Here is a 144,179-nt window from a genome sequence, read left to right as displayed (position 1 = left end):
CACTGCGAAATTGGAATTCATGTCTGTAGCGTACTTGCGTTCGAATTAGGCGCCGCGCTGTTCGCATTTCTTTCTATCGCGACAGTACCCTCTTAGGTGCAGGTTCCAAGAAAGAGTGGTCAGCGATTTTTTTTTTCTGCGCCGAACCTGAAAAAAAAAAAAAGAGAGAACTGACAGTGCATCAGGTCCACTTCGTGGAGCAGATTGTTGACGAAACCGCCGTTACCGTTGCGGCGAAATGTGTGTCGCAAGTAATCGGCAAGTTCATTTAAGACGTGTAATTCGAGCCTAATACCTTTTTTTTGTGGCCGGGACATTTTCGCAAAATACTTAATTTTTTTGGGTAGCTGAGCAGTTCGATGTACGCAACTTTTTTTGCCAAATAGTTAGAATTTCTTTACGTTTTTCGCTGAATAATAACGAGTATGTGTTTATTTGGACGTAAAATGAAAATATTCGAGGCTGAAAAGAAAAACGAAAATACGCGCAAAATGCGCTTACCAGCTGCTCGCTTACGGCTAACAGAAAAAATGCTATAGTTTGGTCGATCACTACGCAGTGGTAGGTACATTAAATTTAATGCCGATTGCAGCGCACGTGCATTCCCAAAACAATTTATTTGCAAAGCCATCTCTTATATTCAAATGCTCACTCATGTGCAAGCTAATATCTTTGCTACTTTTACTTTGAGACATTTTTTACATCTAGCAAAATAACTTCGGAAATTGAGCCCGGCGTCACACAAAGGAACAATGAGGCGATCACTGACCTTGCCTCACACGCGTCTGCCTAACGCAGCTGTTGATGTCAGCTTCCAAAATATTGGTTTGCATTACCTTACCGGCGGAGGGCTTTAATGGCAAAAAAAAATAGTTTCGTTAGCGCGAGCTCTACGACTAAACACTGCATGCTTAGTGAATTACAATGAAAGTTCGTCAGAAATAATATACACGCGCAACATACCAAACCAATTTAGCAAGAGAAAACCGCCTACTTCAGCTTGCGCAAAGAAGTTATCCAGGCTTGCCGTCTCTCGTTCTCAATCATTTCACAGACAGCAATTCCGGGGAAAACCTATTCTTGAATGGGAAAAAGTGCATGAACGTATTTTTTTTTTTGTACACTCGAAGATTTCATCAGACAAGGCAGTTGCGCGAAACACACACACAAAAGACAGGTTACTGATTTTATTCAAAATGCAAAGCACATATTTAAAGGAAGCAAATAGAATGCACTAGAATGGAAAATAGAATGGAAGATTTCACTACACCAACTTCCCGTCGACATAATTGCATTGTTTTTTTTTGTCTTGCTATTAATGTTTTTGTTATCGCTCGATACGAGCGATGGAAAAGTTCTGCAAGATTTTGCTACACATCGATAAGATTCACCATTACCTCCAAAATTTCCTTGGCAGGTGGTGACAAATTTTGAATATTGAATTTTTTTTCCAGGAATGTGGGACATATGTCCAGGAAATCTATAGAGTTGCATGGGCTGCTCTTGGCCGTTGATGTTGTGAGAACTATTTTGGCAGCACCCGAGACAACAATACGTTTCTCCACTCTCTCAACGTCGCGGCATTCCAGTCATGACTCACAACGAGCGGCAACCCCTCTTTTGTGCACCCACGAGCAGGAAGGCACGTGTTCACAATGAAAGAAAGAGTGTCAGCAGCGCGAGCAGCACGCGGGTACCAGTCGAGGCGTTGCTGACTCCATGCGCTCCGCCGGCGACGTGCCCACACAGAATTTTGGAAATGACCAGCAGGCATAAAAAAAGTGCAATATAATCGCTGTTTTACATTCCGGATACATTACAAGTCCGGATAGCGAAGCTGGTTGACTGGCTTTAGCATTGTAGTGAATTAAAACGAGGACGCAGGGATTATATTGCAGTTTTTCGTGCCTCACTCATTGACGTCCCACTCATAGTTAAGTTATTGAAATTTAAACAGCAAGAGAAAAAATCGATAACAAATTATTTAGCAGTTGTAGGAACACCACGTGGTACTCCATGTATAATAATGCCTCATGCATGCAAAGAAGAAAACACGCATCCAAAAGTTAGGTGTCCATACTCCTTTAAGTGCCCTTACAGTTTGAAGAACAGGTGTCTAATTGACTCACATAATGAAATCAGCCGCATACCTAACATGGTCGGCTGGAATTGCGAAAAAAGCATCGTTACTATACACAGACAATGGTAGTGCTATATACTGGATGTCTTCAGGATGAACACTGCTTTGCTTTATGTAGATGTATCCCGCTCAGAGAAGCATGGGTGTAAGGAAACAAAAAGTCTAAGCATTTCTTGCTGAGTATGTTACAGGACTTTTGTGTTAGGTATTTACTCAGGGCTTAGGGGACAGAAATTAGGGACAGCAAAGGAATTTTTCCGTGGTGTATCGCATTGTGATGGTAAACTTCAGGAAGGGTTTAGCGATGTGACATGCAATAAATTACTTTACAAAATGTAATGCGCTTTCTAGTTTTCTTTCTATTGATCCAGAAAAAGGTTTTACATGGCGGGAATTCACCAATATCAATATAAGAATTTTAAACCGCTCTATGCAACGTGATAAAAATCAATACAGAAAAACTTATAAGCGAAACATCGTGAAAAACTACGTAAGCACACACAGAAAAACGACATCGTACCCACAACGCGCACGCACGCATGTAAAAAAAACTGCCCTAACCCGCTGAATCACACAGATGTATAAAAAACCGTAGTCTGAAACTACAGATGCCCGCTCCAAGAACGCCCCAAAAAACCTTCTCTTTACACAAAAAAACAAAGCAACTCCTAGGACTCCTACCAGTGATGGCTCATTGAAAACACCCCAGACTATGTAAATCCGTTCCCATTTTGCTCTCATGAATTTAGTTCCAAAATAGACTCTGTCTCCATAGAAAGAGATGAAATTTTATCTTCGATATATAAACACAGCAGCAGGTCGAGCCACCCATAATTAGCGAAGTTTGTTTTCGCTTTCGGAGGGAATATCTTGGCGCTCTCCTAGCTGACTGCAAACTGAACGAGAGAGCGACGTCCACCTCCCCACCCTCCCCCTCCCTCTTCCCTGTTACCCAGATGACGTCACTCGTGCTCGCCAAACTGCAGCGCATGGAGCCTATACCTAACTTCGACACCACAGCTGTCGTTCGGCTATTAAAACCCTATTCGAAACACCATGTGAAAAAAAAATGCAATGTAAATTATTTACTGGTCACATGTTAACAGTTAAGCCCACTTTGTTCCGTCTACAGCAAGGCAAGCGAACAGCGCATGGGAACAAAACAAAATATTTTGCCTGTCTACTTTCAGCTGTCGTGCAGAACTAGCCTGATTCCTGTGTCTGGGTGAAGGGTCTACCGAAGTATATATTTTTAAACTGGCTGCAAGTGAATACCTCTCTGCAATGTAGAAAAAGAAGGCGATATGCGTGTTCGCGTTTCATTCCGGCTGGATTGTACATCCGATCCTACTTATAATGAACCTGACGCTCACGCTCATTATGTTTGCTTCTTAGTATGATGACTCCCCATATTACCGCAAAAAATACTAAATCAGAGAAAGATAGCTTTTGTCTCTTGAATTGAAGTTCATTGTGCACGCAACCAGAACATATCACGGCGCTTTCCGAGCTCTCCAGCGCCGTCATGAGCTGCTTCGATGAGACCCTTGCTTTCGACGAATAAGCGCTAGTCCGCATTGTTCGCGTATGTGGTCTCGGCTTTTGTGGAGTGTGAATACACAAGTTTTGGCGAATGCAAATTGTCACAAGTGAAGTTTTGGAAACTGTAACCCTTAGCGTAGGATTGCTGATATCGCAGGACGAATAGAACGAGCGGGAAGCGCCGGTGTCACCCGGCATGCCGAGCATTGCTTTAGGGAGCCGTCAACAGTCGACCACTGGCGCCGCTCGTGGATAACAAATGAGATCCTTTTCGTTGATGCGATCAATCGTCGAATATGCTTCTGGATAAAGCAGTTCAGCACCGAGTATTTGTGGTATGGAAGAAAGCGGATCTGCCACGACCGAGAAGCGCCAGTTCTCCGGCTATGAAGTGTTTCGTCGCAATCATCCGGTCTTCTTGCAGTGATCATGCTGTGTAAACAAGTATAGTTACAATCCGCGCATCAGAAAGAGAATATTTAACATAGCTTGCGTTTTATGCCATACAAACGATCACAGGCAACGGTGGTACTGCAGTGCAGTCGACATTTGTGTATTCCCGCTGAAATTTCACGCACACGCTGTAAATGCTGAATGACGAGTCATTAACTTGAAGCACTAAATTAGCGACAACGCAAGCAGTGTGCTAAACAAAGAGGAGAAGAAACAAGTCAGCAGCAGATGTCGAAATCAAGAGGGCCGAAGCAGTTGCGGGACGCGGCTCTGAGGCAAGATAACGGCCACCGCCAATGACAGGGGCGGTCTCTGTTCGCATTTCGTAAGCATTTGAAACCGTCGAATGTCGGCCGGACGCCGAAGAGCCTCTGAGTGCTCAACTTTCCGCTAAGATATTTTTTTCCCATTATCCGCAAAGCTCTGTCGACTCGAGTGGCGATCGGTTCGACGGGATTTCAAGCAGCCGTGTAGCACGCATTGGGCATGGCAAGGAAAATACTAGCGATAACGTCAAGGGGAGCGATTAGAGTATTACTGAACAAACTGGTGTCATCCATATCTTAGCACTAACAAAATGCGGAAAAATGAGCTTAGGGTGGCCAAGTAACGAGCCGAACAAAGGTCGGCGTTTAGAGTGGCAGAGTGGACTCCAAGGGCAGCGAGTCACAGTCAAGGCTTATGGAATGTCTGATGAGCAGATGTGACAAAAAACAAGGGTAGCCTCACCCTGCCCGACTGAATTCAACAGCAGCTAATCGGTGGTCGATGGGAGGGTTCTTTGTCTTGTAAAATTGATCACGGATGACGATGATGGCGATCCCCGTCCTCAACTTTGGAGTGAAAAGCGACCCTCAGATCAGGCAATTCGGTTCTTGTAGCCGTTGCAGCCTTCTGCTTCTCCTTAAAGAACTACAACATGCTGTTGTGTGCTGCAATGGAGTACAGCGCACACAAATCCCCCCCCCCCCCTCAAAAAAAAAAATTCCGACCCAATCCGTGCAATAATGCATGCAAAACAGTATATACCAGCGATCTAATTTTTCCAATGAAGTATGCTAACTGCTGTTCCCTGGTAGAAGGCATTTGTTGCTGATTTTTGTGTGTTCATGACGACGAGCACTAGAAGAAGCTGAAAAGTGTTTTGTTTCATTCTAGGCAAGAGAAATCGAAGAAACATCACGAGATGCACCTGGTCATCACACCAGGGAAAAGTTTGGCGCCCTTGGTCACTCTAGTCAGGTCGTAATCACGTCGATTTAACCGGACATTGAAGATACCTCAGAACGCCGTCGTTTTTTGAAAAATTCAGGCAAAGATAACGCACTAACACAATGACTGCCTGTGTTTTCACAAAAACAAGCACTTAAGCCTCAACAAGTAATTAGAATTTTAAGAGGTTTGTTAGGAAATTAACGGTGATAATTCCACCACACTATACGGCCGCTTGGCCGAATAACTTGCATACAGAAACCGCTGTGGTGTACCGCTAATCATTTCTTAATATAAATTGTGAAACCGCACCTTCACAACATCATTTATGTGTGCAAAAAACACATGAAACCTATTTGTCCAAAACAGAAATTGCCGTTTGACTAGCTACATATTTGATAGAGAAGGCGCGCCGTTACCTTTGATAACCAGCTGAAACTTTCCCGTAATCTACCGTGTCCTAAAGCAACAAACATGTAAAATGACGTGATTATGTGCCACAACGGGCAGCTAGTATAGGCATTCAAGAAGAGAAGACCGCTCACGCATGGGGTGCCGAATCTGCGGAACAAGCAGATGCTAAATCTGCGAGCGAATGCAAACATCAAGCTGCGCATCGTATCAATCTCTAGGAAAGGCGATTGGGACCTTTCTGATGTATCTGACGTGATGTATGGTCGAATTCATTGCGCAGTGTCCAGCACAAGGAGCAGAGAGCTAGCGATTTTCGAAATTCGCTTTAACAATCACTTCGAATATAACAGGTTTCAATCAAGCCTCTCTTTGGTTTATGTAGATAGGACGAAATATTTATTCGGTTCAGTTTACATAATACGTCCTACAGAGTGATCCGAAAACACGACGCAGCAGGGGTATCGTTAGTTATATTTATTTTGATAAAGATACACGCGATATAAAGCCCCATCTCGATGGACACTTCCAAGGCATACACGCGAAGCGCCTGCGCGCCCAGCACGCACCGCGACGGGCGTCGAAAAGTGGCATGAACCTCCATGCTCCTGGTGCTGGCTCGCTCTCCCTCGGGAGCCGACTGAAAAAAATGTCAAGCCGTGAACAAGAGATGGTTGGGGAGCTGCAAGGATTCCAAGAAAATTTAGGGGAGGAGAGCTTCAAGCCATGAAGAAAAAGAGTCCCCGACAGCCCCCGCGGTCCTCCCATTGTTGTAAACCGGACCCCGCTTCTGACGCGCGCGCGAGCGCCCGTGCGCAGGTGCCGATATCTGACATGCACAGATATGCACAGATATCTGCTAAGGAAGGCATTGGTGGCGCCACCCTTGACTGTCGTCTGTTGCACAGAGCTAGAAGCCGGACTCTGCAGTGTGCTACGCACTTTCGTGCCGGGCGAGCAATTTCCGGTTATACCCGTTGTTGCATCCACTTGTTTTTCCTTTGAAATCATGGTACAGCGCCACACTTGTGCGTTTTGAGGAAGAAGACACTTCTGACGTCGTAAAAAGGACCTGCGCCAAGCATGCATGGGATGATGAGCCATCGGAAGGATCCAGGGTGCAAGTGAGCGGGAAATACCAAGGTTTCTGTGAACCTGCAATCATCAATATTTCAGGTAAGTGTGCACAACCATTTACTGTTTTTCCCGTATTGCTTTGTTGGTTACCTTTGTCAATGCCGTCGGCAGTTTTCGATGATAGGGCTATAAATTAAGCTAAATGCTATCATAATGCATGATTTATTTGTATGTGCAGTCGGAGAGTAATCTCTCATTTTTCAGTAGCTAAATTTTTACCGCCACCGAGTTGCGTTCCTGGCAGCGGTAGTTCAAGTGCATGATATGAATTGTGTAACGCAAAAAACATAGACTAACCTCGCTAAGCACATTGCGGGGCTAGTTAGGGATGTATTTTCTAAGTAACGAGACGTAGACAACAACCTGTCATGGATTCTGTCATATGCACGTATCATTGTCGTAAGTAATAGTGCTAATTCTATTTTAACACGGGATCAGCATTGCTGCGTTCTGCGTATCCAATTAGGCTACAATGGCCCCATTACATTTGCCACAAGGCTTGCGCTCTACAGCTAAGCAGGAGCAGTGGAATGAAGAGCTGGTACGCGTTTTATTTCGGGTGGTTAGTGCGAACGAACGTGTTTCAGAAACAATTGGCGTATACCTTTTTCCGTTCGCGGTTGTGCCAGGAAACTTTAATGGTAAAGCCCCCCCAAAAAAAGCATGAGGCTAAGCTTTTAAAGGGGCATCGCGATGATTTGCTCTGTACCAGTTAATATTATTAAATATATTCATCATGCGTTCCAGAGACCAGAGCAAAAAGAATTATTGAAATCGGAGCATGCAAGCGAAAGTTATTCCACTCTAAAAATTCGAAATGAAAAGCTCAGACGAAAACGCATTTCCCTCTCCCATTTCACTCACCCAGTACCGAGATTGGGCGCTACAAATCAGAACCGCGCCTAGCGCCCACGCAGCGGAAGCGTGCATGCAGTTGTTGCTTTGTCGGGGCTGTAGACAGCCGCGCATTTTGACGGCGTCTTCCCCCCGTGTACGCGACACCGTAGTAAGGGCAGGGGGGACTAACGACAAAGGAAGCTTCCCGAAGTTTCTTTTTTAGTCGGACTCTAAGGCTGTCAGCGGTAGCCCCCCTCCCCCCCAAACTCGACTCCCGTCTCCTGTCCCGCCTTTCTCTTCACATTTTGGGCAAGGTATATTGACTGGCTTTTTTTTCGCTGCCGTCTTGGTATGGTCACGGCCGTTCTCGACGCGCGCGCTTTCTGGTCTGAGCCAACGTTTTTTGAACAGCGCTGGCCGCCATGAAGGTTTGAAGCGGAATGGAAAGTGTCGCCCCTAGCTGCATTCTTGTTAGTTTTCGTTCGCTTTCCCTGCTTCTTTCCAGTTTTTGTGGCATGCGAAAAAGCTTTCAGTACTCAGAGACATAATATTTTGGATTCATTTCACAAGTATGAAGGAACAATATGCAAACTGGACGCCCAATCAATGAGAAAGGCAGCGCTCTATCTAGATGCCACCTCATTTCCGCTGCCGCAAATGGCCGCCGCGTTGCGACACCATCGGCTCGAAACAAGCATTTCTAGCGAAGATTAAAATATCAAATATTATGATTTCGGTGATCTCATTGCGCGTTCAGGACTCACAATGTCCCTTACTCTGCATACAAAGATTAAAGAACCCATGCTTTATGTACGTCGCAGGGCACCTTTAATATCCCACAATGGATTTTACGGTAGGGTGTCTCGGATTCAGTGCATAATTCTTCAACTTATGCTACTGTGGCCATGTGCACAAGTTCTGCGCAGATTTATATCATGATCGCTCTAAATTATCTCCCACGCAGCCTACACAACGGCCCTGCCGACCAAGAAGGGGCGGGAGCTCTCCGGAAAGCTGCTGTTGCTGGCCGTGGGCACTAAACTCAGCGAAATAAGGAGCGAGAAAGAAAAGCATCGACGATAAGAAGCATACAGAACTATAGAACCACAAGAGCATTAAATGTACCCCAATAAAATTTCCTGCGCAATTTCTATGTGATAATTGTGTTACTTGTGTTACCTATGCTATATGATTATCAGGAGCGTTAGAGCAGCATAAAACCGAGTGGTTTTTCAATTTAAAGCAGCACTTAGAGATATGTATTGGATGACATTTTTTAACGTTTACAGATTTTTATTTTACAAAGTGCGAGAGATGTCGGTTTGGTCAGTGAAGGTGGAACGTACAGCAAGACGGGCATTATGTGCGTAATAGAGCTCAATAATCTGAAAAATGATTAATTATATTTAACTAATCAGCTTTCATAATTTTGATTTTGGGGCGTAAGTCTGTATCGCGAAAATGAAGGCCGTCAGTAAAAAAAGATAACCTTAGCTTTTAAATTTTCGTAATCGTTAATGTGGTTCGAAATACTGAAAATACACACTTGCAAGCTCAATGAATTGCCTTGTCCGCTTCGTATATTCTTAAACGCGTCGCTGCGCGTCGTATCGTCGCCGAATTCAAAGAAACTTTTTCTACATCACAAAATACACAAACGGTGTCCGTGTTTGATGCATAAAAAAAGTGACCGACAGTTTTATGCATTTTCAATGCGGGTAAACCAACTCAGCGAGCTTTGAAATGCGCAAAATCTGGCGCTCGATATTTCAAACCCCTATGCCAATTAAAAAAAAGTTAGAAACTGGGCTCACCTTTTACGATGACGGCCTTTAATTTGGCAACATAATATTGCCCCTTAGAATCAAAATGAAAGGTTCATTAGTTAATGTTAGTTAATTAATCGTCTATTAAATCAGGTTTATTGCTTACATAATGTTAACCATCCTGTATAACCCCCTACACAGCACCAACGTATCTCTCAAAGTTTTAAAATAAAAATATGCGTCAAAAATTTAAGCTGTATTACATATATGAAGTAGTAGCGGTAAGGACGTACTGCAGAGTCGCTTACGTCTGCATGTGGCGATAACGGCATATGTATGACAGCATTCTGCAATGGTTGTAGCTAATTTCATTACATATTTTGTTTGGCCGCCCTCCATCACTGTTTGGAGACGCCACGCCCCAGGCTCACTCTTTATTGGCTAATGTGATAGAAGGCCGCGTCGCTGTTGCAGGCAGTCACTGAGAGCGAGCAGTACAGAACTCGAATGAGAAAAGTTTTACTGACTGTGATGCTGGTGTTGTTCTAAAGTAGCAGCCTGCAACATTGGAGAAGGGGAGCCTAGGTGCTTGCAGAGATTGCAGATGAAGCGCGCCGCAAATCGTTGGATTTCTTCAATTTGTTTTTTGTACCGTCTCCTTCGGTAGATCTCGCCGTATGAGGGCACATATACATAGGCTGCCATTTATTATATATTTCCATATGAAAGCTTATAAGGTTTTAATAAGGGAGTAATCACTCATTTTCATTCCGCCAAGCAGTCACAGGCTACAAAGGGACCCGACACAGCTTCCACAGAAACTTTTGCTCTTTCGTAAAAAGATTCGTCCTGGTCTGGGGACATGGTGTATTACTGTGCTTGGATGGATGCGAATAAGTAATTAATAACTTAATGGAAGTCTGCTCCGCCTTAGGGGAAATTTCCCTTCAACATTTAACCAAAAGTATATAAGGTTATGTGCAGATCTGTCAGTATATGTTCGTATATAGAACCAGCTCCATATATAAGCTCCAACCAAATATGGACATATACAGATTTATCTATATTTGGCCATATATGGCCCATATAAGTATATTCATCCATATATGACTGTTCGCAGATATGGCTATATACGGATTTGGCCGTATCTGGGTATATAAAGACCATATATAGAAATCCCATATATGGGCTCCATCAGATATGGTCATATAAGGATAGGACATATCTGGCTATATAAGGACCATATATACATATATTTCCATATATAAGTTCAATCCATATATGAATATATAGGGAATTGGGCATATCAGGCCATATATGCCAGGTATATCCATATATGAGTTCAATCATGATATGGATATATAGGGAATTGGGCATATCAGGCCATATATGCAAGATATATCCTTATATGAGTTCAATCATGATATGAATATATAGGGAATTGGGCATATCAGGCCATATATGCCAGATATATTCATATATTGTCATATATGAGTTCAGTCATGATATGGATATATAGGGAATTGGGCATATCAGGACATATACGACCATTTATACATATATTTCCTTATATGAGTTCCATTCAGATAATGGTATATAGGGAATTGGGCATATCAGGCTATATATGCCCGTATATTCATATAAGACCTTATATGCCCAATTCCCTATTTGTTCATATCTGGATTTTTTCATATCAAACCAGATATGACATTTCCGTACGGGTCCACCCCCTGCTGTGCCTTCTCTCTTCGCTTCCTCTGGAGGGTCTGGCGTGGCTGGCCATGAACTGTCCGGCCCCGTCCGCGTCGGAAGGGCGACGGAGGTAGGGGTCGTCTCCGTCCCCGTAAGAAAGGCGCCGGTTGCTCATCTTGTAGCGCCGCTGGAGACGTCGACAACGCCGGGAAGAAAGCGTAAAGTAGCGGGGTACAATGGTTTGTTGGTGTCCTCAAGCAGAAAATGGCGCGTATTCAGTGCGGGGGATTGGTCAAGACACATGAAGAGACTGACAAGACAGACAATGGCGCCTGCCGGCAGCGCGTTCTTCTTCCTTCTTAGCCTTGGCTCGTGGCCACGCCACGACCACACGGGTGCTCAGTGAGAAAGAAGAAAACAATTGGAACCAGATTATTGCAGTTCACCGCCTGTGTCTGGGCCACTCCCCCGTAGTGGGTATGTGCCATTCTACTTGAGGCCAACCAACCAACCAACTATTGCAGGTCAATAAAAGTGGGGCAAATGAGAGCTGCAGAAAGGAACAGGTGGTTAAAGAGAATAAGTATAAACTAAGGTGTAGGCCTTAAAGGGCAGCTACGGTGATATTGGACCGTATTCAGTTGATTGCTGATTCATAATGCTGCGAATGTTCTCATCAGAATACCCGAGTTGACTTTTAAATGCGGAAATAATATGTTACACTTCCAAAATAAAATTTCACGGAAAAACTAAATTTTCATGCGTTAACATTACGGAAGTTCACGGTAAGTGAGGTGCATATGCAAGGTGTAAGAAATGTGCGCTGCAGATCGATGCGCTACAAGTGAATAGGGCCCAGAGGAGGACGTACCAAGAGCGATATCAAATTAACGATGCTTAGTCCATTTCCTACGGTACTACAAAAGAAGGTTCCAGAAATGTTACAACAAATGACTCGCCCGTTACGAATGACCGACAATAAAGAGAAACCAGGCCTGATCAGGGTGAAGGCCTGCTAGCAGAGCAGGTCCCTCTTTGCTTCTTTTCTTTTTCTGAGAAGGGTGCAATCTGGCGGTCTCCGCACCAACGTTAATGATGCACCAGGAAGTCATCGTCTTGTGGTGCCTCCATGGCATGCGGCATGGTTCGGAGCTCAGAAAGGGAGGGTCACTTACTTTCAGGCCTGATAGTGGAAGCACACATGCAAATTATACATACTGCACTGATACAGCATGTTTGCTCCCAGTCACTGTAAAATGAGGTTAATTTTAACGCGAAAGCATTATGCGATACAACGAGTATGCATGTCAGCGTCGGCGTTGATCAGCAGAGTTCCAAATTGCCATTTGACGCCATTGTGGCAACAAAGAAAAATGGAATTTCTTCCGAAGACGCGGTGAATTGAAACCAGGATTGACTTGACTTGACTTGAATTACTATGAGGTATTCTTGGAGGGGGGGGGAGGGATACTGGTCCCGACGTTTGTTGGCCAGGTTCTCGGCATCACTCGTGGGGACCAGGGGGAAGGGAAGTGGGAGATGGGATGGGTAAGGGGAGGGGGATTTGCAGTTGCCGCCGTCACCAAGCTTGCCGAAATCCAGGGAACCTCGTATCCAGGTTGTCCGAAGTCGGCAGGCCCGCCGCAGCGGCAGGATCGCACCAGGGAAGGGGAGATAAACGGCAGCATGCTGGGGGTGTCGCGCGCACGTCGGGGGCTTGCTGGAGGCAAGCAGCATGGACTCCGACCAGCTGGAAAGCTAGCCAGGGGCGCAGCAATGACTGCATGGCAGCCGGGGCTGTCAGTAGGAAGCTGTCACGATGGACCGCGTGGCGAGCAGCATAGGCCCCAAAACCACATTGCATCTTGGTGAAGAAAGGGGAACCTGGTATATGCGTAGTCTTACGACTCAATGCTCATGAGTAGGTGCATCATTAGAACGGAAGAGGATGAAATTTAAAAAGTAGTGAAAACATAAAAAGGAATGGAAAGAAACCACGATTTCTCATTCAAAGCACGTATGAACAAGGCACTTTTGGCTGTGGACTTGCCCGGCTACAGCTTCCGTGAGACGACGCTTCCTAAAGAAGGTAGGCCTGCGATGGGACGTGCAGGCGACTCATGATAATCGCTTTATCGTGAACGTTTGCAACTTTTTAAGTGAGGCTTGTTTACACTCCTTCTTATAACTTTCTTTCTCTTTTACATTGTGCCTGATGGCAAACATCTCGACAAAAAAAATTATTAGAACCGTAGTCAATGCTCTTACAAATAGAACGCCTTAAAAGTTATGGTGTCCATTTAAGTTGCGATAGCAATAAACGGAGCTGGGCTCATAGGTTTTATGCCTTCACTAACAAGGGCAACAACACGGGCCTGCATACTGTGTAAACGGCAGCCGCCTACGAAAAGGTAATTAGTGATCTCACATACGAGTACACTCCCCACGGGCGGCCGCGACATGAACTCAACAAACGTGATAGCAGAACTAATCCCAATTTGGTCACTGGCTGCACAGCATTCTACTTGTAGCATTTACAAACTTAAACCACGAAAGCCTCCCCTCTTTGCCGGCTTAAAGGGGGGAACCACTTTGTTTAGAAGTTTGATTAACGCTACAAATTCGTTCCTGCCTCGAATAGGCAAACTTGGGAATCAGATCACTCGCTCCTGGAGACTAGTGTGTCGTTTCTCAAAATAAATAAATTTTCGCCTTGCCATCTTGCAACGTGAATCATAACAACCTGTGAAGCCACGAAGATCTGGAAAGATACGCAGCGACCATCAGCAGGCTTAGCTTCCAAAAAAAGGAGGGCTTTTACAAAGCCTTAAACATTATCACGCTATATTTACCAAAACAGAAAAATGCTCTGCAACCAATACAACCACCAGTCAAACCTAGCATGTCTACATGACTGTTGACTGCAGTAAAAAGTAGTGTTTTGAGCTCAGTGGGGCTACTGCTTATAGTGTAAACTTATTTGTAAAGATAAAATAGGCTTCTTGAAATCATAAATAGGCTGCTACGCCTAATGCCAAGGATATGTGAGGTTTTAGGAAACTAGCGGTTCAATTAAATAGAGCAACGATGTTCACTGCTTTTTGGAGCAAGTGAACGCTCCGCCGATGGAGCTGGTGTAGTGAGTCTAAGCAAATGCTGTAGATTTCCCATTGCTAAGGGCTAGTGTAAGCGCCCTTGTTTAGGCCGCGCCGTATTCTGGCGCGCACCAGAAGTACGTCAGCCATAATTAACATTCCTCTACACCAGTGCATAACCAAAATTGGGAGAAAAGAGGAGAGACAGTGATTCGCCCTCTCTAGGCACTCGAGTAGAGCATTATTGTGGGGGACGTATTCCTCTGGACCTCCCAATGTACAACCTGTCTAGCTCTAGGCGTGCACATAAAGAGATCCGTAGTGCAAGGTGTATAGAGGGGTCAAACGTCAAAGTGAAAGAAAGAAATGCAGCTCCGTCCTAAGCATACTCTAGAAGCAATTCGATTGATTCGAAACATATGTGCCAGGTATCAACTGAGCTGGAGTACGTGGTGTGGCATGTAACGTAATGGCCATTGTAGAGAGCGCAGTTAGCGCTCATTTAGTTGTCACACTGCCTTCTGCGCTGTGCTGCAGATGTCTAAAATGTACTTTTTTAGGAAGTATGTTGGATTATTAGCGTAGGAGACGAAAATGCGACTGGTAACTGTGAGTAACGGAATTTCATTACGGTATTCCTCCTGTAGCATGAAAGAGGACTCGTTGCTACTCTTTGTTTATTACTGTTTTTCGCTCTGGCTCCCTGGTTGGAAAGCTGTGCTACTGAGCCAGCGGCCGTGGTTCCGGTCTGGACTCCGGCGGTCGGGCTTTGTCGGAGGTAGAATGCGAGGCCTCATGCATACTTTGCAATAACAATGCAAGTCAAAAATTCTCAAGCGGTCGAAATTTAGTTGACACCCTCGTGTGCGCCCCCTCCTCATCTCTTCTTTCTTTTACTAAGTCCGTTCTCTCTTTCTAGAAGTGAGGTAATTACTGCACCTTTCAATTCCTTAAAACCAGTTTCATGCTTGAGATGGCGAACGGCAAAAGGCGCCCGTGTACTGTGCGATGTCAACGTGTGTTAAATGCCCTCAGTGTGGTCGAAATGTTGATGTGGAACCATTGTATGGCTCATCTGCAACAAAACCCGTCGTTTTTGAGCGCAGCTGTGTTCACGAAAAGCCCGAGATTACATTATCACGGAATGACAGAAAAATAAAAATTCTTCACAAGATGCAGGCAGTCGACTCCAGGACTTTCAGAACTCGAGGCGAGCACGCCACCCACAGGCTACAAAACCGCGTTGCATCTTGACGAATAGCGGTGAACGGGGCATTTAAGTAGCCTTATTTTTGTGTGCTAATGGTTGGTGTGTCAAAAAAAATAAAAATAAAAAAGGAAATACAATTAAGAAACCAGTGTTTCAGCATTCAAATCAAGTAAGTAGTCCTAAGTGCCATTTGCTATTTTTTTATTACAAAGCCCACCACTGCTGCTATTCAGCGGCTGCCGCAATGGCTATGGTGCTCGGCTGCTTACCAGAAAAGCGCGGGTTAGATCCTGATCGCGGCAGTCACAATTCGATGGAGGTGAATATCTAGAGGCCCATGTACAGTGCGATGCCAATTCATGCTAAGTAACCCCAAGTGTGAAAATTACCCTGAAGCCCTCCACTTTAGGCGTTCCTCATAGTCTGAGTCAGTTTGGCACATTAAATAAAATAAAGCACTACGAAGAGCCCTCTTTCTATCTTTCTTCTCCCCTCAGAGGGACTGTACGGCTTTGCCTCCAATAAACCTGTCTCCTGCGACATACCGAATAATCCTGGAGAAAAACATTTTTAAACAGGAAACAGCTTATGAACACAATTTTTTATGTATTGAACGAGTTCCCAATAATAACCAATATATCTGCAGATCTCTCATCGGCAAGGTTCCATATTTTCGCTACTAACGTTCTTCCTGTCGTCAAAAACGTTCTTCAGTGGTTTTATAGGGAAGTTTTTGCTTCTCGATGTGAGCGATGCAAATCTATAAAAGGAAGATTTTGCTACGCATCAGACGAATGCACCATTACTTTCAATATTCCCTAGTCAGTATCCTACATCATACCCATTTTAAAGTTTTTTCCAATAATACTGGACATGAATGACACTCTTTCTTTTACCTTTCAACTCTGAGCAGCGGAGCCCAGCCGCGGTGGCTCAGTGGCTACGGCGCTCGCCTTCTGACCCGAAAGACGCGAGTTCAATCCCGGCCGCGGCGGCTGAATTTCGATAGGGGCGAAATTCTAGAGGCCCGTGTACTGTGCGATGTCAGTGCACGTTAAAGAACCTAAGCTGGGAGAAATTTCCGGAGCCTTTCACTACGGCGTCCCTCATAGCCTGAGTTGCCTCTGGACGTTAAAACCCCAATAAACCAATAATCTAAGCAGCAGAATCTCTCAAGAATTCCGCAATAAAAGTGCATACATAAATGAAAAATAAATAAATGGGTACGTCCTTGCATCTGAACCTCCTTTAACCTTATAGAACGCTTTGTAAGGCATGCATCAGTGTCCTAGTCAGCGCCTGATGCTTTCTTGACTAAGATGAAGGACATTTTGATCAACGATGAACTCAGTATGTAGCCTTTTGTGAATGATTAGGAGCTGCGCTTTCGCAAACAAGCAGACATTTTTAAATACAAACTGCGGCAGCTGAATGATATGCAAGTGGCTGCAAACGGTGCACAGCAGGTGAAAAACAATTGAAATCACTGCTGTGTCGAATATGAAACATGCGAAGCGCACCAGAGACCTGGCGGCAATAGGTCTGCCTCCTAAAGTTGATGCATCGTAAATTCATATGCCTTGTTACATTTTTACTTACGTGTTTTCTCTTCAGGAACAGCAGTCCAAATATTTATCGACCACTTATGTCGTAAACGCGTTCTGCAGAGGCTGCTTAGAAATCATAGCGTAATCGTAGCTAATGCAGAACAACTGGTGTGCGAGCGTGGGTGAACTGTGTGTCGTTTGTCATCCATGGCAAGTTGTCAATACTTATGATCCTCAATTTGCTTTGTACAGTCGACCGACATTGAAATAGCTATCGAGGGTTGCACGGTTACCGCTTTGGAGGGCAGATGTGATGACTATACGGATGGCTCGTTCGATGCCTCGTTCAAAGCAAAAAGCCACGTAGGATGGTTCGTAAAACAGCACAGATATCGAGACCATCAAAGCCACCGAGGGAAATAAGCAGTTGCTGTTAGAAGCAGGACTCGGCATAGCAAAAGGTATCGCCCGTTTTTGGAATGATTAAGCTCGGATGCTGACTACGAACGTCACCGAAGGATGCTTACGCTTCCGGAAAAGCGGAGTGATTTCTTTCCTGGATGAACTGCGAGACATTCAAGATGTTTTCTCCTTACGCACGAAGCCGCAACTGACTCGCCAAACCAAGTCCACCCAGCCGCTTTCAAATTCAACCGAGCACTGTTCCACTTGAGACAAGACCACACGTTCAAATTTACCGCTAGTGCTTTTTACCGTGTTACGGCCGCATTGCAAGCTAAGCCCAGCGTGTCAGCGGCGAACACGCCCAACCTTTCCGCCTATCCTCCCCCTCTGTGTTGCCGCGAAAACGGTAAGTGATCCAGATTCAAGCGGAAGAAATTTCTCAGACGATATGTCCTCAAGCTATAGAAGGGCTCCTGGGCGGCACCGGTTCTTTTGGTTATAAGGAAATGCGGCAGACGGCAGCTTGCCCTGCCATACATTGCATCTATGTATGGGGACTCCCAGCATGTTTTTGTGGACGGCTTCGTGACAACCACCCCTTCAGCTGTAGCTGTGTTAGTGCCAGGAAATGCTTTGTGTCGACGTTTCAGGCTAATGCATAAGACGTTATCTACGGCAACCAAATTGGTAGCCATACGAGAGGTCGTCCGTATTATTGGTCACCACTCAGCGCACGAATGGACTGTATTTTGCGACTTGAGATCAGCATTGCAGGTCACACAAACTTGCGTTAAACCAAGGACATGCGAGCTGCTGGTTCCACAGATTGTGCTTTTGTTTGCTGAGGCTTTTCACCGCGGCCATATCATAAAGTTTCAGTAGATACCGAGCCATTGCTGCATAGCGGGAAACGAGCGTGCTAACGCCAAGGCTCGGCTAGCACGTTATGATGGTGCTTTTATTGAAATTGCTTTTTCCCGATCTGATATTGGAGCCTTGCTAGCGCATTTAATGAAAGCAGCAATGCAGTTGCAGTGCAGCGATTCGAGCCATCAAGGGAACCACATCTCTAAACTTGACGATGGCTCATGATTTCAATGTTGAGAATGATGGAGATCACGGTATATGACTCAGCATGTATTGCTTTGGACCGCAATACCCCTAAATTTCCACCGAATATTTGCCGCTTTGAGAGAGTCGGGCACCAAAGACATATAACTCTTCAAAGTAGTTTGCTCTTCCTGCCTGGAAAATAATTCAGCCAGAGTAACTGAATTCAGAGTGCCTACAAAAGTCCCCCAGTTGTCTGATTGCAATAGTAAATTTTAGCATCCGGTCCGCACTGCCGGTCGCAGCATGGCTTCGATAATTGTACTCCATCTCACTCTGTGCACATTATCATTTTGTTAAAAAGAGGTTACCTATTGAAATGCATAGGTATTTGGTCAGCCATGGACGCCCCGAGTCGGTGCATGGGGCATGACGCAGTACGCAGTGGAGGGCTTTGGATTCTTCAGCCCAACGAGCGAATCTTTAACCTGCTCTTGCATTCCACAGCACACCAGGGTTTTGCATATCACCTCAATCTCAATGCGGCTGCGTGGCCTCGACGCGTTCCAGCGTCATTAGGATCAGAAGCTAGACGCCATACCACTCAGCCAGAGCGTTGTTTACATTCGGTCAGGATTAGGAAGCAGTTGTGAGCAGCTCTTTTTGAAAAACATTTGCTCGACTCAAGATAATTTGTGGCTTCACTAAGCGCTAATCTCTCCGGGAAAACCTGTTACGGAGATCAAGTCCCGCTTCTCTTCACTGTTTTTTTTCTTTTAGGAAATATTATTTCCTAAACACCCGACCACACGCGTTTTAGAAACCACTGCCGCTGCATTTAGACCGTGATGTGAGATCCTCTGTTTTATTGGAAAGTATGTTTTAGCTTCTTCATCCAGGGTTCTCGGTGTACAGATTCCTCGCTAGGTCCTTGAATCAAAACATCCACGCGCAGCCACAGAGCACTGCCGATGCCTAGCGAAGCGTGGTGATGCGAAGCAAGACCGCATACAACTGCAGTACGTCAGCCGTTGCCGAAGCATAGAGTGGGTTGGTTGTGAAGCAGCGGGGCCTATAAGACAAGCGCCAAGCCCCTCGACAATGGTACCCGGAAAACTAACGGGGAACGAGGCCAGGCTCAAAAGGATTCATTAAGTTGTGCTTGTCGTTTACCGTGACAACCAAGCACTGATGAGGAAAATGTACTGTGCGAAACATTTCATGTAAATTGGAATCGGAGAGCATTACATCGTGCACGATTGACGGTGGCTTATCTCAGAATTCACGCGTGCGCAATCGCCGCCTCAAGTGATACTTTCATTGCATCGTTATGTTCATAGTAATCTGCGTATTGGTTTGGTTTGGTTTATGGGGTTTAACGTCCCAAAGCGACCAAGGCTATGAGAGACGCCGTAGTGGAGGGCTCTGGAAATTTCGACCACCTGGGGTTCTTTAACGTGCACTGACATCGCACAGTACACGGACCTCTAGAATTTCTCCTCCAAAGAAATTCAACCGCCGCGGCCGGGATCGAACCCGCGTCTTTCGGGTCAGCAGCCGGGCACCATAACCACTGAGCCACCGCGGCGGCAATCTGCGTAGCGGATATTGCCACGTATCATTGTAGCTTCCGTTCGTTCGCGCAAGGCCGCAGAAAAGGGGTGTTATCATTTTTGTTCCTGACGCGAGAAGCGACCGGACTAATCTCGATTGTTCACAGCCATGAACAGCTGCATCTACGTGTTTCTAAATTACTCTAGATGATCTTGACCTGTTATCTCTAAGTTTCCTTGCCGGCTTTAAATTGAACGATGCCGCGAGCAGCGGGCATTTGTAGTACGACGACTGACGAGCACGTTTGTTGCTTACGCCGCCGCCGAGTGATTCAGTTCTTTTGCGGGCGCAAGTCAGCCCAAATAAAGAGCTTCGTTTCCAAGTCTTCTTGGTGTGTTCCTGACTGCTGTAGTGCCGTCACTACAACGTGACATCTGGTGGAGGTGCTGGGAAACCTTCCATGTTCCGGACACCCCCAACAAGTCGTGACGCCAGCCCTCTGAGTCATTCACCGCAGGACCTGAGTGCAGTCCCCCGCGCAAGCCGACGTCTGCTAGGTGACGCACCTGAGTTCGGGACTCTGCCGGACCCTACCCGGAAGCGAAAGCCAGTAGCAACGTCCACCATGAGCTTGCCCCAGACGTCGAATCCTATCATTTTTCACCAGCCCTGGGTGCCACCAACCTTCGACGCTACGCCTGGTACCGACCCGGAAGAATGGCTGGAAGAGTTCGACCATGTGGCTATCTTCAACAACTGGGACGATGCCACTAAACTTAGGTACGTCTTCTTCGCCTTGGAGGGACCAGCAATAATCTGGTTTGAGAATGAGGAAGCTAGCCTGACGAACTGGGAAACCTTCAAGGAGAAGCTTCTCAAGATCTTCACAAACCTCGCGCGAAAGGAGAGAGCCCAGCAGCTCCTTCAGTCTCGCATACAACACCCAAACGAGACCGATGTAGTCTACACTGAGGGGATGAAGCATCTCTTCCGGCGGGCCGACGCAAACATGAAGGAAGAAGAGAAGGTGAAGTTGCCTATGCGAGGTGTTAAAGAACAACTCTTTGCGGGCCTCGTACGGAACCCACCCAAAACCGTCGCGGAATTCGTCGAAGAGGCATCCACCATTGAAAAAAGACTTGATGCCAGAGCCCGCCAGTATGACCGCCAGCAGCGCTTTTTGTCTGCAAGCTGCATGGACACCGCTAACATCGATAACCTGCGGGAGGTTGTACGTGAAATAGTGCGAGAACTCCAACGATTGCTGCGAACAGGAACGCAGCCGCAGCTCACTTCGCTGACCGACGTCATCCGGGACGAAGTGCAACAGGCCTTGGGTGTGACACCGGCCACCACGCAGCCTCTGGAACCTCCAGCCATGACTTACGCCGCAGCAGTGCGCCGTCCCGCACCTCGACGACGGTACCCAAGCCCCTATCGCCCTGAGCCAGCTGCGTTGGACCGCCGCCCAATCGCCGCAACCCGACCGCCGTACGAGCGTCGCACAGGGCCGAGGAAATGCGACGAGTGGAGTACACCCGACCAGCGCCGCCCTCTACGCTTCCACTGCGGCGAAGCCGGTCATGTCCTCCGGCACTGCCCATACAGAAGACTGGGCATCCGAGAGTTCTCTTACGACGCTTCACGACCCCGACCCGGCCAGCGACCAGCCGAAATCAAGGAGTTTTTGCGTCGGGAAGGATGCTCATCGCCGAGCCGCCTATCACGTTCCCCGTTGCCATCTTCACCGCGCTTTGTATCTCCTAGCCGAGATTACGCGATGCGTGGACGCTCCCCCAGCCCCCGAAGGTTAAACTGAATAAAGAAGCCCCTGGAGGTGAGGTTGCTTCTGAGCGCAAGAACAAAGATCCTCCATCGACGAAAACGCAAGACCATGCCTCAACTACGACGACAACACTGGCGACGACGCGGCCAGACTTGAACCTTATACCACCGCCCAGAGAAGTAACGTCGGAATACACCCGTCGCAGTCTCGCTGCCCGACGAAGCCGAGATCGTACACCGAAGACAACGTGCAATACGAAAACGAGAACAAGTCACCTTGAAGTTATGGTCGACGATCACGCGGTTACTGCCTTGGTGGACACCGGAGCTGACTACTCCGTCATGAGTGGGCCACTCGCTGTCCGACTCAGGAAGGTAACAACAACTTGGGATGGCCCGCTGATCCGCACCGCAGGTGGCAACCTGATTACGCCGTCAGGACGCTGCACCGCGAGAGTTACTGTAAACGGGAGAACCTATGCGACAACCTTTCTGATCCTACAGCAGTGCTCGCGAGACGTGATTTTGGGAATGGACTTCCTGAATGAACATCGAGCGATCATCGACCTTGGATCTAAGTCGATCAAGCTTTCCACGGACAAAGCCATACCTGTTGCGACGAGCGCGACTCATCACGTTGCCTTAAACGTCCTCGACGAAGCATTCAGCGTGCCGCCCCGATCACGTGTCCTCGCCTGCATAGGTACTGGAGACATCGAAAATGCCGAAGGCGTCATCGAGGGGAACACCCAGTTACTCCTGGATCGAGGAATGGGCGTCGCAAGGGGAGTCGCCGAAATCCGACATGGCCAAGCCCAGGTGTTGCTAACCAACTTCACCGAAGAATACCGGCATCTCAACAAAAGTACGACGATCGCTTTTCTCGACTAGCTGTCAGACGTCAGAGACATATTTGCCCTACCCGACCATCCCATAGAACCATCTGACCAACGCCATCAGCCAACGTTTGAAAGCAACCCAGCATTACCACGGAGCAGACAAGACCAAATACGCAGTCTTCTTCAAAAGTACAGCGATTGCTTCTCATCAGCATCGAATGTGCAACGAACCAGGCTTGCCAAGCACCGAATTGTCACAGACGAACACGCCCGAGCACTGCGACAGAGCCCCTACCGCGTATCGCCGCTAGAACGCCAAGCTATCCGCAAGGAAGTTGAGGAAATGCTTCGTGACGACGTCATCCAGCCACCGAGGAGCCCCTGGGAAGCACCAGTCGTCCTAGTGAAAAAGAAAGACGGCACCCTTAGCTTTTGCGTCGATTACCGCCGCCTGAACAGCATCACGAAGAAGGATGTCTACCCCCTCCCCCGCATCGACGATACATTGGACCGGCTGTGCAACGCTAAGTAATTCTCATCGATGGACCTGAAGAGCGGATACTGGCAAATTGAAGTCGATGAAAGAGATCGCGAGAAGACTGCGTTCATCACACCAAACGGACTCTTCGAGTTCAAGGTGATGCCATTCGACCTCTGCTGTGCCCCAGCGACGTTCCAGCGAGTAATGGATACGGTGCTCGCATGCTTGAAGTGGCAAATTTGTCTAGTCTACTTAGATGACGTTGTGGTCTTCTCCTCAAGCTTTGAAGACCCTCTCAGAAGGCTGCGGATAGTGCTGAAAACAATCAAGTCTTCAGGACTAACACTGAAACCGGAGAAGTGCAACTTCGCCCACGAGGAGCCGCTGTTCTTGGTCACGTCTTAAGCAAGGATGGAGTTCGCCCAGACCCTCAGAAGACGGCTGCGATCGCAGAGTTTCCACAGCCTAATGACAAGAAAGCTACACGCAGATTCCTTGGATTGTGCGCTTATTACCGGCGATTTGCAAAGAACTTTTCGCGCATCGCTGAACCTTTGACCCAACATACCAAGGCTGACGTGCCTTTTAAATTAGAAACGCCGCAAGCGGAAGCTTTCAAAGAGCTGAAGCGCCGCTTACAGTCCCCTCCTGTGCTCGGGCACTTTGACGAAAACGTCGAAACCGAAATCCATACCGACGCAAGCAGTGTTGGCTTAGGAGCGGTCCTCGTTCAGAAAAATGGAAGAGAGGAGAAAGTTATCGCGTACGCTAGCCGTTCACTGTCCAAAGCCGATGCCAACTATTCGACCACCGAGAAAGAATGTCTCGCCATTATTTCGGCCACGTCGAAATTTCGCCCCTACCTGTACGGACGACCATTCAAGGTTGTGAGCGATCACCATGCTCTCTGCTGGCTAGCCAATTTGAAAGATCCCTCCGGCCGCCTTGCTGGTTGGAGCCTGCGCCTTCAAGAATTCAACATAACTGTGGTCTACAAATCTGGCCGCAAGCATTCCGACGCAGAATGCTTGTCGCGAGCCCCAGTCGACGCAGCACCAGAAGAGGAAGACGGCGACGCTTTCTTAGGACCGTTAAGCGCCAGCAGTTTCGCGCAGCAGCAGCGCTCTGATCCTTAGTTGCAAAGCCTAGTTGATTATCTGAAAGACAAGACCGCATCGCCTCCGCGAGGGTTCAAGCGGCAACTGTCGTCCTTCGTCTTTCACAATAATGTCCTCCTGAAGAAGAACTTCGCGCCCAACAGGACAGTGCATCTTCTTGTCGTGCCCAAAAATCTCAGGCAAAAAATTATGCAGGCATATCATGATGAGCCGGCTGCAGGGCATCTCGGGATTGCTCGCACGTTGCACCGTATACAGCAGAAGTACTAATGACCGCGGCTAGCTACCGACGTTTCCCATTACGTGAAAACGTGCAGTGAGTGTCAGAGACGCAAGACGCCTCCGACTAGACCAGCCGGACTCCTGAACCCCATACCACCGCGAACTAAGCCCTTTCTGCAAATAGGGATGGACCTCCTCGGCCCCTTTCCGACTTCCTCATCAGGTAACAGGGTGGTCATCGTGGCCACGGACTACATTACCCGCTACGCCGAAGCAAAAGCGTTGCCTAGTGATACCGCAACAGAAGTTGCAAAATTTTTTGTCGAACAAACTCTCCTGCGACACTGCGCCCCCGAAGTGCTCATCACAGACAGAGGAACGGCATTTACAGCGGAGCTGACGCAAGCCATTTGAAACTACAGCCAGACAAGCCATCGGAGGACAACTGCCTATCATCCACTAACCAACGGACTCACAGAACGTCTGAACAAGATCATCGCAGACATGCTCTCCATGTACAGGCGCGGACAAAAGTAAACGGAGCACGCAACTGTCTTCGAATATTTTTCACGCGTCACCTAGTTAAAATTTCCAGCAGTGGTACCCGTATACTGGTAGCGCAGTTTGGTCGGCTTCCTTGTAGACAAGCAACGGTTCTTCATTACCAATGGAGAAAACGTGATTGCACCTCGTACGCAATAGCGTGTCCGTTTACTTATGGCCGCGCCTGTACATCGACGCCGAACACAAGACGTGGGACTCCATTCTGCCCTACGTGATCTTCGCTTATAATACTGCCGCCCATGAGACATGCCGTCCATGAGGTTTACCCCATTCCAGCTGGTATACGGCAGGAAGCCCACGACAACACTCGACGCAATGCTCCCGCACGTTTCCGACGAAGACAACCTCGATGTCGCCGCCTACCTTCATCGCGCCGAGGAAGCCCGAAGACTTGCGCGCCTTCGCATTCAAGACCAGCCGCACACCGACGCCCGACGCTACAATCTGCGCCGACGAGACACGCATTACAAGCCAGGTGATCGTGTTTGGATATGGACGCCAGTTCGCCGCCGTGGATTGAGTGAAAAGTTGCTGCGACGCTACTTTGGCCCATGCAGGGTTCTCCGTCGCATCGGTGACCTCGACTATGAAGTCATCCCCGACGGCACGACAGCATCTCAGCGACGCCGCACACGCCCGGAAGTCGTACATGTCGTACGCCTGAAGCCATATTATGAACGCTAAAGGACTCGAAGTTTGCATTCTCCGTGTTTATTTTCATTTTAAAGCATCCAGACGATGCTTCTTTGGAAGGGGGGTAATGTCATGTATCATTGTAGCGTCCGCTCGTTCGCGCAAAGCCGCAGAAAAGAGGTGTTATCATTTTTGTTCGTGACGCTAGAAGCGAGCGGACTAATCTCGATTGTTCACAGCCATGAACAGCTGCATTTACGTGTTTCTAGATTACTCTAGATGATCTCTACCTGTTATCTCGAAGTTTCCTTGCCGGCTTTAAACTGAACGTTGCCGTGAGCAGCGGGCATTCGTAGTTCGACGACTGACGAGCACGTTTGTTGCTTACGCCGCCGCCGAGTCATTCAGTTCTTTTGCTGGCGCAAGTCAGCCCAAATAAAGAGCTTCGTTTTGCAAGGCTGGTTGCTGTTTTCCTGCCTGCTGGACTGCCGTCATTACGTGACAATATCATGACGAATCTCCTCACACTTCAAACAAATTCACTGCAGTGTTTTTCTAACCAGCTCTACTGGAATTAGGTACGGTCTGTGCAAGCATTTGATTCAAACAACATGTCCCTGGTGAGAGCTACTCCGTATTCTTTTACACCCAATTACTGTACTTTGTGAACGGAGAAAATTACCTTTCCCTTAAGGCGATAACATTATTGGTATGTCACCAGAATGAACTTAAAGTATCTGTTTTTTTGTGGGCTCATACATTCGATCGATTTATGAGTTCGAACGAAAAAATGCGCAGCTGAACGGGCGATATAACTGAATGATAAAGGTACGGTTTACAGAATAAATTAGATGCATGCAGCAGAGAGGTAATCGGGGCTGACGATGTCATGGATGCATTAAATGGAGTTATTTGACAAGGAAAGCAGTTATACTAAACAGAAGACAAAACAAGTGGTATGCGGAGCGCGATTCATCAATGAGGCTCGAATAAAAGTTAAATCTGCCGAAAGCGTTAAATTTGTATTCCCGCAAAATGTGATCTAGTTTGCAGCAACCAGATTTTGGCGAATCAGATTGGAGATTAAAGCCGACTTGAATGCATAGATGTTTTGGACGTGAAACAAAACACAGTAATGGGCGATGCTCACGTAAACGACGTCTTCATGTCACTTGTATATATTTTACGCGCTCGCTAGTATCTCTGCAGTCTAGAATGTAATTAAAAACCAGAACTGGAGTCTGATATCATAATATATTGTGGGCTGTGTAGAAACAACACCGTGGTAAGTAAGAGTGAAATATATTTCAGCGCTTTGGGGTAATATCAATTCTGCTCACGAGTTTGGCAACTATCAAAGCCAGTGCATTCACCGGTCATTATTCCTACGTATGATACCCAATTCAAGGCAAAAATTTATTCCCAGGATTTATTTGGACAGCATGGTATGATGAAGCACATCACGCGTAGTTTTGAAAGGGTCACCTGTTGCCCCTTAAAATCCGCGAAAGGAGCTGTTGGCAAGTCGGGTTATAGATTTCGATGCTATCTCGGGGGCAGTTCTCCAGGTAGACTCTCCGGCAGTCCGGTGGGACGGCTAGATTCACTGTGCTGTGTGTCTGGAGAAGGCGGCAGCCTGTGTAAAAGACGCAGCAAGTAGAAAAATTACCAGCGTTGGTGTAGAAAAGCTGCAACACAGCTTGTGTGCGCCACAGTGCCCAACTTTGGATTCATTTCACACATCTTTGTTGCGCCATCGTATCGCAGAGTGTTAGAATGTTATCTCGATTCGCACTGTCGTAATTCGGTCGGTGCAAACTGATACCCCTCGTCAATGACTTTCTGTCGTGAGTGGTCAGTATAGATTAATTAAATCCAATGAAGCTTTTTTTCAAATTGACTGAAATGCTGACGTCAAACGTACCCGAGGGTGCATTTCATACCAGCGTCATGAACATATAGAAAAAAATACCGATTTATACCTCCATGCTTATTAAAATAAAATTTAAATGCCTATTCTGAGATTTTGTGTCGCTTGAAGAGGAGGGCAGGCGTATAATCAGAGGAATATGCTCCAAAATTTATTTTCATAATCACCGTGAACTTATAAGCGCGTGTTGAATTTCTCGTTTGTTTTATGTATTACCAAACCCCGTACTCAAATGTTCAGTTTTGTGACCTTGGTCAGCTCAAAAGCGCGTGTTCAAGCATTTCCTTGCTTTCACTGACCGTCATACAGTCACCCCATAATTGTTTTTGGCAACGGTCTAGCGAATGCCTTTCGATAAGTGTCACCATTTATTGATGAGTCAGGTTGAAACTTCCGTCCAGTGTTTCAGGTCCGGTAGTGGCACCGGTAAGGTCTTTAAGTCAATATTTATAACTGTTTCTTAATTGCAATGTAGTTTCTAAAACATGAAGCACGCTCTGAAAATCTCAATAACATGGAAGAAGCCATGTTCATAACGACTTCAGTTGCATGATCTGCACTGTGGCGATTTGTAAAACTGATGGCATCATCTTACGCGCATTGTGGCCCATGTAGATGTTTTTTTTTTATTTCCGAGGAACTCAGATTTCTCGCATTCAAATTGAAATCATGTTAATTAAAGTTGGACTGTACACTGTAGCGTGCATGCAAATCTATCGTTATATCCTGCTCAGTAATGTGTCTGTAAGATGTAGCGCTCGATTTTGTTACTTCTATGCGCTTTTCTTCTCAAGCAATAGACACTCTTCTCATTAGTTCTGGAGTACGATTGGCAGAGCTTTGTTTTTTGCATCCAGCAACACACAGTCGTTTTTGATTCAGTTTATCGGATAAACAACATGTATTACAGCAAATAATATTGCAGTTATTGCAAGATAGCTGCAGAAATACACCACGATATGCAACATCTCTGAACTGAGTGACCAGTATAAATTTATCTATTTTTGTTCCCGCCTGAGACCATTTGGTTCTTGATCCTCACCTTTTTCTAACGAAGCACTAGTAGTAACAAGGATGAAGCACCCTTGGAGCTGGTCCGCATACATGACTTTGAATAGTCTCACTTGGCCACCTACCACAGCCATTTCAAAAGAAAATAAAACTCATAGTTATTCAGAGCTCTTGAAGCCATTGGTTTTTATTTTTTTCGTCGCAACTGAAAAATGCAGACCAAAAGTTACGCGGCACAAATTCTAGACATTGATCAAGCATCATGTCGAGAAAACATGCCTTCTAGAGCTTTTCAAATAATCTCATACAGGAAAATTAAATGACCGACTGAACAAATCTGTCAGCTCTGAAATACGGAGAACTAACATGAACTTCTTTGCCACTACATGTACACGGATGTTAATGTATTTTACATTAGTAGGTATTCCACACACTTGTTTAAAGCTTCATGGCTTTTCCTTTCGTTACATTAGCTATAAGAGCACAAAATTCCGTACGTAAGATTTTTATCGATGACTACTATATGAAATAGAGAGGATAACACGCAGCAACAATTAGTACGCGAAACAAAATACTCTCTGGGGCTAATTCTTTATGTATTTTTTACTCGAAAAGTAACTGAGCGCTACACTTTGGGACGGGGACACAGAGAAACTTAGCAGGACAGGCGCTGTATATGAAGCACTGACTAATTCCAGCTTATTTTTATTAAATCTGACAGCTTAACTTGCTGTTTGCCTAAACGACAAGGCTCAAATCTGTGTCCTCCTAACATTTTTAGCTGACCAATGAAAATATTTCGGAAAACACATCCAAGAGAACTTGAAATAGGAGCTATGTTTGCAACGCTAGACAAAGTGAACTTCGAATCAAAACATCTGGCCACCGAAAAAGGCGCCACTTTTTATATGAAAAATAGAATTTAGATCACAGTAAAATAAATTTTACAACAAAAAGTTGCTAAAGTCGTGCTCATTTAAATACTTGAATTTTTAATCACCAAGAAAGACGCAGTGCAGGTACAACATTTTATTAAAAAGTCAAATTCACGATGCGCTCCCCGTACGCATGGGGCTTAAAAATTTTGTAAATGTCTAAGGAATGATCTAATGATAAACTACTTTTGAGGTCTTTAGCCAAACGCACAAAACTTGAGGAAAAGGCAAAAAGATGTCTGAAGTTTGAAAGTTTCTGTACTAGTGATTTGAAATGCTATGTGTTTACAAATCAATAAAAAGAATTTACTATTCATGCACCGAATTCAGAGCGAGAACTGTCAAACATGCGGACTTTTTTCTGCTGTCGTGCCGCAGCATGTTGATGCAAACCCCCCCTCCTCCGAAAAAAAAAAGCGAAATGCTTTTATTGTTGAGCTTTTGCTGCAGGCTGAAGCAGTCTAGCTAGTAAGAACTGCGTCGAGTTTTAGAGAGCTCTGTGGGTTAGCTGCGAAAGCTCTCTAGGTCATTTAAAATATGTAATTCAAAATAACCAATCGCAATTTTGGCAACGCGGATCACACTTTCATACCACACATATCGCTTCTTGAAAAGTATTTCAATAGTACAGCTGTGGAGCGAAGCATAGTGCATTCCGGAACTTCAAATCGGTTTTGAATAAACTGCACTACCCTGCATCAACTAATATGCGATCGAGCAATAAAATAGGAAACTCCCCATACTACAACGACTCCAAAATTCACCGCATGACACACTGCTTGCGGAAACGTAAAGAATACTATAAATCTGCGTAAACGCTCCTGGTTTTTCACGTTTCTAAATAAAGCAATGTGAATTTATTTATTTATTTGAAGTTACTCTCTTGGCCCAGAGGGCATTACAGAGGGCGAGTGATGCAGTGGAAAAATAAACAGTGCAACATACGTAACAAACAGTTCCAAAGAATGTAACAGAGACAAAAAAATTAACAGAGGCTAATGTTATGGCACAGTATTTCGGGAAAGCGGGATAAGTAATAAAAAAAACGACATATACAAAAAGACAGGCAAACTGAATACAGGCGTGAACAGGGGATTATCCCCGGGGCTCGGGGGTGACAATCTAAAAACTAAACAGAAAGCACTGACATTGTATGAGAAACACAGCTAACACGTGTAAGAAACCACTAGTGGTCAAAATTATATACCACAGAATCTTCTGGATACCCTTTCGAAGTTTTCAGTGCCCAGTCGTCAGTGTTTAATGGCGGCATTTCGAAAAGAAGCACGGTATTACTACGTCTATGTTATCTGTGGTGTGTAACTTTGGTAGCATTGCGTGGTAGCCCAGCGAAGCTTGTCGGCTTCGAGAGAGAGCTAGTAGGAAAGTCGCACCAAAGAGATCCACAGTGAGTGGCTCTAAGCCACAACACCAGAAGACGTATGTGCGATGCGCACACCACTGCTCGATTTTCAAGGACGCATAACACACCAAACGCTGACACCTGCGATGCTCAGGGCATATGAACCCTGAGACAGGCGCACACTAATGCGTGCAGTTGCTGCGGAAAAACAGCACAAGTGACTGGCGATGACCTGAACGCAAATAACAAAAAAAAAACATAGTTTCCGCAGGACTTGGGGTTTGGAAAGGCATGAAAATGAGCACCATCCTATCTGAACGCCCCCGCCACTCAACAAGAGCAATCACGCGTCTTGGCAAAGTTCAGAATAACTCTCCTCACCACACTAATTGTGTTTAGCCTCGAGTCCATGACAAAAATCTCATGTTCCCAAGTGTTCTGAGATCAAGAGAGGTAAAAAACGCATTGTGTACTCTCGTACGGCTGCCATTATATCACCTTACTTTCCTTAACCTCCTGCTGCTTCCCTGAATGCTTCGCTTCCATCGAGTTTTCGAGAACAACGGGCGATCGCGAAGAAAGTGCTTTTTTTTACTTGGCCTTAACGCTGTCCAACCTGCAATTTCTTCACCCCTCCCCCTCCCATGAGCTGTGTAATGTCAGCGCTTATAAAAAAAAACACAAGGTGGTCTAAATATATTCAGAGAAATCCACAGCGACACCAAATTTTTTCGTGTTTCATTCCTTTCTTCATTTTATCTAGACAGAGCGGTTGTCCACTGAGAAGCAAGACAGTTACTGCCCCTTTGATTGCTTGAAATATATTAATGCTTTAAAGGTTATAAATAATATTCAGACAAAGACAGGGGAAAAGAAGATAAAAGAATAAAAAGTGCCGTTCCAAATAATTTAGACCCCTTGGAGTTACTTACGCGTGCTGGGGTCTCAGAGCACAAGAGTGGATTTTACGTTTTTACTTGACAGAACACAGCTCTCACGTCTTAGCCTGAAACCGCGCCCTCAGGCTCAGCAGCCGCCTGTGCTTACTTCTTAGCCACAGCGAATATTCATTACCTGTCGGGTCTTGCATGGGCGTAATTCTCTACGTTGACCATCGCTGCGCCCTTAACTGCACTTGCCGTTCGTTTCTTGGAAATCACCAAGCGCGGTCAGTCAGTTCTGAAATACGTTTGCAAGGGTTGCGCTTTCTCGTAACGTGTTAACTTACCTTTTACTGTCCTATAGCTGACTGCGTTGGGTTGTACATGACCCCGAGTTGTGGATGTAGTCAATGTGGAAACGAAGCCTTCCCTGATTGGTGAGAACGCGCAAAATGAAAGTCACTTATCATATTGTAAGCAAATGATTTTCTTCGCGGAAAAGCATTGTTGGGAAAATAAATGAAACGGCGTCTGCGCAATGGTTCGAAGCACCTTGAGAGACGACCAGCGTTATAGTCATGTATACCATCGAGGTACGTTGAGTGCCTTTTTTTTTATTCGATACACAAAAATAGTGCCTTGTGGGCTGAGAAATAGACGAAAAGTAACTTGCAGAACTTTTTATGCAGCACGTATATGGCGAGCGACGAGAGAGCGTTTGTAGCCCAATCAGAGCTTGTGAGCTCTGGCGTCTACTGATCCCAGAACAAAGCTCTGCCTAGTCTCTAGCGGGATCTACCTTCCAGTTATAAGTCCAAAACAAGTGCCGCAAAGAAAGCTCTCAAATTTTACAGCATTCAGGGCATGTGTTGAGCAGGCGCAATGTTTTTGTATTATAACACGCTCTCTCCAAGCTTCACCCAACTACTCCTCCTTTTCGCCTTTCTCTTTTCTTCTGTCTTCATCGCCCGCGAGACGGAAAGAAGAAAGGAATGGAGGTGAGCGCCACGTATATGGATGGCTTCAAGCGCTAGACGATTACACGAAACCGATTGACCTCAGGGTAAAAAAAAGCTAGCGTTGTAAAACACTTTGCACAGGCTTAAGCTGACCTGCTTAGCATGTAATTTGAGCGAGAGTTTTTATACGTGATGTGAACCTAAGTCCGTTGGAGTGGGTTCATACTGAAAATTCAGCGCAAGGACACTAGGGCTGCTAGTAAGCAACGAAAATGAAGTTCAGCTGAGATTACTCTTGCTGGGAGGCAGGTTGTTTACTTCGTCTTGTAAGACGGCTTTGAAACGACATACTCTCTTTACAAGACGAGACTACAACTGCGTTTTCTCTGTCGCGGCGTATGACACCGAGCGGACATCTCCCAGAGGCCGTAATAAACTTTGTATACACAAGGAACTTTCTGAGAAGGTTTCTTTTACGAAATGTAACAAAGGTATTTAAGACTGGTAGTCAGCTTCCTACAGAACTGTAAGGTCCCAACACGAATCGGTGATGTAAGATTACAACATTTATAAATGGGAAGCTGAGGAACTCCAGAAGGAGAACTTTTATCATCACAATTCTTCACTAAGGCCCTAATGAAACTGGCTGAAATACTTAACTGCGGAATGAAGATAAATGGGCCATATATGCATATTATATAACTAAATAAAATTGTGAATCATCATAATGCTACACAAACGAGCAGCTACAGAAAGCTGCTGCGGTACCCTAGAAATACGCAGAAGAATGTGGACCTAGGCGGTCACCAGGAAAGTTAGAGCTCATTTAGGAGAAGCATCCTTGCAGAATACCAAACATACCAGTCTAGTATTAGCATCGGTTTAGGAAATCACGTAACGAAAACAATGCGCAAGACCAGAATTTTGGTCTTCAAATACTAGAAGAGGTTAGTAGTCTATATTCACTGCAGAATATGACAGAACTGCCCACATACTAAGGAAGGTGTTGAGACTAAAAAACAGAACCAATAGGATGAAAGAAAGAGACATTGTATGCTTAACGCAGGCGCTCGTCATCAGCAGGTTAGCATATCACACACCACGTAATACCATTGAACGGAAGGAAAAGATGAAATAAATGCAAAATCAAGAAACTTTACAAACAGGCGCTTGGGTCATGCCAAGCACGGCAGACATGCAGTTACAGACATGAAGCGTTCATAACAGCCGTGAGGAAATGCGATGAAAACACCTCAGCCAGTGAGAAGGCTACCACAATTATGCACAGGAAGCAGCATGCTCAAATTGACATGCACACAAACCAGAACTAGCCACCAGATAGGAGGAACACATACCACGAGAAGTTTGTACAGAGATCAAGATCCGCAATACATAGAATTATGCACCCAGAGAACTCACCTGCCTACTAACATGTTTGATAGCACACAAGTATTATTATACAGGGACGCAGCCAAATATGAGGAGGAGAATGCGATGAAAATAGCTGTATATAAATGCGACCTCAACACGAGCTCAAATGCCACAGTTTGCAAAACTCACGCAGACAAGCAAGAAATCGTAATAGCTGCAGCCATCAAGGCAAGCGGTGCGAACCAGAACAAAATAATCTTATCAGATTCACAATGGGCATGTAGGAAAACATGAAATGGAGAATGTCTACTAAAGCACTAAATATGCTGCGGTAAGGAACAAAATAAAAGAGGAACAACAATAATCTGAGCCTTGTTGCGACCCGGGTAGCATGTCCGGTGACCGGAGATGGGACGAGGAGGATGGGAGGCTAGGTTCGGAGGAAGGTAACGAAAAAGTTTATACACTTATTTACATTATTTAGAAAGGGTGACTGAGAATGACTCTCAGTAGAAGGGAACTTCTTTGTCGACCGGAGTCGACTGGGGCTAGCAGGCTTTTTTCGGCCACACTCACAGCCGAGTTAAATATGGTTCGGATTCCCCAGATCCCTGGCTGGGGAATAAAGTTCGAAGAGCACTGTCCAATCGGATGGACCGAAGTAGACGCTGGTGTACCACCCACGGCAGGGGCGGTGCGGCTGTTCCACTCTCTCGCAGCTGGGTCGATGGGAAGGGGTAGATGCTGACTAATCCCACACGGCTGGAAAGGAATCTCCCGCAGTCTACCCGCAGGTGAATGAACTTGCTTCCCCGCCGGATGTCCAGAACACGAGTCGGGGACACAGCCGTCTTCAATTAACAGCCAGCGTGACTGGCGCCGCCACGTCGCCTCCGCTTCCGCTGCGGTTGCCGCTGATAATGCCTCCTGCGCCTCTCCTGCCTTCGCCGCTGCTGCCGCGGTTACCTCCGCTCAAGGAAGTCCGCTGCACTAATCCACTTTGGCTCGGAGGGGGGCATCACCAGCACCCCACTGCACCACCGCCGTCGCGAGGTTGTCGGCCTCGTCGATTGTTCACGGTTGGTGCTTGATCGGGCCCACGTGGCCAGAAGTACGGTCATGACAGCCTCATTAGACGAGGCCATTCGCAGGAAAAACTCGCATACAGCGCCGCCCAACGATTTCCAGGCCTGGCTCTGTGAGGTGGTGGTGGTGGTGAAAAAGCGTGGTGGTGATATTTATTCAATATATATACGGAGAGATGTTCGGGGATTTCCCCTAGTGGGAAGCCTCCTTACTATCTAATTGGAGCGCCGGGTCCGGGACTTCACTGGTAGAAGCCGCCATCGGGTCCCTCTAGCTCAAGGACCGCTTGGCCTGGAGGTCGGAACATCCGAGCAGGGCCGCCTCCCAGTCCTCTGAGGTAGGGTCGGGTTTGGGGAAAGGGCTGTGTTCTGCTGACAGGCCCATACCATGTGGTAGGTATGAGCCACCTCCCCGCAGTGCCAGCACCGGCCAGTGACCATAGGGTCGAAATGTAAAATGTCGGAGGAGCACGCGTTCGTCTGCTTTCCCAAGCCCTTTTGCCGGGGCTGGGTAGCGTTGATGTTCATGCAGATAATATTTCAGAATTTCACAAAAGCGGAATAAGGGTTGCCCCGCATCTGAGGTATGAGTCGGTATGAGGTACCCGGGAGATGAGAGCTTCGGCAGCCGCGTGTGCGACCTCATTCCTTCGAAGACCCTGATGGCCTGGAGTCTAGGTGATGGGTTTAGGGATGGGTTCTGCATTGTTTCTTAATCAGTACACGCGCCTCATGCAAACAGCATCCGGCCTGGTCCTTGTGGCTCATTTACATATACAACACATGCCTAAGGAACTAGAGAGGGCCCTGGTACCCAAGCTATGGCGCTACCACGCCCTAGTACGCCCACTTCCCTCTAAGATGGACGCTCATACTCACGACGGTCACCGCACAGCCCGAGCACTAGTGCTGGCACGCAACTATAGTCCCAAACACAGCATCTTCTACGTAAATATCGCCGGCCCTGACCGCCGGGGGTGGTTCACCCACGCAATTATACACCAAGACAGGCAGGTGGACGGTTTGAGGTTTATGGCACCTGCCCCCTTCTCGCAGAGCAGGTGACAATTACATTGTTCATCGCAATTCCTGCTTCTAAGCACATAACCGACTCCCGCGGAGTGTGTCGAAGCTACGCAGCTGGTCGCATAGCACCCCTCGCTGCATAGTTCTTGTGATGATACTATGAGAGAGGCACCCCACTGAAAGCCGGGGGCATTCTCATGTTAACGAGAATGAAATATCCGCAAGTTAAGTCCTCGACTAAACAAGAATTCACAAAGAGATGCGTGCATACACATGCCCTCAGCTTGGCTTAACGCGCGAGATACCACCAACAAACAATTCATCTCAACGCATGCCCGATTTTCAGAAAGCACCCAAGCTTATACCACTACGTTTGGCAAGCCAACAAATCAAGTGATACAAAAATATTAAACCGGACATATCAGCAATAGGAGCAGGTTCTGTCTAGCTCGGACCTCAACGACCATTGGAACCTATTCATCAATGACCGAGAGGTAGCAGCCTTCGATGGTGTCTTGGTCGCGTCGACCACTTGTGCTACGTCGAGTAAAATTACATACAAATAATGTTATTACCACTAACGCCACCACCATTACCACACAAAGCGAAAGGTAAGGCAATGCTCATATAAGCAATGTCCTGCAAGTTCTTCCTTTATTACGGAGGTAAAAGTCACGTCAAGAAAGAACTGAACAGGTGTGAATTCTGCCCTGAAAACAGTTTCTAACCATAAAAAAATAACGCTAAAGTTATGAGAAGCCTAACCCAAACTATGAAGAGGTCATACGTCGCATAATACTGCGGTTATGCCCAGACAAAGAACACAGAAACAGATGCTTTTGCGAGCTCACGTATACACGCCATCTTATTCGTTCATTCACTATTCCTCACAGTAAATCTGGGAGCATCAAGCGGTTGTGAAAGTGTTCCCGCTTACATCCACGCGAAACGCACATTCGCGCGTCATGCAAGTCGCACCTGTTCCCTGAAATCGTAGTTTCATCGCCCATGCCAAAAACGCAGCTTTGATGAGCCGAGGACGCTTTCTCTTGTGCACGGCTTGATCGGCTTCCCGTTCAGCGCCGCGCTGGTCAAAATATTACCTGTCATGACCCATTATTTGATGTTGGAAGAAAACAACCAATCAACAGAAAAAAAATGAAAATAGCTGCAAAGTTTGTTCTGGGAGGACCGCGTCGAAGCGCATGCGCAAGAAGTATTGGTGCAAGGCGAGTGGGCCGGACAGGATACAGAGAAGAGGGCGGCACTCAAAAATCTAATAGTCTCGCCGGCTGCTATGCTCCGTGCTATTGGGCTAGTGGAAATTCATTCACCCGTTCAAATTTTTGGGCGTGGTTATCTGCTGCTAGGACGTCTTTATCTCTAAAGCAGCGAAGAAAATAACAAATGAATCTTGTAAACTTCACTTCACTTTACTGTATTACCTTAAAGACCCCCAGTTAGGGGGTATTACATAAGGGGTGGGTACAGATAGAATCAAACTTTATGTACAAAGATGTTATTCGTTAAATATGGCAGTTATACAATTCAAAAAATGAGGATGGACAGGTGGTTGCAGCGACATCGAGTGGAAGGCCGTTCCAGTCTTTGGCTGAGCGAGGAAAGAATGATGCAGCAAACGGTGTGGTATGAGTCTGTGGACGGGACACTTGCAGGGGATGACCAAGGCGGAGTGAAATGCGTGCTGGAGGGCTAATGTAGGGTGGAATACGCAATGAGCTGTAAAAAACTTTTGAAATAAACACATACTGGCGATGCGATGACGATAGGCAAGGTTTGTTAGGATCAACTCCGCTTTTAAAGATGATATGCTGATATCATATGAATAACATGAATGAATGAATCTAGTGGCTCGGTTATGTAGCGATTCTAGTGATGTTAACAAATAGATTTGGTTAGGGCTACAAATGAGGGATACATATTCTAGGATGCATACTTACACTTGATTTGCTCTTTCGCCGAGGATGTAGTAAACAGCGTAGTCGAAAATACCGAACGGCGTCTGCCGTACCTTTTTCATGGCCTCGCAACGTTTCGCTGGGTACAATGCCCGGCTTCGAGATTGTCTCTTCACGAACAGGAATTCCTCGACAGCGGTCATCTGGAAGCTCAGACTGTGTGAGTATTTTGTGGGACAGTGGGCATTGCATTCGCATGATACACGAACATAACTCCATTTTTCATGGTCGCAGGTAATTTGACATCGTTGCGTGCACGCAAAAGAGCTTCCCAGCAAATAGCACTGGTGATCGTAAGCACAATAAAAAAGCACTGAAACTAAGCTCCGAAAAATAACGCCACGAATTTATATGTTTGTAAAACATATGATCGCAATGCAACATTTGCCCAGCCGTTGGCTGTAATCTACCATAGTGTTCGAGGATCTAAGGCTTTCCCGCTTATATTTTTTACATTCTGATTCCAATTCAATCGTTTAGACGAACACTCACAAGTCTTGCATGGTGGCGCCCAACATTCCTCGGATGGTCCTCATAAGGAATGCTAGAAACTATTTGTGCGGCAACGAGCACGTATATGGCCAATGAGATAGCTAGCATTGTGCGGTCTACTTCTTAAACAATATTCCGTGAGAGGTGTCCTTAAGATGCCCGGATTTTCAGTTTTATACTTGGACACTCCACTAATGTGACAAAGCGTCTGCTACACGACGAAAAACGAAACGATGGGGAGGTATCATAGTTCACATTATAAATTCAAGCGTTTTAGAATTTTTCATTTCAACGATCTAACCAGGGCACCGCTGAGCAGATATCTGTCTTTGGTAGCCTTTGGCAAGTGCATAATGCATGCAGATATGGGGCTGATTACTATTAGGAAATCCTCAATGCTTACATATCATTGTTGGATTCAAATTTCTGCTTGTTGGAAGTGCTATTAGAAGTACCACGAAGAATAATTGCGAAGATTTTAGGCTGCTGGCTCTCTGGACATCGCTCTGAAAATTTAAAACAGTATGTTAAGCTGCTCAGGCAATGTTCCCTATTGTGGAAGAAATTATCTGCGAGCTTGTGTGCGCAAACAAGACTAGTGTACATGTTCGTAAACAGCACAATTTCCATTGAACTTATTGCAAGTATAATGAGTCTCGATACGCCGAAATGGTGAAAGGATCGCATGATATGAGTTCTTGTGCGAATGTAGGGGATATATGGACAGATGTGCAAGGTACAAAACTTGTAACCTATGCTGTTTTTGAGTAAAATGCCAGCGAAGAAATAAGTAAGCCTCGTTTTTTCAGCGTTGCGTGATAAAATGCACGGTTCCTCAAAAATAATCGATAATGTTATAATTAGATACCAATACCGAAAATTTCTTTTGCCTGCAGCTGGAGCTTTCAGCCCCTCTTTGTGCATAATAACTTTTCTGCGAACTTTATGACTTTACGCGGCGTTCATCGGCGGTGAAGGCCTCCAAGGCACTGCTTCGCTTTTTGCGAACTTCTGGCCTGCATGATAGGCTGCGACTTTAACGAACGCTGAATTTCCATGTTACTTCAGCTTGCTGTTACTCTCTTTTCTTTTTCTTTTTTTTTACCCCGTAATCCCCTTCCTCCCGTGTAGGGTAGCAAACCGATTATTCTTCGGTTAACCTCCCTGCCTTTCCTCTTATTCCTCCTCCTCCTCCTTACGACTGACCGATGTTCGGAGAAGCCAAGAGCAGCATCCAAGGAGTGAAATCACGATTAACCGATATAGTGTTGTATACCTCATCCATTCTGACAAACAAGAGAATAACAATCCTGAAGACGACAGCGACTTAAACTGCTCTGGCCACGTATTATCGACATCAACTACATTCCATTTAGTTTTACAGACATCGAGTTCTCTCACCAAGAACACTTTTGAAATATCTAACCTTGAGCAAGTGACGATTAGCGCGATAAGCCTTGTTACAGACCTACTTCAATACTATGAATTGCCTACGCTCTTAGAAAAGTTTCTAGCGCGCTAGCACTTATAGTTGATTGCCCGCTTTTAGCAGTTGTGTGTTTGCCTTTTGCCTGTTCGTCTGTCTGTTTGTCTGAAGCCAGTACTTGTGGCAGGCTCCACACTTGCTCACCCTGTCAAGCGACAGCTCAATTAATCGTGACAGGCTACTCCGCAATGCGAATCCTAAATTGGAACCAACCCAAGTCCCTCCGATGGGAGGCCATGTCATAGTAGGGCAGTGGTACATCGATTGACCGCCGCGCCGCAGCGCCAGGAATGGTAGGAACTCTCCCAGGGGTCTATTATTGTGGAGAATAAACAATTACTTCCAGAATCGGACATACTTGTAGAATCAGACATCTTAGCAGTTGCATAAATGAGAGGTCTTAGTTGGCGACAAGTACTGCTATATGTGTGAACCAAGTGGGTTAATGATTTCAATCGATTTGCTTGTCACGCGCATATATACATTTTACTAACTTGTAATCACCCAACTTTAACACCCAAAAATGCATTCGTTTTACAAGCACCGGGAAGAAGTGCGCCTGCATTATATGAAGCTTTGCACTAAAAACGCGGTGTGATGTTCTAACGAATTTTCGCGAAAAAGGGCAAAATATTCACGGAACGCGCGCCGATGAAAGAAAGAAATAAACTAATACACTACGCGCCTAATATGCATTATGTTTGTCCTTTTTTAACAGTATTATTTTCAACCTTCTAAAGGGCGCTAATGAGCCTATATTTTCGAAACTTTCAGAAAATCATTCGTGCTTAGCGCAATGCTGAAATTCGTAAGTTCACTTGGTGCGGGAGTTTGACTCGTTGTGGCGCGTTAAATTCAGTAATGAAGGAGCCGCAATGATTTTGGAGTCCTTTATTTCTGGGCCGTCTTTCTCTGTATTGACTGTATTTACACGATATCCTATCAAATGAGGCCTTTCATTTAAAGCCAGTGATGAATTTCGCTTCATGGCCACAGCTAAACACCACGAGAGATATCGCAATTAGACGCAGTTTTTAAATATGCAGCGCGCAAAACCGAACACAAGAAGTTTCCGAACAATGTTCGATATTTCAAATGACGTTTCGGAAGTAGAAAATTTAAAAACACACCTTACTTAGCATATTGAAGACCAGCAAATTGGAAATAAATCTTGTCCCGGGATATGAAACTAAAAAGTTTATTCGTTAGTTTTTAATCATTGAAGCACCTAAATATTGACCGAATTGAAGAACATAATGCCCACCTTGGTGTGGAAGCGAGCTAAACAGACCACACGGACGTATGTCTAAAGTTTTAAGATAAAAATTTGTAACGGTTAAAATTACTTCCATATAATTCTTACCATGTGTTCTGCATAGAAGTATTTGAATTTTTCTCACTTATGCCACAAGGTTTCCATTCGGTAGTAATCGGGTTTCGCTTCAACTCTTTTATTATTTTTTTACTTATGCGAAGAACAGTATATTTTTTATGGCATTCATTTGTGCTGCCTCCAAACGTTTAATGGTCTCAAATGAATCTCTGTGAACATAGCCGGAGGGCTAGTCGGGGCTGGCAGGTATGGGCAAACTAAGGAAAACAGCTTTTCATTCAACACACACTCAGGTCAGTACTATCTGTTCAGGTGATATCAATTTTCTACTGGCCGGTAGCAGACAGTTACTACATTTAGAACTTTCTTTATAATCATCAACACAACTCAGAAGAAATTGGGAATTACATCACTCTTCACGCAAGCCGTGCATAATTTTGCTAAAGGAGTGGTCGTTCCATGAAAAAATAAAATAGGCTTTGTGGCATTCCTAACGATTTTTATAAGCTAAAGATGCGCCGTTCCATTCCACATGCGGATGCAATTTTAATTTGGATCACCACCACTCACTGATCTTCCCGTTTTAGAGCTTGCTGCTATTGGTAGCATATGAGGCGGCTGACTCTAACAGTAATTTTCGCTATGACGGGCACAAGCCAGCACACATTCAGAAACAGACTTCCAAGTTAGACGCTTTCATCTCAGCCGCGGCAGTTAATTTTTGATAGATGCACACTACTTAACACGCGTCTGCTACACACTAAGCGCACGCTAAATAACCGGTGGTGCTGTAAACAATTCCGGGGCCTTCCACTACGCTCTGCCTTATATAGTATTTATCATTACGCGACATGAAACACCAAGAACTACAATTCTAATTCTTTGCCCATTGTTTCGATATGCGGAAAGGAATAAAAATTCGACTTGAATAAATGCATTCTACTCCTCCTCGATCTACAAAAGTTACACTCACCAGCACTGCCACTTCCCAATCTCCTTGTCTGGTCATGTTGGTTACCGTACCTGAGGGAAAGCCAGCGTAAGACACCTGGGGATCGGCTGATTAGGCATTCCCATGGTCTTACGAACTGCAACTAGCCATTGGCAGCAAGCTAGGCCGGTTATTAACGAACGTAACTAAATCGTAATCTGACATCTTATCTGCAGCCTAAACCGATCCGGGTTACGTAGCCTGATCCCTCTTTAAGTGACAATCGCACTTAAAGGAGGAAAATTGACGTCTCTGCACCTGACACGTACTGCAGGTAACTGAAATTTTAAAATACGCAACCGCAATTACGGGCTTCTTATTAGTACTTGGGCAGTTTGCTTTATCTCCTTGTATCAATACATTATGCATTAATTTACAAAGAAATTGTTCTATTTTAAAAGACAGTGGGTTGAAATCTTATTCCAATTGAAAAATACATCTTGCGCATACAATTCTCGAAACTTGTTTTACTTCAAAGCTTGCTTTGCTTCAGATCGAGCTTACGAAGACCGTTGACCGTGTTTGCCATTCATTCCTGTTTTCGCTTCTGAGCGAGCAAATGTTGGGCCTACTGCACTAAAAGGGGTGCAGCTTTGATACAACATTTGTTCTACTCACTTAATTGTAAATGGGTATCTGAAGAAACTCTTTAGGCGCCTGGGCGAAACGTGCTGATTGGTGGCGTGTGACGAAGCCCGAGCTAGAGTTTTTACTTCAAACAGGTCTGGATACCCGTCTGTGGCTGCCTGTGCTCTACCTACGATATACACAGTTTACACGGTTTACATATGTGTTTTCATGGAGCCCCAACTCCAGTATGTGGTAGTGGCATGTGTCGGTGTGTGTGTTGAAGACACGCATTTCACGTGCGTCTACTCACCTTGATGCGAGTGCCAGCCAGTGTGCGTGTGTGTGCGTGTGGTCATCACCCATGAAACTCATTGAATTGCGCCATCATCAACCTTCATTCACAGTTTCCCATTCCTCTCCTTCTATTTCCCGAGAGTGGAGTAGCAGGCCAGGGCCATGTTACCACTGGCCAACCTGTCCTCCTTTTGCTCTCATTAAAATTCTTTTCTCTTTCGAAGAAGAAGAAGAACCGCGCCCGCGCGACACTCTGGTCAACACCACTGGCCCAGCAACGAACGAGCGGGCAGCGCGCGCCTGTCTTCGGGGCGGTCTTGTCGGATCCTCCTGTCTTCGGACTGTCGTAGTGTCCGGTGAACAAATTGCGTTCAGTTTAGTGTTGGGTTGGGTTCTGTTGGGTTTAATGGCACATAGGCAGCTACGGCCATCATGCGCCAAACACAGAGCAGGGGAAAAGTTTTTTGCGGGATTTAGTCAGCGGCAATCCGCTTCTTTGTCTAACCCTGCTTCTCGCTCTTGGCAGGCCGATCAGGTGTACCGCGATCTTCAAGGGGCGGCTGCGCCCGCACGGCGATCTCGGACGCTGCCACTAGGACTGTCCCGTTGCGCATGCGTCCACCTGGTCGGTTATCATCCACGTGCAGCCGACAAGCCCAAAGTACCCGGATGCAAGAAGCCGGGTGGAGGATCACGTGGTGTCTGCCAACAGCTATATAAACCGTCAACACCCAGGCATCATCGCAGTCAGCGGCAATCCGCTTCTTTGTCTAACCCTGCTTCTCGCTCTTGGCAGGCCGATCAGGTGTACCGCGATCTTCAAGGGGCGGCTGCGCCCGCACGGCGATCTCGGACGCTGCCACTAGGACTGTCCCGTTGCGCATGCGTCCACCTGGTCGGTTATCATCCACGTGCAGCCGACAAGCCCAAAGTACCCGGATGCAAGAAGCCGGGTGGAGGATCACGTGGTGTCTGCCAACAGCTATATAAACCGTCAACACCCAGGCATCATCGCAGTCAGCGGCAATCCGCTTCTTTGTCTAACCCTGCTTCTCGCTCTTGGCAGGCCGATCAGGTGTACCGCGATCTTCAAGGGGCGGCTGCGCCCGCACGGCGATCTCGGACGCTGCCACTAGGACTGTCCCGTTGCGCATGCGTTCACCTGGTCGGTTATCATCCACGTGCAGCCGACAAGCCCAAAGTACTCGGATGCAAGAAGCCGGGTGGAGGATCACGTGGTGTCTGCCAACAGCTATATAAACCGTCAACACCCAGGCATCATCGCAGTCAGCGGCAATCCGCTTCTTTGTATAACCCTGCTTCTCGCTCTTGGCAGGCCGATCAGGTGTACCGCGATCTTCAAGGGGCGGCTGCGCCCGCACGGCGATCTCGGACGCTGCCACTAGGACTGTCCCGTTGCGCATGCGTCCACCTGGTCGGTTATCATCCACGTGCAGCCGACAAGCCCAAAGTACTCGGATGCAAGAAGCCGGGTGGAGGATCACGTGGTGTCTGCCAACAGCTATATAAACCGTCAACACCCAGGCATCATCGCAGTCAGCGGCAATCCGCTTCTTTGTATAACCCTGCTTCTCGCTCTTGGCAGGCCGATCAGGTGTACCGCGATCTTCAAGGGGCGGCTGCGCCCGCACGGCGATCTCGGACGCTGCCACTAGGACTGTCCCGTTGCGCATGCGTCCACCTGGTCGGTTATCATCCACGTGCAGCCGACAAGCCCAAAGTACCCGGATGCAAGAAGCCGGGTGGAGGATCACGTGGTGTCTGCCAACAGCTATATAAACCGTCAACACCCAGGCATCATCGCAGTCAGCGGCAATCCGCTTCTTTGTCTAACCCTGCTTCTCGCTCTTGGCAGGCCGATCAGGTGTACCGCGATCTTCAAGGGGCGGCTGCGCCTGCACGGCGATCTCGGACGCTGCCACTAGGACTGTCCCGTTGCGCATGCGTCCACCTGGTCGGTTATCATCCACGTGCAGCCGACAAGCCCAAAGTACCCGGATGCAAGAAGCCGGGTGGAGGATCACGTGGTGTCTGCCAACAGCTATATAAACCGTCAACACCCAGGCATCATCGCAGTCAGCGGCAATCCGCTTCTTTGTCTAACCCTGCTTCTCGCTCTTGGCAGGTGAGTTTGATTTGCTAATTGCTGAAACTGGATATATTGTATATTTTTTTCGCCGCTGACTGCAAAAATGCCTGTTACATGCTCTGCTTGTTCCAAACCCGTGGACGGAAAGTGTTTGACTTGTTCTCGTTGCAAAAGTAGCTACCACTTTGGAAGGAGCTGTTCTGCTATCACGGAAAATGCTTTTTCAAAAATGTCGACTGCTAAGCGTGAAACCTGGACATGCCCATCATGCGAATCCAGTGCAAGCAATCACTCAGACTCGGATGATAGTGACGTTTCTTCTGGTCATGAATTCTCTGCAGTTAACAGCAAACTTGACCAACTGAGAGTAACGGTTGAAGCTCTCATAACTAAAGTGGAGGAACTGCTCCAATTTAAGGCAACAGGTGAAAAGATGGCTGAAACCGTCTCTGAAATCCAAACGTCAATTGAGTTCCTTTCTAATAAATATGACTCTGTCATGTCTACCCTAGAAGCGAACCAAGCTGAGTTAACCCAGCTACATGCCCGAGTGGAATCACTTTCTGAGACTGTTGTCGCTCAAGCTGAGCTGCTGGATCAATCAAGGTGCGCAGTTAATGATCTTGAACAGTACAGCAGGCGATGCAACTTTGAAATACATGGCCTCCCAACCAACCCTAATGAGAATTTGGTTTCTTTCATGGGCGATCTAGCTCAGACACTAGAGTTTCCAGAATTTGAAGCGAATACAGTCGCTTCAATACACAGACTGCCGAAAAAGGACAGTTCGTCTCCCCCTATCCTTGTTCAGATGCGTGACGTGGCGTCTAAAGAAGTATGGCTTGCTCTACGGAAAAAGCTTCGCGATTTACCTACGGATGAGTCTCACCCTCGGCTGTATTTCAACGAAAATTTGACACGGACAAACAAGGAGCTTTTCCGATTGGCCAGGTCTAAGGGAAAAGAAAAGCAATACAAATTTGTTTGGACACGTCACGGCAAAGTTCTGGCCAAGAAATCAGAAGAAGTCAAGACTGTTATCCGCATTGAGAAGATGTCTGACCTGGATAAGATCTGCTGAGCATGGGTGATCTCGAATTCCTTGCATGTACAACATTTTCCGAAGTAACAAAATTTTTCACAAGTGACGCACAACCTGCTTTTTGCGCGACGCACGTTAATATCCGCAGTATCCGAAAGCACTGGGATGAATTCATGGCACTAACTTCACCTTCTCGTTCTACATTTGACGTATTTGTACTGACGGAAATCAATATTTCAGCCGATATTTTCAATCAGTATGCAATACCAGGTTACCAAGCAATTTCCTGTACCCGACCTGCTAGAAAAGGGGGTGGCGTCGCAGTTTTTGTGAGAGACAGTTGGACTGTCACAGAGCTAAATTCTGACTTCCAGCAAGCAGAAGTAGTAGCATTGCGTTTGAGCACGCCAGCTCTCTCTCTGATACTCTTTTCAGTATACCGACCCCCCTGCTTCAATGGCAGGCTCTTTTTGGCCGAACTTGACAACGCCCTCTCAGCCCACTCGCATGAAGATTATATCTGTGTTATAGGCGATGTTAACATAGATACCTTTCGCCCTTCTAGGGCTCTGGTCTCAGATTATCTTGATCTGTTATCAAAATGGGGACTGCAACCAACTATCCAGAAAGCTACGCGAGAAGAATTTCTGTCAGGGCAACTTGTCGTCTCTTGCATCGACCACATAAATATAAGAGCTCCGAATTGTGCCCTACAATCTGCTATCGTCGAAGCAAAGCTGTCAGACCACTACTTTGTCTGTTGTTCTTTAGCCCGGAAATCGAACCCTCCAAGAGCAGATAGCGGTAAAAAAGAAATTTCCATCTGCGATCCCAAAATCTTTTACCGACTGGCATCGGAATACGATTGGGAAGTGTTCTTGGAAAACGTGCCCCCGAAAGACATTTATGATAAGCTTGTTGAGCTATTACAAGAGTTTAAGAAAGCGGCTACTCGCGTGGTTGAAATCAGGCAGCGCAATAAAGAAAACTCATGGATGACCTTAAATTTACTATCAGCTATAAAAGAAAAAGATTTGCTCTGGGCCCAGTCGAAAAGGGCACCTTCATCTATCCTGCTACGGTCCAAGTTTAAGGTTGCAAGAAATAAAGTAAACGCAATGATTCGTCAGGCTAAAAGAGTACATTTTCGTAACAAGTTCAAGAATGCAGGCTCTGATACTAGAAAAACGTGGTCTTTGATTAACAATCTACGAGGTGTCAAAAGGCGTGGCAATGATGGCAAAGATTTTGTGTCGTATTTCGGCACTGATGAAGAAAAAATAGCTAATGAATTCAACAGGTTCTTCTCGCAAGTTTCGGGCAGTGCGCAACAGAATCCCTTATTTTGTACTCTGAAGAACAGCACAGTTGAATCTGCACACCTACCTTTGCTAAGTGAGGATGACCTCTGTTCAATTATTTTTGGTCTTAAACGCAATAGATCTGTGGGAATAGATGGCATTTCAGTTGATGATTTGCGAACCTTGTTCGACATACTTAAAGGCGTGTTGCTGTCGCTGTTCAACAGCATTATCTCAAGTGGCATGATCCCGGTGAACATGAAAGCGGCTATAGTTACCCCAATTCACAAAGGTGGTGCACGTAATAGGTATGAGAATTATCGTCCTATTTCAGTCTTGCCCTGTTTGACTCAAATATTAGAAAAACATCTGCTGTTTACAATGACAAGTTTTTTAGATAAGCACAAAATCCTGTCACCGTGTCAATATGGTTTTGTACAAGGTAAAGGGACGGAAATGCTTTTGGAGGATTTTTCTGACATGTTAAATCGATCTTTTGAACGTAACCAAGTGGTGTGTGAACTGTTTCTGGATGTCAGCAAGGCTTTTGACAGCGTGTGTCACAGTGTGTTATTGTGTAAACTGTCCAAGTTAGGCTTCCGTGGAGCGTTTCTTTCGCTTTTGGAAAATTTTTTACTGCAGAGAACGCAATATATCTCCATTGGCCGGGCAAAGAGCGCTTCTTTGTTAATTAAAGCTGGCGTCCCGCAAGGTTCTATAATTAGTCCCCTGTTATTTAACGTCTACGTGAATGACCTTTCAAACTTTGTTCCTGTAGGCCTGTACCAGTACGCTGACGATACTGTACTTGTAACCCAGTCACCGAACTACTCTGACTCAATTTCTTCTCTTCAAGCTGCAGCAATAATTTCTATGGACTGGTTCTCAAACAACCTAATTAAAGTTAACAGCTCTAAGACTCAGCTTATATGCTTTCACAGCCCGATGAAGAAGGTAGATTTAAACCATCACCTTTTCTTGCACGGATCTGATTGTTCCCAATGTCAATGTATACCCTTGAGCTATACAAATACAGTGAAATACCTAGGATTATACTTTGACAGTGCTCTTTCATGGAATGATCACTTGTCCCACGTTTGTAAAAAGCTCCGAACCGTCTCCTGTGTGCATTACAACATCAGGTACTACATGCCGCTTTCAATACGCAAAGTTATCGTAAACGCCCTTGGTTATAGCATACTGCGCTATGGCATAACGATTTATGGTCACTGTGCAGTTCGCTGGAAGTGCAGGATTAATTTTCTCCTACGATCTTTATTAAAAAATATCGGCTATGATTTAGGCCTTCCCTCCAATTCTGATCTCTTTAAGGTATTTTCTCTACCTGATTTTGATCGCCTTTTGATGGAAACGATCGTCCTAAAACATTTTTGGCTTAGTGGCTATAAGATTCCGTATGTTCCCACACGGTCTCTTCGACCGAAGGAACCTTTTTGTATTCCCCGACGGTCTACAAGATATGGAAGGCGTTTAAGAGATTATTACGTTCCCTTTCACTTTAACAGGTTACCTCCAAGTGTTCGCCGGGCAAAAACTAAATACAAAATAAAAAAGATGCTGCGATACATTAATTAGAGGGTTTACGACATCATGCTTGTGCTTTACCACCTGTCAAGTAAATCTTGTGATGTCATTGGTTACTGCTGTATTTATTGCACTGATCTGAGGTATTGTTATGCCACTTTGGTTTTTCTTCCTTGCGATTTAATCTGATGAGGATTTTTTTTTCCTTCATGTAACATGAGTCTTGTGTCTATTTTGTTCTCACCGTCATACTAATTTGATGTCCGTTATTTTGAATGTGTTTTTTTTTTGCCTGTGTGTATGTCTGCGCGGTTCCGCTGCCTGTCGGGCTCTGCCGCTCAAGCCCTATGAGGCTTTGGCAGGCCGGATTTCTGTACACTTTTTTATATATTTGGCGCAATAAAGAATTATTATTATTATTATTACTTAAAATGTGGTAACTGATCGGTGGTGTAGAGGGCGTGTTTAAACCACATGGTATTAACGAAGGAAAAGAAACTACGAAGTTCTTTAGAAAGCTGCGCTTGTGTGGATACCAATGAATAATTTTTCCCTTTTTAATATCTTAGACTTGTAAAGCAAAGAACACATAAATCATGGCTTGGTATATGACACAAGCAGTCCAGACTCTCTAGGCATACTGCTTTTGAAAAGAAAACAACGAAGTCAGAGAGCTCGAACCGAAAGGGCATATAGTGATTTCAACACAAAGCCAACGTTACCTGTGGTGACCATGGTTACGATCATATTTGCGCGGCGTCATGATAGTACCGTTGCTTCAGTTGGGACCACTAACTTAAAATGTCATTCAACGGGTTGGTACTGTGAAGCAAAAAACCCGAGTTAACCCTTTCATGGACAAAATTTCTTGTACAAAACTGGAACGTTAGCAGTAATTTACAGCTCATCAGAAAATAAATAGAAGGTACGAAAAAACAGTAATCAGAATTTTAAACTACACAATAATGTGTTTTTTTTTAGAACAAGATCTTATTTTTTCTATTGATCGCACAATCCTAAATCTTGCCAGGCTGTGTAGTTGCAACACGTGCCTTTTTTTATTCTATTGTGGCCAAACGCCAATCAAGTATTTATATCTGTTCAGTGTTTTACTGTCATGCTTGCAATGACACTTCGTTCACCATTGTAGTAAACGTAATACGGTAGGTCCACAGCCTCATTATATTAGCCTTTGGGAAAAGAAGTCTTAGTAGCGCCTGTTTTGTTTTGTTCGAAGTTTAAATGCTCTCGTCTGACATCAAGTTGCTATGACAAATAGAAACGATGACGTAGATTGTGAGAACATAAAATATTTCAGCTGCTCATTGGCAGCGCTGACTTCAGAAAGATTCCAAGATTTCTAGTTGCGAGGCGCGTACGCGAGGATGAGTAAATATGAAAGAAAAAGACGCTAAAAATGGGGAACACCTAATTTTCCTGCCTGGAAAGAATGCTTTTCTTCGCATCATTTATTTCTTGTATATTATTTGTCGAGGTAATGTTTAGTACAATCAGGAAAATCTCAGCTGCCCCATTGCACGATGTGCGGTAGTCGATGCGTGCAGATTGGATAGTAGATTTTTATGCTAGCTCTTCGGCAATTTTCCATGTAGACTTGGTTACAATCAAATGGAATTGCTCCATTCACTGTGCTGCTTGTCTGGAGCAGCCGGCAACCTGATTAGAGAAAGAAAATTTCAATTTATTGTTTTGCTCTATGCAGTATATCATCCTTGTAGGCAACTTTTCAGGAATTAGTGAATGAGTGTGCAATTAACGTAACACCCTATGTTTTAGCTTGTACAAAATTCTCCCTACGTTTTCGAATTCTGCTTTCGTACAAACAGGGTGTGGGATTTGATGATGAGGTGAGGATAAATTGCAACTCAGTAATGTATGTCTCTCTTATTTGACTGGTACACCGTGCAAGGTAGAACAGAATCTGAATTCGAATAGTAATATCTTCAAGCGCACTCAATGTTCACAACCACAACATGGCTTTAAAAAATTATATTCATGTGCATACAATTATTAAGCTTTAAGCAGAAACTAAAAAACATTTTTCATCATTCATGATTAAACTACATCATTTTCTTAGATTTTTGAAACATTTTCATAAAGTTTGACAAAAACTGCAATTTGATTATGTCTGATTAACATATTTTCCGAACTTATTTATTGGCTACGTTTTCCCTCGACCAGCACTCACGGTCGGAATATGGATTGCTTAAAGCTAGTGCTGTATGATGTTCTCTGACAAGTCAGCGTTCTCAACACGTTGGGATCATTGTCAGCGAATTTCGAGAGCCAAGAACGCTAGGTGTGTCTTTCCTGCCACATGTGCATGATGACCCTGCTATACTAGGGGTAAGATGACTTTAATGCAATTGCTGTCGCACTGAGTATTGCGACTGGGAAAGACCTTTCGTTTTGGTAAGTGTTCTGCCGATACTTGGCCCGTATCTGTTTATTCGTGGTGCAATGTTTTTGCTTAGGCATTTTCGCAGTCTCTTGTGATAACAAAATTATATCTTTGGCCACGAAATCTCCGGTTCCTTTTCTCTATTCAAGTGTTAGCTCCACGAAACTTAAACGCGTTACAAGCAGTGGCTTGCTCCGTGATTATACAGGGAGTAGTGTCCAAGAATAGCCCTGGATCGTTGGTTGGCCTGCAGGGCAAGTTCAACGCTGTAGCTTAACGCGACATCACAGAGAGCATCGTGGTGCCATGTACTCTCGATGGTCGTTCCACGGCAGCCGATACTACTTCCGGCAGGACCGCACCCTATATACGAGGCCAAATTCTTGACATGCCTGCTGGAACAACTTGGAGCTATGTTCTTTTAGTGGCCCCCACAATGCGCTAACATGAGTGTATGCAAAGATGTGTGGGGTGTTATGAAGAAGGCATTTTCGCGGCAGCCACTCCAGTGCGGCTCCCACGATGCTCTGCGGGCCACTGTAATACACGAGGAAGGCGCCTACTATGATTTTGTGGTCCGGCTATACGACAGCATTATTCGACAAATGGCAGTGTTTATGCCGCTCGTCACGCATCGTCACACGCCTTCACATATTTCCCCGAAAACATACCACCGGCACCTTGACAAGAGCTGTCCGAGTGTGTCCCGCAAGTCCTTGCGGTTACCTTGAATGAAGTCTTTTTCCTCTGCGTACGGAAATAGCACGAATTTCGGGGCACATTCGGCTTCAGATAAACATAATGCGGATGTTAGCAACGTAGCGCACTCGTAAGCTTCGTGTCCCACTCTTTAGTTCTCACAAACCGTTGAACCTTTATTTGTTCGCATCGCAGCCAGGCGCTAATTACACGGCAATGACCGAAGCAAATTGAAAGCGCTTCAGGCCAATGAGCTAAGAGCGCTCGCTTCACCTGCGTAGGCCGCAGCCCTTTCCGCCAGCGTAACCGCACTGCGGCCATCTGTGGAAAGAATGAATGTGGCGCTCCAGTGGTAAAACTAGCGTCAAAGTAAATAGAAGGAAAACTATCGCCAAACGGATGGGCGCGTATATTCTTGATGATGACAGGTACACTGCCTAAACTGGACCTTTTCCATACGCTCCGCTTTTCGCATTTGACGCCGAGAGTACATCTACAGTACCTTCCCGCAGCGACAGCAACCATTGTAACTACTTCATTGTTCTTTGCTTTACTGTTCCTGAAGGTATTCAACATAAATAAATAAGCCATACTGTACGCGCAAGAATGCATGCCGGAAAACGCGGTAATATCGAATCTTTTCAGTTTATTTTGATAACAATGCAGAAGAAAAAAATTACGAATAAACTAGACTACCGTGCCATAGAAGCAATCTGCAAGAGCCGACTATGGTCTTGAATCGGACGAGCAGGCAGTTGCTTCCTAGAAGTGACTCCTTCCAGAAGCTCACTTCTGCGCGGTCTTCCGAGTACGACCCTCGTTCGAGATAACGGTTGAGGTCCACTCCACTTTGGCGAATATGGCACGCTCTGGCTGTGTCCCTCTGGGTGTGGTATATAAATTGACACCTATCAAAGCGGCCAAGCAAATAGCCGGCATAGTCGAGTGGTTGGGTGATTTTCTGGTTTGGTGACATGTCTCACGGATTGAGCTGATGGTTCTATAGCACACCCAGAATTTCTAAGCTATCCTGCAGGACTTGGCCCTTTTCTGGGCTCATTCCGAACGCGGAAGTGCCTGGAGGTACTCTAAATGGCCTGTGCTCAGGAGGGTCTGAAATGGCTCCGGATAGCCCTCGGGAGCACCCCCCAGTTGGTGAGGGGCAAAGTTTTACGGACCACGCCTTCACGAAGGTCGAGGGAGGGCTCCATATAGCGGCTCTCGCTGCAAAAAGTTAATGATCTTCTCTGCTGAATTATGCGGTCATACCTTGTTTTCTATAAATGAGAAAAAGAAAAAGTTTATCGAAATTTTCACATGGGCGAAAGCTTTCTTGAATAAACTTACCTCTACCACACAATGGCCCAAAAGAAACTAGAATGAAACAGCCGCTTCGAGGGTCGGCGTACATAACCTTGTATGAACAGGTGGGGCCACCTAAAAAGGCAAAGTACGAGACTAAAAAATCACATTCCTAGCATTTGCAGGATTTGAAATTCTTAAAGCTTTTTTTACGTCTTTAGTAGCGATCTTCCTGCAAGGACAACATAGGGCGAATAGGGGCACTGGTAGGGATCGCGCCGTAACAAAAATGGCAGCTATGTGCTTGAGACGGCTGTTAAAGTGGGTCAAAAAGAGTGCTTTCCAGCGAGCACCACAGAGAAAAAATCACGAATGCTTCACAATGCTAATATTATAATGATCTCAAGCTTAGGATTTTCTGCCGTTCTCAGGTGAAAGTTGAAAGTTGATTATGGCGGGAGTATGTGAAGGCGCACCGCAGTAACCGTCAGAAATGCGGTTATCGCGGAAGGAGGAGGGAGCGTAAGGCGAGAGTGGAGGAATGCAGCACGGTTCGTCTGCAGTAGCTGCTGCGAAACGAAACGCCCCAAGAGAGGATCATTTGCTCTGCTGCTCTTCCGGAACGATGGATCGGAAAAGATACACTGAAGAAAAAGGACTGTGTGAGAAAGTAAAAAGGAGTGCTCTAGAAGTATGCAGATCTAAAGTCGTGCACAACAACATATCGTTAAAGTACAAATGGCTTAACAGCTGTCACTGAATGTCGCGTTAACCACTAGTGACCATCTTTTGAATTATTTTCTTTTTTCGTTGATTCATGTTTAATGCAGATGGTGTGGTGATACCCATATGCCGTCCTTTTCCCAGGAATTCCACCTCATAGAAAGCCGAGCACCTTGCCTGGAGTACGCTTGTATCCATTCATAAACAGGTGGGTACACAGCGGCACTGGAGATTGACCTCGAACCTCCCATATTTGAGGCGGATGCACTAACCACAAGGCAACAGCTGAGGCCGCCTAATGGTTACGACTTGAACCATGCAACAGACACCCTACCCTGGTGCTTCAAAACCCTATGGATAATAAAGTCGCGTGAAGATTTTTGGGGCGGCTGATTTGAGAACAATTTCTCCTGCGGTTCTGAGGGCTGAAATTGCCAGAGGAAAGCAGATGGTTCATTGGAGTTGCAAAAGCTCTTTTAAAAGAAGAACAACCAAAAGAAAAAGAACAGCTGCCATCTGACAACAGCTGTCAGAACAACAGCTACCTAGTATCACAAAGGGGGGCATCCTGGATTGCGCCATAGGATACAGAACAGGCTCCGCATAAAATATTAACTCCATAGTGAGCGTTGGTGACAGGTACCAGGAAGAGGAGCCGCCGTATACACGCGAGTTTACCGTGAGTGGGCGTAGACACCACTCCGCCGTCTCGCACGTTTTACTGCGAAAGCAATACTGCTTGCACTTTCAGCCCGTCGCGTAGCGAGGCCGGTAGCTACCAAGCGCGGCCTAACGCCACGCGCGGCGCGCTTAGCGGTCTGACGTCACAGCTGCAAGAGCAAGGCCGCAGCTACCAAGCGCGGCCTAACTCCCGCTCCTGCCGCGCGCGGCGCGCTTAGCGGTCGGTTCGGGTGTCCACCGAGATGACAGAGAATTACTCCGCCGTTTTCTTTCCTCAAAAACCGGTGCGTTCAAAGGGCAAGGCATGGCGCAGTAATTCTCTGTCATCTCGGTGGACACCCGAACCACAGGAAGGGAGGAACGCCACCACCCGTTCGGCGTGATGCCTTGCCCTTTGAACGCAACGCTTTTTGAGGAAAGGAAATTCTCTGCCATCTCGGTGGACCGCCGAACCGCACCGTACAGGAAGGGAGGAAGTGGAAGTGAAAGAAGAGGGAAGCATCTCGACAATCATCCGTTAGCGTCAGCCGCTCGTTTTGGCGACCGAGGCACGCATAAATCTCCCAGCACGTGGGGGCCCTCGTGTGGTGAGTATAATGCCATGTAAAACAATTGGGCAAAACTTTCATAAATAAGCTTTACTAAGAGCACTACCAAGACACACCACCAAGCAAACCAGGCGCAGCCAGGGCTATTGCATTCGCAACTTACCGGGCTTAACCAAGCTAAGCCTCTGCCAAATTTTCATTTCCTTATCAAGAAACCCACAGCGCAATCGGCATTACTGGTCGGAGGGGGTGACATTCAAGAAGGAAGGCTGAATTATTCATGGAAGTTAAGAACCTGTGTCTAGAAGTACAATTAAAAGTATTAGAACGCAGGGAACAACGCATCAGGCAGAGCACACTGCCATGAATTTACGCGACATTTAAAACAATGCTCATTTAAAGTAACGCAGACACAACGACCCTGCAACCAATTCTATTCCCCAAGTGTCTTCGGAAAAAACGTTCTAGCAAATTCAGTTTTCGTGGGGAACTTACGAACCGTAAAATCTTGGTCAACACGTATGGATTTGTAAACATTTAACCGCATTCTATTCTTTTAAGCCATTGGTCGCTGGTGGCTTTCGACGCCGCGCTGTGTGGCCGATTCTCGGCCGTCTCCGACGGGAGCTCATCAGTTTTTTGTCCGCGGAACTCTTTTTCTTGGGTGAGGAAGAGTTCCTCCGGCAATGGTCATGCCCATTCATTTCTGTGAATAATAGTCGTCTTGTCCTGGTTTTTAGGCCAAACTGGCGCTAAGGTGTCTTTTTAAATATTTCAATGTCAAATTATTGCCTTTTCACCCTTGTGTCAATAGGTATTCTATTCTGTTTTACATCGCCCACGAGCAATTCATATTAGTTAGAGATGTTTATGGTAGCTGTTTAATTGGCTCGCCTTACATGCTTATTGTCATGTGTTCTTGAAAATGTCACTGTACCTGGTAACCGTGGCATGTGTACATATGTAAATAAAATTTTTTCTAAACAATATCCTTAGAAGACTGGCTAAACTGGACAACAACATCATCCTGCTTGAACCGGCAGACTGCCAGCATGGGCACTCCCTGGGAAGTCTAGCAGGGGAGGGTAGTTTGCCACGAGACCTCTGTTTTCTTTGTGCTTTTCTGAGGCTGCTTGTTTAAAGCCGATTTGAAGCGACCTGGTCGGTTTGTATGCAAAGGGTTAGGCTACCATGTTTCTTCTGGTGGCTGCAATCTCTACAGCACTAGAGATTGTTGTTGGGGCATCTTATCTGGTATCCGGTGTTCAAAATTTGCCCTCTGCCAAGTATTCAGGATACAAAAAACGACGTTTTTATTGATATTCGACAAACTCCGAGTGCATTTCGGGCTATTGCCGCCTCAGTGTTCACTTAATTGTCAGGGTACGAGTTCACCCAAAAAAGGCTTTACTAATCAGGGCAAGTGTAATCGCGCCCATCCTGGACTGCCTACCCGTACGGCTATATGACAACACATAACGCTTTCAACCTGTGGTATTGTTCAGAGGACAAGATCTTGCAAATGCCAATTCCGACACCAGAACAATCGCTTTGTTGTCGACACTGCACCATACTTTTCCATAAAATAGGGCCTCAACCAACAGTTCAGGGATTGGTTTGGTTTGGTTTGGTTTACGGGGTTTAACGTCCCAAAGCGACTAAAGCTATGAGAGACGCCGTAGTGGAGGGCTCCGGAAATTTCGACCACCTGGGGTTCATTAACATGCACTGACATCGCACAGTACACGGGCCTCTAGAATTTCTCCTCCAAAGAAATTCCAGCCGCCGCGGCCGGGATCGAAACCGCGTCTTTCGGGTTAGCAGCCGAGCACCATAACCGCTTAGCCACCGCGGCGGCAAAGTTCAGGGATTGCAGGGCCTATTAATAATAATGCGCGTCAATGATTAGAACCATAAGAAAACAAAGACTACTTTAGTTCAGGCTCCTTGAAAAAGTTTTCATTGCGGAAAGGTTAGAGAAGACGTTCAAAATATATTTAAAATGGTCCGCCCTAGTCTGTGCTCACCTTGCGAAGTCTGATAAGCGATGGCGTTAGGGAGATGACGGCCACTATTTTCTGCGGAACTGACACTTGTAGTAAGCGTTGTAACGAACGCTTTCCTGAGTGAAGAGCAGGTAAATACAAATTGTATCAGATTTCATTAAACTCACTCCTGCTCAGAAAGAAAGAAAAGCAAGAAAGAGAAAATTAACATGAACTTCAGCACTCACATTTTGTACCGCGTCGATGGAGGGGGGTAGTACACGATGTATTGGAAAGAATTGGGACTAATGGGACGTAGTTTCAAAATTGCCTGGCAGAGGGTTTTAGGAGCGAGGGCAAGGTTCTGGGTCTGCTTCGTGACAAAAAGCAGCTCATTAACCGCTGTAAACTGAAAATGAGCATTGCATAAGCGGCAGGCTAGACAGCGTCCTACGAATTTCAATACCTTTTGGTACTCTATGATCATTGCAAAATCATTAGCAGAAACATGCTCTGAAGCAGTTTTGAACTCCACATTGAAATACCATACCGGTGTACACGCAAGCAACGCTTCAAACTGAGAATATCAATTAGCGAATCAAAGTTCGTGGACACCACAGTGTGCTAAGGAGTTAAAAATATAATGCAATCTGATCAGTGTCACTTCTAGAGATATCAGTTATTGCTTTTTGAACAACTACTTGGCGTCAGCGCAGCCAACACGACCTGCACTGAAATCGCTGTCGCTGAGTTCTCGTTCATACCGAACCGGCCGCAGTCTCGAGGTTGTGCACCTTTATAGATTTCCAGCTTGGCTCGAGCATGCATTTGAGTAGCCGCTGGAATATACAAAAATGTGCGCACACTGTCATGGGAATGTTTTCCACATGTTCCGGGAATTAGGCGTCTTTTTCTTCACTGCGATGACCGGAATCAAATAAAATGTATAGCAGCAAGTCCGATGAGCAAAGTAAGCTCGTGGCATGAGGTGCACTCAGGTCATAAAGGTTCGTGGTCTAGACTGTTGAATACATATCTGGTTGCACTGAAAGATTCACTCTTGCAAACATGCTGAAAACCACCATAAGTGCACTAAGAACGAGGACATGCTAATTAAATTTTACGATTGTACGGCGATATCTAGCTACACTTCTGAGAGAGCTGACAGTGCATGAAAGTGCGGACCTGCCTGAAGATAAAACCCGCAGTGGTGCCTCACTGATTAACGCGTTGGTAAGGCGTGACAATCTGTTTAAGCAAGTTGTAGTTTTAAAACACTTTTGGGACAGCCCTTACAAAACTGAAACAATAAAACCCAAGCCTCTAAGACACATTCCGCGGCATGTTGTGCCAAGAGTCCGCACTCATTTTGGGGAAGCAATAAGGCGCTATTACATTCCTTCTATCTTTAATGAGCTGCCAGAGTATGTATTCTCCTTAACTTCTCGCACAGAGCGAAGAAACGCAATATTATCGCTAGAAATGCAACTGTAAAGAGCATTTAAACTTTCTGCCTATTTTTTTTTCTTCTTCTTCTTCTTCCCTCCCCCCTAGCGAAATATTTTTTTATCTTCATTTCGTTTCCTTGTTTTTTACATTGGTATCTATAATCAATTCATTCTTTATTTTAGTGCACAAGTTCAGTGCATGTGTACTTAGGTATATGTTCTTCTTTTGCGTGTTTCGTTCCCTGTTGTATAAATTGTGCACTTGGATTGTCGCTACTGCCGGGCGACACCCTACAAGCCCTCTTGTGGCTTTGGTGTGCCTGTACGAGAATGTAAATATTGCATGAATAAAGTTTATTATTATTATTATTATTATTATTATTATTATTATTATTATTATTATTATTATTATTATTATTATTATTATTATTATTATTATTATTATTATTATTATTATTATTATTATTATTATTGAGCCGGAGTACCCGGGCTCGAATTCAACCGCGGCGGCCTAGTTTGATGGAGGCGAAACGCAAAAAGGCGCCAGTGCGTTGTGCAGTGTCAGTGCACATTGAAGATTCCCAGGTGGCTGGGAATTAGGAGACCTTCATTATCACCGTGCTACTTTTTGGAAGCCACTGACGGCAGGAAACGTGCCTCTAAGTTCAATACCAGTGTCGAAAAAAGAGCGCGTGCTGTTCACGGAGGCAGTGACTATGCGCTCTTCTCGAGCGCCTGCTTGCCACAGTCGGAGCTAGCCTTGGTACTGTAGGTTGTCGTCATCAATTCGTAACTCTCTCACATAGTTTCGTGGGCGGAATTTCCGGCAAAATCTGAGCGTTCAGTTCCCGAATCGGATCCGAAAAGGCTCAAAAATCAGTGGCGAAGATGTCAATATCTGTTGCACTTAGCGACATGCTGAAAACTGTATTAGCTTTCAATGTTTAAAGTCTTGAATATTGCGATCAGAATATGCAGCGTAAAGTGAAAAATTAAAAAGATAATTAACGAAATCTGGATAACTAATTAAATAAATATGACCGCTGTATCCTTATCTTATGTGCGCGGAGCTGAATATACATTCCGTGAAGGCGGCATTCAGGATACTATCTGCGCTTTTTTTTAAACCTATAAATGGTTAATATATAGCAAACAAGGTGGGGGAATAAGGGGCTCGTTATACGTATGAGAGAAGCCAACAACCACAGAAACAAAGGAACGCGGGGATTTTATTTATTTATTTATTTAGTGCACGACACAATACACAGTACAGCTGGTGTGGGGCGTTCATGCTGTAACGTCGTCTGAGACGAAATACCGGCGGTTCGGATGAGGCGACGGAGATATAGGGAGATATTTGGCGAGGCCGAACTCTGCATCGGCACCGGCAATACCTCGCAGATGGCTATTGGTATCGACTAATGACTAGCCGCGCATTGGCGGTGAATTCCGGATTATTCCAACGCGCTGCACAGGCAGCAGCACCCTTTTTGTCATCTAGCCCCCGCAGCAGGCTCCCATCGCCACTCAATCGGATGATTAGCTTCTCTACTAAGAGAATAGTTGAGGGACTTCGTCCACAGTCTCTCCACATCCCGGTCTGAAGAAGCCAGTTCGTATGCCCTCGCGTGTTTTTTCGTTCTATCCTTTGGGCGCGAATGCGTCAACGCTGGTTTACTAGACGCTGATGCGACACCGCAGAAACGTTGCCATGTGGCTTACCGCCTTCGTTCATCCGCTGCCATCCCCTGCCCACCAAGGGACCCTCGTGGGCCCCAAAATGTCAATGATTTTTCGTTTGCTCTAAACCTGGGGAGTGCTCTTCTTTTTTGAGAGAGAGAGAGAGAAACGTTTAATGTGTCGAATGGTTGGGTGGGCCGTCATTCCAGGAGCCCATTGGCCTTTGTCGCCGCCCCTGCCCGGTTCACCAGCGAAAGCTGGCCTTCCGAATGTGAGCTGAACAGCGCCGCCTCCCTGTCCTCAGTTGTTGGGTTATTGATTCTATGTATAGCTGGGTTTTTCTGGCATGCCCATACTATATGATAAATGTCAGCCACTTCACCGCAGAAGGCGCAATGCGGATAGCACCAGTTCGAACCTTATAGCTGAATTTTACAGGACCTATATAAGAATCCAATTTTAATTTCCTTTAAATGACCTCTTGCTGCCGCTATAGATTTTTGTGTGGTTCGGCGTATGCTTTCCTCGTTAATCTCTTGAGTTGGGGTAAATTTCTATAGCTCAATAATGGTTCTGAATCATTATGTTCCTGCAAATGTTGGAGGACCCGGGGTAATAGCGCGCGAACAGCGACGTGACCACTTTCGTTTCAAACATCCGCAGAATGTCCTAGAGTCCATATGACTGGATTTGAACAGTATGTTCTTTAATTCTGAGTATTATGTTTGCGTGTTTGCCGATCCTCCGGCTCGTATAGTTACGACATGCAGTCTGGGAGTCCGTAATTACGCACGAGACCTTCCTGGAAACCATCGCCAAAGCTATCACTGCTTCCTTGGTCTGGGCGATTCCCTGCTATCGAATTGATACCCCATTAACTAATTATCTTTGCGCATCCGTGCATGCTGTCGTTGATATCCCGTGGACTGCAATTTCCGCGTCCACGTAAATTGCCGCTTATATAGCGCCACATGTCCTCATGATGGCGATCCCCCTAGCTTTTCTTCTTTTCTTACGATACTTGGGGTGCATACTCCCCGGATTGGGTAGCAGCTCGATCTTGCTTCTAAGCTCATCTCCCATGTGCTCTCTGTCGTAACGTGGACCAAATACAGGCGGCCCCTAGTCTATCGAGTATGTCCTCTCCTGTACTGCTTCCTGATAGCCATATCTTCGGTGATAACGAATGGTCTTCAGTAATTTCTTCTAAAGCATTGTGAACGACCAAGTGTAGAAATCTTTTTGTTCCTGCGTTGACCGGATACCAAGTGCTCTTTGCGTATTATGATGTCCAGCTTTTTCTTCTCACTTTTGTTCTATTTCACATATGGTGATATTTAAGCAATTCTGTTGACAATAAAAGCCGGTAATAACTTCATGGTTTATTTTTCTTTTGAGTTCGTGCTTGTGGTTTGATACCCTGCTAATCATTCTCGGCACTTACTCAGTTGTTGCCTGGAATAACCTAATCGCTTTCGCGTTGCTGCCTTTGGCGTCTATTAACAGACCCAAGGTTTTCGCAAGTGGTACCTCTTGAATTTGCCCTCCTCCCACAACTACTATAACAGGGTCAGAGTCTCCTTTCTTCCTAAAAATAAGTTCCGATTATTTGGGGGTGCACTGAAGTCCAAAGCTATTAGCGTATTGTTGACGGTATCCGCAGCACATTGTAGTCTTTCCTGCAGGCTCCCAATTGACCTCCGGAGGTCCAGACCATAATGCCGTCAGCATAAAGCGTGTGCTTGAAACCCTTTATGCTGTCCAGCCTGCTCGGTAGTCCTAGTAGGGCAATGATGAATAGCGAAGGGGACAGTACTGCCCCCTGCGGTGTACCGCTACTTCGCAGTCGCGGGAACTCGACTGTACTTCTCCGACATTGAGCCTAGTTCTTCGTTTCGAGAGAAATTCTTTGATATAATTATACGTCCTTACACAACAATGGCAGTCCTGTAAGTTTTTTATATCTTTCTTTTTTTATATCATATGGCTCACTAACTCACTTCGGCCTTTAATACCGCCCTAAACACACTTAGCTGTGAATGCCCCACGCAGCAGTTGCGGTGAAGGAGGCTGTGACGTCACCTGGGAGGCAAGCGCTCTCTGAATGGCTGCCGTACATGTGACGTCACGGAAGACGTGTGCGTCTAACTGTCTCCGCCATGATATAGCTGTTTTCATCATCCTCCTTTCCTGCGTCGGCGCTAGCAAAGGTGAAAGGTGAAATCGGCTTGAGACGTCAGACGTTTGAGCGAACGCGGACAGGTGGCGTATAAAGAAACAGCAAATGAAAAGAAATGAAAGTGAGACCTAATGTCAAAAGTGGAGCAAAAAGCTATAACAAGCAAAACAGGAAGACATGATGAACCTACGTTACGCGTCGTCTACCCATGCTATAATGACGACAAAGAAACTTCATTGTACTGGAAGATGATATTGTTCAGAAGGTTATTCCAAAAACCCACAAGTGTTTACACCACTGCAGATCTGAAACCTCACCGGAGGTACAAGTTAAACTCGGCTGACTACTGAAATTTTTGCATCTCAGAGGCTGGACGTCGAGCAGAAAAGAACATCGCCTGTTGAAGTGCACATACTTCTGAGGCAGTGTTAAGAAAGTGATGTCAATGCGTGTGCATAAAGAATGCAGTGAATGCTCCGCACCTATCTTAGTTGCAATGAAATTGTAGTTAGAATAGCAGAAAATGAATGAGATTCTTCTATTTTTCATAATTTCAGCGTGGGGACCATGTTCTTATGAGTAACTATACTGGAGAAGAAAACTGAAATAGCACCAAAATTTTTTAAAAGATCGGCTGTGAAGTTAGTAATGCCTATATATAAAAGGATACATGTTCAGCGTTCATAGCTGCGTGTAGATGTGCAGTGCTCGGAAATAATTTTTTTGCCTATTTTAGCTTGAAATAACTGGCAACTGCTGCACCCGTGAAAGTGTTTACTTATCTCATCGTTTCGGAAGCTGCTTATTCATGTGTGTGTTAGTGTGACGTATTGGGTCATCAACGATTCGAAAAATTTTGTAAACAAGCGCCAAGTTGAAGAATTCTCTTCAGAGAACAAAAAATTGTCAATTCGGCACAATTTATGCCCATAATATGTGAAATCTCTAATGAGAAGTTTTTATCAGTAGAATATTACTGTTTTCTTCTTAATGTTTATGCACAACTCACTAACGGCACAATAACTTTTATAGGACGGATGGAATACATTGCGAGATTTTGAGGCCTGAAGAATTTTATCGCCGGCAGTGTAGAGATTCATGATGTTTGCGTGTAGGCGGTTAAAGCCAATACGTTATTGTTGCTTGGCACGGGGCCGCAAATGTTAGCATGTTGTGACGTGGGTATGGCACCACCGTAGATATTATAAGAGAAGACTGCATGGTCGCTAAAAAGACCTTTTTAATACCTTTTCCTAATCGCGCCGCTGCCTGCTTGAAACAAACACGCGGCCATTAATGCAAACCTAATAATTTATAATCAAATAATTTAAGAACAATTACTATATTTATCGATCAATGACGAGCAACAATAATTAAAAAAAAACATCTCTTATGCTCCTTGGTTTATTTGAGTGTCCCGTTCCGTCATATATGATGTTGATGATGATGCACTAAATAAACTACACCTCACTGCAGAAAACCTGTGTACATTACAAAAAAAAATTTGTTCGCAGTGGTCACATCAGGCAACTGCGAATGATGTTTCTTTGAGTGTATCATTTTTTCTAATCATATGTCCAGTTTAATTTTTTGAATGAATTTTCTGCCACTGCATGATATTGTTTTTGGTAATTGCTGTTTGGTGATGTTTTGCTGTTGATGATACTCTATTTCCCTGCGGTCAATGGAGATATTTTGCTCTATAGAAGTGGGGCCTGTCAAGCCACAAAACCGCAGTTTCTTTTTTCTCGCGTTCCTTATCGCTGTTTGCTGTACAGCGTTTTTTCTCGTTTGTTTCTGTGATGTAAAATTTTGGCTGTGGTAGAAATAAACTCGAACTCAGTGTGATAACGCAGCCCTCATTTCCCTTCTCTTGTCCGATCAATAGCTAATGACGGGTTCGATTCTGGTAGTCTTGGTGCCGTAGGTAGCATAAGAGGGTTCTGACGCAGCTTGCAGCATCAGCGTTCCATCACGTTCATACGTGCCACTCGCGGTAACACAAGACTTACTACATCCTCCGCATTGGACGTGAAATTTAGACGTGCGTGGTTTGGATCCAACCGGTAGCATATGGTTGTTTCTTTAATGGCTTCCTAATGAATTATCTTTAAAATTATTATTGAAAATGCATACGACCTCACTAGCGATTAACCAAACAGGAAAGTTACGCTAAGATATACAAATACGCTTCCTCTTGCGCCTAAACAAGCATCGAGAAATATTGCTAAACATATTTCCGGTTACAGAGTAGTCAACGCTTCTTCTAGTGTGAGAATGAGCGGCACAGTGGTCATTCTGCCCTAGGCGGTGGAGTGCTGTTAACAGCCACATATGATGATCATATTTGGGTTCTTATGCAATCGCCAGCCCTCACTGTATGCATGTGTACTGCTTTAAAACCGGTTTATTACGTATCTAGTATGCACCGCGTGACACGGAACTGCGTCTGCACGAATGACTGCTGATGTTTTCAAGGTATTGCAAAGTGAGAAGTCTTGCATTTACCACAAACGGAAGCCGTCTCCCAAAACCTCCAGAAACTGTTGTTTTACTCACGTCACTGGCATACTGGTGTGCAATATGTAGTGGATTATCTTCGTAACGCATAGCCGCAGTGATCCCTACGGCAACTAATGTGTAGACGCCCAACAAGATTGCCATAACGGTGTCTGGCTAGTTAAAAGGTTAGGAGAAACCAGTGGTGTCGTAGCTAGCAGTTTATGCACAAAGGCGCTGGATATATTGTTCTCCAGTAGTCGATGTGCTAAGGGAAGGGCGCTAAGTTAAAACACCGGCCATATTAATTTTCTTCCGCGGGTTAGTTAGCTAGTTCTATATTCCGCGTCTTCGCACTTTGTAATTCTAGTGAAGCCGGAGGAACAGGGGAACAATCTGACACTGCTGATGTGTTTTAGCAATTATTTATATCGTGTATGCATTAGTGGGCAAAACGCCCATCAAAGTAACATAATGATGAAGGCATTTTAACCGTTCAATTTTTTACAACGGGCGGTTACAATTTTACAGAACGCCGTTTTTGTTTCAGGCAGCAGATAATAAATTTCTGACTTCGACGGCGAGCAGCAATACATAATTAATCACGTGGTCTACTTCAGGAAATAATGATGGAAATTCTCCGAGGACCCTAAAGATTCCTTCGAATTAGTCGAAATGTTTCTTTTCAATGAGGTCAAACGTACTCTCAACCTTTAACAAATATTGACGGCCTACCGGGCAGACAGCTAATCACATTACATTTTTAATTGCATTACAGTAGCCTCAGATGTGATCTGATACCCCACATTTCCCGGGAATGAAGAATCCAAAAGCACAGACCATGTTCCGCTTATCACGGCAGCCAAACATCTTAATTTGATCCGCCGCTATAAACTGTCCCTTTAATGTTTTTTTCTCCTTATGAAGAGAATTCATAAAGGTTTCACTTCATGAATGTTGTGTACCTTTTATTAGGAATATGTCTAGTTCTATAATCATTGAGGTGTTCCATTCTAGTTGTTTCAACGTTCAATGTGTATTAAATAAAGAAAGAGCGATGAATTACGAGCCTTAAGGCTTGAGCACTTGATCTAGAAATAGAAGAAAGGCACCAGATCCCATACAAAGTATTCGTTTCTTGTTAGGGCTGGAAAAGTTCAATATTCACTTAAGGCACATTGTTGCTATTGCACTTTCTTACCCCAGAACACTAAGCTTCGCTTGAATGGTAGACGCTATACGCCTTCTCCCCCTTTATTCCGCCCCTGGTGGTACCCACGCTCGGAGTACCGACATGACGCAATACCATCAGAATACTTTAGAGTGTACTCAACTAGCTGTAGTGCGAAAAGCTAGCAGGCGCAGACAGATTACCAATACACTGTAGAATGCGCGTTTCTTCAGCAAATATGTAAAAGCATAGAATGCCTCGTCAACTTTTCCGGTTTCTCACATGCCAAAAATTTGCCAGGAGAGCCTCAACTTTGCACAAGGATCTTCCTGAATGAAAATCCTTTAATTGTGAGAAAAATCTTCGCTTTTTGCACAATGAACTTGTGTTTGTTGCATAAAAGCGCATACTGGGAGTCGGCTCCGGTTCATGAAGCCTCCGTGGCAAACGCCCTCATTTTGCTGCTGGCAAAGGGGTCGGACTAGCTTTTCGTGCGCGCTAACTGCAATCATTTTCATATGCCAAGTCTTTAAACCAGAGTTTGATATCTAACAGCGGATTCGCTCTCTTTGACAAATTAAGCTTGGATACAATGCTTAAAATATCGCCTGTCCGTAATTACTGAGCTCACATTTCTACTCACTGAAGATGTCGCAATAAATAACCTTAAAGCCGTAAAGAAGTATGTTTCGAAGTAGCGCTCGCACGCATTGCTGAGCAAAGGTTCTACCTCAAGATAATGAATTCTTTCCAAAGCAGTGTCGAAAAGCTTTGACATTTGCCTTTACCGTTCTTATTAGACAATTTCGAATACATGCACAAAAAATTTTTCGCAAGCTTTCATGTGATAGCAGGCGCAATTCTGCATGCGTTTTGCGTCCATGTTTTACCGGGGCTGCATACAATTTGTCATTTCGTCTTCGTACGGGAATAATTTATTGGTGAAGATTTTTGCTGGCAACAAATGGAATAACTTTTCAGCTGGTAACACGCTCAAAGGCGCAAAAGTCAACTCCGGAGAAACGTTTTTCTTCTTTATGTACGCGTCATCAAGTGTGTAAATTAAATTTTTTTTTATATCCGCGGGATTGATCACCACGGGCAAAAAATTGCCCACTGAGTTCTTTTAGGCGGGTGACATTTCTTAAGAGGAAAAATGATCTCCTATCTGAGCTGTGTTTATCTGGAAGCTAAAGGAACATGACATTAGTTTTGTGCGCTATTTCAAGGAAAAAATTTCTTCCTGGCATTCGCTTTCTTAAAGAAGCCAGAGCTCTTTTTGTGTCCTTTGCAAAAAGTATTTTTTCGGGTGGACTGATAATTAAGAAACCTTGATAACAAAAAATGGCGTGGTCATTGCAGAGCCAATGCCGCAATTTAATTTTCGAAACACTGCTTGGAAAACTAGCCCTTCAAACACATTGAATAAAAAAAGCATTTCTATACGCAAGAATTCGGGACAAAAGCAATTTTGAGAGGGAAGCCTTTTATGATGGCAATATTTTCGTATAATGTAACATTTGACTATAGCAATCAGTAGATTGGCAGATCATCCTCCTGCAATCTTGAATTTATTTTCAATTAACGTTTTTGCTATCGTGAAAACCGTTCTTCATTGGTTTTCTATAGGTGTCGGAACTGTTCGATGCGATCCTTCGAAACAGTTTAAAAGAAAGATTTTGCTCCATATCAGAGGAGTGGACCACTACCTTCAATATTTCTGTAAAAGTATCTTCCAATTTTTCAATTTTGAAAATTTTCGTCCGAAATTGCTGGACATTGTCTGAAAATTGCTGGACACAGACCCTTAATGCCTCTGAAGCCGACCTTGCAATGCTACTCAGATACCTTTTGTTACTGAGCTTAGGCCAGTAATAGCTCTTTTTGATCCCAGCGAGAGTGCGCGGCGTAGCCGAGGTGACCGGCGGTGGGCTCGTCATGACACGCCTGCAAGATTTCTTCACGGAGATTCGCTGGGACGACGAGGAGGTAGTCGCTTCCGGTTGGAGAAAAGTTGGCTTTGTACAGCACGTTGTTGCGATGACAAAAGGAGGACTGGGTTCTTGCGATGGGCTGGGGAACCTCCGTGGTACGTGCTTCCAAAAAGTCGATGAGAGGTTTCAGCGCCGGGTCCTCACGTTGCTGACTGGAAATAGTCGCTGCGTCTACGGCTGCGATGAGAGGGAAGTCCGGTTCGTCTTCGTCGCACGCAGCCTCAACTGGATATCTGGACAAGCAGTCGGCATCGTTGTGCTGGCGCCCTGATTTATACACGATGGACATGTCGAACTCCTGAAGACGTAAGCTCCAGCGCGCAAGGCGGCCAGAGGGATCCCGTAAGTTCGTCAACCAGCAGAGAGAGTGGTGGTCGGTTACGACTTGAAAACGCCGGCCGTACAGGTAGGGTCGAAATTTCGTCACAGCCCATACCACGAAAAGGCATTCTTTTTCGGTCGTGGAATAATTAGATTCAGCACGAGACAGAGTGCGGCTTGCGTATGCTATCACGCGCTCAGCGCCGTCCTGCCACTGGACGAGTACAGCACCGAGGCCCACGTTGCTGGCATCTGTGCGGACCAGGGTCTCCGCACGAGAATTGAAATGACCGAGGACAGGCGTGGTGTGGAAGCGTCGCTGTAATTCATCAAATGCCTGCTGCTGCTGTTCCGTCCATGCGAATGGGACGTCCTCTCTTGTTAGATGCGTCAACGGTGCAGCAAGTCGGGAAAAGTTGGCAATCAACCGCCCGTAAAAGGCGCAAAGGCCCAAAAAACGCCGGACCGTTTTCTTGTCCGAAGGAGTGGGAAAGTTGGCGACGGCAGCCGTTTTAGGAGGATCCGGCCGGACTCCCCGATAGCTGACGACATAGCCCAGGAAAAGGAGCTCCTCATAACCAAAGTGGCATTTCTCGGGCTTCAACGTCAGGCCGGCAGATCTTATAGCCTGTAGCACGGCGAAAATACAACAACGTCGTCCCGGTATACCAAGCACGACTGCCATTTCAGGCCCGTCAGAACAGCGTCCATCATTCTCTGAAATGTTGCCGGAACCGAACACAAACCGAAAGGAAGGACCTTGAACTCATAAAGGCCATCCGGCGTCACGAACTCTGTCTTCTCGCGATCCCGCTCGTCAACTTCAATCTGCCAGTAACCACTTTTTATGTCCAGCAAAGAAAAGTAGCGGCCGTGCCGCAGCCGGCCAAGAGAGTCGTCAATGCTTGGCAAAGGGTTGACGTCTTTCTTGGTAACCAGGTTAAGCTTCCGGTAGTCAACGCAAATTCGCAGACTACCATCCTTCTTCTTAACCAAAACCACAGGCGAAGCCCATGGGCTCCTCGATGGCTGAATAATACCATCCCGCAGCATCTCTTGGACTTGTTCAGCTATGACTTCACGCTCCCGCAATGAGACGCGGTATGGGTTTTGTCGAATTGGTCGGGTACTGTAGTCCGTAATGATGCGGTGCTTAGCGAGAGGCGTCTGTTTGACTGCCGACGTAGACGAGAAACAGTCTTGGAACTGATGCACAAGGCCGACTAGGCTTTCCCTATCGGTTGGGGGTAAGCCTGGGTTCACGTCGAGGATCAACTGAGGTGTGCAACAAGTGGACGTTTCCCTCTGGAGGGCAAGGCATTCGTCAGTTTCGGCGATGCCCTCGAAGTATGCGACCGCAGTGCCCTTGGCGATGTGTTGCCGTTCGGTCCCGAAATTCGTTAGAAGGACATCTGCCTGGCCGTTCCGTAGCGTGACGATACCCCTCGCGATGCAGACCCCATGAGAGAGCACAAGCGCAGTGTTCTGTTCTGCTACGCCGTCAGCACTGCACTGGTCGTCACAAATGACGGTAACGAGAGCACAGGATCGCGGAGGCACGGTCATATCGGCGTCGATTATGCGCAGGGCCGCTCTGCGTGGTTCGGTGTCGGCTGAAATCGTTCCAGGGGTCGAAAATGTTACCAGATGACCACGAAGGTTTATGATGGCACCATTCTCGCGCAAGAAGTCCATTCCGAGGATCAGGTCTTTGCAGCAGTGCGGCAGAACAACAAAAGTGCCAACAAGAGCAGAATTGGCAATGGTGACTCGAGCAGTGCATCTTCCGACAGGCGTCATGAGGTGACCGCCAGCAGTACGAATTTGAGGTGCATCCCATTCTGTCTTTACCTTGCTGAGGCGATCCGCGAGCTGCTTTCTTATGATCGAAAAGTCCGCGCCTGTATCGACTAAAGCAGTCACTGGGTGCCCGTCGACGTGAATGCGGAGGTCGGCGCTAACTGCATCGGTGTCAGGGAAACCCGGACGACAAAGTGTGGGTATGGACACCCATTAGACGCCGTGGTCTTTCCGAAAAACTGCTCGAGCAGTATTTCGTCCCCTACAGAGTTCTCCGTCGGCTAGGCGACGTAACCTATGAAGTTTTCCCGGATGGGGCTTCCCGGACTACTCGCCGTCAGCAGAGACCAGAGATTGTTCATGTGGTGCGGATGAAGCCCTATTTTTCGCGAGACATTTAGTGACTAAGTGCTGCTCGTTACTCTGTTGTTTTTCTTTCTGTCTCCCTATTTTCTTCTTAAAGCATCGGGCCGATGCTCTTTCCGAGAGGGAGGGTAATGCCGCGTCTATAACAATAGCCGCTCGGCGGCTGTTCGGCACGCAGCTCGTGCGCCCCGCTGTTCCCTGCGGAAGAAGACGAAACTGAACGTTCCATCCTGGCCGTCGCGGTGTGCGTTCGCATCTTCTCGGTGTTGGCGTTCCTCTGCCGTCTAGACGCGGCCTACCTGTACCAACTGCTACGTGACAATATATATATATATATATATATATATATATATATATATATTTATATATATATATATATATATATATATATATATATATATATATATATATATATATATATATATATATATATTGTCACGTAGCAGTTGGTACAGGTAGCGCCGCGTCTAGACGGCAGAGGAACGCCAACACCGACAATATATATAATATTCTTTCCAAAGCTTTGTCGAAAAGCTTTGACATTTGCCTTTACCGTTCTTATTAGATAGTTTCGAATACATGCACAAAAAAGTTTTTCGCAAGCTTCCATGTGATCGCAGGCGCAATTCTGCGTGCGTTTTGCGTCAAATGTCTTACCGGGGCTGCATACAACTTGTCATTTCGTCTTTGTACGGGAATAATTTTTTCGTGAAGATTTTTGCTGGCAACAAATGGAATAGCTTTTGAGCAGGTAGCACGCTCAAAAGGGCAAAAATCAACTCAGGATAAACGTTTTTCTTCTTTATGTACGCGTCATCAAGTGTGTAATTTAGAATTTTTTTTTCTATCCGCGGGATTCATCACCACGGGCGAAAAATTGCCCACTGAGTTCTTTTCAGCCGGGTGAGATTTCTTAAGAGGAAAAATGATCTCCTATCTGACCTGTGCTTATGTGGGAGCTAAAGGAACGTGACATTAATTTTGTGCGCTGTTTCAAGGAAAAAATTTCTTCCTGGCATTCGCTTTCTTAAAGAAGCCAGAGCTCTTTTTGTGTCCTTTGCAAAAAGTATTTTTTCGAGTAGACTGATAATTAAAAAACCTTGATAACAAAAAATGGCGTGGTCATTGCAGAGTCAATGCCGCAATGTAATTTTCCAAACACTGCTTGGAAAACTAGCCCTTAAAACACATTGAATAAAAAAAGCATTTCCATACCCGAAAATTCGAGACAAAAGCAATTTTGAGAGGGAAACCTTTTATGATGGCAATATTTTCGTATAATGTAACATTTGACTATAACAATCAGTAGATTGGCAGATCATCCTCCTGCAATCTAGAATTTATTTTCAATTAACGTTTTTGCTATAGTGAAAACCGTTCTTCATTGGTTTTGTATAGGAGTCGGAACTGTCCCATGCGATCCTTCGAAACAGTTTAAAAGAAAGATTTTGCTCCATATCAGAGGAATGGACCATTACCTTCAATATTTCTGTAAAAGTATCTTCCAATTTTTCAATTTTGAAAAGTTTCCTCCGAAATTGCTGGACATTGTCTGAAAATTGCTGGACACATACCCTTAATGCCTCTGAAGCCGACCTTGCAATGCTACTCAGATACATTTTGTTACTGAATAAAATTCAATACGGCCCCGGAAAGGCGATGGTGCGATGTTGCATCCCAACACTAGGCACACTTTTATTGCGAAAGCAATACTGCTAGCACTTTTCTGCCGTCGGTGAAGGTCGTTCGTTCGCTCCGGCGCAGCTGCGGCGCACGACCCCGTGACAGCGTGACGTCACGACCAGAGGAGAGCAGGGGCCCATCTCGTCTCTTCGGCCGTAGTCGTTCCTTCGCTCGGCGCGGCGGCTACCACGTGACGGCCAGGCGTCGCTGGAGCGACGTGCTGCGCGCAAACGCCGGCGCCGTGCCGAGGAGACAGATGAAGAAAGGCAAGAGCGGTTAGCTATGCAACGCGCCCACGCCGCAGAATGGCGAGCCCGGCGGCGTTCTACAAGTTCAGTGAGCGAGAGTAGTTTCATGGACTCTCTGAATGCCGAAGAATCGTCAATGAGTAGTGCAGAGCGATATAATCCCGACAATGTAATTTCCAGTGTTCAGACCAAGAGTCATTACTTTACGGACCACCAAAGCGTGTTCATTGGAATAAACAAACAGTAGAAACCATGTTGTGTCCAGAGTAAATCCTTTAGTCGCACAAAACGCGAAGCCATGCCAAACCACCAGCAGACGCAAGCGGAGCCAGGGAGCTATTTCTTTCGGAATTACTCAGGCGGAACCAGAGCTAAGCCACAGCTAATTTTTTTGCTCATGTGGAAGCTAATGAATAATTTCTGTCTAGCTAAAATACTTTTTAAGTTCTTTCGATGCAAAAGAATGAATGCTAATATTGTAGCTTAATTTGCGTGAAATAAAGCGCTACTCTATCCCAAAAAGATCTTTCAGCGCGCTACTCTTGATAATAGTGATTTGAGCGATGATTTAAACCACTTCTATGCTGAGCATCCTCCTCAAAACTAGTGCTGGCTTCATTGATACAGAAATTTCAGGCGCGCACTGCCTCCGCCCACGCGCTGCCGTGCGTTGTTCGGTTCTGCCAACCAATGCTTCGCGGGTGACACCTTCAGCGGCGTTGGTTGTCTGTTTTCAAACAATGGTTTCTTCGCTGGAAACATAACATCGCCGTACAAGGCGTCATCATTGCGGCCTCTGCCGTCGCTGTGAACTGCACAGAAGCCTGAAGGCTGAAGCGGCTTTATTCACCATTTACGTCGCCATTTTAAATGCTAGCAGAAAAAAAAAACACTTCGCATGCTTTTCTTACAATTTGCACTCGTTCTACCGGCTATAACTCGTAATTCTAAAATCTCTTCAGTTGCCCTTTAGCGCAATGACATCGCTATTGCTTTTGTATGGACCGCTAACTGCATACATGCAGTGAGCGGGTTTACACTCTGTAGATACTAACCAGTGTTAATACTTTCGTGCCCGAAAATTACACTTCGTCATCCAGAAATCTTGAAAGTTAGCAATAAATTCCAACGCATGAGAGAGAGAGACGAATTGTATGAAAAAGTTGCCTTTATTTTCAACTAACAGTAAGCATGTTTGCCTGAGCAACACCTCTTTTATTCTTTCATCGTACATTCGAAAAACATCGCAAGACAAAGCAGGTGGAACACAAAGCTGGTTTTATGACTTCTGCCGTAATATAGATGCTTATTATCGAATGTACAGTAGCGATATCTCGTGCGAGCAGCGACACATCCTTCTCGAATGCCGGCGATGTCCATCGCCTTGTCAATCCGTTCCATTCAGTGCCTTTTAAGCAAGTAGTCTGAGTAGCCACCTTTCTTTTTTTTTTTTTTGCACAGAGAGCTTTTATAGACATGTTTTTTGGGGTTGTAAACTAAGGAACAGGGGGGTTCAGTTATTTGTTAGGCGTCAGGGCTTCAACCGACCGTAGAGGTAAAGGCAGCGCCGGCGCTGGAGTGCAGAGCCAATAGTTTGGTCTTTACGTTGCATAATCATAGAAACAGAAATGAGGGACTTCGACAAGCTGTGGTTTTATCTTACTAGACCTGGTTTAGCCGCTTAATTGGGCTCATTATTTAAGTGCAAGTTACAGGCTAAAGTCGTTGACCTGTTTTGTGGTCCTGAATGACATGGCATCGAGTTACAAGACGCTGAAGCTATATTTGGCACGCCAAAACGACCTTTTATTGATTTTAGCTCACTGCTATACCTGATGGGTCGGACGGATGAGGCTAGACTATACAGCATAACAATCTACATATCGAAACAGCATAAATGAAAGTATGCCGGGTTGGTCGTAAGGGGTAAGAATATGCGAGACCGGATGACGTGCGACTGATGCGTGCGGACCTCAGATGTTTCGAATTGTTGGCTACATACGGTGGTGCATGAGAGGGGTGTAAAGTGGCGCCGCGGCTGTTTCGGTTGGGTCGGGAGCGCTCTTTCACAGGCGACTATCTCTCGGGCCAGTTTCGGTGCGTGAGTTTGCACTTCTTTGTCGAAGCTTAGCCACACAGCAAGGAAATCGCGCGTGCGAAGAAGCGACGCAGTTGTTGGCGTCGAGGTTCCTATATGGGATTCCTGCGCCGTAAAGCGATGGCAGTCAATCGCATCGGGGGTTTGGAATCCGTCGACCGGGTGCGCAACCGCGCGGAAGCGCTGCTGACCTTTATGGCTTTCGGCTGGCGCCGTGTCATTGCTGTAAAATATTTCCTCCGGCGTCAGCATTGATCAAAGCCCTCGGTTTAATTTCCTGCCCAGCTGCGAAGACGCGTGAGGTGGCCGTACCTTGCTCCATCTACCATTACAGTTCTCGGCCGATAATGGAATCAGCTGTCGCCGATTGCTGGGTAAAGCAACTCAACTTAGATCCGTCAATTTCTGCTCTTCCAGGTTTAGGTGGTCTCTGACTTCTGCTTATAATCTGAATACACTAAAAGGAAGCACAACTTGAGAGCGTCCTAAAATTTTAGCTATGGCTACTTAGAAGCGTGGCCTACCACAAGATTTGCATGGTTTATAGTAATGAGGCGGGTACTCAGGAATATGTCAGTGCAGCCAAGAAATGATGCTGCTACTTGCATTTTTTATTTCCTGAGCATAATTTGCCTAGGCAACATTATGTGCAGTGCGGGACAGTTCAGCTCCATTTTGCACAATGTGTGGAAGCCGATACATGCAGATGGGGTAGAATATCTTCTTATTTCTGGCTCGACAGTTGTGCCTGTATATTCGGTCACACTCCGGTGGAATACCTATGTGCACCGTGCTTGCTGTCTGAAGTAGCCGGCAAGCTGTTTGTAGAAAGAAAAGAAAGAACAATAATGTTTGGCCAAACTCATCAAAGCTTTACTGTAAACCCCTGTTCCCGTTTCGTGAATGACCGCTATAAAATTATGTGTAGAGTTAAACTTCTTAAAGACGCACATGGGATATCAGGTATGCCGTAACGAGGGCCGTCGGTATAATTTTGGCCGAATTATGTTTAGCAGCGTGCTCTTGTTTCTCACAGCTCACTGTCATTTTAGATCGCAGCTTTGACCACCCGTTCTTGGATCATTCGTTGTCGTCGTTGTCATCTGCCAACTATAGCAAAATGAAGAGCACGGCAAATTTAAAAGTAAGGCTGTAACGAAGGGTGGGCGCGAGGTAAGGTGGAAAGAAGAAGGACGGGTAGTGGTTGTAAGGGATCGGTATTGTACGTGGGGTCATCGGAACGCGGCTGGGGGCGCTCACAGCGAAGCGTCTCCTTTCTTGGAACGCGGCCGCTCGCGAATGCGCCGGGGAGTACGGGTGTCCCCCGCTCCGCGGTACCGATTCATTCACGTGCTGGCACGAATGTGTATTTGTGTTTCTTTTTATTTTTATTTTGGGGTGGAGAGGGTGATTTACCCCACGGTAGTTGGAGAGGCTGGCCATGCTGTCGATTAGCCAATCATACGAAGAGTGCACAATGATTGGGTGCTACCAAATGTGGGCCGGGCCTTGAGGTCTTTAAAACCGGGCTCCGGCGCCAGAAAAAGGGTTCTGGGCTAAGGTGAGATGCTATGCATCTTCGGCTACGCCGAGTAGGGGCCTCCCCTAGTGTTAGCTAGTTCCACCTTTTTGTTGTTGCGTATCTCTTTGCTGTTTAATTTGTCTCTAGTGCCTGAACTTGTATGCAATGTAAATAGCTGTACATAAATTTCAAGTATTCGCCTTACCCCTGCATCTCAACTACTCACAAGACCGTCTCTGACGGGGCACCCCTGGTGCGAAGGAACGCTTCAGTCTTCGAGTTCTACAAACCGTCTCTGGCGGTGCACCTCTGGTGCGAGGAAGAGGAAGAGCCTGAAATTTACTGTGGTGTAACAGAGAATGGCGAAAGCATAAGGCGGAAAGCTGAGGATTAAGGTACGGCTGGCAGGCAAGAGGAGTCGCTCTCAGTTTGCGCCAGCTGCCAATTACCGACTTCCTAAACGCGTATCGCTTCCACCTGCGCAAAAGTGACTGCTTAGAAAAAGGTTAACATTCAATGGAGACGAGGAGTAAGAACGGGAAACATTTAGAGCACAAGACAGGACACATATTAAAACTGAGACGATAAGAAAAAGACAGTAGTACAGAGGAAAATGGATCGTTATATACAGATGTTGAGAGCGACTTCGGAGGTATGCGGTAGCAGCAACATACGCCAGCAACCCCTACGTTGCAGGCGCCACACATTGGAGGGTTTATGAGAAATGACACACTGTCTTGTCTAAGTGAGATAATTAGTTTAGCAGGCTGTGTCTCGCTAAAATTACGTTCTAATCAGCGTAAAATCTACCAAACAACTGCTATTGAATGCATTAACAGCTGACACGCCAACCAGCACATACCGTACCTTCTATGGGTACCACTTGCTGAGTCTATGCTGTTTAGCATGGGGATGGGCATGCGCTACTTTAAATGTGCCGGTCACGCACCTCATGGCCTACTCAAAACCAAATTGCGTCTTTCATCGCGTCGCCGTTCTTCCTTGAAGCATTGAGACAAACACATTGCAATGCCTCGGAGGGAACAACCGTTGCACAGCATCGCTCTAAACCACTGACAGTTGTTCGTTCAGTGCAATACTTTAGACACCTTGTGGGACAAAGCACAGAGCTTCGCATTCGAATCTTAAGGAAAGTTAAAGCATTGTCCCAGTTTTATTCCTAAATACGTTGCAAAAATTACGCTGCGCTGAGATTTTGCCAACAGAAAGTACAGTAATTATCGGTTAAGGTTTCGGTATTTCACCTCCATCGAATTGCATAAGCCGCGAAGTCCCGACTTTTCAATCAGCCTGTCCTGACGATTTCACCACACATCTGCTATCGGCAGAAGTATTTGACTCGCCTGACCTTGTACTCTCTGTGTTACTGCCGTAGTGACCAATTCACTTTGATGAGCGCCAATGCAAAAGGTGGAAATGTTGTGTTCCAAGAATAACTGCAGACTGGGGAACAGGCTATCTAAGTAAACAATCAGCCTGCGCGGCGTTTTGAAAGCAGTGTAAAAGATTTACCCTTTTTAAATTGCAATTAGGCAATTTCAGTTAGGTTTTTAGTCATATGAGCTAATTAACGCGGGTCAGTTGCACATCACATTTTCATTCATGCTCGGAGAGACTGCATTGATGAGGATGCATACCAAAGAACAAAAAAAAATAACAGAACAGTGATATGGCGTTTTCAAATCGCATTAAAATTGGTGTGCGTTTATAAACTCCAAAAACCAAACCTTCCATAACTTTTAGAGACTGAAGAGAAAAAGAAAAAAAACTTTGACATCACTGCGGTGACCCGCATTGGAGCAATGCGAAAGCAAAGCGCCCACGTACTATATTGATGTACGTGGCTGCTCTGAAGTCCACGTACTATATCAACGTCCACGGCTATTGTGACGTCTAAGTGTATTTTCGTCGGTTTTTTCACGTCAAATTAATTAACTAATTACAGCTCATCAGCAGAATTTTTCCCGTAGCAACATTTTATCACACTGCCGGTCACAATCACCCTTTCGCACATTTATCTTCAGAGAATGACGTGATCGTGCGGACAAAGTTGCAGACACTTTTTGCTGACACGACCGATCCATATAGTCCTGCTGCATTTAAAAAAAAATGGAGAAACTAGGCGTTGGTTTATATAAAAGATTAGTCGCAAATCTGACGCGGAAGACGCGCCTGCGAACCTCTCACGAATCTTATGCTTTCACTGCTGCGCGACCATCAGCGCGTGAACCGCGTTCAAAACGGCACTTCAGATCTGCCCGCTTTGGCGTTTAAGCGACAGTCCGTCGTCAGCCTGTGCGTGTTTGCGTACCTGCGTGAGTCAGCTTATTTCTAGACTTTCGCCGTGATCCAAGCGACCAAGCAGGTTGCAGTAGGAGGTGGTTGGACGGGGATGATGGAGCTATAGCAGAAAGGCGGTGTGGTGTCGGGCACACACCTAGGCCCTACACGATTGCAGTGGGCTTAGAAGGTGCCCATACGTGCTCCCAAAGGAGGGTGCTCTGGGTGCTCCTTCTTGGACCGGTTGGTGACAGAGAACTCTCCGAAGAAGCCTTCTATGGGTGCTCTTTCGTGTACTTGCCGTATTGTACGGATTACGTCTGCACGTAGGTCGAGGTATGGGATCCGTATACAGACTCTCAAGGCAAAAAATTGCGACATTGTAGCTTGAAGAAATCTCTGATCATATAACGCTGGAAAAAAACTTTACATAAAGAATTCCTCGCGCACAAATTTGTTGGAGTAAGCTCACCTCTTCCACACGATAGTCCAAAAGAAATGAGAATGAAGCAGCCGTTATGCGGGTCGGCGTACATAATCTTGAACGAACACGACAGCCCCTCTGAAAAGTCCAAAATGAGAAGAGAATGAATTTGTTGATATCTCCGCAGGATTTAACCTATAAAAATTTTTCTTTCGCTTCTAGCAGCACAAGGAACCGTGGTATGTTAGTCATTTTGTCTTCAATAGCGATAGTTCCGCAAGAATGTCTTCAAGCAACCAGAGGCACTTATAACCGTCTTGTACACGGTAAGCAAAAATAGGGGCCAGGTAGGGATGTCTTATTCTTGAAAATTTTTCATCGTAACATAGTACTTTCTTCTATTCAATCCACTACTTGAAGAATCAAGTGGTGCCAAGCTAAACTTTTTGAAACGAATCAAATTAGGCGACAGTTTTTGAATCCTTTTCGAATAACTGCCAATGATTACTGCTGGTGCGGATGTTTAACAAAAGGCGGTCTTGCTTTTCGTGTCCGAAACCTTGGTCTGTATTTTTTTTCGTCAAGCCCCAGGCGAGCACGCGTGCTCCTCATACCCTCTTCAGATATAACTCTCTCCACATCCGGGCGGCTCGTGTTGCGCGCACTCGAAGGTCGGGTTGCGCTAACTCGCCATGTGGCAAATGATCTCCGCCGGAAAGGAAAAGCTGGCGTTGAAATTAGCGAGAATCGTAATCGTCCTTAAAATTTTTTCCCAGCATTGGTTAGATGTGTCACACTTTCTTCAGGCACCTTGTAAAGGTTCCCACAGTAAAAACGTTGCAGAAAGTTTTAAAAAGATGTTTAGAGTTGATGTAAAAGTATGTACTTACCTAGAGATGTCTTGTACGTGATGACATTACGACGTCGACGGACACCAGTCCTGGTGGGGGTTAGACTGGTAGTAAGGTTTGTCACAAACGCTTTCCTGCGTGGAGAGCAGGCCGGTGTTATATACATGATATTTTATTCAATATATCCTTAATTGGAATGGCAGTAAAAGAAGCAAAAGTAAGTAACAGAATCTCTGTGTACCTACATAATTTGTGGTGTCCGGGGCGGGGCGTGGTACACAATGTATTGAAACATGTTGCCACCAATATAGCTCATCCTCATCATTGCTTGACAGAGTGTTCGAAGGGCGACGGGGAAGTTTATGGTCTGCTTCGTTACAAACAGCAGGTCAGGAACGGTTGTAAACTGAAATTGAACATTGTAGAGGCTGAATAATAAACAGCATGCAGCGCATTTAAATATTCCTCAGCACACCATTATAATGGAATCTACATACGCTTGCGCAGTTTTGCAGCTGATGCAATAGTTATGCAGTCTAGAGCTCTATAGGACAACCGGGAACAAGAATAATTTACCTGCATTTAAGACACCCTGAAAGGGTCCCAGGTATCACAAGTGACAAATATTTACAAACGCACCGCCAATAAAGTCAAAGGACGGTCATTACTTTGCCCTGCCCGTTAGGCATTGCTATTTCACGACATGGTGAGGTATTTCATATCTCCAGGGTTCTGGTTAGTTTTGCTTAGTTTTCACACGCACTCGTTTTTTGACTATCTCTGCTCTCCATTCCGCCCCTCAAGTATAGCGGCACCATCGTCGACCCTCTCCTCAGGAGGCGCCTTGCGCATCACATCCCGCAGGCGGACCACGATATATTCCTGCACTTTCGCCACCCTCTCCCTCGGTCTTTCAAGGTGCCCATTCCCCTTTCATTACAAACTACACTGCGGGAGGTACTCGTGGCAGCCACCCTCCACTGCCCCTTACCTTGACGTCATCCCTTATTCCTCTCATAGTAATCACCATGCGGTTATGCTTTTCTCTGCTTTCAACACACCCTTCACCTTCTACGGTAACTATCCACCTGTTGCGATTATTTCGTTCTCACCGCACCCTCTTCTTGCCATGGCAAGCCCCTTCCGGACAGTCTCCGTGGCAAACACGCACCAGTGGTGCCTTCTTGCAATTTATTTATTTATTTATTTATTGATACTGCAGTCCAATAAACTGGCCCTAGCAGGAGGGGCAATACAGTAAAGAATGTGGGAATGCAAAAAACAAAAAACACTAACGAAAAAAAAATAATGCTGGGTATAGCAGTGTTACTCAATCAATACATTCTGACACCAGCACAATAACTAACAAGACATGAAGAGCGCCTCACCCTCCTCCTTTCCCTGTAACCAGATTCCGGTCGAGGATTCCGTCGCTTTCGCGACACCCTCCTCGTTCCACTCGATCCCCTGATGGTTCTGATGGTTCCCACCCACCGCTTGCGCATTTCCGCGCTTACGTTACACTCTCTTCCTTCCACGGTAAACCTCCTTCGAGTGCTTCCTATGGTAACGCGCCCACCGGTTTTGCTGATTACTAGGACATACTGCTACTACTACTACTACAACTAATAATAATAATAATAACAATAATGCTACTACTACAACTAGTACTGCTGCTACTACTACCAGCATTAAAAAAATGGCTGAGGCTTAGCTAAGGTTAAGCCTAGTAAGATGCGAAGCATATTGATGGCTAGGCTTGGTCGTCGCTCAAATCAGCCCTGCTTCTAGGCGGCATCCCAACACCTGGCTGCCTCGTAAGTGCCCGGAGAGCGAGGCAAGCTCAGCTTTATACCGCTGCTGTAGCGTCACCTGGTCAGCTGCAGCGCCTCTGATGTGGAGCCTCCACCGCCGCGGCCGACCGCGCGAGCCGGCAGCCCATCTCTCCTCTGCTGTGACGTCATGTTGTCACGTGGTGTCACGTGGTCATGGTAGGTCCACCGCCGCGCTCGACGGGCTGTAGTGTAGCTCTAGTAATATGTTTCGCATAATAATAACACGCGAAACCCAAGAAAGGGCACTTAAGACCTGTAGCGCTAAAAAGAATCACTGCATTTGAGTTCCATTCTTCCGACCCGCTTGGCAACCCAAAATGGGATTTAAAGTACAAAGGCGGCGTCGTGAAGAAAAATGCTTACGAAAGGCACCAATGATTGTATACTTCACGCTTTATAATATTGTTAGGGTGGGTGTAAGTAGAAAGAACATTAATTCTGAACTCTGCACTTGAATTTCTTTTCAGTGGTGCGGAAGAAACATGAAAACCAATTCACAGCGCGAAGCCGTACTCCGGAGTTCTCGATCTTTCCTTAAAAACCGTATATGAGCTTAGCTGAAAAGCACAGCCTACCTCTCGGGCAATAGAAGGCATTTTTGCGCACATTATAAAAGAGTTACAAAAAAAGAAAAAACTGGTAACGGCGCAAGAGACGAGAACACGGAAGGCACACAAAGGACAGGACTGACGCCTTCCATGTCCTCGTTTCTTAAGCCATTATCAGTTTGTTTTTTTTTTCACATGAATCAACTCGCCAAAACTAGAGTTTTACTTGAGTTATCAAAAATTCGTGGGCGTTCATTCAGATTGATGCGAGGAGGCAATGGGACAGTAAGTGGCCTCTGTTTTCGTGAGTGCTTTGTTTACATGACCTAAATTCATTTCCTTCAATGACATCTTAGGTAGTATGTGGCCCTGCAGCGGTCGTTCAAACAAACCGATGCTCAGTTATTGAAACGCAGCGGTGATAATCTGCCGCATAGTCGCAGATATTCAGGTGTTTGTATGCAGATCTAAAACACATCTCAGGAAGTGAGCGTTTATGGACAAACAAAACCGCCTGACAGCAGAGGAAAAAAGTGCAAAATCAGGAAATATAAAGAAATTTCATTATTCTGCTCAAGATAAAGATACATGTATTTTAACACAGATTAATTACACACATCCATACACACATCACATAGGTGACTCCTGAATAGGCCAGCATTGGTTAGACATTCTTCAACGCCTCATAACCACCTGTATATAATCAGGGATTGCTCGCAGGCAGTCGTCTTCCAATTAAATGGATACTATCGATATCTATTATGAAACAGCAGAAAAAAGTATACTGCTTTCGACATGACAGCAACAAATAAACACCAAAATAAGCTACCCCATGGAAACAGGCTACTGTGCGCATAAAGAAGCTCCACACACGGTCGTGTTAAATCTCCGGTTATTCAGAAGTGGGAGCAACTTCCGGGGTTAGAAATACTGGTGCAATAGTACTTCAGTATTCGGAAGCAAACTTCCAGTAATAGCAGTATACGGATGCCAAGTTTGCGTTCCATCTAATCGGCAGCTCTGCCTTACTTCGCTAGAGACATGTGTCGGTGAGAGGCCTGCTTTATTAGACACCTCGTATGCAATGCTGCTCACAAAATCGCCTTACCTCTCACTGAATGCGAAGTATTGTTTTCAAGGACATTCTACAGCGCCGAGGCAGCCATTGAGCACATATTAAAGCATTGTGAAAAACCTCCAGGGACAGTTAATTTACTCACGTCACTGGCATATTGGTGCTCCATGAACAATGGATTATCTTCATAGAGCACAGCAGTAGTGATCTCTGCTACGAATAACGTATAGATGGCCAAAATGATTGCCATAGAGGCATGCACTCAGTTTACACTTGAAGAGCAGCACTGGAACCCAGGACGATGTAGCTGTCAGCTCGTGCAAGAAGGCGCTGCGAATATTGGATCTCAGCAGCCAATTCAAAGATCCTTTTCTTCATTCATTTCCTAGTGCAATTCTGGCAGTAACCACGACAAAGGAGATAGTACTGGCACGTCGAATATTGACCTACTTAATCATCTACGTCGAAGTGTAGCTTCTTATCAGATGACAAATTGACTAACTAGATATTCTGTGCCTTCGGCGTTCTTGATCGTTATGAAGCCGAAAGGTCACGCCAACAGACTGACATTGCTTATACATTTTAAGATATATCCATAAATTATGTACACTAATAGCCAAAATCCGCATAAATGAAACAAAAGGAAGTAGGCACTTCTGCCAATGCATATTTCTCAAATTATTTGAATAACGCCGATAAAACAGTTAAATTATGCTTTACGCTTTCCCGAAGGAGGGGAGAAATATAGTTTTTCTTGGCCGAACGGCGATAGCTTCACTAAACCGCGCTCTGCTTGAGAAATGGATGTTCAAAACTTTGTGAGGACCTCCAGGCATGAATTGCATCTTTTTCTTCCTTGATATATACAAATAAAGTGTATAACAATAATTATTGAATGATGAAGTCATTCGCAAAAAGCTGTCAGTACAGAGCCGAGGCAGCCGTTTTAAAAGCGCTTATATTAACTGCACTTCAAAATCCACTACAATGGCGGCACAGATTATATTTTATTGAGACTGCAACAAGAGGGCTTTAAAATATAGAGCGTGCACTTCATATACCATCAGCATATGTTACACATAAAAAGTAGGGGTGTGCGAATATCAAATTTTTCGAATACTAATCCAATACGAATACTTGATTCCGAATATCGAATCGAATATCGAATAATCAAGGACAGACGCATTTAACCACTACAAAACATTTGTTTGAGCACCCAAGAATATCACAGTTCTACTATCGATGATTAAATGAACACAAAAGGTATGTGTGGCTGCACAAAAAGTATCAGTCTCGAACATTATTCTTAGAAGAGTGGAAATATCAGAGAATATGGCTGGTACACAGCATTGATTAAGGCTAGCTTGCCATCACCACGAACGCGCGTTGCTGGGATGAACATAAAAGGTTGTCGTGAAGGAAAAACCGCTGCTCCACATGGTCAGGCAGAAGTAGTTCCCTTCTACTTCCTCCAGCCACAGAAAAGGCCCTCTCACTTGGCACTGAACTGGCACGTATTGCGAGGTACTTCGTGCACAGCTCTGACTATACCAGCTTCGCAGGTATAGCCACAAAGAAGCTCACCAGCGCAGTCAGCTACGGCATGACCCTTGGAGGAAGGAATGCGCATTGCTGTGGGCGCCGCCTTGTTGTTGTGTCTCTGTCAATATGGCTTGCGGACCGAAATGAACGCCGGTGCTCACAATGAATATTCGGCTAGATACGAATATTCGCGTCGGGTCGAATATTCGAGACAACACGAATACCTGGATTTCGAATCGAATACGAATATTAAAAATATAATATTCGAATTATATTCGAAAATTTCGAATATTCGCACACCCCTAATAAAAAGCAAAAAATGAAATTGAAATGATGTTGAGGACTTCACTAAGAAGAAATGGCAAATAGTTTAGAAGAACTTTTATTTGGGCAAGATGATTCATTGTACTCGAAAATGGAAAAAACAGTAGCGCCGAAAAACACACACACAGTTCAAGAACGACGCTTGCCCTACGTCGTTCTTGAACTGTGTGTGTGTTTTTCGGCGCTACTGTTTTTTTCCATTTTCGAGTAGAAGAAATGGCAATGTGCTGTAAAGGCTTCGTCATTGAGATTCAAGTGAAAAGGCTAAGAATATAATTGTGCACCACATTCTCAGAAACGCGACAAGGAATAGAGTAATTAAAGAGCACGAAACTTCTTAACAACTATTCCCAAAATGCCGAACGAGAGGCGTCAATGCAGCCAGAAATAGATGTCTAAGCTAATTCAGAACAAATGGTACGTTGGGATTTAATGTTTTAAGCAGGTAATTTGGGCGCTGCTGAGATAGAACCGCCTTCTCGGAGCCCATGATGTGTATGCAAAATTAGGCAAACGCACACAATTTTTTGAGGAGCCCATGATAACATACACTTGAGAATCAAACTGGGCAGAATAGACCTTATTTGTAAAGGTTCTTTACAATACCTAGCATTGAAAGCTGTTCATGAGTTTGATGAGAATGTAAAGCACTATCTTTGCAGCGAACATCTTATATTATAAAATGCATATTGTTGCATGCGCTACAGAAAGAGAGGAAGAGCTTGGAGGAATAAGTGATCTAGCAGAAATTTTTGCTGGGCTAGTTGGTTCATTGTGATATGACTGAAAACAGGGCGAAAGAAGCCTGAAGGCGAAACGAAGAAGGGCAAGGAAAGAGCGCTCTTTCCTGTCACTTCCTCGTTTCGCCTTCAGGCTTCTTCTTTCGCGCTGTTTTCACTCATTTGAGAGTAATAAGTACGCCGGCTCGTTAACCTCGGAAAGTTCCAGATGAACACGTTGCTCCTGATTCTTCTGGTTCAGTTCTTGATGCACCCGTAAGAGAATTAATCTACGCCAAATCTGCCTGAGGGCTAAGGGTATGACTTTTACATGCCGGACGCAATCTAGAAGTCTAGAATGAAGCACAGGGCGCATCCCCACAAGGTAGAGAGAAAAATTATGATGTAAAAATAGCGCACAAGAACAAAAGGGACGGAAATTGCGCGTGTCAGCAATAAACCTCAGTTGGGAGTTAGCGCTTGTCTGCGTCATTTCTTTTCAATCCCTTGTGTTCCTTGTGCGATATTTTTACATCATGAACGTTATCCAACATTGCCCAATTTTCGGCTTTGCTTAGAGAGAAAAATTAACCAGGCCAGCCGTCGACTGAAACCCTGGCCCCCCTGAAGTCCCCGTAGGGGAAACTACGCGCAGCAGAGTCCTGAAATGCGATCGCTCTACGGCGAAAACTAAAAAAATCTTCCAATGCTGCAGGTCTCTTCTCCGCAAATGCCGCGCCACACAGAGCTCCGAATAACTCAGCATCTATTTGACCAGTTGCTGAAATGACGACTAGAAGATATCCACCGCCACGCCGACGCCAATCACCGCCGCTCCGCTACTTCGACCCACCGAAGCCCAGACCGAACACCCAGCCATTGTCGCAGCACGATGCCACATACTGCCGCCTACAGGTCTCAGTCGACAGGATCGACGTAAATGCCCTAGAGGACATTGGCACCGAATATGGCGTGCTTACTGGAGAGTTTACCGCAGCGCACAAAAGTTTTGTTGCGAAAGCAACACTCCCACAGCTAAAGCGAGACCTCCGGTGGCCGCCGTAGCTACGCTTACCTTGTTTCAATTGGTCGAAATGGTCGTGACGTCACAGTGCGCGAATTTCAAACGGGGCCAGTTGTACTTTGGCTAGTAACCATGCAACTAATGAAAGGGATCGTATAGTCATCCCTTAACTAAGTGGGACTGAGTTCAGTTAATTGCTTAATTAACCAATTAGTATAATTAACCTTTCTAGTCAGACCAGATAAATAGATAAAACCGAGTAGGAAATTGGACGAGCTGGGGAACCGAACCAGGGTCTCCGTACACTGTAAGAAATGTGTGTGAAATGACAGGCATTTTTACGGAAATTTTCTGTTGTCATACAGAGAATATCTGTTTTGCGCCCTTAACAGAAACACGTTCAAGCAAAAGAAAGTAATTTTCTGTTTTTGGAGCCGCAACACGCCCATTTCACCGAAAGTTGGTGACGTAAGCACCGCCGTTACACAAAAAAGTGATCCGAAAAACCTTTGCTACTTTTCATCAATCACGTTACATATTTTAAGCGTCAAAGAGTTTCTACGCGCAATATTAGCGCGCAGAATGAGAAGCAGTACTATTTGCTGCGATCCTGCATTCATCGATTGACGGCATCATGGAGGACGGCATGGACGTGAACCGGGAGCTAGGATAATACCGGCGTGGTGTGTCCGTGATTTTCACCGATCAGACCGTTCGCACACAAGGTGAGTGGTGCACATTTTTACCAGCATGAATGATACGCTTTTTGTCGTCTTTTGGGAGTATTGTTGCGGGCTTGTACTGCTGTTGAACAGGGCAGTGAAGCGTGCCCACCACAGCCGCTTTACCGCCGATGCGTCACTGCTGCTTTACTGTCTCTCACAAAAGGTGCACAGCGCGCGGAAGAGAGAGGAACACAAGCGAGAAACACGGAAGAGTGCGATAGTTTGCGGGAAAATGCACAAATTTTGCTTTGTCTGCAGATATGCACACCTAAATGAACCGAGTGAGTAAGCGCGGGAAATTTTAGGCCAGGGAAGTACGCGATTGGTTAGCGGCGGAGGACGTCAAAGAGCGCGGGATTTTCAAATTCGTTTCTCGTCTAAGAAAGGATCATAAGTGTACGTTGTGTCTTTTTATTTTTATTGACGTTTATTCATGCCGGTACAAGTAATGCAGTAATTGTGTTCATTTTGTAAGATTTAACTGATCTTATCTTTGGGCTGAAATAGTGTTGCACGGGTCAACGCAGGCTGAAAAGTTTCTACACAGGCGTTTCAAATGCCGCACTTGCGCTGTCACAGGGAAGTTTTTCAATGGCACTGATGTCATTGGAGCCGACATTCGAGATTTTTGAGCGCCTTCGACACGCGAGCTCAGTCCGTATCCTCCAATGTCAATCGCATCGCTTCGGCCAGCCTGTGGAATAGGTCAAGGGAGGAGTGACTTTATGAAAGATGGCCAAATTATGCATATTAAAATACAAATTAAAAAGGGGGGGGGGTGGAATCCTAGGCTGGAGGCGCGAGCCACCGCCCGATACGAAGGGTTAAGCCACTACCATCCATACATCCGCCCGCCCACAACCGTGCCGCGCGTGTCTGCTTGGGCTCTGTGGCTGTTGAATACGATATCTGCTGCTTGCGTTTTTCTGGTGCTTCTATAGTAAATAGTTCGTGTACTCGCTAAATGGGCGCTTCGAGATAACAGTACACCATTCAGCATTCGCTACGCGAGCTCGAACTTTCCGCAGCACTGCGCCGATCACGACGACTGCGCACCTTAGTACCTCGTACTATGCTACTTAAAACATAGTCATTTACAAACAGTTTGCTCGGTTGCTTGAGATAAAACACAAGCTGCGTTCTACTTATGTTAAATAATTCCCCTGTGACCTAGTAGTGTGACATTTGAGGGGGCTGGCAGGTGCAAGGTTATTCACTACCGGTCGGCCGGATTAACTGCAGTGCTAGGACAGTCTCTTGACACCACTCGATGGAGGGCCTCTTTTGCTCTTAAGAGGCATTTACACTGTGTTCTTGGGCTGCATTTGACTAAAACGGTGCAATGTTTATGTATTGTAGATAATCCAGCACTTGTAAATACCTATGCTGATTTTTAGGGCCTTTATATGTGGTTGACGCTTATTTGTATACACTCCAAAGCATTTCACCACACATTGTTGGGAAAAATGAGAGCCTGAGCAAGCGCAGAAATGACTTATTTATGCTTGTACTCTGCTGCATGCTTATTTGTAACTGGTTTAAAGTTGCAGCTTTCACATGGTGCTACTTTAGTAGACAATTCTCATACGCATTTAACTCCCTCTTATGCCAGGGATCTGCCAGTGATGACGACATCGGGGACATGCCATGTTCTCCTTTCATCATTGCAAAAGGTATAACTCTGTGGTACCGCACTCGGGCGAGCATTCCTTATTTAAAACTTGTTTGTGCAGGAGGCAGTTTCCTTACTGCGAGGAGCTTCACCATATGCATCGACACCCTGCCAGTGATGCACGCAGCCAACCCATGCCAGGCTTTCAAGCTCATGTTTTTGGTGCACTTTGCTTTCCCCAAGGAAACAAGGAAACAAGCCTCTGCCTGGAGTTCACACAGCAGTAAGTACCTATCTCGCTTGTTAACTGAGTTGTGATAACCTTTCTTGTTTTGGTTTTGCCACTTCTCAAATACGCAGTGATAATAAAAGTTATAGGTACATACCACTTTATCATAAGACCTTTTTATGAAAATGCTAACAAAGTGCAAAAGCAATTTTTAAAAAAGTAAGAAAATGTTTGCTGAACCCAGGCAAGGAATCAGCTATGGAATGAAATTTTGCTGCTGCTGCTGCTGCTTGGTTAATGCAGCTGGTAAAATAGCGCTCTGAAAAAATCTGTGGAAAGGAAAGACAGATAAAACTATTTTTTGTGGAGTTGATATTCAACCACTTCTTCACAGATTATGGCTATACTACCTGCATTGCATGGTGCCCAGTCACTAATATGAAAGGGTTGGAAGGGGTACATGGTACTATATTGCTTCTGAGATTATGTAGCAGTATATGGCTATTTTGGTGGAAGTCATACACGTTGCTTGCTCATAGGGGACATAGATACTTGTCCAGAGGAGCACAGCACCTGGGGGAGAGGGTTTACTGAAGAGTGCATATGTGCATGCAATGCCAGTAACCCTTTTGTGGCCATGTAACTATCCATTGTTTATGGATAGATTTGAATGTGTCGCCATGCAGATTTGATGGATTTGACGTCGTAGATGGTACTTCGCAGAAATTGTCAGCATTCTTTCGCTATTAGTAAGTACGAGGACTTGTGTTCATGTAACTGTGCGATGAACTTTGTGATGGTTTGATCGCATTTACACTACGGCTGCTGGAGCTTCTTTGATCTTGAGCTCTGGCAGCTGATGTGGTTCTGGCGTTATTTGGAGGGTATGCTATATTTTGTATTTTGTTTTTGTATTTTGTGGTGCTTCGGATAGGATAATTGATGAGGATTTAAATATTTGTCCAATGTCTGGTGCTTTTCATTGCTGTGTTATGTGGAAACACATTTGTCTTGTAATCTAAGCCAATTTTTAATACTCTGCACTTTAAAATAAAAATTTGAAATATGAACACACTTAGTGGAGACAACTTATGCTCAGAAGAATAAAGGTTATGTTAACCATTTGTGTTAGAGAAATGGAACAGAAAAAGCAAAGATAGCTTCATAAGTCGCATTGAAGCTGTACTTTCGTCAAGAAGAAATCAGCTGCCTCAAATAAGAGCAAATCTATTTTGATTGCAGCGTTTGAAGTTTCAGTATATAGTTTTTTGCTGTGAATAGATCATGTATACTGTACATTACCATTGGCCACTGTGTTTTCCCGTCTGCTCAGTATTCAGAGGATTTTGACTTAAATAGTCGGGGAAACCATGGAAAAGTCAGGGAACTGAAAGAAAGTAGCTTGCTTGACACCCTGGTTTAGTGGCGGGTCATGCATGGTGTTTGTACTTATCATGTCAGTCAACATGACTGGAATAATGGTGTAAGTGTACGAGCCTTTGCAACCACAGTGCTTCATTTTTGCAGCCAATGTTTTGAGCACACTAAGTCAATGAGGCTTCCTTGTTCACGTTAGCAGTCATTTTGTGAGTTCTGTCAAAAAATAATCTTCTTTAGCTCCACCATTTTTTGGAATTGCATTCATCTGCTAAGTCTTTTCTCTATATAACTCACAATGGGGTTATTAAATAGAGCAGTGAAATTTTTGTATTGTGTGCTCTCACTACTGACTGCGAGAGGAGGCTGTGGCTAAAGGTACGCCGGATGGACCCGGTGCATTTCCTCCCCTTAGTACGTTGGGTAGACCCGGAGCATTTTTTTTCCAAATACATCGGACAAATCTGACAGTGTTTTTCAAAGTCCGGCCATTTGATTCTTGTCTGGCAGTCTGCTCGATTTACTCTCATAGTTCTCCTTTGAATTCTATGAGGATTAGTCATACCTTGGGCTAAAGAATGTTTACTCACTGCCCGGAATGGGCCAATTGGTGTTTGTCGCACATAATCTGAGAGCTCCATGCAATGAACTGCTTGATCGCATGACAAACACCATGTTCTCTGGTTGCACCGTTCACCACATGTCGTTTGATTAGGGTGTGTGAACTGCAAAATTATTCCTGGCTATTTCCATGCAGCATGGTGCACATGTGTGCTTTTCTGTTGTGCGGTGAAGTCCGCTATGTGAACTTGAAAGTTTGTTTACTTGCGACGATCCGCTGTCCCTCAGTCGAAGCTGAGTGCGTGTGCAGGATCAGTGCTCCAAATACACGTGTGGTGTGTGGCATTGGCTGAGAAGGGCCCATTGGCTCATGCTAAGCTCGAACCACTCAATATGTGCAAATTTCCGCCTGAAAGACCAAGCAGCGAGCTAGGCACTTTCCTTGTATTCCCCTCAGAAATGTCAATGTTGGCCCGGAAGTGGTCTGTACATGCTTCCTGCTTTGTGGTTGCTCCTCCACAATGTTCTTGTGTATTGTGGTGGAGTATCTCTTCGAGTCACCTAGGTCAACGCTGTAAATAAATTCCCCATACTATTGCTTTTGCATGGCTGTGAGGCATAATATAAATATTTTAAAGATGAATATTATATCAGGCCGCCGCGGTGGCTCAGTGGTTATGGTGCTTGGCTGCTGACCCAAAAGACGCGGGTTCGATCCCGGCCGCGGCGGCTGGAATTTCTTTGGAGGAGAAATACTAGAGGCCCGTGTACTGTGCGATGTCAGTGCACGTTAAAGAACCCCAGGTGGTCGAAATTTCCGGAGCCCTCCACTACGGCGTCTCTCATAGCCTTAGTCGCTTTGGGACGTTAAACCCCATAAACCAACCCAACCAACCAATATTATATTTGGTGATAAAAAAGAGCTAGCATTATGTTTCTTATGTAATACGGATAGGTGCATCTAGGAATATGCGTGCTGTGCAGAGTATAGATGCTCGATCTAGCAAGCATTCTGCTGCGCTTCAGTGCTGGTGATAACTTGCTTAAATTATGAGCACAGCTGACAGATTACAAGACCAGTGCGAAAGCACCAAGCCGCTGGTGCACGCCGCGTAGCTTGCTGCTGATATATGTGAACTGGTGCGAGCGATGGTAGTGCTATATATATATGCACGTGCAACCGGGTGTGAAGACATATATCGGGGATTTTTTGGGAGAGCTGGGCTTGTTTTACTTCATCTGAATGACAGCCGGCGATATAAGAATGGGAAAACTTCCATTTGAAACTCCTCACAAGTCACAATATGTGGCATGCAACTTGCAAATGCTTTGCAGAGAAGAGTGTTGCACGCAGCAGTAGTGCACTGGCTGGCAGCATCCACTATCATGTTGGATGAGATTTAGCAATGGGCCGGCAGCTACATCCTCCATACGCTCAGTGAGAATGAACAGTCTTTGAGGTGTATCTTTAGACACTGCAGCGAAAGAAAAGCGGAAATTAGAAAAGCGGAGAGTTTAGCTAGGCTTGTGTTGGATACATTGTGCTGCGGGAAGGACGAAAGAAGAAAAAGATGGAAAAAATTCTTTTTACACTATATGATATATGCAGATGCCTCCAGAGATGCGGAAAAGAGGGAAGTGTGCTTGGTATGCGTCCAATGTCTCATAAACAATGGCCGAGGGCAGATCTCTGAATAACATGCAACTTTTCATTTCCAGCAGTTTGTAGATTTCATGCCAGTGTCCTTGCATGGAGTGAAGGACCCCATATTTAACTAAGTAATCAGTGATGACAGTTACCAAACAACGCTTTGCCAGTAGCTTCCCAGTCTGTGTGCACAGGCATATACGGTAGCAGAACAGTCCCTCAAAATACACAGTGATTCACAAGTACCACCTTAAGATGTGTCCCAGCCTCCGTACTTTCTTAATTTTCTCCTTTCAGTAAGTGTAACCGCTGCAACATTGCAACATTGCCAGGTAATTTTGGCAGTATCACGTTGCCTCAGGGACGACCTTACCGCACCTTGTGTGAGCCCTTGCTGAGGCCCATACTTGCAATGCCTCTCATTATTTCCTTTTGTTTATATTACCTTTTTATGTTGCAATTTTTTTTCGGTATTTTTCAGAGGGAAGCCTAATTGTAAAACAAAATTGTGCTTTACAGTACATTACCGCAAGCTGTGCCCTTAGATGGCTGTAGCCTGAAGGGATACTGCAAACCAATAGCGGCAACCGGAAGTCGCCACCACAATGCCACCGAAGGTCACGGACCACTGACTTTGCAAGCAGATAGTACGGTTTAAAATATAGAAAAGCAAAGAGGCTTGCCACTGAAAGATGAGCTTAGTTACATGAACTGAAAATGCTAACACCTTCAGATCCTCTTCTAAAATTGCAGGCATAAGCAAAGCATAGATATTATATGTCTGATTAAAATTTCTTTAATAAATCAACCAGTCCAAGGGACATAAATAGAATGGGCATCAAAGTGACACAAGTAGTATAGTTATTCAAAGAGAAGTGCCAGCAACAAGATCCCAGTAATGAAGGGACCGATGAAGTGCTTATTTGGTAAGAAACAGTCGCATAGAGTGAGCTCCCGATTTATCCAAGCGAGTCAGTTGTTGCTGTTGCAGTGCCCCAGAAGCACTTGCACTTGCGTTACGGGAAAAAGAAACAATACTTATTAGATGGCGCAGCATGATGCACTTTTCACCAAGGTATCTTTGCCACCGTTGTACACATTTCTTTTTCGGTACTCATGAAATTGCTAGCTAGAAGGGAGGCATCAGAGGCAAAAAATCACTCACTTCAGTCATTTCATTTTCTGTGAAGTGCTTGATCACATTCTTCACCATCACGTGAACTATTTTATTCTAATTTGTTTTGCTGCAGTAGTGAACTGCCACATCTGGCACACACCTAAATGCTCTTTCATGACTGTCATATTAACCAAGAAGCTCAGGTAATCGCAGAAAGTTTTCGTTCTTTAGAGTGAAAAGCTAGAGCAACACTCTCTGTTGGGCAAAGAGCTGCACAGAAGGCGGCAATGTGGATGCTGAACTGCCAACTTTTATATCAGAAGAAACGGGGACAGCTATTTGTACACCTTCCTAGCTGTCGGATACACGACGAAAAAAGCTAGGCAAGGTCCATTTGATATGAAAGCTTGTATCACGGAACAACAAAATAAGACAAAAACATTCGACAAGGAGATTTTTTTTAGGCGGAAAAGACAGGGAATGGGTCAGCAAGAATTTGCGCAGCTGTATCTATGAAGCAGCAAAAATCCAAAGGTTGCGAAGAATGGCCAACAAGAAACATGCCAAAAACCACGATGAAAACAAGTGAAAAAATAAGACATGCTCTTGAAGGTTACAAGTGATAGAAGAGATAAAGAGCTCAGAGGGCAGCAAGTAACAGGCCAAAAAGCTAAAAAGTTAAAAGTGATAAAATTTGACAATGAGGGAAAAGACGAAGTGTAAAACCAGGAGCAAGTGGTGAAGGCAGAAAATTAAAAAAATACTGCTGAAGGCCCAGGATACACATGATGAGACAAGTGTTGTGTAGCTAAAACCAGGCATTGGATGAGAGTTAGGCTAGTTCTTTTTCTGATAATGAGTAATGCTGCCATCTTGGCATTCACTGTCGGAACTGTAAATTTTGGAAACAGGACGTTTATCCGAATTTCAAAGAATGGAATTCATAGCGAAGAACAAGAACTCACTGACTTGTGAAATCATAAAAGCAGGCAAGGTACTGGCAATGAAGGACCAGTGCATAAGGAAACCTTCAGTTTCATTATTTGAAAAAGTACCAGCCTATTTGTCATGCAATACCAGTTTTTATATATGCAACACTTGTCTCACCATGTGCACCCTCGGCCTTCAGTCGTATTTTTTATTTTTTGCCTTCACCACTTCTGGTTTTACATTTGGTCTTTGACCTCATTGTCACTTTTGCGACTTTAATCTTTTTAGCCTTTTGCCCTGTTATTCATTGGTCTGTGATGTTTTTATCACTTTTATTGGTTTTAGCTTTCAAGACCATGTCTTGTGCACTTGTTTCCACCCTGGTTTCTTCCATGTTCCTTGTTGGCCATTCTTCACTAACTTTGCTTTTCTGCTGTGTCCTAGAAACAGCTGTGCAGATGCTTACTGGCTTATTCCCTCTGTTTTTTCAGACTAAAAAAAACCACTTGTCACATTGTTTCGGGGTATCTCCTGATATGGTTTCACCTTTTTTTGCCATGTGTGCTGACAGGAAACTGTACAAAAGTTGATCATTCAGTGCTTCAGTCCATGTGATCCTCCTTCTGTGTAGTCTGTTGTCATTTTTTTTGCCCTGGTTCCTCGCAGATTGCAAAAAACCAGTCTGAACAGCCATGAAATACCATATATGCTTTTTATCTTGATGAGGTGCTCTAAGACATTCTTGAAGAGTTTCTTCGCTTGTGCCATGATGAGTTCATGCTCCTTGTCAGTGCATTTGCTATGCTTCATTCTTAGACTTGCCTCTGTGCAAGCTTGATATGGTGCGAAGCGATTTGTCAAATATTCGAGGCTTCTAAGAATCTGTGCCATGTGCCTCCAGTCAATTTATCCAGTTGCCGCTGGTGATTACATGGGATCCCTGTCAAAGAGCTTGCAGCACAAACAGAATACTCTGTCTTAAGTTAAATATCCAGCGTCCACTGAAGACTGTTGTTTTTGAGGTGTCTTTGAGAAACCTTGTTTAGGATATATGGTAATGCTCACCTAGGAGAAATTGATTAAAAGGAAAGGATTCCCACTGGAAAATATTAAATAACAGCCATGTTGAACCTCATTTCTTAGATGAAAAATGTCCAAGGAATACATGGTTCTAATGTACCCCACCCCTCTCCTTCAAATCCCCCCCCTTCCAGTTGCACCCATGAATCTGCCCCTGCAATAACCATTAAAATGTCTTGAATGGTTGTAATATTCGGTCACGGACGGGACCGGCCAGATTTACTTTGGTGTTATCGTAGTCAACATGTGTTACGTTGGTGTACATATCCGTGAAGCAGCAGAGAAGTGGTATCCAGATTTTTAAGTTGTGTGTTAGTTTCCTAGAACCATGAGCACACTCCTCCTGTCCCACTTTTCATGCAATCTCTCTTCTCTGGGTCGCTGTGTTTCACGATACTGGCCTTCCCAGGGCATTTCCGCTTCTTTTGAAACCATTATTTAGCTCATGAAGCTGATGTTTTAGTGTTGCCTGCTCCGCTTTTAATAGTGACTACAAAAAAGCCAGCATAACAAAATTTTGATAGCGTTAAATTGGGTGACAGGAAAATTGAAACCTTTTTCCAGTTGGATATGTAGAAAATGGTACAAGCGTTATATTTATCATCACGGATTCCTTCTGTTCCTAATAACAGTGCCTTGGCTGCAGATTGGTGTGAAGAAGGTCTGGCGTACCACTTTTCTGCATACACAGGGCAAAAGTTTAGTGGGGCGAAACAGCTATTGTCGACATGAGCTCAACTTATTCAGGTTAAACAGTAGGCCGTGCAAAGTTAGCCAGGCTAGATCAGGTTAGTGTTAACCTTAGTACGATAATTCATCTTGTTCCTGTACTTTAAAAAGGGCTTTTTCCATCGGCTCTGCTTTTTCTTGAAAACTGTCACAATGCACCAGCAATTTTAGCACTTCGGCATTCTTTTTCTTTCATAAATTGTCTTGCTTAGAACTGCGCATAAGGCAAGACAGCATGTTAGGAGAGTTCATTTGCACAGTCCATAGCTACAATGCAAGAGGCAGGACAGGTGATTGGGTAGAAGTAAATGAATTTCAAATTAAAAACAAACCATGCCGACATAATGCCAGACACAGGAAATCAAATCTATATTTCTAAGTTGCCAGAACGCTGCACAAAATTTTTGTCTACATCTATGCACATAGCAACAATAGTAGCACTACAACCATTCTCTACAAAATCATTCAAATTTTCTGTGCCCATTTTCTCGCCATTCAGAATTAAAAACATTTTTTTGTCCAAGACAGGTATTTCTTGTGAACGAGTAACTATGGGCTCACAGTCCAAAATCCTGTGAGTCTCAAAGATGATGATTAGCAAAAAGCCCAGTCTACATTTAGGTCTGTAATTAACGCCTAAAATCAAGCAGTGCTGCTGTGCAGCACTGGGTGCCTAAAAGAAGAACTAGCTATAATGAAATTCTCACAGAGCAGAGCATGCAAAAGGGAGAGAAATGGTGCACACATTATTTCCTACCGCCATTAAATGCAATACAGCTTGACACAGTCAGATGTGTTCCGATTTAGATAATGCACAGGGCGTGCTGAAGGCAGTATTAAGTTCAAAGATGGAAAGAATCTGCACAACTGAGACGGGACAAGGGCTAAGCAGTGAACTGACAAAGCTCTCTAAGCACAACTCTCCTCCCCTACCCCTTTCCGTTCTGCCGCAGCAGAGCTTACAGGTGGAAAGAATGTCATTTAGATGGTGCTGCCCGCAACAAACGACACCTGAAACTATGCCGCGTCGTTAAGGTGCATGCACCCTTCGCAACCCTCTACAGTAGCGAGTTATGCACTCAATTTGGCATGCTTCAGGCATACATATTGTCTCCCTCATTTTGAAGAGCTCTCGAAATGTCTCTTTTGAAGGTCAAGGGACACAGGGAAGGCGGGTAGAGGATGGGAGGATGTAGCATAACACCCACAGGGCAACTCAGCATCCCCATTTTGGTGACGTCTTGCGCGATTGCACCGGTCACCCTCCCCTAAGGCTGGCATTGCTCCCACTTGTCGGAGACAGGTTCACTGCTAATGGGAAGTTTGGGTTTTTTCTCTTTTGTATTTTGATTTGCATTCATTTGAGCGTGAACTGTTAGGCAATGCTTCATATTGTGACTACAGCTGGATACAACTGAAGAATGCAGCAGCAAATGCCCCTATGGTGTTGAATGATTCTGACGACTTCATTGTTAATTCCCATGCACTTGCTAATCCATCACACCAGCTGGCAAAAGGAAAGGATAAACCCCAAATTAGCCAAAATAACCACAACATCGTAATGGTTGGTTGGTGCCGTCGACTGGAAGACTTCCTTTTTGCGGTATTTGAGCCTACAGTCTTGAATTGTATACTATGCAAGATAACCCATGCATACAGCATTGCATATTGTTGTGGCATATACCTCGCTATGTGTGCCTCAATAAACTGGCTCCTCAGTCAATTACGTGAGGATTGCTGATGAGAGATACAGCATTGTTATTGCTGCATTTGACATGAAGCTTTCTTGATGGGTGCACTGTAAGCCGCACATATTTCTTCCAAAGTGCATCTGTAGGGGGGAATTTATATGTGGAAGGAGTGAGGAGCCCAGGATGCTGTACAGACACGCTCAGCTGTGTTGACTAGCCTCGAGGACTGCTATGCGCGATAGTGAAAGTACCTTTTCCTTGCAGCCCAGTTCAAACTGAGCATAAGCCAGGATACTGAAAAAGGCTGTTAGTACTTGCATTGTTGAGGCCTGCATGTGAGCCGTACTAGCGGCCTGCATGTGAGCCGTAATGCTACAGCACTGAATATGTGCGACTTCCAATGCTCAACAAAAAGTTTTATTCGAAGCTATTGCTTAATTTTGTTTTGATTCTGCCTACAGAGAATATTTTGTGTGCATTCTGCATGTGTCTTTAACTGGGTTATTGCTTGAGGTTGTGGTCAGAAAAGTTTTTTACTCAGGGCAGCAGGCCCTTTGCACTATTCTTGGACAGTGGAAGCTGAGTGCAGATTTAAGAGGGTAACGTCACATTCACGTAACAGCTTGCTCTGCAGCACTAGACCTCATTTTAGACTTGCGTATCGCTAGTTGGGCATTAGTAATACAAACAAGCCTCTGCTCAGTTCTGTTAATTCCATCTTCACTAAAATGTGCATATCCCTCATCATGCATCTGAATCTCTGTAAAGACAAAGCACGTCAATATGTGCTGCAAACTTACTTATTACCTGTCAAAAGATTTTTGCTTACGGCTGTGCTTTCGGGTGACACAGAATAGGCATGCTGATGATTCGGCCTGTGTATACATAGACATTGCTACTCTGGTGTCAGAGAGCGCTTTGAAGGAACATTGAATGCAAACTGAAGTTGGCCTTTGTCGAGAGGCTACTGTCTGATTGCAAGGAGACTGAAATGGTGCTTTTACAAGCTACATAAAATGAAGAAACAAAGTGATGGTGTTGTCATCATTGCCTCATTTTCTAAGTAGACTGCAATCTACTGACACGTCAGATTTCTGGGTGCAGATAACAAGGCCCTAAGCAGCCCCACAACTAACTTCAAAATGTGGTCATGAAGTCCTTTTCGGCGTATACATCAGAATTTGAATTTAGTGACCGGAAAATTTCTAAATGTAGTTTTCTCAGCAATAAATGCATTTTTTCGCTGCCACACTGACATCAACAAAATGGTTTGATTCGATTTATTGGGGGTTAACGTCCCAAAGGGACTTACGCCATGAAGGATGCCGTAGTGAAGGGCTCCGGAAATTTCAACCACCTGGGGTTCTTTAACGTGCACTGAATTTGCACAGCACACGGGCCTCTAGAATTTCGCATTCATCGAAATTCGGCTGCCGCGGCCGGTATCAAACCCACGTCTTTCGGGCCAGCAGCCGAGCACCATAACCACTGAGCCACCGCGGCGTGCAACAAATTGGGAAAGTGCAGACAAAATGAATTTTTCCCAATAACAACAGGTTTCATGGAGTTGTTTTTGCATCCCTTTAAAAACTAGTGTTGGAGTTCAGTGAGCAGCTTTCACGCAAGTAACAAAACACTATGGTTGTTAAAAACCTTATTAAAGTGAACATTTAGGAAAGGTTTATTTTGGCTTGGAGTCTGGTTTTGTACTGAGTACTAAAGACTACTGGATATATTCACTAGTGCACACAATGAAACTGAAATGTGGGCTACAAAGAAATTAAATTTTGGGGTAGGAGGAGGGGCGCAGTCTTCTTGCAATGTTTATTACTTCTTTGAAGACAGTATAGATATGCTCACTGTCCGAGGAGTAACAGTGTTCTGTCCTTGTTTCAGGACCATTGCAGCTGTGAATCCTGTCCGGGGAACGAAGGCAGAGCACTCGAAGAAGAAGCAACACTGCCCCTCTTCAAAAGTTCCTTCCCTCATCATGCAAGACTTTGACTTTTAACTGTTCTGAAATCTGACAACTTTTTAAATCAATATTGTGTGTACGCTGTGATAAACCAAACAGCCTGTGGCATGACTTATCATGCAGTAGTCACAAGAGTGGATGTACTATGTATAGAGAATCAATGTTATATGGTTACACTGATAAGTCAAACAGCTTGTGGCATGCTTTATGTCCTGTTGCTTCTATCTCACTTCATTTCGTACTAGTGTCAGGCAAGACACAATTTGCTTAAGATGCCTTATTTATGCTTATACTTGCTGTTACACTTCAGTGGCTGGTTGTATGAATTGTAGCACTACTTTCTATCTTGTCTGTGTTACTTTTTTCATTTTAAAGTTATTGTAGTCTCAAGATAAGACGTACTAACTGGAGTGAAAAAATGTTTTGCAGTTAAACTGTGATAAGGCAAACAGCCCGTGGCATGCCTTATGTCCTGTTGCTTTCATCTTGCACTAGTCATGAGCAAAGCATATTTTTCCAATACTCTCCTTTTGCGTATGCTTGCCATTAGTTTAGTGACTGGTTGTGTTCATTGTTCAGGTATTATTACTTCGTGTCGTATTCATTGTATTGTATTACTATTTTAGAGTGAATCATGCCATTCTGTATGACAGAAAGGCACAGGTTTCGTTTCTACTTTACTTGCCATTACTGCATATTTTGCATGCTTTTACTGTATGCCTGTAGGGCAGGCAGGGCAACGTAAGTTTCTTTTTTTTTCTTCGGCCACCCTCCTACCGTTTAACTTAATTAAGTGATGCTGAAAGATATTACTGTATAGTAAAATATCAGCCATGATTGCATTGTTTAACACTGCATATTTTCCAATATTCTTGAATACTCACTTGCCTTTGCTTGTGATTGTTTAAAAGCGGTGAAATATTTTATTCTATTGAAATGTGGCAGCAGTCATAATGTTCTGTATCTGTTTTTATGTCAGTCATTAAAAGATGTGAAAGAAATAAAGTGTGAAATGACAGAACATGGAGCTTCACAGAAAATTTCTGTGAGTCATGAAAAAAAGCTGTTAAATGACAGAAAATATGGTAAGAGAAAATGGAACATCACAGAATTTTTCTGTTAGCAGCAAATCGAAAAAACCTGTGAAATGACAGAAAAAAGCAAAAACAGAAAATTTCTGTCATCCTCACAGACATTTTCTGTTAATTGTTAACAAGAAACCCTGTGAACTGACAGAAAAAGTAAAAACAGAAAACATACAATAACAGAAAATTTCTATCGTCTTAACAGAAATTCTCTGTTAGTCGAAAACAGAAAAAATCTGTAAAATGACAGAAAAAGTAAAAAACCGAAAACATAGCATAACAGAAAATTTCTGGCAGGCCAGCTGCCAGAAAATTTCTGTTTTTTTCAATAAATATTTTTTACAGTGTAGTGCGAGACGAGCACGCTAAACACTTCACCATGCCAGCTCGATGGTTTGGAATGAACAAAGGCGCGTCTAGTGTCTTCATTCACTCTCATCTTCCTCCCTTCTCTTAGTAGAGAGCAGTCGGTTGCCTGGAGACAACTTTAGATTAATACACACCCCAGTCTGACTTCACTAAGCAAAATCTGTCCTTCCATATATGACAATAAATGCCCGCTATGCGGTGAGCACCTGACGCTTTACCACGTTCCATGGGCCTGTCAGAAAATGCAGGCAGCGCCGATAAACAACACACCAACACCGGAGCAGTGGGAGGCTTCGCTGTGCAGCTCGAAGCCTGAAGAGCAGCTCAAGCTGATCGACAGGGCTCGCAAGACTGCAAAGGCCACTGGGGCCCTGGACTGAGGGCTTCACCTACGCTGAGAGAACCCTTGCAACAATAAAGTTTTTCATTCATTCATTCCCGTTACAGCGAGGTTCACGTGTCCACCGAGATATGCGAGAACGATGGATTTCCTTTCCTCAAAAACCAGTTTACCAATGAGCAAGGCGTAGAGCCGAACGGGCGATGGCGTTCTGTGGACTCCCTGGCAGCGTTGCAAGATGCTGTCGCTTTCCACTCTTAGAGGCGAAGCTTAACATATTAACCATACATCAGTGACACAAGCAGCAACACCGCGCTTAAGGCTTTCGCCTCAACGCATTTTAGGTAAACAAAGCGCCCCCCTGGATTTTTTCAACTTGTGATATCCACAGATACGTACCTCTGGTTGAGATTTTATTCAGTCCATGAGAACGTGCGAATTGAGAGTCCCGCTGCAACAAAAATCTTTCTTGTAAAGTTCCTCAGATTTGTCGAGAGCCCCTTTGATGTTAACCACGGTTAAGATGTTCCTAACTGGCCAAGGCACAGTCATCGATCTGCAGACGACTCAGCCCTGATTTCGGCTGAGAATGCCACCTGAACCAACCGCATACTACCAGCTGCACTGCAGACTCTAGAAGAGCACGTTAGCACGCCACCAAGTACTATTAGCACGGTGGCCGTCGGCGACCGCCGATGGTGGTGAGGCCAGTCCGAGCAACTTAAAGTGTCATGGACAGCAAGCAGGTTTGCATTCTGGCAAGAGGCATTGCACTTGCCTGGGCAGTTGTTCCCGCTCATCTGCGCTTCCAAATTCATAGCAGGAAGAAGCGAGTGCATCTCTGCGACCTCGCTCGCGGTCAAGTACGTGGATCAAGCAGAAGTGGCCATGGCCATGGCCCTTGCAAATACTGACACTGACATCATCGTCAGTGATTCAGAGACTGCCATACGTAACTTCTATCGCGGTAGAATATCCCTAACTGCTAGAAACATTCTCACAAATGTTACACTAGAACGAGAGATAGAACTGGTGTGGACTCCTACTCATTCAAAGAACCCAGGGAACGAAGCAGCCCTCCAACACGCTCGAGGTTTTGTAGGCCGAGCTGTGGGCACCTGTCCAGGGGGACCCGAGATAAAGGCAGTGATTTCGTATCACCACATTACCCAATTCTTCAAAATTTCTAGAAGAATCTATCCTCCCCGCACAAGTCACTCTCCAAACACCAAGAGGTGGCTTGGAGAAGACTTCAAACTTTAAACCTTTTGTTACTTGAAAATAAAGCAATCAAGAATTTCAACTAAAGCTAACGTCCTTCGTACTGCATTACTTGTCCGCCTAACAGGGGGCTATTGCAGTTGCTCTGAATTCAGCTGAATTCAGTTGCTCTGAATTCAGCTGGGCCTGTGGCACAATTCTGTGCTTCTTCGCCGTCTCCTCTGTTCTCCTCGAGGTGCCTTACATTTCCACGGACAGATCCCCCATCGCGCTCTTAGCTCCTCGCGTAAAATACCAGAGTACGAACTTTGTTTTCTGTGCCGCTTCACTGTTTAACAAAGAGCGCCACACTAAGTGTATCAGTAAAAACGATGGCAAAGGGCAGGGTGATCCCGCACATGCTAATTAAAACGGATTAGCAAAATGCCACAGAAAACGATAGACACAGCTACCCTTCAACATTATAGTTTCGATATTGATAGTTTCGAAATTGGATGCGCCCTGTTTTTTTTTTTTAAGTACTCTTTAATATTATGATAGACGCTCACCCAGCGCGAAACTACTTAGTCTAAGTTCATGTTCGCTGCAGATGGCAGATTAAAACCTAAGGCTATGATAAGGTGTATGATTTTGATTTAGCACTTGCTCGGATGGTTGACGCAGTTTTAGCTCAAGTGATATGAATTCTCCCATTACTACGCCAGAAATATTCTGGCCTTGTTTTTATTCCTCCAGAAGAACTTTTTGAAACAGAATAGCACTAATAAATTTTAACGAGCCTCAACATTATGTCAAGCACTAAAAAGTATGCCTTTGGCTTATATACAGCTGCGGCAGTCGATTCGAGTATTCGCCCTTGTTTGAAGCGCGATATCATTCAGCTATGAAAGATTATTAGAGAGAAGTACTGCAGAGCTTTTTAAATGGTATTTGCGTGCAAACGAACAAAACTGTAGTGCGCCCAAATGCTTCCTCTTTCGTGTACACTCGGGGAAAGAAGTGCCTGGACCACGTGATCCGCAAACGAAGTCGATAGGTCTATCACTAGTCGTTAGTTTCAGCCAACAGATTTGAAGGTCAAAGTAAAAGTCCTCGTCTTTCACCTCAAGATGTGCGGGCTCCATCCGGCGGTTGATAATAAAGCTGTCGTCTTTGTCTGCGAACCATACAGTCCAGAGACTTTTGTCCCTGTCTGTAAATAGCATCGACTGAGCGAATCAGCGATTGTAATGTTATTTTGCTGGCTTCACCTCTGGGTACACAAAATAGCTCGTTCACATCTTTTAAATTCCCTTTTACCTAGTTATGTCCTGAGGCACGCTTTCCTTGTGCTGGCGCCCACATTTCGCTGGCTGGCCTCTCTGGAAACCAGCGCTGCGCGCCCGCCGTCGCGCTAAGGAAGCCCAGACTCTCTCGGACATGTCGCCGCTTGCCGCGTGAATCATCCCGCCTCGCCGGCGCCCGGCGCGGCCCTTCTTCCTCCCCCTCCTCACCGTCGGTTTGAACTACAACGCTTCGCCGCCCGCCCGTTCATGTCTGCAAGCCTTCTACGGCCGGGCGCCTCTCGGCCATTCGTCTAATTTGATCGGTGGCCAGTGCCGTGACCTGATTGGAGGATTTGAACTGCTGGCTGCCGCAACGGACACCGGCGGCTATAAAAACGGAGCCGCGCTGAACCCGCGCAGCAGAGGGGCAGCAGAAGAGACATCACGCCGGAGCTTCTAGCCGGCCGGTGGGCCGGTTGTCCGGTGCAGGGCCCAACCGGTGCCTCAACTGCTAGCAGGTTACGCCGCTTCTCAAGTTCTTACTAGGCCGCACTTCGAACCTCTTTTGTTCCACCCATGAGGCCCTTGACGTTTAAAGCATACCAATAATGAAGGATAACGAATGCGTTTTCTGAGAGGTTAAAGCTATTCCAGCCTCCTCCGCGATCTCGGAGGAGGCGGCGACAGTTTTAGCTGATATTACCGCTGGTAATATTTTCAGCGACTCAAAATTCACCGCTCCCAATTTCGCGAGAGGCCGAACAGCACCCACCACCCTTAGCATTCTCGAAACAGCAGCCCAACCTCCCAGAGAGGTCGAAATGATTTGGGTGCCGTCCCATTCGTACAATCCGGGAAATGAGGCAGCTCACAAAATAGCGCGAGGTTTCGACAACCGGACAGAGAGCTCGCCTCTTCATCCGGGGTTTACGAGAGACGGCATGACCTCTTTTCATGGCATTACCCGCCACCATACCTTGGGCAGGCGAGTTTATCCCCCTCCGGCTAAAACGCTGTCCAAAGCACGAGAAACCACATGGAGACGGCTTCAGACATGCTCCCTAACGAACTCCGCGCAACTGTCACTCATGTACCCCTCGCAGTTCAAACCCCAATGTTTCCGATGTGGCGAACGTGCCACTTACGGCCACATCTTATGGGATTGTGGGGAAGAGCTAGTACGAATCCCTTCTCTCGAGCGGGAGGCTGTGCTGGCCAGCTCAGACTCGAAGACGCAAGTCCGGAGCGTCGAATGGGACAACCAAGTCGCCAGCAGTCACGGACTAGCGGCCACCTAACACGGCATTCCGATTACCGAGCTCTTTTTGACGAAATAAATATTTTGTAATCCAATCCAAATCTGAGTGGTTACGGACATGGCTGATTGTTATTCTGCTTGTGCAAGCTTGCGCAACCCCGTTCCTAAGTGATTTCTGGAAAGAGTCGAGGACAAATGTTTTAGAAATATTTTTTAAGGATATACTTCTTATACGTGTACCTGTACTCGGAAATACAGCAGTTTTACAAGAAAAGTCTCTACACCCGTATTAACCTATGGAGTCAGCTAAGATTAGCATCTGAATATAATTTCTGTATTGGCGAAATTATGCTATTTATTGTTTCATAAAATTTGATGAGGCACGAACTGTACAAAGTAGGAGCCTTCAGTTGCGCCAAGACACAATGTGTGGAAGACGACGCCCGCAAGACGGGATGTATATTCTGACACTATGTCTTGGGCAGTTCTCTGTGTAGACCATGTCACACTCCACTGGAACACGGTGATGCACGGTTCTGCTTGTCTGAAGTAGCCGGCAAGCTGTATATAGAGAAAAAAAAGATGTGGATATTGATTTTGTACGCGCTGTGAGGAGCTGTGAGGAAGCGGGTTTACACCGACAGTTTCCGGCTGATACCTTGCACTCAAGTCGCGGAATCTCCACTAAAACCTTCCATATGAGCTGCTGGTCTGAATTATGAGAATGTGCAGTGCATACGATATGAAAATAAAAATATGGAAATCAATATCTTCTGTGTACGCCGGCCATAGGCCGTCAACGTAATTTCCAGTCGCTTTACATACTGTGTACCTTCCGTCATATGGAGGCCCTAAATTTCCATACGTGCCTCCATACAGTCCGTACCAACTCCATGAGCTCCTTACTGACTACATAAAATTTCTTATGGAAACAAATGGATTTATGGACTCGTCATATGGAAACTTTGAGTAGCGATGATTTTTGATTTCGTGACAGAAAAACAACACTGCTGAGGCATTTTTGATTTCATGCGCAGTAGCTGAATGGCATGGTGGCATGGTGACTGATCCAAACGTGACGTTTGCGAAACCAAGGGTCGAAATCTGCGCTCACAATCTGCAGCGCATCGGCAAGCAGCCGAAGTGTGCATACACTGAGCCACCACCGCGTATTAATGGCATTGTATTTTAACACGAAGCTAAATAAATATTAAGCCAGTGATGGCGACCATTCTGACTCTTTATTGTTGAAAAAGGATGTGTGGCATGTAAGGATATTTGCCATTCCTTCCCTCTTTTCTTTATATACATCTCGAGATACTTCGTCACTTGTTAGTGCACCCATAACAACCTTCCAAAAATTTTATAATTTCCGTTAGCGCTAAAAGTGTTTGAACTTCCATTCATATTTTAGGAGCCGCAAGTACCCGAAGTGCCGTCTGCAGGCTGTCAAATACGGTTTCTTGAGAAATGAGAATTGTTCACACGATAAATGCATTTCCTTGCGCCAGTGAAATTTGCGAACATTAAGGATTTCTTCTATTCTCTGAAGCACATTTTAGCATTGTGGCAATGCCTTTTCAGCAACAAAAAGTTCACGGGACGTGCGTTATCTGAAAACAATTTATTATAGCCTTGCATTTAGACCAGTCGTGTTTCACTGCGACGAGTGAATAGAACATGCATGTTTCTGTCATAGCTCATCACATATTACCAACTGGATAGCATGACTGCAGCGAATATAAAGTTTTTTTCAAAGTCGCTACCCTGTATTCTTTTTCTGACAATAATATACTTGCTCTGGTGGATGAAACTCACCTCTTCCGAAAACAGATGCAGCGGTAACATGGATGAAGCACCGTTTTTGCTGGGTCAGCATACATACGCTTGAATGAGTAGGAATAGCCACCTAAAGTAAAGAGAAAACAATAATTTTTGTTCTTTTGACGAAAATGAAACCGGCGAAAATGTTTCATGGCTTCACAAGCAAAGGTACCTGTGATGCTCTGCTATCTTTAGCTCTTCATTGTTGTTATTTCTCCGAAAAATCCTCGTAAATATATGACCGAAAAACATAGACACGCAAGCCATACTCCATCTCGGCACTGATAATATTCAGATAGCGTCGCATGTTAAATGTCTTGGTGTTCTGTTAAAAAAAAAAATATGTCCTGGAATGCTCACATAGATGCAGTTGCAACTAAAATTCCTCGCATAACAGGGATCCTGTGCATATTGCCATACTTTGCTCCTGTTTGCATTAAACACCTTATTTTCAGGGCCCTTTTTACTCGACATATTAACTACTGTCACCTAGTGTGGAGTAATTTACTTTGTCAAATATTACTAAACTTCACCTCCTACAAAAAAAAGCAATTCGTATAGTTGCAAACGCTGCATACGATAGTCATACTGCACCTCTCTTCAGGGAACTAAACTTTATCGCACTTCCTGACATTTATAAAACAATGCTCCTTAATCGTTATTCTAGCGGAATTAAACAAAATAAAAACATTTTAGGCAGCATAGCAAACCTCACACCAAAACGAAAAACACGGAATACCCGCAGTACTAAACTGTGGGAAATACCTCGAGCACGCACTAACTAGGGTTACCAGATGCTACGTAATATGCTCCCGTCGCTTCTAAACAAATGAGTTGTTTCATAGCCACAATACAGTTTCATAGCCACAATACTGGGGCCGTGAACCCCATCAAGCCCAGATAGAGGCTTTTTGTTCACGGTCCTCAGCATCTGTAATGTTGATGTTGGAATAAAATGATGATGATGATGAAACCTAAGTGGTGCTCACAGAGGAAAGAAAACGGGAGCTGAGTGTTTGCTTGTCGTCTCTGAAAATTGTTGAAATTGGCCTCATGCAAGTTTTTCAACGAATGAAAGGAAAATTACAGACAGAGCTTTGACGTGCATTTTCGGCCATATTTCTCGATTCGTCTTTGGTGGGGAGGCATTTAATCATGAAAGTTCCTTGCTTTTTCGCTTACCCGGTTCTAAGCTTGTCGAAGACGCTTTAAGAAAAAATGCACCACTTCATCCAGGTTGCATTTAGAGGGGCTGCTCGAGGGGCGTGTGGTTGCGGTATTTTGCGCTAGACTAGTGTGTATAAAAAAGGCAAACTACTTTTGTTAAGGTAAATTCAAAACCACCACCTGGTCCAACTATCTCCTACAGAATCAAATTCACTTTGCTGAAGATAGCCGCTTATGAACAGTTTTTCGTAACACCTACGGCTATGAAATCAAGGCGTAAAGGTTCTTTGAGAACTTCCTTGTAACGCACGCTGTGGTATTCTACTACATAAAGAGCTTAGACTCCAATCCAACTTTATTACATAAATAGCTGCAATTTATAATGTACAGGCGTCTAGAGTATTACATCAAGATGGGCAGGTGTCATTCAGAGAAAGTGAGTGGTCTAAATATACTTTGGTTCGGGCTTGTTAGTTTAAACCTAATGTTCATTCTTAGGCCGGCGCTAAAGAGAGAGGGGGCAAAGAAGGTAGTCAAAACGGCGGAAGGCTGTCCTGTTGCTTTTATTAAATTTCTTTTTTATCTTTTCTGCCCTCCTCATATCAACTTTCGCGGAAACTAGAGGAAGCTCCATTGCAGTGATGCTGTATCTAAAGAGAGATAGAGAGAGAAAACTAAGATCCCGATCCTAATTTTCCGTCTTGACTGCCACAGTTTTGTTTTCAGCTGAGTCGAAAATAAAATTAGTCAGGAAAGGGCAAAGAGCATTATTATCTCCGCAAAGACAACAGGGTTCTAAACTTTCGCACAAGTGCCGGACAGGTCGCGTTCCAATCTGGGGGCGCTCTAGAAGTGGTAACTTGCGTCAGGCATCAGTCATAAGTCGAACTGTCCATAAACAATTACCTGGGCGTCTATGCGAGCCGGTCGCCCTTGCGAGTCGGGGCCGGAGGTAGCCATTGTGCCCTTGCCAGTCTAATACTATCGCGACATGCACGCGCAAAAGTAATTCAGTGGTGATTGTACTCCTGCTAAATGTTACAACAAACGAAAGGACGAGAGAGAAGAGAGAGTTTTCTGTGTTCTACTAAAGCGATTTCGACCACTAGATTGCTTCGCGGCAGCTTGAAGTGTGCTGCGAATATGTTTATAAAAGCTGCCCATTTGTTAGAATTGAAGCATACTTAGGAAGACATAATTTCATATTTATCAAAGTGCATTTTTAATAGACTGGCTACATTCAAAGCTCCTCGACACGAGATTTCGAGGTTTAGATTCTTCTGCAGCAGCTAGAAGTGTGCTATAGAGATATGTTCACGTAAGTTATAATTTCCTATTGTTATAATTGAAGCATACTTGGGGCAAATTAATTCCATATTTACTGAAGTACATTTTTAATACAGTGACAAAATACTAGGACCGCATTCATATCTTTTCACGTAGTTGAAAAATGCTCGAAGCATGCTTTAGACGTGGCATTTTTGCAAAATTTCAAGAACATATCTCGAGTACCAAGCATGAAATTTCAGAAACTTATTTCCTGCATATTTCAAGGGTATTCAAGAGTAGGAAAGATCTTTAAAATACCGTGTAGATATCATGTCGTATATTCCAAACGTTTCTTTTTCCCTAAGGTAAAGGCCGTTTCACATGCTGTGACAAGAAAGAAAAATGGCTGAGGCTTAGCTAAGGTTAAGCCTAGTCAGATGCGAAGCATATTGTTGGCTAGGCTTGGTAATACATGGCTTTCCTTGGTTGAATACTTGGTCATTATAATACAACCACTAGAAGCCTTCGTCGTGGGGGAAGACAACGGCATGGCTACAGCGGAACGCCGACTAACCCCGAGACGCGCGTTGGGTGAGCGCCTGGATTGCCACGGAAGCCGCGTCTGCCTGCCCGGTGGAGCCAGCGTTTCACCTACACCGAGTGTGAACGTGCGTTCGAAATGCGCGGGAATGCCGCTCGAGGACATTCCGGCGTCTGTGCGATGGCATCGTTCTCCCTCTCCCAGCGCGTGACGGCGATCTGTCGTGACGTCATGTGTCACGTGGTATGTCACGTGGTATGTCACGTGGTGTGACGTCACTGTACCACGTGGTCTGCACGGCGTGCAACCACAGCGACGGCGCGAGGTGAACCCCCGTCTTCCTCTGTCGTGACGTCATGTGTCACGTGGTATGTCACGTGGTGTGACGTCACTGCACCACGTGGTGTGCACGGCGTGTAACCACGGCGAAGGGCTGTAGTGTACCTCTAGTAATATGCTTCGCATAAAAGTAGTCGTCCTAGTCGGCGACGCCACAGTGCAATTTTCTCTCAGTGCTTTTACATGCAACGCGTACTCAGCGCATTCAGCCGGAGAGATACGCAAGGTTGCTCGATATTCGCATGGGCAACACGCGATTAAACGCGACAAAAACACTGCACGGAATGTGTGCACGATAGGACCAGGGTGTTGTTAGATGCAAGGCAATATTTCGTATGCTTTGATTAGAATAAACGATTTTGCTTCTGCCGCTGCAACAGCTCCCGCGTGACCCCACGTCACACGCCGACTCCGCGCTCCTCACAGGTCCGTCGCAGATCGAGCACACCGACTCTGCGATTTAATTCCAAGCGGATGAAACTCGATCGCAAGCCGTCTGCAGCTAGGCCAACGGCCCTCCCTATCACAGGCCAGGTTTTCCCAGATCATGAATGATATTTTACCAATATCCCTCAAGGGAAAAGTATACAACAGCAGTATCTTACCGGTACTCACCTATGGGGCAGAAACGTGGAGCCTAACAAAGAGGGTTCAGCTTAAGTTGAGGGCAACGCAGCGAGCTATGGAAAGAAAATGATAGGTGTAACGTTAAGACATCGGAAGCGGGTAGAGGGGGTGAGGGAACAAATGCGGGTCAATGACATCTTAGTCAAAATAAAGAGGAAGAAGTGGGCTTGGGCAGGGCATGTACTGCGAAGGCAAGGTAACCGCTGGTCCTTCAGGGTAACGGAGTAGATTCCAAGAGAAGGCAAGCGTAGCAGGGACGGCAGAAAGGTGGGCGGATGAGTCTAAGAAGTTTCAGGCGATACGGCGGCCGCAGCTGGAAAAGGACACGGTAAATTGGAGAGACATGGGAGAGGCCTCTGCCTTGCAGTGGGCGTAGGCAGGCTGATGGCAATGATGGCCTGCATTGCAGAACAAACTTTTGCGACAGATAGGCTGTTCACATCTTTTGCCCACAAAATACAGCCTCATAGCCCGCTATGCTACATGAGAATGCACTCTCAGGGAAAAAATCTTTACAGAATGCGGTTTCCAAGGCACAATGAGTGACCGCGTTGATGCGTTATCCCTGTAGCTAAGCATTGCTCTCTAGAAAGGAGCATTCAGCCCGCGTATGCTTCCAGGTATTCATCCGAACTGATTTCACGACAGCATAGAATAGATGTGGACAAAACAGCGAATTCGTACTCACCCTATATGACCACTATTTCTTGGAAGAAGTCACTAATTTAATCAGAGTGGATAGTGACCAAACTCGAAAACGAAAGTAATCATTTTCCTGAAGCTGGTCTATGGTTTAGGGGGGTTTAACATCCCAAAGCAAATCGGGCTATGAGAGACGCCGTGGTGAAGGGCTCCAGAAATTTGTGCTCAGTAAAATGAGCCTATTAGCGAGTTGGTTGCCTACTTGAGACTACTGCAACGCAAGAACCGCGTTCACATTACCCAACCGGTCATACAATGCCACCTCTCGCAGCTCCCCAGCTCCCCAAAAGCTCTCCAGCTTTTCAATCCCATGCGGCGTCATCCCAACCTGGCCACGGATAGTAAACAAACTGCCCGCCGTGGCAGGTGGCAGTTATATTAACGACTGGTCGCATGGGAAGAGTAACCAAAGCTACACAAGGACCACCGATGACAACACCTGCCATTGCAGGACATTGACGTATCACTTATCAGCTGCACCACAGCGCCCGGAGGGGTATGTAGACTCCAGGGATCTTTGAATGCTAAGTAGAGACTGATCTTCAGCATATATGGGTATTAAGCATTACGCTATCCCGTAATAGCACTGAGGCGGAGCTTTAGTATCACCCTACCTCCAATTTTATTTTTACAGTTTGGCAGGCAAGCGGCTAATCCTTTTAAGCTGCCATCATATGTAGACAAGATTTACACACCCTATTCGAAGATCATTCCTTTTTGAGGCCCTCTTTCCCTCTCGGGGCCTTCCTCCAACGAGCGAAGGCCGTGTTCAAACCCTGCCAATGATGAGACTTTTGCCCAGATGAAGACAACACCTCTCGTCAAAGCGTTGACAAGCAACCTGACCCTTCCACTCCGTTCTTCACATTGGCTGTATTAACATTACAAAGCCACCGATAAACACAGAATAACGCTGCACTGACATCTGGCTTATTGCGAGAAGGTATTCGGGATATGGAGCTGGTTTCCCATGCGCGCACTTAGTGCCAAACACAGAAAGGCACATGCCATAGCCAAACGTAAAGCGGACACACACCGTAGAAAACATCTCAAGTTGTGGCGAATTTCGCTTAGTGTGTTTTGTTTTTAAATGCACGAGCAGTTCTTATATTCAGCGTACCTTCTTGCATTAAACCAGCAGTTAGTGCAGCGTTCCTTTGTGTTTGAGCCGTTTTAAAATGAATGTGGTCCTCGCACTGCCGTTATGCTATAAAGATGCTGTACATTTATTATGTATTTAGTAGGCTCGGTCACGCGTTCTATACGTTGCCATTCTTACATCCTGCACAACATTTTGAGCGGTCTCTTAATTTCTCCTTGCAGGTGCATGCTTACCTTGAACTACTTGAAAAGAGATCTTATTATAGCGCTGCCCTGCCTCATTTGGTGCAATTGTCATTGCTGTAACAAAGGCGATCCTGCAAAAACGGCAAAGAAATCATAAATCTTTACTTTAAATAAATTTATTTGCTTCTTGAAATATAGCAAGACATTACCAACAAGTACAGAGAGTAGTCAGCACTCACATATTAGTAGGTGTCGCTTGTGGAGCATAGTAAACAACCCAAATAGTATTGCGATTAACCCGGTGCAACTTCCTCAGCACCTGGCATGGGCTGGTTGGGGCGAAGAAAAGATTTTCGCTCTGCTCCTTCACGAACAGCACGTCGTTCACGCCGATTAACTGAAATCGTATATTGTATAACATGTTAGGAAGTATTCTGGAAGCTTGCAGACTCTGCCGTGCAGAGTGCTGACTAGAATTACTGGAGCTTTTTCGCTTGCCGAAGCCATAGCTTACGAATAAATTTTTCACATGAGAGCAGTCCATTAAAAAAAGAACCCTAAAATCCCTAAGGAGATTTAGTACACATTCAAATGCAGGTGACGACCCAGAAAGGTAAAGGTGTAATCGGATCACACCTACTTCGACAGGTAAAATATCAGCACTGATAACAGATTGTCCAACACTCCAAAGCTGATAAAAGTGAAGGGTAAATGCACGGCGCTTCCTGCCTCTTAGGAAAAGGAAAAGATCCACGAGAGTGCGACAGATTCCTTACTTTAAGTTATGCTTAAGCACCTATGGTTCTACTGTTCGACTTCGCCGAACGCATTGTTTCTTTTGCTAGCATCGTTCCTAGTAAACGCGAGTCATCAGGCGTGATACATTTTCTAATGATTCGGCAGCGACAATGGGAAGACAGCTTGGAATCTCGTGTTTATTGCTTGTGGGGTATGATTTCTGAATAAAAGTGCCGGTAGTATCAGCCATTAGTGTTTCAGTTTCAGCCATATGGCTCCATTTATCGGAGTTAGTCCCAGTTTAAGGAACATATTAAAAATAGGGCAGGTATACGGGTCGTTGTCCGCTCTAAGATAGCAGGATGGTTATAATGCTTGAAAAAGGTGTGCGCCTGGAAATAAAATAAACGCGAAGTACAATATATGTATCACCAATGCGACTGCAAAGGTACGGGTCAGAAAAATGTGGCATAGGGGCTGTAGGAACTGTTGATTTGCGCAGTCGTCTCTAAAAATCAGAAACGACAAACAGTTTTATATTATGATTTTAGGAATCTGACAGGCAAAATGTAATGCTTTAGTGTTCACTAATAATGGTATCCAGAAGGTACTATTATGCTCAAATGTAGTGCGCAGTTTTCTCTCATAGCCTTCAAATCAATGCTGCGATTCACTAGGTGGGGCCAAAAGCTCCCTACTAGCTTCCTAATTTCATGCCCCCACCTTAGTCCCTCTGAATCACTGCAACACTCTCATTCTCTTCGAACCTTATTTTTTACCCAAATTTATTCATTTGCCTTTGTGCCATATTCGTGAGTTTTTGCCTTATTAACTACACTCTCTGGCTGCCTCAACACGTTACACCTTTCACGTGCATTAATTCTTTCACGTGCATGAGGGAACAAGATATAAGTGCACTGTTTCAGGTCACATATGCGGGTATAAAACCTGCGCCTTGTAAATCAGTTTCATGCCGTCAGGACCCAAAATTGAATTTTGAATGATTTCTACTTTTACTTTGTTGTTCACTCCCAAGTGCGTAAGGTGCCATTCACTGAAATGAAAACTTTCAGTAAAAACATCAGAAAATTCTTTTTAACTTACGGAATTAGCGCTCTGCTGGTGCAAATTTCGGGGGTCATCTTCATAAAAAACAGCGGAAACGACCCCGGCTACGGCGAACATACAGATGCCTAGAAACTTAGTCATGACGGGGGCTGCTTACTTAGCGCTGGCGTGTAATACATAGCCTAAAGCACCATAGCCCGCAATCTATACGTGTACACGATCGATATTCCATAACGGACTATGCAAATATTGAATAAACTGAAATTTAGAATGATGTATGGTTAAACGAACTTAGCTCTTACTTTTTGTTCACTTCTTCCCGTATTAAATTTAACAACCAAATGAACAGTGATCTTACAGGTGAACATAAATATGAAGCGAAATGCAGAAAAATAAGTGCGGCTAATTTGGCTTACTTTAAATTTCAGAAATTTTCATTTCTTTAATTGAATAGAGTTCGAGGAAGTTTATTATGTGTTTTATGGCTGACGTGTATTCTGACGTGTATCTCTGGCATGTATTATGGTTGATAATTTCGAGCTACCAAGTCGAAGGCAAATCTTAATAACTTCATTGCATACCGAATATTTTCTTATAGTATTCGTGGAACGCTACATGGCGGTTCAAGCAAGCGGACGCGCGTCGCATCGGTTCCGCACATTTTGACCAATTTCGATCGGACCGAATCATTCTCGCCACCGGATTTTCTTCGGAACGGAAAGATATCAAGTGCTGGATCCCCAGGATAGAAATTTCAAGCGGTAGGACCAGTTTTCGGCTTTCTACCGGACTTGAAAGTTATACAGCGGGCGCCGGCCCGCTAACCCTAACGGGCCAGCCAACTCGACATCGTGAGAGCATGGGACGCTAACCTTGTCGACGACGCCGACGCCTAGCATCGACGCCGTTTCAACGACAGACCAAATGGCGGGGCCCAGCCAAGACAACGATGTGCCACTACAATCACCAAACGTCCTTCTCAACGAATTACAAGAGATGGATGAAGACGACTTCGGAGACGCCGACTTCGGAAGTCAGGACGAGATCCCGTCCGACTCCTCGTCGAAGCCAGCCGGGTACAACAACGATGCCAGCTGGGAGCTTGCACAATCCAAGCGCCAGAGAAAACTTCAAAGGCGAAAAGAACGCAAAGGCACGGGAACGGGCCCGGCCTCCAAACCTCAGGATGGAAAATTACCGGGTGATGCGACCGGCTGCAACAACAATGGATCAAGGGAGCAGAGCAGGCCTAGGCGAAGAATGCCGCCACTCCCCAGAAGCGACTACAAGATCATTATTCGACCTAAGAAAGGACTCATGGTGAAGTCCCTCACCACCCACCAAGTAGCGCGCGCCATTGTCATGGCGTGCGGCCAGCAATGCAAGGACGAGGACCTACTTGTAAGGCTTCGCACCGGATCCAATATCATTATCGTTAGCACCCCGCACGAGCAAACGGCACAGCTAGTGCGGCACATTACCCGTCTCAAATTTGACGGAAAGACTTATGATGTTAACGCTTACGTGGCAGCACCGGAAGACGTCCTGCGCGGCGTGATCCACGGTGTAGACCCAGGTACCCCTCCTGAAGAACTCAAAGCACACTTACGAGTCAGAACTCAAGGAGTGACCATACTTCAGGCAAGGATGCTTGGAAAATCCAAGACGGCAGTGCTCACGTTCGACGGCCCGGTCTTGCCGAAATTCGTCATATATTACGGAGGAGAAGTACCATGCTACCAGTACCGCCCCACTAGGCAAGTGTGTTACGTCTGCTTCCAGCAAGGACACCGCTCCGACGTCTGCCCCACACCGAACATTATTGTGTGCGGACTGTGCGGAGTTTCAAACCCGCCCGACGACCACGAGTGCGCGCCCAAGTGCATAATCTGTGGCGAGGCACACCGGACCGGATCCAAGGAGTGCCGAGAGAGACTGAAAAAAGCAAGACCAAAACCCACAGGAGGCAGAGGACGGAGCGACCAACGCGGGCGACCACCCAAGTGATGGCTCAGCTCAGAGGGAGAGACATCGAGGAGCCGATCGAGGTCCAACTCCTTCCCGCCTCTACCACCAGCCGGCCCACAGGAGGGGGAGAAGCAAGAGAAAAAGAAAAAGAAGAAGCTTTCCCAGACAAGCGGCGGCAAGGTGAGCTGGGCTTCTACCACTGCTTCGCACTCGGTAGGAAAGGGTAGTGACATAAACAACACAAACAACAAAGACAGTCGTGTCACAGAACCGAAGGACGCGAACAGCGATGCGCTCAGACGCGAGCTAGAACTGGCTCGAATCAAACAAAACGAGCTCGAACGCAAAGTTGAGGAACTCACAAAAACACTAAAGGAACAACAGCGGGAACTCGACACGACTAGAGCCCTTCCAAAACGACAACCACAGGCATCGAACGAAGGAGACCTTGAAACACGAATGCAACAGATGATGCAGGATATGATGCAGCAAATCCAATCGCAAATTCAACAGATGCAAGTACAATTCCAAGGGCAAATCTCAGAGATCAGAAGCGCTTTTAGAAAACAAAAACATACCGAAAACATTAGGGAAAGGGCGTACAACCGTCCAGCGCTAACAGCTTTCGCAAGCGAACAAGGCAACAGCAGTAACGCGTAAACATGATCAATACGTATCGGCAAGAACAAGAATACTTAGATATTTGGCAATGGAACTGCAGAGGCTACCGCAAAAAGCAGGCCCTCTTAAAACAATATATAAACACACAACTCACACCTCCTGATGTAATTGCGCTCCAAGAGACCGGAATCAAGCCGACCTTACAAGGGTACGAGGTTTACGAGAGTCAAAACGAAGGTAAAGCGGCCGTCCTAGTCAGCAAAACCATTACCGCCATCAGGCACGATACCATCGCCGACACCGACGTTGAACACGCGCTTGTTGAACTTATTCCGAAAAAGCGAAAGGGACGCAGCACGTTCTTACTGAACGTGTACAGCCCGCCGAGACAAAGAAAAGCCAAACTCTTCGAACTGTTTTATGGAGCGCACAAGCTGGCCAAAGAAGATGCACTCATCATCGTAGGAGATTTCAACGCCATGGACAGGAGTTGGGGATACCAGAAACAAGATATCAAGGGAAGAACATTAGTGGAAGTAGCGGAATACTTTGGCTGCAGTCTAATCACAGATCCTGCGACCCCCACGAGAATCGGGAATAGCGTGAGCACGGACACATGCCCAGACCTCACCTTCGTAAGGAACAGCAGGGAGTCACAGTGGGAAAACATGATGGAAAATCTAGGCAGCGATCACTTTATCCTCCGGACACGAATAGCATCCGACACCATAAGACGCCAGATTGGACAGGCGAAAATCACTGACTGGAACGCGTTTCGCGGGGCTTGCAACAAATCTGAAGGCGGTATCCAATCACTGGAGGAATGGAGCGGCATGCTGAGAGAAACGCGACAACGATGCACAAAAAGTCTAAGGAGAACGACAGCAACGCCTGAAGTAGACGCCCACCTCCTCAGACTATGGGAAGCGAGACGCAGTCTCACCAAAAGATGGCGGAAGCAAAAACACAACAGGAGACTAAAACTAAAGATAGCAGAAATTACGGCAAAGGCGGAAGAATACGCGACGCAACTCGCGAAACAAAATTGGGACCAACTCAGCGACTCACTTAGGGGAACTCTAGGCACGGCCAGAACCTGGAATCTCTTAAGAGCACTAATCGATCCGACCAAAATAAAATCAGAAAACAATAAAGCCATCCACCGGTTCATCCACTCCTTCGAGGGATCAGACATCGCCCTACTGGAGAAGGCACGAGAAAAATGTTTCGGCGATCACAACCCCCCGCGATACCAAGGAACGTATCGAGGAGCCGAAAACGAGAAACTCGACCGCCCCATAACTGTGGAAGAGGTTTACGCGGCCATAAGAAACACCACCAGAAACACGGCAGCCGGAGCGGACAGAATCGACAACGCCCTAATCCGCAACCTGAGCGACGACCTCATACAAGAGCTCGTCACCTTTCTTAACAAACATTGGGAGGCGGAGACGGTTCCCGAAGATTGGAAACACGCCGAAGTAATAATGATACCTAAACCTGGTAAAAAGCTACAAATTGAAAACCTCAGGCCTATATCACTCACGTCGTGCCTTGGCAAGCTTTACGAACGGGTTGTGACTTTCAGACTGCAAAATTATATGGAAGACAACGACTGTGTACCACATACCATGTTCGGCTTCAGAGCGAAGCTCTCGACGCAGGACGTTTTGCTCCAAATACAAGAAGATGTCCTGCGAAACGTACCTCGGACGGGAGAAAATGTCATAATGGCCCTGGACATCAAGGGGGCATTCGATAACGTCAGCCACGAAGCGATCCTTACGGGCCTAGACAACCTGGATTGCGGACGCAGAATCCACGGCTTCGTCAAAGCCTTCCTGTCCGATAGAACTGCCACCATCGGCATAGGAGACCTTCGATCGGAAAAAATTCGCACTCCAAACAAAGGAACACCCCAAGGGTCAGTTATCTCACCCCTACTCTTCAACATCGCTATGATAGGCCTAGCTCGAAAACTAGAAAACATCGAAGGCATCAGGCATGCAATGTATGCTGACGATATAACAGTCTGGACAAACACGGGCTGTCTCGGAGAGAAGGAAGAAAGGCTACAGCAAGCGGCCTCTTGTGTAGAGCAATACCTCGCAGAAAGAGGACTCTCATGCTCGACCGAGAAATCGGAACTGCTGAGAGTCTGGAGAGGCAAGCAAAACCGGACCGTCCCAACCAACGAGGACCTAAAACTCAACGTCTACATAGAAGGGACGCCCATACCCGAAAAGACAACAATAAGAATTTTGGGCATGTGGGTTCAATCCAACCAGCGCAGTACTCACACTTTTACCCTACTGAAAGCAACAACGCTACAAGTCGCACGCATGATCACCCGCATCACCAACAGGCGACATGGCATGCGTGAAGAAGACACACTAAAACTAGTCAGAAGCCTAGTAGTTAGTCGAATCACGTACAGCCTACCCTACCAGTGCCTCAACAAAAATGAAATACAACAAGCGGATGCCCTGCTACGCAAAGCGTATAAGACAGCGCTCCGACTACCACGCAACACGTCTACAGAAAAACTCATGGCCCTGGGATTACACAACACCTTTGAGGAGCTACGAGAGGCGCAGCTTGAGTCGCAAAAACTCAGGTTGTTGCAAACAACGACAGGAAGAGCGCTCCTGCAGAGGCTCGGATACCGCGAGCAGATGCGAGAAATGTCGAGGACGGCAACAATCCCCGACGAGCTTCGCAAGACCCTCAAGGTAGCGCCAATACCAAAAAACATGGATCCCAACCTCCATCGAGGCAGAAGAGAAGCGAGGGCCGAATTCATCGAGAAAACATACGCTCCTCAAGCCACGACCGTGTATACAGACGCGTCTTGGAGAGGAGGAGATACCAAAATCGCTGTAGCGGCGGTGGTCGATTCGTCTTTACGCGAAATGACCAGCGCGTCTCTCCGAGGCTGCACAGCTGCAGAGTCCGAGGAAGTAGCTGTTGCTCTAGCGTTGGCGGAGGGCTATAGAACCGGGCGGTCACTAACAATACTTACGGACTGTCAAACAGCCTGCCGAAATTACATGAATGGCAGGATAGGTCGTCACGCGCTCCGTATACTCCTCGCAGCGAGTGACAGAATTAAAAACCGGGAAGAACAAAACGACAAGATCCGACACAAAATTGTGTGGGTACCGGGGCACACGGGGGTGGCAGGGAACCGAGAGGCCGACAGGATAGCTCGAGGATACATTACTTTCCGAGCTTCCGACGAGACCGCGGAACTCGCGCCAGCACCCAGGGAATACTCGGCCATACTACAAAACTATAGAGGCAGAAGAATGCGATATCCCCCACCGCACAAATCTCTCAGCAGAGAGGAAGCTGTCACTTGGAGACAATTACAAACAGGCTCTTTCCCAAACCTACATATACTAAACAAAATGCACCCTACGATATACACGAACAAATGTCCCTGGTGCGACGAAAAACCTACACTATACCACATCACATGGGCCTGCCAAAACATAGACGTGGTCCCCAAAATACAAAACCCGAGTGCGGAGCAGTGGGAGACTCTGCTGTCCAGCGACCGCTGCGAAGACCAACAAGGTCTGGTACAGCGAGCTCAACGGGCGGCAGTGGCCAGCGGAGCCCTGGACTGAGGGCAACCGACCACTGATTAGAGGCGGACGACTTCGACAGAGAAGGCTCCTGGGGGTAGAACCAAGACGTCTCTGAAGATGCCCCCAAACCGCAGGAAAAACCATTAGTGTAAATAAAGTTTTCCCTTCCTTATAGTATTCGTCTTTAAGTGCCTCAAAATTTTCCTGGTACCAAAGTGTTCCCTGTCCAAATTTCCATGCCTTTCCGTGTCCAAGTTTTGTGTCTTTCCGTCTTCATTGCCTTTCCTATGTTCGTCTTTTATATGCGCGCAACTTGTTCTTGGCAATAGCCGTGTACAGCTGTTCGACGAAACAGCTGTGTCACGAAAATCTGTCTAGATTTGCGTTTTCAACTAAATTTACATTCAGTCGTAATATGTGACATCACTTAATCATCCAGACAAAATATTTTAGAAGTATCTACACTTTCGTCAAAGATGTTGGCGAATGTGCATTTTCAGCATTTTTTGTTGACAAGGATTGCTCCGGTGCAGTTTTATGTCCAGCTGCTGCCTCCCATTCTATAAATGACATTGCAATCGGCACTGACGGCGTTTCATTTCACTGAGTACTAAACTCACCTCTGTGGCTCACATAGTAAGATGTTTCGATGGACATGGAGGCAGTCATTTCAGTCAACGCAAGAGTTCTACTAATACTTTTTCTTTAGATTTTGGCCCTACACTGCACCTACCACAGAAAACACGTGCAAGCCCAATTTGCATACTCTCCAAACTAAACAAAGTCAGGCCCCTCATGCATGTATGTCCCTAGCAGAGTGCCGCAACAGATAAAACAAGTGCAATTGGCGAAAGCCACCTGGTTTTAATCTATAGAGCCTTCTAAACACTACAGATGTATATTAAACATCTTAGAAGCGCTCTTTACATCACCTGGTGTCCTTTACAACCCAAGGGCCACACGCCTTGTATACAAAGGCAATACCAGCCCGGTAGTCCTCTGTGACATAACAGTACTTCCCTGCGCCACGACCTGTGTACCCGCAGTGGTGTCTGGGCGACCCATAGGTGATGCATGCTATAAAAAGGGATTGGAAAGTAACCTTATCTGTCGACGCCTGCCCGAAGACAAGTGAAAGGGTCCTTATTCTAAGCGCAGTATACATACCGCAACCTTGTAAGCACGGACGGCTCGCTTTCCACCTCTAGTTCAGCGTGGGCGGTGGCTATTCCGACGAGACAAAAAAATTAGAGGGCACACTTAAGTTCCGCCTTAAGGGTATAACGCAATAGTGTAATGGGTTAATTGACATGCATTCAGAACGTTATTCTCTACTTTACGTTCATAGACCTACAGAAGGTTCTTCTCTACTTTACATCCATAGATCTCTGGTAGTCCTCATACCACTACCAGCGCAGTGGTGCAGCGGTTAAGGGATGCCCTACTCTCCTCCAACCTCTAATTTAACTCCAACGTGCCAAAGTGGGCAGTTTCCTCAATATCCGGTTGCCATGATATGATGACGCCGCAAGGTGATGGAATAAAGGTGGCCCACCTGCCTTCTTGGTTCTCTGGGGGCCACCTGCCAGAGTCATGCCCATGATTTTTGGCTCACAAGACGAGGCTGGTGAGATTTTCTGGTGGCCGGACCTGTAACGCTTTCACATTAAACATATCATGCACCTTACGTAACATCCTTAAGGCGCGACTTAAATGTCTCCTCCTCCTTAATTATTAATTTTTTTGTGTTTTTTTCGCATCACCAAGAAGGAAGTCAGTCTTAAAATGTTTTTTTTTTCCCAAGAACACAAATTTCTGTAATCATTGTACCAAGATAAAGGAAGTCTATTAAGATGTTACACAAGAAAGCCCAAGGAACTGCACCTTTGTCAGTAATCGTGCAATCTCCGAGTCTCCTCTTACATATATTCCTCACTCAGCGATGGCCTTTGTATGACTAGTGCATAGAGGAAGGAAATGGTGTTGAGTAGCGCATAATTGTGTTTTTGTTTGAAAATGATCGAGCTCCAACTAAAGGCACGCTCAGGAAAATGCGAGCGCTTCTTATCCGCACAAACCGCAGCGCTATCCAAGAATTTGTATATCATGCTTTAGATGGTATTTTGGCAACTGTGCGCAATAAATTACTGAAATTTTATGCAAATAAATTTGTCTTAATCTGCATGCAAACTTAATACGTGGGTCATTTCGATCTGATATTCTGGATATGACATAGTTCTGTAGATAAATCTTCAATTGCATATTTGTTTTCAAGCTCCGTTTATTAAAAACATGCTTAAAAAGATAATGCTGTAAATTCAGCAGAAAAATACTTCGAAGCTTTATTATGCATGACCAGGGCTACTGCTGTGCTTCAACAAAAGCAAGGCCCTTAACGAAAGCCTTGTTTTATATTCTTCGCTCTCTATTTTATTTTTTACACTCGCTAAATTTTCTGGAATGTGCAATATATTTTCCCCCCGTCAAGCTTTGTAAATTGATGAGCAGTAGGTAAATAGCAAACACGTCCACGGCGAAAAACGACAAAGCAGCTACTATTGCCGTTTCCCGCCTGTATCGGCTATTTTGCTTGTAATTACGAATTGAGAAAGCTCTTGCCAACAAACCCAAGGAAACGCTTTAACGTCAATTACAACTTAAGGGCGTCATTGCATTATCGGCGACGGGCTTGATGATCTCATCATTATCATATGGGGAAGGAATAAATAAAACCCCGCTTGAATTAGTGCGAGAAATCGGGCTCAAGCTGACGAAGAACTGAATTACGAGTTGATTTCGCGTCTTTTTCTCTGTAAATCAGTGGGATCTGTGTCGCCTTTAATTTGACAAAACATTTTCAAACTGGTTTTTTCTGCATCCCAAAACACCGTTGTATTCCTGCAGCTTTCGCAAACGTGTTATCTGTGGATGGGGCTGTCATTACAGCAAAAATTTACTTCATTTCGTTGTCTTCATATTGGTCATTCCAAATACTGATGTATTCAGTGTTTCACAACGTCTCTTCGGCTTTCCAACCTGCACTGACGCTGTAACTATGGCTAAGAGTGGATGTAACTTTAGCTGGCTTTGTAGTTTGGGACTCTTTCCATACAGTAAGAAATGACTCATACCAGGGAACAAGAAAGGAAAGATTCGTGGACTAAGTTTCAAGGCTAAGCGAGCTTTGCCTATTTAAAATTTTATTTGCTTGGTAGGGTGGCAAATGTCAACATTTGGCATATCAAATACGACCAAAATCAATCATACGCGTATGCATAATTCCAGCACGTCTGACGTTCGACGATAGGAAGTGCAACCGGGGTGAAGGAAGAGAACAGATTTCCAGCTGGCGCCTGAAACGTGGCCGCTTAGTTTTAACCTTTCCTAAATTCGTAGCGTGATAACTGCTAGAAGCATAAAACCTGGGTTATCCTTTCGAAGAGCCAAAGCAGTCGCTGGCTTTACATCAAGTTTGTGCTTTCTAGTCAGCGTCCAACTACAGCCCACCAACTGTTGGTGTTCTTTATAAAACAGCAATAGTTCCTAATGCTAAACATTCCAGAACCGTGCTTTCAATTTGGTACGGTTGCTTTAAAAGTCATCGGTCACAGAAATCATTTATTTGACAGATGTTTTCAAAATATTCCCCTATTTTTCCATTTATTTATTTATTTACTTGTTCAGGATACCCTCAAAGGGTATTACATGAAGGGGAAGACACAAATACATGATAGGCAATACAAAAGGCAAAGAGAAATGAGGATAAACTCCACAAAATAAAAGTGCAAGCCAAGCGATCAGGCACTGCAAGATGTTGCGGCATGCCATTTCGATGATAATTCAGACGGTATAATTTGCTTTCAGGAGAATGGCTATTCTGTGATTTGTAACATTCCTCGCTCAGTAAAATGTATCAAAGCTGAATTGTTAGTCTTAACTAGTTTGCCTCGCCGCAAATAAACGGTGAAGTTCAGACGGATTGAAAGCTTTCACGCCTCAATTATTTGTTACAAAGACAATTGGCCTTCGGCTCATCATGTACTGGGAAGGCAGATAAGCAATTTTTGTTAAGTGTGATGAATTGGTTTCTGGAAAGAAGACAAACCTAGCAGGGCTTTACAGGTATAAGATGACCGCAAAAAGCACAGGACTGAGAAATTCGAAAAATATAGGGGAGGCCTTTTCCTGCAGTCGGCGTAGGCAGGCTGGTGGTGATAACGCTGATGGCATAACAGGATGCATAAACCCGCAAGAAATGCGGCCGTGAAGGAAGGATAACTATCTGTCTAAAAATAAAAGTGAATAACATAGAGACCCCTACACAAATTGAACACTAAGTATTACTCTGCGAATGGTCTCCTTTGAGTGCATGCGGGAAACTCCTCAAGTGTTCTGTTTGCCCACGGCTCCAGCAGTCGAGATTGTAGAAGATCCGGCGCATTTACACCCCATGGTCAGAGCCGATAAATTGTTTAAATATATTCTTTGAAGTCCCCCGAGATGCCGAATTGGCACCAGTCTAACGCACAGGATAAATTGAGTATTAAGTATGAAATGCTTTTAGCCCCCGTTGTCGGCAGTGTGGTGACGTCACGCCGAGACCGCGAGCCATCATCCGGGCACTGAAATCCAGTCATCCGGCACTGAAATCCAGTCATCCGGGCACTGAAATCCAGTCATCCGGGCTCTGAAACGAGAACATCCGGGCACCGTACGAGACTTAACGAGATTTAACGAGACTCTCTAAGCCCTCCTACGCGACGGCATGCAAGCGCCGGTTGGTCTCCAAACGAGACAAAAAATAACTGCTGCCAGTGCCTTCTCAATGTTTATCAAGATATCAGTGGAGCTGTGGGTTTGCTAATGCACGGAATTATAATTTCCGATTTCTAATAACGCGTGCAAAAAGCACATAAATGCCACGTTACACTTCGTTGTCATACGTGATCTCTTAGGGGCTTCGCGCATCGAAGCAAAGCCGCGCAGGCGCACAGGGGCCCGGGGGAGAAGCGCTGCGTTCAAAGGGCAAGGCATCGCGCCGAACGGGTGGTGGCGTTCCTCCCTTCCTTTACGGTGCGGTTCGGGTGTCCACCGAGATGGCAGAGAATTACTGCGCCATTTCCTTTCCTCAAAAAACCTTGCGGTCAAATGGCAAGGCATCGCGCTGAACGGGTGGTGGCGTTCCTCCCTTCCTGTACGGTGCGGTTCGGGTGTCCACCGAGATGACATTAGGCCCGTAAACATTTCATGCTTACTCTACTCTCGTTTACGGGAGAGGCAGAGATTTTTTATTGGTTTCTTCGATCCATTAGCATGTGTTGATCCTTCTACGTTCGACGTACACACTGCGAGCATCGGCTGGAAAATTTTTAACTGCAGGCGAAGCTTTGAATATTCAAGGCATAAACACGAGGTTGCACAAGCGTCGGTGCGCTTCCGCTGCCTTCGGATTGTCGCTTGCGTTTGCTAAACTCTGCATTCAGAGGCAAGAATAAAAACATGAAGCCTAACGCTACAAAGATTGACACATCTCCATAGATCACACGATCGTCACATTTGCACTATATTCGAGTATCCTTGGCTTGGAAACATTAGATTATTTCGCAGAACCATTCACATTGATTACGGCTCATTTGTCATCTCTTACAAGCTTCATCGGCCTCGGCAGACATTGATTCACGTTAAACGTAGAGCAGAACGCAACGAACGAACCGTCTAGACAAGTGTGAGTGGGCGTCTGTACAATGAACCCAAGAGCTTCATTGCATCTTCCCATTGTGAAAAGCGGAACAAAACAGGGCGTCGTCGTTTTAAGCATGAAATGCTTTTAGCTCCCGTTGTCGGCAGTGTGGTGACGTCACGCCGAGACCGAGAGCCAACATCCGGCACTGAATTCCACTCATCCGGGCATTGAAACGAGAGCATCCGAGCACCGTACGAGAATTAACGAGACTCTCTAAGCCCTCCGATCGTCGACCAGCGGGTGCATATTCCTCAGGAGCGGCCTGATGAGGAGCTCCTGGTGAAGGGGTACATAAACACTTGAGTGCAGTGGGGTCGTGCGGGGACCCTAGGGCGTGCCCCGAATTCCTGTGTAAATAAAGTTTTCTCTCTCTCTCTCGACCAGCGGCGCCTCCGAGCCCTGCTGGATGTACATGACGACGATCGGCTCCGCAGTGCTCACGAGAGGCATGCAGCCTCCACTTAGCTGCTTCCAGGAAGTTTTAATAAAACGGAAGCAGCGTTACCCCTTCTCCTTTACAATACCCCCTCCCTTTCCCCGTAGCGCCTTCGGCGCATTGTAAAGTGGAATAAACGTGTTTTCAATCAATCTAAGCCCTCCTACAGGACCAGCATACAAGCGCCTGTAGCTTCGCGCCGAACGGGTGGTGGCGTTCCTCCCTTCCGGTACGGTGCGGTTCGGGTGTCCACCGAGATGACAGAGAATTACTGCTCCATTTCCTTTCCTCAAAAAGCGTTGCGTTCAAAGGGCAAGGCATCGCGCCGAACGGGTGGTTGAGTTCCTCCCTTCCTGTACGGTGCGGTTCGGGTGTCCACCGAGATGACAGAGAATTACTCCGCCATTTCCTTTCCTAAAAAAGTCTTCTGTTCCAAGGGAAGGCATCGCGCACAACGGTTGGTGGCGTTCCTCCCTTCCTGTGCGGTGCGGTTCGGGTGTCCACCGAGACGACAGAGATTTACTGCGTAATTTCCTTTCCTCTAAAAGCGTAGTGTTCAAAGCGCAAGGCATCGCGCCGAACGGGTGGTGGCGTTCCGTGGACTGCCTGGCAACGCGACAACACGCTGTCGCGTTCCACTCCTAAAGGCAAAGATATGCACCCGTCATGAACCTCAGGAACATAAACACTTGAGTGCAGTGGGGTCGTGCGGGGACCCTGGGGCGTGCCCCGAATTCCTTTGTAAATAAAGTTTTCTCTCTCTCTCTCTCTCTCTCCCACCATGAGCAGCGCCGCAGAGCCCGTGCGAAGGCACTCCATCGAGCGTACGGCCCCGAGCCGGACGCCGTATGGGTGGACGCTGCCTGCACGGGTGATGAAGCGACAGCAGCTGTGGTGGACTCCTCTTTTTCCGCCCTCCTCACACTACCTCTGCCTCCAGACACCTCCCCAGAAGCTGCAGAGGAAGCCGCCATTGCACTTGCTATCAGACGCAGGGAATCCCGGTACATTTTAAGCGATTCTAAAACTGCGATTCTAAATTTTGCTCGAGGCCGAGTCCATGTCCCTGCTTTTGGCATACTGGAATCGCCCGATGCACCCCCGCCCCGCCAAGTGGAGCTGATATGGGTGCCCGTGCACTCCGGGAATTCCGGAAACGAGGCCGCCAACCTTTTAGCCCGAGGTTCTTTAAACCGGGCTCAGGTGGCCTCTGATCAGGTATTCGCGAAGGAGCGCATGCACTCATTCAGTGAGCTGACCCAGGCGTACAGAGCCTTACGCCAGCTCTACCCCCCGCCCCACTCCTCCCTAGATAACAAACACGCAACTCTCTGGCGCAGACTACAGACACACACACACTCTCCCTTCACCCCTTAACCTAGCCCACTATCGTCCCTCCTTCCCCACTCCGGCATGCACTCTATGCCGAGAACCCTTCACCTTTTCCCTCCACATCATTTCCCTTTGCCTGGCGGACCCTCCCCCGCGGGACCTAGAGAACCTCAAGACCTGGGAGACCCTGCTGCGCTCGGAGTACCCGACCGTGCAGACCATCGCCACCGGCCGTGCTGCCAGTGTTACGGACCTTCGGAACATAATCACTTGAGGGCAGTGGGGTCGTCGGGGACCCTGCGGCGTGCCTCGAATTCCTGTGTAAATTAAGTTTTCTCTGTCTCTCTCTTAAGCGTTATTAATTAGCAGTGAATTAGTATTTAGTCTTTAATCAGTAATTATTCAATAATTAGTAATTTACCATTACTTCGTCATCAATTATGTGTCACGTAATCCAGTGGTGACGTCACCAGTGTCACATAGCCAAAGTGGTACAAATAAACCGAGGAATTGAAACAACGGTTACAAAGATGAAAGGCAAACCGAAGCCGGATACAGCCGACGAGGCAGGGCGCAAGGGATTCCCCAGACACTCACAGGAAACGATTGCGTCCACATGGACCAGTGCACAGCATGTGCGGTGTGGTGTGTTGAACACTAGACCCAAATCAAGATTTTGACTAGTACCATCTACAACCAATGTGTTATGCCCGTAAACATTTCATGCTTACTCTACTCTCGGTTATGGGAGAGGCAGAGATTTTTATTGCCACCTTTACACAAAAAGCAACCGCCTTTTAAAAATTGTTTCTCCATAGACTGGCGGTGATTTCTTCAAGTCGTCCTGAAGGTCATCATGGGCCTAGCAGCTGTGAATGCATAAGAAGCCGGTGCGCTTTTCGCATACCGTCAAAGTTGCTCCTTTTTCAATAATTGCTCCGCCCAGTGGGTACGCATCATTCACTGTCATTGTTTTTCAGAAAGCTCTCATCATTTATGAAGCTGTACTTAATTACAAATATTTTTCCCGTCCATCGTATTATGCTGCTTTTTTGTCTGTTTTTCGTGAGCATGCGCGTTTCATCTATGATAGCGAGCTCCTGTGATATTTTAGTATATGTTCAAACGCCGTAGAGGTTAAGCGATTTTCGCGTCGGCCGGCTGATCGCGGTTAAAATACCGACCTCGACTTTCTCATCTTGGCAAATGCGAAATGAAAAAAAGTTAGAGCCGATTTATCCATGTGGCCAAATGCGAAATGTGTGCGCTAGTACCTCGCGTTTCATTTCGCTTTCGGTTCGACGCCGGGGTTTCAAGATAAGTGTTCAGACAAAGATCGCCGACATCGGTGCCCAGGGACTTTAGTGGTTGCGCTATCCAAAATTTTGTGACCGGTTTGAGCACTTAAAGAGGGCAGTGTGATAGCAGTGTGTTCTGGATCTATTGCGCGTGAATGTAATAAGAAGACGACGAGACTGCAATACACAGCGTGACATAGTTGCGGGGTTATCAGTAGCGGCGATACCATTTTTCCCCCGAGTATAAACCAGGAGCTCCGCAATCAGAGAGAGAGAGAGAGACTCTTTAATGAAGAGCAGAGAATTTAGCCGGCGTTTAAAATCGCTGGCATGCTACTCTGCGTAGGGAGGGGAATTTCGGAGATAAAGACGGAAGGAGAGCAGAGTGGAAGAGGTAAAAAAAAAACGAAGATAAAATGCGGCCATGAAATGGGTACTAAGGATGCAATGGCGAGTATTGATGTAACCTATGGAGTGATGGAGTGCATAGTCCGTCAAATGGGCTGACGAAGTTCACTGCATGAACAATGCATGAAGGTGACGTGCAAGTGAATTTAAAGCTTATCGAGATGTTTAATGTCTTGTAAATATGTGAATAGAAAAGTCATTGCAAGTCTCTGTTGCCTAAGGCAGGCTAAGGGACCTAAAACTTTGTCCATTGTAAGGGGCACTGAGCAGAACTTCTGCATGCAATGTTCATAGTACGCACGATCGTTAGCATATGCAGGGCACTCAAGCAAGATATGCTCCGCAATCAAGATTATAAAGGTTGCAAACTGTTTTCAGTAATGCTTCTCCTCAGCTTTTTAAAGTAGGACTTAATCGAGCGAATGTTAATTCAACCTCTGCCCTTGAGAAACAAGACTGGAAGCCCAAATGTACGCGGGCTCTAAAACTCATTGCCAATCAGCCCAGCATTGAGCTTCTAAAGAGCCTAACAAGGTTGGAACTTACGACAGCTGCAATCATCAATAGACAATATAACTAACTGTGTTGTGATCAGATAAAGACACTGGTTTTACGCAAGACGACATGCGTCGGGTAAGATCCGTCGAAGATGCCTAGATCCAGAACAGATGGGCATGCGGCTTTTCTTGTGTACGTGTATACGAGCAGGACCTCAGCTGACTGGCCAATGTCTAGTTGACCCACGTTTTCACTGATGATAGATAGCTCTGCAGAATTTCTATTGCTACTTGTGGTCGATCCAGACAGGACATTCGGGTTACGCTCGCGGTTAAAATCCCCATGAAAAAAACGGAAAGCTGAAGTTTAACAAGGCATTTGAGGTTTTCAAAAAATCGATTCTCTTTGCCTGATCAGAGAAGGCATAAATTTTAATCAACCGTATAAGAACTCCCCATGCTTCCCAATTTCGCAACATATGAACCATCCTTTAGTATCCTTTCGGTGCACAAGGTTAAAATATATGCTCTTTTATGCGAAGCATATTAACATAGGTTTCGGGCCTTCGCGCGACGCCCGGCGGTGGCCACCATTGACCTTCAAGTGACCTTCAAGTAGGTCACGTGACATGACGTCACGTGATGACGCCACACCGGCTGCAGATGGGGCCTCATATCGCGCCGTCGGTCGCCTCCCGGCGGTGGCCACCATTGACCTTGAAGTGAGATCACATGATGTGACGTCACGTGATGACGTCACACCGGCTGCAGATGGGGCCTCATATCGCGCCGTCGGACGTCGCCCGGCGGAGGCCTCCACCCTTCGGTTCGCGCTGTCGCGCGCGACGCGGCGGCGGCGCCACCATCGCTGCATCACGTGATATGTGACGTCATGCCGGGGATGAGGCGGCGCGCGCCCTCCGTCCCGTCAGTCTCTGTGCCCGCAACCGCGCCAGCGTCTTTGCGCCGGGCGTGTATGCGGTCAAGATGCCTCCAAACGCTAAGGACATGCTTCGCATCCACTGGGCTTAACCTTGATAAGCCTCCAATTTATTTTTCAAATACAGGAGACAACCAGCCAAAAGTCCTACAGAATGCGACGCGCAGACATTGTGATCTGATTGAAAAAGACAAGGGCTCTTTTTGTCGAGTCAGCGGTCTCTATTTTGGCCTTCTGTACAGCGAGTAAGTCGAGGCAACTGCCCGAAGAAAAATAAACCGCACTTGTACCTGTTTTTTCCGAGTACCGAGCGCACAGAGATTCAAAGATGCGACGTTCAAACTCCGGGGGATCGCCGCGATGGACTACTTGCGCTGAAATTATTCTTCTGGCGGTCACCCAACCAGTAAGAGGGCGAGCGCTCTCTGTAGGCAGCACCCCTTCTCCTTGTTCTTCCTGCTTGAGGAAATGGCTTGGAATGGAAATTGAGAGAATGTCGACGCCATGTGCGCGGGCGAAGTGCATCACCTCTCTCTGCTTGTCGAGCGACCGAAATCCCTGAATGGTTAGGGAGAGAAGATGCACCACCGCCATGATGACAACACAGGGCGCCCACATTTTGCCGAGGAGTTCTCGCGCAGGCAATCTTCTTAGGGTGGGACGGATCGGGTGAACCGTCCGAGTCCGCGGAAAGAGACATCGTGTGCTTCTCGAAGACCCTGCCCGTGTCCATGGGTTCTACGGCGGGAAGCAAGTCCACGGCGTATCTTACCGACCCTCGGAAGGCGTGGTCGGCGGTTAGTGTCGTGGTCAGGCTCAGGTCCATTAAGTCCTGGCCGCTCGCGTCGTCGGCATCCGTGGCGCCCGTCACCGTGGACGTCTAGACGATCCTGCGGCGCTCAGCAGGTCGTCCGCCTCAGGTTGTTCACAGAAGAGGTCCCCCGAGAGGCGGAGCATCGATCCCCGCGAAGATCCGTCGCCGCCCTCGACCGGCGTCCCGTACGGGTCGCTGTTGCAGGCCGAGGAGGCCTCCGACGAGCTCGTTGGAAAGATCGACGAGTGCTCGCCCGGGACCGATTCGCTCAGGGGGTCGGTAGATGCCGAGTCCGTCGTGTTCTCCGGCTGTTCCGGCGATGGGGTTGCTGGTTCCGGGCCGCCTGGGGTTTCCACGTGCTCTGCATGGGCAGCTGGAGCGTCGTCGTCCTGACATGGTGCGATCATAGCAGGCGGCACCGTCACTGGGGCGGGAACTGGGTCTTGCGGTTGCAGCACTGCAGGTGACTCCGGCTTCTTCTGGGCTGCCCCCGAGGCGGCCGCCGCCGCGGAGGCAGGCAGTCGGCCGCCGCGTGATCACCGGAGCCGCGTCGGCGCGCCGCCTTGCATCCGGCCGTCTCGTGACCGAACACGTCGCTGCCGGCACAACCAGGGAATCCTGGACCAAGGATCGACCACGGCACCCAGTGACCCGTAAGGGTCAAGAAAACTTGAAATTTATTAACAAGAATGTTTTTTCCATCCATCCACACATCCACGGCGTGCGGCAGGCCGCACCAACATGCCTGTCCTGGCCACAGCGGGAACACACTTAGCAAACTCCCCGGTAGTCGAACATCACCTGGTGGCCTTGGACTGACATAAATTTCAGAGAAGTTGCCGAACTTTATGCCTGTGCAGACCATCGGCCACGTCGGCAACTTTATGAAGCTGCCGACGTGGCGTCGCCCCTTGAGGGTAGGGTGGGAGATATCAAGCAATATCCTGTGGGCAATCTGTGCCGCGTCCCCGACGAACAGCGGCACTCGAAGCGCCGTCACGTGTACCATATACGGACCAACGAAGGCACGTACAGAGGTTCCGTTCTCGGGCAATGCTGCCTCCGCTAGTAGGTTATGTGCTAACTTTCAACCCTTTTTAAGGCGGAAGCCTTTAATGCCTCATCGTTGTAAGCAGGAGCTGTCGACAGAAATGTCACGCTTTTCAATTGGTCTAAATGATCGTGACGTCACAGTGCGCAAATTTCAAACGGGGCCAATTGTACTTTGGCTACTAACCATGCAACCAATTAAAGGGATCGTATAGTGATCCTCGAAGTAAGTTTGACTGAGTTTAGGTAATGGCTTACTTAACCACTTAGTCTAATTAACCTTTCTAGTCAGACCAGATAAATAAATAAAACCGAGTAAGAAATTGGCCGAGCTTGGGGATCGAACCCCGGTCTCCGGAGTGAGAGTCGAGCACGCTTCCACTCCGCCATGCCAGCTCGATGGTTTGGAATGGACAAAGGTGCGTCTAGTGAATACGGTGTTTTCGTTCACTCCCATCAATCTTCCTCCCTTCCCGTTACGGCGAGGATTAGGTGTTCACCGAGATATGAGAGACAGATAGATTTCCATTCCTCAAAAACCAAATTACCGACGAGCAAGGCGTATTTGTCCGCGTTTCAGATTGGTCCAAATTGTCGTGACGTCACCGCGCGCGAATTTTGACGGGTGTCCACCGAAATATGTGAGACAGTTAATGCGTAAATTCCTTTCCTCAAATACAATTTTCATTTTCTTCATTGCGGCCCCTCTTTCTTCTTTCACTCACACTTTCTCCCTTCCTGTACGGTGCGGCTCAGGTGTACACCGAGAGAGAGAGAGAGAAAACTTTATTTACAAAGGAATTCGGGGCACGCCCCAGGGTCCCCGCACGACCCCACTTCACTCAAGTGTTTATGTTCCTGAGGTCCATAACACTGGCAGCCCGGCCGGTGGCGATGGTCTGCAAGGCCAGGTCCTCCGAGTGCAGCAGGGTCTCCCAGTCCTCCCAGGTCTTGAGGTTCTCTAGGTCCCGCGGGGGAGGGTCCGCCGGGCAGAGGGAAAGGATGTGGAGGGAAGAAGCGAAGGGTTCTGGGCATAGGGCGCAAGCAGGAGTGGGGAAGGAGGGATGATAGTGGGTTAGGGTAAGGGGCGAGGGGAGAGTATGTGTTTGTAATCTGCGCCAGAGTGTTGCGTGTCTGTTATCTAGGGAGGGGTGGGGCGGGGGGTAGAGCTGGCGAGAGGCTCGATGACAGAGAATTACAGCCCCATTTCCTTTCCTCGAAAAGCGTTGCGTTCAAAGGGCAACGCATCGCGCCGAAAGGGTGGTGGCGTTCTTTGGACTCCGTCGCCGCGCTAGAACACGCTTTCGCGTTCCTCTCCTAAAGGCTAATCTTAAGCTTCATTAATTGGCGGTTAAAAAATGCACCAAGAAAATGTGCAGTGAACAATCGCGTAGCAGAATGCAGCACTGAGGCTTTCGCCTTTCACAACTTTAGCCGCTAAAGTTCCTCATAATTTTGGTGCCGGAAGCTCTTCAGCGCTCTCAAGTTGACCATTAATAGCCATGGAATACGTTTCTACAGCGACAACTCTTCGATATTCCTCTATATGCTTATTTCTTGTACAGCGCGCAAGTTCGTTCTAAATATTGCAAAATTTATTTCATAAACCTACGGTAAAGGTAAAACGAAACGTACAGCACCCGAACCTGCAGCACTCTGCTTGAAATCTTGCATTGTGTTTTTAATCAAGAACTTATCCATTGCGAAGTCTACATTGAAATGAATGATGCTGCGATGTTATTCAGTACAACTATTAAAACTGGCGCAGCAATTTGGATTACGTATTCAATGCCTTGATGTTCTTCACTTTAACTATTAAAACTGTTAAAGCAGTTTGGTAATGTTCTTCAGTGTAACTATAAAAACTGGTGCAGCAATTTGGATCACGTTGTCAACGCCGATGCTGATAAGAAAAAAAGTTCAGGGGGCACTTTGACTGTCTAAAGTGCGTAGAGGCGAAAGCGTTTTCCGCACCACTTTGCCTATGTGACACTGGTGACGTCACCACTGGATGACGTAACACATAATTGGTGACGAAGTATTGACAATTACTAATTAATGACTAATTACTGATTAATAACTCAGCACTAATTGACTAATAATTAATTGCGCTTAAGCTTCGCATTCAGGAGTGGAACGCGACAGCCTGTTGTAGCGCTGCCAGGGAGTCCACGGAACGCCACCATCCGTTCGGCGCGATGCCTTGCCGCCGCGGTGGCTCAGTGGCTATGGTGCTCGGCTGCTGGCCCGAAAGACGCGGGTTCGATCCCGGCCGCGGCGGCTGCATTTCTTTGGAGGAGAAATTCGAGGCCCGTGTACTGTGCGATGTCAGTGCACGTTAAAGAACCCCAGGTGTCGAAATTTCCGGAGCCCTCCACTACGGCGTCTCTCATAGCCTTAGTCGCTTTGGGACGTTAAACCCCATAAACCAACCAACCAACCAGCCTTGCCCTTTGAACGCAACGCTTTTTGAGGAAAGGAAATGGCGCTGTATTTCTCGGTGATCTCGGTGGACACTTTAACCGCACCGTAGAGGAAGGGAGGAAGTGGCAGTGAGAGAAGAAAGAGGGGCCGTAATGAAGTTAAAGGCTGATAGTTAAAGGCTGATAGCAAAGGCACAGTTAAAGGCTGATAGCAAGTTTGCACACCCAATAAACGCTGCGGCCTATTAAGGCGAAAGCCTTTAATGGCTCATGCAGTTGTACAGGTGCGGCCAGAATAATACGGAGCACGCGAAAGGCGGCCAAGCTAGCAGAAACTGCATCTGAGCGCCACCTATCAGCACAACAAAGACACCTCTGGCTATCCGCGCGCAGCGAGAGTGCCTGCCGCCGAGCACCCCTCTTTGCTGCAACCCTGCCGTTATCACTGTTCGAAAGATGCTGAGCTGGTTCGGGCAACACCGCCAGGTGCTGCCTTCATCCAGGCGTGCTCACTTCAGCCTCGGTGGCCGCGCGGACTGAAGGGCCGAGATAACACGTAATGCCAAAATGGCCGTCTTGCACCCATTTACAGCGCGCGCCGCTGCTCGATGCGAGAAACGGGGCAACGAAGCGCATAGCGCTGTCAGCAGAGTATCAAATCATAGAGCAAGGGATTGCATGCTGTATGCTGTGATGTTGATAGGGCTGCGAAAAAAGTGGGTCCGTGCTACCGGCGACATCTTGCCACGTCCAAATTAAGATAGTTCCTGTTGCCACTGCTAGGCAGCACGCATAAGCACGTTTCTGCCGCTCCGCGACCCCTTCCTGTGCTCCATATTATTCTGGCCGCACCTGTACGCGTACGGCGTTACATCCAGCCCCTGGGGTGACTCATCGACGATAACGGGTGTACACCGAGATATGTGAGAGAGTTACTGCGCAATTTCCTTTCTTCAAATACAATTTTCATTTTCTTCATCACGGCCTCCCTTTCTCTTTCTTCTTTCACTCCCACTTCCTCCCTTCCAGTTCGGTGCGGTTGGGGTGTCCACAGAGATGACAGAGAATTACTGCGCCATTTCCTTTCTTCAAAAAGCGTTGCGTTCAAAAGGCAAGGCAATGTGGGGAACGGGCGATGGTGCTCCGTGGACTCCCTGGCAGCGCTACAACAATGTCGCGTTCCACTCCTAAAGGCAAATTGGCGTAGGCCTAGGTACGGATATTGCTTTCGCAGTTACCGGGCTTAACCAAGCTAAGCCACAGCGATTTTTTTTTAATTGGAATCAGATGCAGCCAACACAATGGCGACCTCCTCCGCGTGTGTTATGTCACGGGCTCGGAAAGTAAGGCCGTTCATGTTTTGGATTGGTGGACGACTGCGGCTGTGTACCATCCCCCATGGTGGGGGCTGGAGGCATCGCCGTAGAATACGCCGGGTTTCGATCCATAGTGGCGGGCCAGGGCTTCCGCCCGCGCCAGGCGCCGGCCATTATGATCCTCACGGTTCATGTTCGCGGGAAGAGGGCGCACGTGGAGGGCACATCTCCACTGGGATGGAGAGAGAGAGAGAGAAAACTTTATTTACAAAGGAATTCGGGGCACGCCCCAGGGTCCCCGCACGACCCCACTGCACTCAAGTGTTTATGTTCCTGAGGTCCATAACACTGGCAGCACGGCCGGTGGCGATGGTCTGCACGGCCGGGTCCTCCGAGTGCAGCAGGGTCTCCCAGTCCTCCCAGGTCTTGAGGTTCTCTAGGTCCCGCGGGGGAGGGTCCGCCGGGCAGAGGGAAAGGATGTGGAGGGAAGAAGCGAAGGGTTCTGGGCATAGGGCGCAAGCAGGAGTGGGGAAGGGGGGATGATAGTGGGTTAGGGTAAGGGGCGAGGGGAGAGTATGGGTTTGTAATCTGCGCCAGAGTGTTGCGTGTCTGTTATCTAGGGAGGGGTGGGGCGGGGGGTAGAGCTGGCGAGAGGCTCTGTATGCCTGGGTCAGCTCACTGAATGAGTGCATGCGATCCTTCGTGAATCCCCGATCCGAGGCCACCTGAGCCCGGTTTAAAGAACCTCGGGCTAAAAGGTTGGCGGCCTCGTTTCCGGGATTCCCGGAGTGCGCAGGCACCCATATCAGCTCCACTTGGCGGGGCGGGGGTGCATCGGGCGAGTCCAGTATGCCAAAAGCAGGGACATGAACTCGGCCTCGAGCGAAATTTAGAATCGCAGTTTTAGAGTCAGTTAAAATATACCGGGCTTCCGTGCGGGTTATAGCAAGTGCAATGGCGGCTTCCTCTGCAGCCTCTGGGGAGGTATGTGGAGGGAGAGGTAGTGTGAGGAGGGTGGATGAAGAGGAGTCCACCGCAGCTGCTGTCGCTTCATCACCCGTGCAGGCAGCGTCCACCCATACGGCGTCCGGCTGGGGACCGTACGCTCGATGGAGTGCCTTCGCACGGGCTCTGCGGCGCTGCTCATGGTGGGACGGGTGCATATTCCTCGGGAGCGGCCTGATGAGAAGCTCTCGGTGAAGGGATCGTGGGATGGCGAGAAGGGTTGGGTCGTTGGCCGGTATTTTGATTCCCAGGGAGTCCAGGATATACCGACCTGTGGAAGTTTTTGTGAGCCTGATGTATTGGGCCTGTCGGTGGGCCTCCACCAGTTCCCCGATCGTGTTGTGGAGGCCCAGGCCTAGTAATCTGCCTGTGGGTGTGTTGAGGGATGGAATGCGTACGCGCTCTTCCATGATAGTGGTGTGTTGGATGTGTAATCGGGCAAGGAGGCGGCGACCCGACGATGTCTTCGAGAGACGTGTGTATTGATTAGTCAAGTGGGGTTCCCGGAGCTCCCGAAATGTGTTCACCATTCCTAGCCCCACGAGGCGCTTGTTGGAGGTGCTCACGGGGAGGCCTAGAGCCCGCTTAATAATTTTGCGGAAGATGACTTCGAGTGAATCCTCGTCTTGCTTCCACAGGTGGAGGTATGGAGTCGAATATAGAATTCGACTGGTTACAAATGCATGCGGCAGCCGCAAGGCGTCTTTACATTGTAACCCTCCGCGCTTGTTAGAAACCCGGCAGACCAAGCGGCCCACCTGGTCCCTCACCTGACGGAGTGTGGCCAATGTTGTTTCTGACCGTCTGTCTTGATGTATAAAGAGCCCCAGTACCCGGACTTCGAAATTTTCAGGGATTAGACCTGTCTCGAGAGACATTGAAATTTTGGCTGTGCACTTTGGTGAGGGGCGTATGTGCACAAATTCAGAATTGTGGGTGGAGCATTGGAGGCCGCAGCGGCGAGCATAACGGTCCACTATGGTCGCCGGCTCCTGCAGGTTGGCCTCAATGTCTCCCAGGCAACCCTGTGTGGCACACAGGGTGATGTCATCGGCGTACAGCGCATGCTGTACACCGGCGACAGCGCCCAGCTGGGCCGGTAGGCGCATCATAGCTAGATTGAATAAAAGGGGAGAGAGCACCGCGCCCTGTGGTGTACCCCTGGTTCCTAAATGAAAAGGGCCATGTTCCTTATCCTGGATTCGAATGTAAGATTGTCTGTCTGTCAAAAATTGCCGAATGTATTGAAAGGCGTTTCTGCCGCAGTTAGTTTGAGAGAGGTGGGTGAGAATGATATCGTGGGTAACGTTGTCGAATGCTCCCTTCAAATCCAAGGGGAGTACGACATTTTCATTGTGAGGGCATTCGACGGAGTCGAGGACAGCCCGATTGAGTTGTAGCAGGACATCCTGTGCAGATCTGTGTGGGCGAAACCCGAACATGGTGTCTGCGAAAAGATGTTTGGATTCCATTAACTCGGACAGCCTAACCGAGGAATGAAAACAACGATTTCAAAGATGAAAGGCAAACAGAAATCGGTTACAGCTGACGAGGCAGAGCGGAAGAGATTCCCCAGACACACACAGGAAACGACTGCGTCCACATGGACCAGTGCACAATATGTGTGGTGTGGTGTGTTGAACACTAGACCCATTTCAAGATTTTCATTAGTACCATCTACAACCAATTTGTTATGTCCGTAACCGTTTCATGCTTACTCTACTCTCGGTTACGGGAGAGGCAGAGATTTTTTATGCGAAGCATATTACTAGAGCTACACTACAGCCCGTCGAGCGCGGCGGTGGAGCTACCATTGACCTTTAGCGTGACCACGTGACACCACGTGACAACATGACGTCACAGCAGAGGAGAGATGGGCTGCCGGCTCGCGCGGTCGGCCGCGGCGGTGGAGGCTCCACATCAGAGGCGCTGCAGCTGACCACGTGACGCTACAGCAGCGGTATAAAGCTGAGCTTGCCTCGCTTCGGCGAGCGCGGCTTCGGCCGCTTATCTGAATTTTTGAGCAGCGTCCGCTCCGGCGGACGCAGTTGTTGCTGCGACGCGCGTCTTTTTTTGCCTTTTTCTCTTTCCTCTGATCTCTTACCTCTCCTCTATCTGCACGTGGCAGCGGTGATGGCTTGTCTAGAGCCAGTAGCAGGCCCGTGCAATTTCCTTTTCATCCTTCTCTCAGTCACAACAACAACATCTCCGGGCACTTACGAGGCGGCCAGGTGTTGGGATGCCGCCTAGAAGCAGGGCTGATTTGAACGAGAAGCGAAAGCTTCAGCGTGCCACAGAGACCGATGAAGAGCGGGATGGACGTCTGGCTAAGCGGCGTGCTCAATATGCGGCTCGGCGGCGACGTTCTACAACAACTGAGGAACAAAGCGAGGAACTTTACCAAGCCTAGCCATCAATATGCTTCGCATCTGAATAGGCTTATCCTTAGCTAAGCCTCAGCCATTTTTTGAACTGGGATGTGAGGCCGCGAGGGCAATCGCGACCTCTTCTGCTTGTGTTGCACTGCGGGCTCTGAAAGTGAGGCCGTTAACTGTGTTGCTGTTGTGAACTACCGCGGCCGTGTATACCATCCCCCGTGGTGAGGCCCGGAAGCGTCCACGTAGTATACACCTGTTTTGTTGCCATAATATCGGGCTAGCGCTTGCACTCGTGCCAGGCGCCGACCATTATGGTCTTCATGTGACATGTTTGCTGGAAGAGGCCGCAGGTGGAGGTCACGTCTCCAGAGTTCCGAGATATGAAACCTGTCTTCCATGGGAGGGGTGTGTTGGATATGGAGTCGAGCAAGAAGGTGGCGACCCGACTCCGTTAGCGACAAGCGCGTGTACTGGTTTGTAAGGTGCGCCTCCCGGAGTTCCCGGAAAGTATTCACCACCCCAAGGGCCATAAGCCGGCTGTTTTTAGTAGTGATGGGGAGGTCAAGGGCACGTTTAACAATTGTGCGAACGATGACCTCAAGGGCGTCCTCGTGTTGTTTCCCTAGGTGGAGATAATGAGTCGAATAGAGAATTCGACTAGTTACGAAGGCGTTTGCCAGCCGCAAGGCATCCTTACTTCGTAACCCTCCGCGTTTGTTGTAAACCCGGCGGACCATGCGGCCCACCTGATCCCCCACCTTACGGAGTTTGGCCAGTGTAGTGTCTGGCCGCCTGTGTTTGTGGATGTAGAGTCCGAGTACCCGTATCTCATCACTTTCGCGTATGGGACCACTCTAAAGAGAAAGAGATATTTTAGTTGTGCATTTCTGTGAGGGGCGGAGGTGGCCAAATTCCGATTTTTGAGGGGAACATTGAAGACCGCAGCGGCGGGCGTAGCGGTCTACTATCGTCGCCGCTGTTTGCAGGCTGGTTTCAATGTCTCCTGTGCTGCCCTGCGTGGCCCAGAGAGTGATGTCATCGGCGTACAGGGCGTGCTGCACGCCGGCGACACCACTCAGCTGGGCCGGCAGGTGCACCATGGCCAGATTGAAGAGCAGCGGGGAAAGTACCGCACCTTGAGGGGTTCCCCGCGTGCCGAGTAGGTAAGGACCATGCTCTATATCTTGAATTCGAATGTAGGATTGGCGATCCATTAAAAATTGGCTTATGTATCGGAATGTGTTGAGGCCACAGTCGGTGTTACTTAGGTTAGTGAGTATGATCTCATGTGTTACATTGTCAAATGCCCCTTTAAGATCCAAGGCGAGTACTACCCCCCGGTCATTATGGGGGCATTCGAGGGGGTCAAGGACTTCCCGATTGAGTTGCAGGAGGACATCCTGTGCGGATCTGTGTGGGCGGAATCCGAACATGGTGCTCGCAAAGACATGTTTGTGTTCAAGATAAGTAGATAACAGATCCCGCACCATCGCCTCCATTAGTTTGCCCACACATGAGGTGAGAGAGATGGGGCGGAGGTTATCTGTGTCAATTGGTTTGCCAGATTTAGGAACAAAAGTGACCAAAGCCGTTTTCCATTCGATTGGCAGGGGTGTGTCCCCGCGCCAAATCGCATTGACGTATTCCAGGAGGGACTGGTATGCCAAGTCGGGCAGGTTCGTCAAAAGCTTGACGGTGACCTTATCCCGTCCTGGCGCAGTGCCCCTTTTCATATTGGCGAGAGCAGCCCGCAGATCAGGGAGCTGGAAAGGTTGATCCAGCTCCGTGTTCTCTCTGCCTGCAGAAGAGTACGCAGATCTACGGTGTTCTTGGGCTGTACACAGATACTGGTCCCGAAGTGTCTGTGCCAGTTGAGTCGTGTTGCCACTAAAAGCGTGTATGGCTCGCTGCAAATGTTTTTGTTTCGGTTCGTGTTTGGGTTGGGTCGATTAGGGCTCGAAAGAGACGCCACGTGTTTCGGCTGGATATTTGTCGCGCGGCCGTGTTGCATCTATCCACCCAGTTGGAGTCGGCGAGTTGGGCCGCGTTCTCTGCCGCTTCCTGGGTAAGCTACGATGCGCGGGTAACTTCGAGAGAGGTAACTTCGAAGATAACGAAAACAGCAGAAAAAAACAAAATTCCGTTCACCCGTTGCTAGTTTTTGAGGCCTCATT

The 144,179-nt window shown here is 46.2% G+C and overlaps 3 protein-coding genes and 2 long non-coding RNA genes across 6 annotated transcripts; 1 reads left to right on the top strand and 4 right to left on the bottom strand.

Annotated features, from left to right (window-relative positions):
- The first annotated feature begins 6,827 nt into the window (after positions 1 to 6,827).
- Positions 6,828 to 8,881, top strand: LOC149328060 (uncharacterized). The gene is made up of 2 exons (XR_016285642.1): positions 6,828 to 6,934; positions 8,697 to 8,881. It is a non-coding gene; the product is annotated as an uncharacterized LOC149328060 (long non-coding RNA).
- Positions 8,882 to 27,174: 18,293 nt separating this feature from the next.
- LOC149328059 (uncharacterized) lies at positions 27,175 to 38,833 on the bottom strand. Its single transcript, XM_089561351.1, has 5 exons — positions 38,726 to 38,833; positions 38,216 to 38,376; positions 32,161 to 32,243; positions 28,666 to 28,755; positions 27,175 to 27,329 (listed from the first exon to the last, which is right to left on the bottom strand). Exons 1-5 carry the CDS (start codon positions 38,831 to 38,833, stop codon positions 27,175 to 27,177), a joined length of 597 nt encoding a protein of 198 aa, XP_089417477.1.
- Positions 38,834 to 50,919: 12,086 nt separating this feature from the next.
- On the bottom strand, positions 50,920 to 65,728 carry LOC149328058 (uncharacterized). The gene is made up of 5 exons (XM_089561347.1): positions 65,624 to 65,728; positions 58,015 to 58,166; positions 57,800 to 57,894; positions 53,866 to 53,955; positions 50,920 to 51,074 (listed from the first exon to the last, which is right to left on the bottom strand). Exons 1-5 carry the CDS (start codon positions 65,726 to 65,728, stop codon positions 50,920 to 50,922), a joined length of 597 nt encoding a protein of 198 aa, XP_089417473.1.
- A 10,149-nt stretch (positions 65,729 to 75,877) lies between these two features.
- Positions 75,878 to 84,050, bottom strand: LOC149328057 (uncharacterized). The gene is made up of 5 exons (XM_089561346.1): positions 83,946 to 84,050; positions 80,588 to 80,748; positions 80,382 to 80,476; positions 79,540 to 79,629; positions 75,878 to 76,062 (listed from the first exon to the last, which is right to left on the bottom strand). Exons 1-5 carry the CDS (start codon positions 84,048 to 84,050, stop codon positions 75,878 to 75,880), a joined length of 636 nt encoding a protein of 211 aa, XP_089417472.1.
- Positions 84,051 to 106,967: 22,917 nt separating this feature from the next.
- On the bottom strand, positions 106,968 to 114,529 carry LOC149328056 (uncharacterized). 2 transcript variants are annotated; one of them, XR_016285811.1, is made up of 4 exons: positions 114,426 to 114,529; positions 109,628 to 109,736; positions 108,440 to 108,530; positions 106,968 to 107,182 (listed from the first exon to the last, which is right to left on the bottom strand). It is a non-coding gene; the product is annotated as an uncharacterized LOC149328056 (long non-coding RNA). The 2 variants fall into 2 exon arrangements; XR_016285810.1 differs by lacking the exon at positions 114,426 to 114,529 and having other exon boundaries at positions 109,628 to 109,997.
- Positions 114,530 to 144,179: the final 29,650 nt, after the last annotated feature.

The sequence above is a fragment of the Amblyomma mixtum genome, chromosome 9 (genome assembly GCF_055824585.1).
Source record: "Amblyomma mixtum isolate Tamu chromosome 9, ASM5582458v1, whole genome shotgun sequence".
Classification (NCBI taxonomy): Eukaryota; Metazoa; Arthropoda; class Arachnida; order Ixodida; family Ixodidae; genus Amblyomma; species Amblyomma mixtum.
The sequence above is the reverse complement of the archived record's forward strand: the minus strand, read 5'-3'. Positions and strand labels throughout refer to the sequence as shown.

Excerpts from the sequence above, each read along its gene's own strand:
- LOC149328059 (XM_089561351.1), bottom strand. The coding sequence starts at position 38,833 with ATGCTAGCTATCTCATTGGCCATATACGTGCTCGTTGCCGCACAAATA. Across the intron at positions 32,244-38,215 it reads GGCGAAAGAGCAAATCAAGT|GGAAGGCTTCGTTTCCACAT; the intron begins GTAAGTATGCAT and ends CTCACCAATCAG. Across the intron at positions 28,756-32,160 it reads CAGCTATAGGACAGTAAAAG|GTGGCCAAGTGAGACTATTC; the intron begins GTAAGTTAACAC and ends TGGCTGTGGTAG.
- LOC149328058 (XM_089561347.1), bottom strand. The coding sequence starts at position 65,728 with ATGGCAATCTTGTTGGGCGTCTACACATTAGTTGCCGTAGGGATCACT. Across the intron at positions 53,956-57,799 it reads CGCTTATCAGACTTCGCAAG|GTGGCCCCACCTGTTCATAC; the intron begins GTGAGCACAGAC and ends TTGCCTTTTTAG. Across the intron at positions 51,075-53,865 it reads TGGGCCATTGTGTGGTAGAG|GTTGCCGGCTGCTCCAGACA; the intron begins GTAAGTTTATTC and ends TTCTCTAATCAG.
- LOC149328057 (XM_089561346.1), bottom strand. The coding sequence starts at position 84,050 with ATGGCAATCATTTTGGCCATCTATACGTTATTCGTAGCAGAGATCACT. Across the intron at positions 80,477-80,587 it reads CCCCGGACACCACAAATTAT|GAAAGCGTTTGTGACAAACC; the intron begins GTAGGTACACAG and ends CTCTCCACGCAG. Across the intron at positions 76,063-79,539 it reads TGGACTATCGTGTGGAAGAG|CTTGCCGGCTACTTCAGACA; the intron begins GTGAGCTTACTC and ends TTCTACAAACAG.